Source organism: Agelaius phoeniceus, chromosome 1 (genome assembly GCF_051311805.1).
Source record: "Agelaius phoeniceus isolate bAgePho1 chromosome 1, bAgePho1.hap1, whole genome shotgun sequence".
Taxonomy (NCBI): Eukaryota; Metazoa; Chordata; class Aves; order Passeriformes; family Icteridae; genus Agelaius; species Agelaius phoeniceus.
Window position 1 is genome coordinate 94174826 of NC_135265.1, and position 122061 is coordinate 94296886.

The window sequence follows — 122061 nt, forward strand, 5'->3', positions numbered from 1 at the left end:
GTAATTTAAGGTAGAGCTGAATTAAAACATCCCCAAAACTTCTAAAGGACACAATTTTTGACACTTCTTTTTCATTAGGAATGGCTTTTAGTATTTGGAGATAAAACATCAGAACACTTGACTTTTTCCTGGATTAGAAATCTTAATAAACTAAGTTGCAGGGGAAGAAGAGTAATGTTGGAGTAAGTTGAAGAAGCTGATGTAGAAGTTGTCTCATTTTGCTTGATCCACCCTTGTTTTTGACATTTCCCCAGGCTCCCCTGCTTTTTGTTGACAGGTTTTTAGAAAATGGGTGGTGGCTTTTTCTGAGAACAGCATCAGATGTGGTTACATGAAAAATATGCAGGTGAGAGTTTTGCAGTGGATGCAAAATTGGTTGGGGCTTTTAGTTTTGGTGTGGGGTGGCTCTTTTTAAGCCAAAAGGTGAAAAGAACTTACTGTGTTTCAGAGCAGCTCAACAAGTAAGAGAAAAAAATACTTCTTATGGGTACAGAAGGGAAAAACCTCAGATATGCTACAAAACAAAGCAGGGAGGAAGTCACTTTTTTAGGCTGATGCTTGAGATCAGTAAGCAGCAAAGACAAACTGCCAGGGCAAAATCCTGCTGCCCCAAAGAGAAAGATGGAGCAGGGGGATGGGAAACCTAGGCATCTGTGTGAGGTGGACTGTTTTTGTCTGTGTTAATTTATCCTGTCTCAAGGGAAAGGGCACTGTGCTCCCCTGGGGAACAGGTCTCTGGAGGAACATCACATGCTGCGAGCAGTGCAGGTGAGGCTGCTGTCAAGGGACGATGTGGCAAACGGGAAAGAATCAAAGCAACTCCTCTTTGTGCATCTGCAATGGAGGCTGAGTCATTACCATTCATCACTAGCCTGACTGGTGTGTTAATTCTGGTGACAGTTGTTTTTGGGAGAGAGGACAGCTTTTGATGCCTTTTAATTCCTGAAAATAAAAGAAAAAAGGGCTGTCAAGGTAACAGGCATCCGGAGAGGCTGACTGAAAACAGTGGGTAAGGAAATAGCTTTAAGTCCCAGGGAAATGCAGCATAAAAGGGAGCTGCCACAATAACCAGGACAGTGTGGCTTGCTCCTTCTCATTTCTGAAGGAAGCAGCAAACAGCTAAAACTTCCCATGCCCGATTTACAAATGACCTCCAATTGCAGGACAATGGAGGAGAGTTAGAGCTGCAGTATTTTTTCTGTGATTCTTCCTGCTGGGCTTTCTAATTTGAGTATTCATATCTGTATTTGTAGCATTATTCATCTTGCAACTTATTCTAGTCAAGCCCAAAAACCTTCCTCAAGAGAGCAGAAGCCTCTTCTGGCCCCAGTCCTCAGAGACTGACAAGCTCCACAGCACCCTGGAGCAGTTTAGCCATTGACTTTACAAGGGCTCAAGATTTCTGCCAACCAGTTCCTGCTGTTTCAGGGAAACCATGGGCAGTGGCTGCCCATTGCCAGCAGTAGGCCTTGCCAGGAAGCTTTAAGACAAGATACACCTTGTGACTGTCTTTCCTTCAGCACTTCTCCTTTCCCTCACTCCCAGCAGTCATTTCACATGCTGGCCCTGCCAGCCTCTGCAAGCTCAGGGGTTCCCAGCCCTGACCCTGGGAGGCAATGACAGGAGAGGTCCCAGCCTCCTGTGCCAGCATCCCTTCCCTCCAGACTGATGCTTCTCCTCTGCAGCTTTCATGTCCCTTACTATTCCTCTTTTCATACCTCTCTCTCTCATTGAACCCCTCTTCTTCTCTGCTTCCCCTCATCACCCAATAATGGTGTTTCTCTCTTTTCATCACTTTCTCCATCTACTCAGCACCATGGCAGGAGGGCCGTACTGAGGCAGAGGGATGCTTTTGTTGAGTGTCATCTAATCAGAGATGGTCCTTGCCTGAAAAAATCATTTCAAATAAGCAGAGCAAGAAAAAAACTGAGGGAGGATGTCTGGAAAGGAGGAGTGGCTTCCCCAAGGCTGTCCAGCAGGGCCAGAAAGAAATTCTCTTCTCTTGCCCATTGGACCAAACTGTCATGTCTGCAGGGATTTGAACAAATGTAATTTTAAAACAAAGTCAGGTTTGAGGGGGGCCTGTTGGGAATGGAGTTCCTTAGGAATCCAAGGAGTTACAAAGAATCTTGCTGCTGTGGCAGAGGAAGAACCCAGTGGGCAAACCACAATGCCCCACTAAAAACCAGTCCTGGGATGCTCTTGGCTTCAACCACACCCACGCACGAAAACACAGCTTCCCAACCCTGGCAATCCAGCAACTCACAGGTTGTGCAACCAAGACCCCTGATGTGACAGCGAGGGGGAGGCATGAGCGGGTGGGATGCAGCACCACTTTGCAGGGACCCTGCACCCAGAGGAAAGCTGTGCCTGAGCTGGGAAGGGTGTTTTCACCTTCCTATGATGACCAAAGTGCTGCCATAGGATTGGCTAATGGACATGGCCTGGGCTGGGGTGAAATCAGGCGCTTCAAATGGACTTGTCCCATCTTTAGTTCAAGTTGTGCAGTGCCTTGCAGACACCCGCTGGGAGAGCTTTAAAAAATCCCAACATAATAACTAGAGAAGAGCTCATTATATCTGTGACTCATCGGCCAGAAGCTGCAGTGAACACGGCTGCTGTGCCGGGAGTCTCGCTTCCAAGGGTGTGGTGACACGTGCAGTTACTAGACTGAGAAATTGGTGCTCAGCTCAGGTTTACTGTCATTGCATTCTAACTTCTGATAGCAGAGCTGCCTGTGCTAGGCCCCACAGTGGACAGACATATCCCTGAGTGGACCGCTAAGACAGCAGGGCTATGCAAGGCTCAGACACTACCTAAAGGCCAAATACGGTTTTGTACAAGTTCAGAGTAAATTAGTTTGTAGGTCAGGTCCTCTCCTAAACTGAGGGACCTGACACAAAAGAGTCAATTTGCTATATAAAGTTCAAGAAACACAGTGACAGGACAGACCAGTATGATGCCAAATTAGGAGTGACAGAGATACTCAAACAATATGCCTATTGTTGGCAGACAGCAAGTTTTATTTTGGTGGTGTTCTGTTGTACACCTGGTCGGGAAGGTCCTTAGGTTTGGTAGTGCACCACAGACTGTGACTTGGATGAGTGTAACAGTGAGAATCATGTTCCTGCCAAGGCATCTGCCCATGGGACAACTGCCATCACCTCTGATTTCCAGCTTGTCCATGTGTCCATTGCTATGGGCCACCCCAGCGTGGGTGAGAAAGTAATGTCACTGCCACCATGCTAAAAGAAAAATTAGTTCCATCAACACATGACAGTGAGAGTGCCTGGGGGTTTCCTCCTGTCACACTGTCCCTGGAGTGAAAGGGCGGAGTTGCTCTGCAGTCCAAGCAGGGTGAGCTGTTCCCTGGCTCTACCTCTGCCACCAGAAAACATTCCCATTCATATGCAAAACTTTTAACACCCCGGGCTGACAGAGCTGCCGCTGCTGCGCAGTTATGGCACTCAGCAACAGGGCAGGGTGCATTTCAAGCTTGTCCTGCTTCCTCTGCTCTCAAAATCAACTTCTCTCTCAGCAGTAAAGACACCCCACCTCAAAGCTCATCTCAAAGGCTGACTGTAAAAACAGGAGGTGTCATTTCTATGAATGAGATTGTTTTCGTAAGTGCAGATGCGGAAGCTGTTACCACCAAAATATTTAGGAAACTGGTGAAAGGAAACAGTCGAGCTGTAGCACAGGAACAGGTTCAAGCACTCGGCTCTGGCTGCGCCCTGAGCTGCGTCCTTGCCACGATGCAGAACTCCCAAGAAGATTTGGCTGCACTCGGAGAAGAAGATGATTCCTTTGGGGAAGGTAAAGTCATCTTTTATTAAACTAATCCTTCTCCTACTCAGACTAGAGACTGGTTACTAGCCTGGGTGGTATTTCTTGTGTAAATCTGAAGTTGTCTGTGGGCTTCAAGGTCACAGGGTGACCAGACTCTTTTTCTCCTTAGAGAATGGAGAACAAAGGGACCATAGATACAATAAAAATACTTTCACACTGGTTCAGCAGCTTCAAGGAAGTTACTGCAGAAGAAAGCTGGGGGGACACCCAGTGTATTTTCTACAGTGGCTGCACTGTGCAAAGTAGCACATTGGGCATTCAACAGCACAGGTGCAGCTGTGGTTAAAGTGGCAGCAGCTTTTTACGGGGCTAAGGGTGACTTGCTACTTAAATTATCTGAGCAGAATTAGCATCCTCCTCTCCAACTGCCACAACCTGAGATACAAAGCTGGTGTCATAATTTCTTATCCCTAAAACTGCTTCTGCTGGTGCTTGATTCCTGTTGCTTGCATCCTGTACCATCATTTACATGTGTACTGAGTGCTATCAAGTCAAAATAGCAGAAACACAGATAAGAGGGTCCAGAGGAGGGGGAAGAATCTGGCCCCTGGTGTTCAATTTCTGCCGTTGCTCACTGCTCCCCTTTGCACTTGAGCCAGGGGGAGAACTTGCTCATGCAAATCTTCTCCCGGCCCCCAGCCCTCCACAGTTTCTAAGGGAGTTGAAGGCACAAAGAGCTGCCTGGATGCACTCCAAAGACTGTGAACCTTTAAACTCACTTTCAGCACAGCTTCAGCAAGCCTCATTTAAACAAAGCTCAGCTGTGGTTGGTATGGAAAACTTAGCAGTGAATAGTGCCAAATCAAGTTATCTGAGCCCCAGTGAAAGGCATCAGCTCAGAAAAGAAAGCAGTCTCTATGATGTTCTCTCTGTACTCAAATACATTTCTCACGTCTCTATGCCCCCCACTTCTCACCCTATATCCCAGTCTGGGCTCAGAAGGGCAATGAATTTGCTGACAGGAGAGGTCAGTGCATTTGCATTGTGGAAGAAATCCTGGTAGTCCAGGAAACACCTCATGCCAGTGGGCAAATCAACTGGCATTGAAAGTACCCCATTGCATTTGCTGCATCCTGCATTCAACACAAGTGGATGCTGCTTCCCAGGATAATCATCCACGTGCTCTGACTTGATATGGACATTTGCAATTGCTCTGAAGAGCCAGCGGGTTTTTAAGCTTCTTTGCTGTTTCTGAAACCTTTAGCTCATGTTCTTAATCAGAAATGTGGAAGGGAAGGAGAGAAGTGTGGGCAGGTTAGTCGACATATATATTGTGTTATCCGAAGGGAATGATACACCACTTCAAAAATCTGTTCCAGCCTCTCAGCTAAGTTGTTTCTGGCAGGGCTGATCCAGAAACAGCTAGAGGAGGCTCTGCTTTTTCAAAGGCAGGAACATTTTAAAAACCTCTCCATGACCCTTCTTGGAGCAGGAGGTTGGAACAGATGATCTTCTGAGGTCCCACCCCACCCTAAGGTATCCCATGAGTCAATGAGTTGGTGACATCCTCTTCAACTCACCTATAAGTAACTTGGAACAGTTGTATCCCAGCTGCTCTCTCAGACACAGGGATTGTTGGCTCCCAAAACTGCCAGCTGGAGAGCCCAAACAACACAGGCACAGTGCTAGACTTCCCCTTCAGTCCCCTCTCCTCTCTCTTGAATGGGTTAGCAAGGAAACATTAACTTTCTGGCTGCTATTTCTGGAGCGCTGCTGACCCCGGACAACCCAGTGCACTCCCTGGGGCTGGGTGGGATCCGGGCGGGAGCAGCGGGGCCCGTTTCGGTCACAGGGCAGCCCCGCCCCGCTCATGCTGCAGCCTCAGGCGCCAGCCAAAATTTAGTCACAGCCAAAACTTAGTCGCAGATTTTTAGGCCAGATGGAGGCACTTGTCAGGCACTGAACTCCCAGCTCAGTGCAGACCTCAGCTCTTAGGGCTTGGCCTATTTTTCATTATTTTCCACATCCACCTTGATTTGGAAAGTGATGATGGCAAATCTCTGTCCACCTTTTTAACTCATCCCAAGGCTTAGCTACCATCACAGTTTAAGACAGCTACATTTTATTTCTTCTAGCACTGATCTGTCTCTACTTTTTTGGAGTTAGTTTCCCTCCTGTCCAAGAGAGCTAAGATCTCACTATTGCTTGTGCATATAAAAATCTCATATAACTATCTACAGGCAATATTCAGACCACTCTCATCCTTTGCCAAGCAGACTGTTATCAATGACTGTTTCCTTATAAAGTTTTAATCTGTTAAGAATTTTCATGGTTTTTTAGACCAGTCCCTTGGAGAGATGTGGACACCAGCATGGAGCCCAGTGCTCCAAAACTGTCAGACCAGGGACAAATCCAGAAGTTACATGATATGTTTACTCATACTTCTTAAGTATATGTATAATATATCAGGATCAGTTCAAGGATCTGCTGAAGTTCTCTCAGGTTGCAGCATCACATGAAGGCCTGCTCTTCTCAGATTTTTCTCTTTAATCCTCAAGTCTTTCAGAGTCAAATTTCTCAGGACAAAGTCAATGTTATCCTGTCAGGATGGCTTATCTCCCTTGCTCCCAGCTATGCCCATACTAAAACCAGATGATTCACCTCACTTCCTCAAGTAGCCTGTTTTCCACTTCTCCAGACATTGTGCCATCTGTGCCATACTCAGTCAATCACTGTTTAAAGTTCCCTTTCAGATCACTGACATAAAAATAGTTCAATCCCATGAGGGAGAACCAATCTTTGTATGTCCTCTTTAGAAACTGGCATCTTTGATGATTTCTCAGCTAAGTTATGTGTGTAAAGATTTCGTGCAGTACCAAGTTCTGTTTCTTACTAAAGTCTGAATACACTATCAATACAATTATATTCTCTAAAATCCTAATGATTGCCACTGATTGTACTCCATCTCCTTTAATTTTGCTTATATGACTTCAACATCAGCTATTCCTTGATGAGGCCAAGACCACTGCCAGGCTATCACATTATTAGTAATGCAACATTATTTACAGCTCTCTGGAATTACTCTGGTGTTGCAAGTTTTCTGAAACATCAACAAGAAGCTCCTAGGATAACTCTTCTCAAAATTACAGTTTTAAACTGTCTTCTGGGAAAGATCAAGGGGGAAATATTTTCCCGTTGATATAGACTGTCAGATGGCACTGATATTTTCCCTTTACAAACCAAAAGATTTGTTGAAAACTTCTGTGTTTTCTTCAGCATAATCCATAATTCCACAATTTTTACTTGTGCTTCAATAGGCATTGATTTTCCTTATTATACCTTGAAATTGCAAGTCACAGAGCTGGATGTGACAAAATAGGCTAGAACTATCCCAACAAAAATGCAGGTATTCAAAGCCTCAAAACGTTCAACCTCAAAGAAACTTTGTTAGCTCTTTCCCTTGTTTCGTAATAACAGTGCCTTGCACTGACATGGTGCTCTCTCCTTCAGAGGTTTTGCAGAGATTTTGCAAGTGCTTACATTCAGTGAAGAACTCCCTCTCTTCTGCAATGTGATCAGTGTTAAACAGGGCACAGCTGTAGTGTGGAAAAGTTTAAAAAATAAATTATTTTAGCCTTTTGAAAGCACAGGGAGTGGTAAGTTTAATGTCTTCTAAGCCTTACTCGCTATGTTAACTCAAAGCAAGAGTCTTCAGTTACTTTTACAATTTTGTTAGGTCAAATATCCACTTTGGGCAAAATGCTGTTTAATTTTTAGTGACTCTAAGTGCCTGGGATTCTGAAGTTATATTTCATTAAAAAGAAATCCCTTCCACTAGCACTAGGTTTCCCCTCCTCACTGGAGCCTGCAGTGATGGTGTGGATTTTCCCTGACTCTGTCTAAGATGAGGAGCCAAGCCCAGAGAGTGAGGGGGATTTGAGCACAAGTCATCTCTCTTGGCAGACCCTGGTTTCCCTGGGAGGAGAGCTGAGGGCTCACACAGAAGTGTGATGCCACTGCACCAGCACAGCCTCTGACTGGGACCAGAGGCTCAGCACAGCAGGAGCTCCTGGATCAAGCAGACACATCCATAAGCAGAATTTGCAAGCAGTCAGCAAACATGGCCAGCACATCACAGAATCATAGGATATGCTGAGTTGGAAGGGATCCATCAGGATCCCTCCTGGGCCTGTAAAGGATACCTCCAAGAGTCATACCTTGAGTATGACTCAAGTGCCCAAGAGTATTGTTCAAATGCTTCTTGAACCCTGTCAGGCTGGTGCTGTGACCACTTCCCTGGGGAGCATGTTCCAGTGCCCAACCACCTTCTGGGTGAAGAATCTTTTCTTGATATCCTGCCTAAATCTCTCCTGACTCTACTTCATGCAGTTTCCTTGGGTCCTGCCACTTGTCACCACAGAGAAGAGATGAGTGCCTGGCCCTCCTCTTCCCCACACAAGGAAGTTGTGACTGCAATGAGGTCTCCCTTCAGTCTCCTTTTCTCCAGGCTGAACAGAACAAGGGACCTCGGGTGCCCCTCCTATGGCTTTCCCTCAAGGCCCTTCACCATCTTCATAGTCCTCCTTTGGACATTCTCTAATAGTTTAATGTCTTTTTTATATTGTGGCACCCAGAACTGCCCCAGCACTCAAGGTGAGGCTGCCCCAGCTCAGAGCAGAGCAGGACAATCCCCTCCCTTGCCAGCTGGCAATGCTGGGCCTGATGCCCCCCAGAACACCCCTGGCCCTCCTGGCTGCCAGGGCACTGCTGATTCAGGTTCAACTTGCCATCAACCAGGTCCCTTTCCACAGTGCTTCTCTCCAGCCTCTTGTTCTCTAGTCTATACACACAACCAGGGTTGCTCCATCCAGGGTCCAGAATCCAGCACTTGCCCTTGTTGAACTTCTTACAGTTGGTGATTGCCCAGTCCTCTAATTTGTCAGGGTCTCTCTGCAAGGCCTGTCTGCCCTTGAGGGAGTCAACAGCTCCTCTCAATTTAGTGTTGTTGGCAAACTTGCTTGGTATTTCTTCGAGAATTAGGTTCAAATATTTTGTTAGCACCCTATCCACGCTGAGAATGCATAGGAAAAGTAGAAATTAAGCTGTGATTTATTGCAGATCTTTTCATGCAGCTGCTCTACACTGACCTCTCCTCACACCTCCACTTCCTACTTCCTATGAATGCCCTCTGGTTGTACACAGGGTAACCATAACCTCCCTGTCAGGTCAAAGCCCACACAAAATCCTATCAGTGTTTCCAAATAATGGGGTAGAGAAACCAACACTGTCTTTTTCATTACATTCATTAAGGGTGTGCTCCAGTTCAGTAGACCAGAGCCCCATTTTAGATGGTGCACTGCACAGAGTTAGAGTCCCAGGGCCCTTTCCTTGCCCAGGACTGACATGCTCCTTTTGGCATGCAGATACATTCCAGCACTGCTGCCCATCAAGGCTCCTGTGAGAACAGAACTGCATCAAATGTTTAAGGTACACTTCAAAAATGCACCAGATGCCTTTGCATCCTTGTAAAGCCTGCCTGTCCTTTACAAGAGAGAAAATAGCTTTAGTTCTGGGGTTTGGGACCAACTCTGAGGCTTAGCTGAAATGAAAGCTAGCTGCTGTACATGATTATGTGCACTGCCTGCACATAGTGAGGTTAGAGATGTTAGAGAAAACTGAGGATAAAGCCTTGGATGTTAACTTACAGTTGAGACTCTTTATTCAGCAGCAATTCAGGTTAAGCAACTTTTCTCTTTCCCTGAAGCAATACTAGACACTGTGCTTTTCTTGGACATACAACTGCAGTGGCTTGTCAAATGTCACATGGGGCCATCCATGTCACAGCTTGTCTGTGACCCATGGGACCAGGTTTCTTTCTGTGCTGTATCTAGCCCAGCTTTGGTGAGACCCCTCAGGTATGACCCCTCCTCACAGAGTACATCAGAGGGGTGTAACTTTAAGATAATTGTTTTCTAATGATACTCATGTGTTCATATCAGTATGGTATTCCAGCAAATGCCCACCTCAGAGATATACAGAGATACTTTTTTTCCTATGTTTTCACCCCAGAGAGTTTGACACAGCTACTTTTTATCGAGCATACCAGTTCCCAATACTTCAGAAGGCTGTTGTAAGGATGAGAAGCCTTGCAATGTATCAAGCATGGGAGCTTCTCCTTCCTGACTGCTGGGAGACTGCAGATCAGTGTCCTGAAAACATTTACAGGTCCCACCAGCCCTTCTTGTCCTTTTGGCTTATCTCTCATTCCTGGAGAAAGTGAATGCTGTACTCCCTTCAGCCCAGAGGATGAGAAGTCCCATCACCAAGGCAACAGTGTCTGCTTCATCCAGATAAATGGATTGTAGTGAGATATTTGGCCTAAAAACTCAGATTGAAGCACCTTTCTGCAGAGCATGATCAGACCTATTTTAACACACAGGACAAGGATGGCAAGAAAAAAAGGGTGCTGCCTTATGGAGCATTTTTGTTATTCCTGTTTACACTAAATGCTCCACTCACCTGCTTCTCGCAGCTGCTTCATTCTGGTTGTGGTCCATGGGTGGACTCAGAGTTATGCAGACGGGGGCGAGAGCTTTTTGTGGTCAGAGGAGTCCATGTGAGACGCCCATCTCCACCCCAGGCGCCCCCACACTGACCCACCCGCAGTGCTCTGGAACTTCCAGCTGTCATGGGCAGCTGGAGGATTATTTTTAACAGGGCATCACACTCCATATATGAAGCAGAAAAGTTGGAGCCCATGAGTCCCAAATACAAAAAAAGAAAAAATTAAAAAAAAGATTGAAATGAGAGACCCTTTCTCCTTTGTTCTCTCCCTATTTTTTAATTAAAACCTTTGATCTTTTGGTGCTTCCTTCTCCCTTTCTGGAAGGCAGCTTTTTTGGTTCATATCTGTTGATGATATTTCTAGATCACTAATAATAACAACAGTGAGGGGAAAATCCAGGCCAAATAAACAAGTGGCATTTAACCAGCCCTCAGAGAAAAGAGGAAGGTATGTACAAGCCAGAGAGAAACCACTGATCAGGTGTGCTTGGGGTGCCTTCTAAGCTTGCAAAACAAGTGTCACACCAAAGGCTGAAGCAAAGTTGCCCTTCTTTTCACACACTTTCCCCCTCCTGGTTTTACATAGCATCTTTACAAAGTTCCAAGAAACACGAGCTTTTTGTCGCTCAATCCCGTCATTAAATTCACCAAATAAATGTGTCTTGGCCAATGTGGGTGGGTGGCGTAAACAACTTCACCCCTTTAATAATTCGAGGCACAGCTCAGCCGCCTGTGAAATGAGCTTCCGCCTGCCTGGATGCTGAACCAAAGCCTTGTGGTTGGTGCACCATGGGTGTGACAGGCACAAAACAAGCGGGTCAGGAAGTGCAGAGTTAAAAGGCGAGGAGTGAAAACAGTCTGTGTGTATGGATGGGGGGGGGGAGAGAGAGGGAGAGAGTAGTCAAGCACTTGACAATGTCACAGAGGCCCTAAAAAGTTGATGGTGGGAAGATTTCCCAATAGTAGGATTTCTCCTATATCTCAGCATCGCTTGTGGGGGTGAGGGGTGTTGTCAGGCCACACAGAATTTTAAGCAGTGTGTTCCTGATCTGGCAGCCAGGAGCAGGGGAATGGTTTGAAGCAGGGGTTTATGCTTTGAAAGAGTCCCTGATATTCCTGTGTCTTTGGCAACTGGAAAACAGGTGAAGGAAAAGTGCTATGGAAGTCCTGAGCATAAAAAGCTTCAATCTGCATAACTTAATGGGGGCTGGCATTGGCTTTCTCTAGTTTAATTGCAGGTAGTCTGGGAGTTGGAAAGTTCAGAGATGCAGAGCTTGGAAATGATACCTTGAGTTCTAATAGTTGATAATAAGCTTGAAAGACAAGAAGTAAAGTAGAAAGATATGAAGCCATGGAGAGTGAGAAAAAAACCTGGTATTTTGGGGAAAAGCCCGCTGTGACCAGCCCTTGCCTGAAGAGATAAACACAGTGGATAAACACATCTGGCTGCACCCAAATTGGGGCAGTTTGAATGACCTCTACTCCAGCCTTCTCTGAGATTTAATGTTCTAGCTCCTTAAACTGGTTACTTTATGTTCCTCTTAGCCAATAATGAGTGTGTTCAAGAAGGAGGGAGGGCAAGGGTGGAAACAAGAAGCCCTTCCAGGTGCCAGTTCAGGGCATGGAAATAGGGATCCTTCACTGCTGGCAGACCTGTGCTCTTTTGCTGACCATGGCAGTCCCCTGGTGCTAGCCTGGCAGCAGTGGGCACAAGTGTGGCTGGTGCCTGTCAGGGTCCACAGCCCAGCATTCCCACCCACAGGGCAACAGGAGGCAGATCCACTGCAGCAGTGGGGCAGACTCATCTTTGTGATAGCAGCTTCAAGGAGGAAGCCCTGCAGCAGCTGCTTACCATTAAAGTGATATTTACTTGAGCTTTGCCTCTAACCAGGATCCAGTAGCTACGGTAATGCCCAAATGAGACTGGGTTAGGTTTCCCCAGTGCACAGTGATGCTTTTAGTCATGCCCAATGGGAAAACTGCCTGCACTTGCTGCTGCTCTGTGCACTGTGGTGGGGGAGCTCAGCACCCAGGTTGCTCCTGCAGCTTCACTAACCAGAGCCCTGCCCTGGATTTACTACCATGTTGTGGCATTGTGTGAGCCTGCCTACAATTAACCACAACCCATTCCACAGAAAAGAAAAGACACTCAAAATAGTCCAGCAAAATAAATGCTCGAGCCACAAATCCCATGTGAAATGACCACCCTGGGAAGCAAACCCCAAAACTGCCCCAAAAACTCAGAGCTATCTGGGGTGACTATAGCAGTGCACACAAGGGCTTGCAAAAGCTCCCCTTTCATCACACCAGGCTGTTCCTTAGGCCAGCCCTGCCTTCCTGCCCTCCCTGTGCCCAGCCCTAGGGGAAGTGACCTGCAGTGGTGAGCTTTTGTGCAACTGATCCTCTCTTCTTGCTGTGTAACACCAGAGTGAAAAGCCCCCAGCCCTCCTCGCTCCCCAGGGAGTGCACCTGTGGTTCAGGTATGGCAGCAGCTGAGTGGTATCCAGGAGGTTCCCTGGAGGGGTGTCACAGTCACCTGTGGCAGAAGAGAGAGGGACAGCCTCTCTGAGGGGCTTGGCAGGACAGCTAAAAGCTCTGTGAATATATTCAATATATGTCATTAACATAGTCATTAAATTTTCAAGGACACCTGCAGGACCTCAGAGAGATGAGCTTATAAAATCTCACCGGAGCCCCAAGGCTTTCTCAAATTTGTGCTTAAGATGCCAGTGGCTAACAAGGCTGGCCAGCATTCAGGCTCCATGGCATAACTGGAGCTTTGTTCACATCCTTCTCATTTCATGGTAGCTCAGAGCAGTGGAAGAGCTCTGTTGTGAACGTGGATATGGTCTATAAGGCACCATGCTCTTTTTAGCAGTTGGTTGTGACTGTGTAGAAGTGCAGTTTGCCACCTGAGAACTCCTGTAAGTTTTGGAGTCCTGCCCACTGCCTTCACTCTGAACTAATAGATCTCCTTTTCTTGAGGGTCTTGGAGAAGAGAGATACTTTATAGATGTAGATAGATTTGAAACCAGATAGCATCTCTGAGATCCTCCTCCAAACACATGCTAGGAGTGCCACATAGCAATCCCAGCGCACGCACACTTAACAAGCGAGGCTCTTTTTATTTTTTTAATTGAGAGGGGTGGGAATGTTGAAAAGAATCCATACAAAATATTCTTAAAGAAAAAGAAAGCCACAGGAGGAGCAGAACAGTCCAGCACTGCTGAGCTCAGCTGTGGAGTTGGATGTCAGTAGGTTTTTTTTCTAATTTCCCCATTGAAACGCAGGCAGCTCGGGAGGTCCTGATGTGCTCTGCCTCTTCTGTCACTCTGGGGAGCTTCCTGCCCACTCCATTCCTGATGCCTGTTGTGAGCCAAGGAAGAGTTAGCTTAATCAGCAACACCAGCCTCTGAGTAGTGCCAAATTGTTGTCATTAATCACTTCAAAAATCACTGCACTGAAAATAGTACACAGGGTCAGATGTTCAAAAACTGGCATGGTTTCACTGGTGTCATTTAACCTCAGCCACAAAGCCAGAACACACCCCTAAAGAAACACTTCTTATTTTCTTTACATATTATTTATGAATTTTAAATCCACTCACACAAAGCTGCTCTTCACCTTTCCTAGAGGAAATAACTGCTATGAATGGTCAATCACCTCCAAGTGAAGACAGGCTGGACCAACAAGGAACGTGTATCCCCCTAAGAGATACCTGGGGGTGCTGGTCTGAGGGTTTGGTCGGAGCTTCTCTGTGCTACAGACCACCCTCTCTCCCTTGGAATCTCAGTCCAAATATTTGGCAGATGCACTTGGGGCTCATTACATTACAGAGGCAGCATGTTCACTGCGCTCCCCCGAATGGCATTCTGTGTGTGCTGCACTTGTTTTGTATTTGCTATATTTAAGCCACAGAAATATGCGCTGGGGAGGAAAAGAGGGAAGTGGTGGTATCTTGGAGGCAGGGAAGAAATGAAAATAATTTCTCAAAGCTGCAGTCCTCTGTGAAGAATTTTGGCTCACAAGAAGGAAAGAGGAGCATGGTCTCTGCATCAAGGACCTTGACAGGTCACCCATACTGCAGTTTATCTGGGAATTATTACAAGGCAACTCTGGTGCCACACTAATGTAAGTAAGGATGGAAATTGCTTGGAGCCTTTGCACCTGAGGACTCCTTCTGGGTTTCTTTTATGAAACTGCCTTGTTACGGACATGAAGGAAGACCGGTGTGCAGCACTGCAGAATTCATACATGGAACTAGATTTTTAAATGTCTGGCATTATTTGCTCCTTTGCTTCCTGCTTCCACCCTAGCCTTTGCAGCCTTCTTCTACCTGACCATCATTTTCCCCAGACCCTGCTCATCATCCCTGCAGCTCCTCCCCTTCCTTCCATGACCTGTGGAGCTCACAGAGCAGCAGGAAGGCAGGCCTGTCCCTATGCTGCTGCTGAGGGTTGCAGCCAGGCAGGCCAAAGTCCTGGGTGCTCCTGACTTGCTCTTTCATTCATGGACTAAGAATACCTTTGATGTTTGCTAACATGTCCTATAGTGTCTTGCCCCATATAATAAAATCTTTCATGATCCTTGGTCCTTCCAGGCCAATTGTCTGCTTCACATCATGGGGTGGAGGAGACCCAGAGTGTGCTTGTGCATGTATAAAGAAAGATTTTCTCCTCCTCTGTGCTTTAGAGCTTGCCCAAAATTTGTTTCTCAAATGCAGATGAGGGTGCAAGGGGAGTATGGAGGTGAACATGGGCTGGGGCCACATTTTAACTGTGGCCCTGATGTCAGCAGCAAATTTCAGCAGCAGGTATTACTGCTTGATAACATGGGAAGAGATGGGCACAGTCCCTAAGAGAGCCCCAAACAGATTCAGAATCTCAGCCTGCTGTCATGAGGGATGGTGAAGGTTGTGGCAGGGAGACTGGTCTGGGCATTTGAGAGCCAGGAAACAAGAGGCAAGAGATTATCCAATGATTCAAGAGGAACCCAGCAAGGAAGCTAGGAACATATTGACTTTCTGTCTGCAAAGCTGAAACTGTTCCTGGAAATGGTCTAGCGGGGTCTTCTTGATCTTAAGCATGTTGGTTTTACTGAGACAAGTAGCCCCAAGCAGGAATCTCACATGCTGCAGAGCCATGGAAAGCAATGTGTTCCATTGCCTGCACTCCTCTGGGCAAGTTGGTTTCATGGCTGTCCAGCAGCAGGACTTCAAGCCAGCCCATTACCAGCAGCATGGATGACACTGTCCTGCATTCATGCTCCCAAAAAGCAGGCTGATAGTGCTATACTTGTCCCCAAGTCTCCAATCCCTCCTATAGTAACTTTGATCATCTCATAGTGTAGCTGACTTCCAGCTGTCCAGGAAGGCAAAAATTAGTTTGCAGCAGTTTTTCAAATGCCTTAACTAGAAAACAAGGAATGATTTTTATAAACAACAGACAGGGAAAAAATAAGGATAGAGCTGCAGTACTAGACACACCATCCACACACTTGGTGTGCACGTAAGCTCAGCCAGCCCTGGTTGCTAAGCAGTCTGAGAAACTGGAATGTGCTGCTCCCTCCAGCCCTGCATGAACATTGATACACAAAACCTGCCCAGAAGAGGCGTCAGTGCTGATTTTGAAACAGGTTCTTGGGGAAAAGAATGCAGTTGGTGGCTCCTTTATGCTGCTCCCCCAAGCTATATATGTGAGGATAGGTAGGATGTATGCTTGTGCATACACCTCCCAAACATCAAGTGCTGCCAGAGGCACAGGCCATTGTGGGAAGTGTTCTTGATCTTCAGCTATCTCAGACCACCACAAATGCAGCCAGGTGAGACAAAGAACAGATAAAAGAAGGATTACCTAGGGAAAGTGTTATCTCTGTGATACATCAAAAGCTAAAGGTGACTCCCCTTTCTGTCCCTGGCCCTCTCCCTCAGTATCCATAGCTGTTCCTTGACCATCATGCCATGGGACACAACCTCTGCATTATGCTTCGGTCATTCCCAAAGATCCAGCTGTGCTGAGCATCTGGCCGGAAGTCCCAAATGGAATTTGTTCCCAAATCATTGCAGAAGATCAGCACTAGTAGCTTTTCCCCACAAAGTGCCCCAGAGCAGCAAGTGGAAAGACTTGCAAAAGCACTATCATGAGAAATGAGGAACTTGAGGGTGGAGCAGCAAAATAGTGATGGGAAGTAAAAGGGGGGAAATGGTTGCACAGTGGTTAGAAGAGAGAAAAACAAGTGGGTATCAAACTCTTCTGGAAAGAAAGCAAGAAGTGTTACAGGATGACAATGAATGTGCAACAAACTGGACAGAGAAGCTGTAAGTATGGGAATGGAGTCAATCCAAAGAGCAGCATGGGCAGGGTGCAGTAGGAGAATTGTGGCTACACTTTAATATGCATAGTTGGAAAGAGTAATGGCAAACTTGCATACAGTCAGAATGTTAAAGCTCACATCTTGCTCAGATTGCTCATGGCAGGGGTCAGGGTCTTGTCTTTTACCTCTCCCCTAAAAGCTTTCCCAGGTGATGGTTCCAGCACCTGCCATGTTCCCCACTCTCAAATATGGTAATTTACCTATATTTTTGGACCAAGATCCCCAGGTAAGAGCAGTCAGGTTTGCACCCTATGTTCCCACAGAAGACTTTCCTGGGTGTGATAGCTGCTGGAGATGTCCTGTGGGATGTCCATCAGCAATATGAAGATGCTTTGTGCATCCCTTCTGAGCCATGGGAGTTACACAGAAACACAGCAAAGACAAGTTACATCAGGAAAACCAGGTATAAATTGTCTTTCTTAAAGGCTAGGGCAGGCCTGATCTACCTCAGACATCCAGAGCTCAAAGCTGTGGTCTGCCCAGCCATCCCCCCACATCCTTTGGCCTCCTACTGCTCTGAACATGCTAACAAGAGAGCTCCATGCAAATTGCTGTCTGCACAGCCTGCCGAGCATTGCCACCCACCACCAGTCCTTGCTTTCAGGTGAATGAAGTCACCCAGGCCTAAGTCTTTGTATCTGCATAACAGATATACATCCCCACAGCAAGCAGGGAAATTTCAACAATATCCCACTTTTTCAGGGGGGTCCACACAGAGCCCTCCTGCACAGTATCTTATAGGGAAAAGAGAGTTTCCCCTGGACCTCTGTCCAGACTCCTGGGTTGTGCTTCCCCTTTCCAGGTTTGTCTAGTCTGCAGTGGACCTGAAAGCCTCTGGCTCTCTTGATTCAGGGGATTCAGTGGCCTGGAGTCTGTGTGGCAATAGGAAAAGTGAAGTACTTTTCAATATATCCACCCCCCCCAGAGGGATGTGTAACTGATGCATATCAGCCAGAAAATCCTGCTCAGCCCTTTCAAGAAGCTTTCCAGTGCCTGGGAGGAGCAGAGCATTTAGGTATTCTCAGACTATAATCTCTTCTCTGATAATTCTGATTTACTCTTTGGCCTGGAAGCAAAGGCTAATAGAAAGCAAAGTGCTTCAGCAAAGCTCAGCAGGTAATTCAGTAGCTCTGGTTTAGTTGTCCCAAGTATAATGTGGGGTTACCAGTGCTGAGAATTAATGTTTGTGAAGGTGCACTGGAGCTGTCTCAGAGACAGAAGTAGACCATAATTGTCAATTACTGCTTTGAAAAGGTCACTGTTTTCTGAAGACAAAGCTAAAATCAGCTGTTGTCACTTAGAATTTCACTGGGGACACTCATGATGACCTATTTTTAACATAACAGAAGATTACGCTGCAGTACCGTGAATAATTTATAGGCATAGTAGCATGATCACAGCCACAATACAATGGCAGCTTCAGTTCCTGCCAGATGATGGAGGGAGACAGAGCTCTCTGGCAATTTCCACTGAATTAGCAAAACAAGACACACGTGGAATGACTGTCCCAGCCTTTCAAAAGCATGTGTGTCAGGATGAATACATGTCCAGAAGGACTAAGTGGGGCAAAGATTTTATCTAGAGCATCCATCAACCTACTCAGTCTCCCAGCTGTTTCAACAAGCACTGGGGGCAGAGAACTGGGAGTGTGTGTAGGGCTTGGTGTGATGGGGAGGAGGAGAGTAGCCTTCTGCATTTGCTATGCTAAACTATATTGAGAAAGCAAGAGAAACAGCTCATACATCCCTACCACATGTATTTGCATAGGATAGAGGATAATTTCTTGAAAGAGGAGGCTGCAATATGAATTAGGTAATTTGCATCTACAACCTTAAATTCAAAAAAATCTTCTGCAAGATAAGATCAAAAAGGCCAGAGGGAATTGGTAACAATTGACCAGAACTGTAGGAAGCTCCAGGTTGAAGTAGGATGTTGCAATTAATCTATGGCACTGAAAACCTTTAACAGATAACCAGGCTTCCACAGTGAGAGCTGCCACCCCCTAAAAGGCTGAAATGGACTCAAACACATATTAAGTGTGCATGATGAGACATTTATAGCTTTCAGCATTGCCACAAATATTTCCTCTCCTCTTTCCCTGGCATTCCATAGCCCAAAGTGCACAGCTGCTTTTTCCAGAAAGCGATTCCTCCGCCTTTGCCTCAGAGTTCACATCCTGTGTGACACAATGAAATGGGGGAACAGTTGATTCAGTCAGAGATGTAGAAAGGTCACCCTTAAAATTTTGCCTTGGAGCTACAGCAGTGACATTGTGTTGGCACCAGCCCCTACACTTTTTCTAGTGAAGAAATGGGTGCCTCTGGAAATACCACAGCCCTGATCACTGTAGAGCCCATCTGAACTCAGAAACCTTGGAAACGGCCTCTAGGCCCCAGAGGTCCATACACCAGTGTGAAGAGCATGCTCCTCTGCTTTTACTAAATGTGGAGTAATTTTGTCTCATTTCTACTTTCTAAGGCTACAGGGTTTATTTTCAGCATACAATATAAATAACTCATATTCATTGTTCCTGCTAAAAATTACTTAAGATGATAGGTCATCTGGAATTGGCAGCTTGGTTTTTTATTCAGGGACAGTTTGGGGGATTGTTTTACATGCAGAATGCTCTGCAAAACCTAGCTCTGTCTGCCTTGTCATTTCCTTAACTTCTTCATACAATATCACCCTCTGTGTGACAGGTCAGTGTACTCAATGAAAACAAAATGGTGAGTCTACCTATCCTGACCCAAATGGGGAGAGATGCAGGGATATGGGAAGGGTATCAGCATTGACTTCTCAAGCCTCCTTGGTAAATTGTGTCTATTTACCAACCCCATAGATTTGCCAGGGATTTCCTCTGCCCCTCACTCCCTCTTCCCCCAAAAAAGAGCCACTTGCAGCTGTTTAAGAGGCACAAGGGAGAGCTTGTTTGAAGGACCCTACAACAGTTTTAAATGCTGGCAGAGGAACAGCAAATCATATAGAAAATACAATGTGTGTTTGGTACTTCTGTTGGCTGATGTAAAGTCCAGTATTAAAAAAAAGTCACAGAAGAGAAATGAAGTCCTAAAGGTAGCAACAAATATATGCAAAATCCGTATCTCTCTAGAGAGATATATTGATAGTAAATAAGACTATGTATTTTGGAAGGAACACTACATTTGAAGAAAATACCTCACAGTCTCTGGGAAAATACAGCCTATTTTTTCTTGAGGTAACAGAAAAGATGCTTAAAGGAAGAAACGCAAGGTCCATTCATTGCAATGTTCTTTCATTTATATTCGCCTTTAACTGCTGTCTTCAGCCCGCCCAACATCCAAATTTAGAGCTTTCATACACACTCCTGACGGCAGCGGAGGCTGCAGCGAGTGGTCCACCGGCCGCGGGCAAGGCAGGCGGCGGCAGCCCGTTCCCTGCCCCACTCCAGGCGGGAAGGGTCAGAGGGATTTTGCAGATGTTCCGCCTTTGGGACAAACGGCCCGAGGGGCCAGACGCATCGAGCGAAAAAAAGGAAGAGCAGCACAGCCGCTTCTCCCAAAAAGGTACGGGGGCATCGGCAGCCTCGCATCCCGCGGGGCCGAGCCCGGGGGGCTCCGCACCCCCGCACTGCCCGAGGGTGGGGGCGGGCGGCAGCAGCACCGCCTCCGCCGCCTCCTCCGCCCCCGCCTCCCTCCCGCCGCGGCTCCGCAAGGAAAAGCCGGCAGCGGCTTCGCTCGCTGCCAGAGCGGCGGTGCGCGGCGACGGGAGGCGAGCTGTCCTCGCTTCTCTTCATTTTCGATTTTTTATTTTCATTTTAAAGCTTTAATTTTATCCTTTTTGTTTTTAGAAATTATTATTCGCTGTTTGTTAGTTTTGCAGCTGCGGGCGCTGCCGCCCGGGATGGGGCACCGCGGTGCCCGAGGAGCGCTGGGCGGCGGCGGGCGAGCGGCGTCCCGGAGCGGGCTGTGAGCCGCGGCAGCAACAGGTACCCGGCCGGGCTCCCGGAGGGGTGCGGGGCCCGAGCCCGCGGGGAAGGAAGGAACGAAGGAAGGAAAGAAGGAAGGAAAGGGGCGCTGCCGAGCGGGGACGTGGCCGAGCGCAGCTCCGGGGCTGCGGGGCTGGAGAGCCGCGCTCACAGGAGCGGGTCCCGACCCCGCTCAGCTGCCGGCGGCGGCGGCAAGGTTTTGAGAAGGGCAGAGGTGCTCTTTTGGGGCGTCCCGGGCATGGTTTTGGGCTGTGGTTGTGAAGAAAATCTTGAACGTGGGTGTTCGCTGAGGGACATGAAACTGGCTTAATATATTCTCACAGAGCGTGGAAGTGCTTAGCCCTGTTTCCATAAAAAAGTCTCGGCATTTCCTTAGGTCTTGTCTTTCTATTTCCAGAGGGCTTTTATGGTATTACTGGTTAGAGGAGAGCTTAGACCCTCTTAAGTTCCCCTTTACAGTCCTCTGGCTTGTTCCCAAGGACTGATGCAAACCCATTACACACTGGCATTGCTCTTCAGTTTACCTTTGAATGCCCTGGTTACAAAAGGTCACCCTAATCCTGTGACTGGTCTTTCTATTGCTGTGTTAGCCGAGCATTTTGCTCTCTCTCATTCAAAGTTTCAAAACGCTTTCTGGAAATTGTGTGCTTGTGGCCGTGCTGCCTTTGCACCCTTTCATCCGTCTCTCTGGGAAGAGCTGAGTGTATTCCCAGTGTAATTTCAGCATTCATTAATCTGGCCATGCATTCAGCCACGCTCATTTTAATTACTGTGTTTGAGCTGCTGTCACGCAGCTGGAGCCCCGGGTAGGGAACACGCTCCCAAACAGAAACATCATCTTCTCCAGTGGTTAATTAGGTTTCACAAGTATCCCTCTCCTGCATAAACAAAAGTAGGAGCATATCCAAACAGAGAGCTTAAGGAAGGAGACAGGAGGAAGGTGTATGTCCTGAAAGATTCCTGTGCTGTTTGCCCAGCTGTCTTGGAGATCTTCACACAGTGGGAAGAGATACAACGTGATGTGGTCTGTGTGGCCAGACTCGGAAAGGTATCCACTGGGATGGGTTCAGAGCCCTGCTTTATAACCAAAATGGGCAAATGTGACAGATTGTTCCACGTTTAAATGAGTGTGGGTGGGTATATATGTTGCACAGTGGGAGTCTAAAGGAAGCAAAGTTTCCTTTTTTCCCATAAATCCAGTGTTTTCTAAGCTAGCAACTGAAGATTAGGACAGTCACTTAAGATGGTGTCTGTGCTGCCTGCAAGTGCAGATAAGCACTTGTGCAAAGTGAACTTTGACAATCCCAGCATTCATAACCCAATGCTGGTTTAACTTTGGCATCCAAGTAGCATTTCGTTGACAAAGTGTGTGCTTTGGGGGTTTTCTTTGTTTTGTATTGTTTTTAAAAATCAGCATGTTGAATTTCTTTCCAGGATCCTGCATAAGAAACAGAGCACTTAGCTTTGGCATGTTGCTACTCCTCTCTAGAACGACAGAACAGTTATACCTTAGAGCTTTTTTGCTGCAGAATTAATCTTTCTTAAATGCTTGGGAATGTGTAAGTGGAAAAGTGTGTGGTTTGTGAAGGAGCATCTCTAAGTGAAAAAGGTGCTTTTCTTCCCTTGTGCTTTCAAGGCACATGACCATTTTATTCACCTGTATCACAGAGCAAACACTTGGGCTAAGAGTGGTACCAAGCTCACAGTGGCATGCTTACATGCCGTGCAGGGTTACCTTTTGCTCTTTGATATTTTTAAACCCAAACAGGCAGAAAGGTAACTTCCACACAAAGTGCACTGCTGGGAAAGGTCTGGGGAAGCCGCCTTGCTTTCCTGCTGGGGGAAGTGGGAGTGAGAGCTATAAGCAGCATTGGCTTTTTCCAAAAAAGGGATGGCTGGTTTGACACTTTTTTTTTCCTGATGCTATACATGTGGCAGTGACAAGCTGCTCCCAGACAACCCACTTAACTGGGGTAGTTTTCATCAGGCAAGCTAGGCTGGGAGCAGCTGGGAGATAGACAGCTTGTGTCTGTGGCCATTCAGCCTGCACAGAGCATCAGCTGAAAGCAGACTGGGAAGGAAGTGAGGACAGCAATGCCTGAGCACACGCTCCTGGCACGGGCTTGTTACAGAGGGCTGGGATGTGAATTAGTATCAGATAGGGGCCTGTCACATCGCTTTGAAGCTGTGTGGTTCCTGGATGACTCTATTAACAAAATGGGAGGGGGAAAAATGGTTATTTTCTCACTTAGCAGGAGCTTGGAGGTCATTTTTTTGTTCACTCAGCTTAGAGTGCCTGCTGATTTTCTGAAAGGGAGGTTGCTAAAGGAGTTTCTTACTAAGAGATTTTCAAAATTAATCAGGAAGAGCACACACTGAATTTTTTTCCCCTTCACTAGTTTTGCACTGATTGTTGCATTGACTCCAAGATGTGCTTGCCCCTTTATCAGGCAGAGAGAAAGAACTGGGCCCACTTGGAATTTGAAGTCAAATGTGAAGTCTTTTGAGAGCAGAAGCAATTTTGCCCTGGAAGACTTTACAAACCATGGTGGCTGCACATTAAACACATCCCAGTGTCAATGAGAATTTAAGTTGCCAACATCTTTGTTTCCCATGCTGTCCTTTGTTCAGTTACACCAGGGCAAAGGGCAGTCTGTGAGCAGGGCTGGAGGAGGAATGGCCTGAAGGGCTTTGCCAGCTCCTCATGAGAGAGCTGGAAGAAGGTCGGCAGCAAAAGCCAACCCTGGATGTAATAAACTGGATCATATTATAGCTCTCTGTCTAATGTCAGGAATGGCTTAGCTAAGGCTGGACAGTCAGCTCAGTTTGAGCTCCATGGCTGTCCTTCCCTACATGCCCCAAATCAAAGCAGAAACTGCATTTTCTTGTCCACAGCTCTTCTGAAGCTTTATTTCTGCTTCTCAGTGCAAACGCTGCTCGTGCCCTCACTTATCTGCACCCTCGTAGGCTGTGTGGCTGGGCTGGGAAATAATCCTGTCCTCTCCCTTCCCATAAAGCTGGTGCTCTGGCACCTGGAATACCTCCAGGCAGGTATTTCAAGGGGAAAGGAAGCAGTGGGTACCAGGTAATCTTCTCTGGGAGCTGTCGTTATCCCCATCTGGCAGCTTAGGGACAGACAACCTTCAGCTCTTGTTTTACAGCAAGTGGACACCAGTTTTATCTCAGCCTTCACAGAATCATAGAATGGCTTAGGTTGGAAGGGACCTTTAAAGGCCATCTAGTCCAAGCCCCCTGCATTGAGCAGGGACATTTTCAACTAGATCAGGTTCCTCAGAGACCTGTCCAACCTGACCTTAAATGTTTCCAGAGATGGGGCATCTACCACCTACCTCTCTGAGCAACCTGTGCCAGTGTTTCACCACTCTAATTGTAAAAAGAAAAAATTTCATGTCCAGCTTAAATCTGCCCTCTTATATTTTAAAACCATTACCCCTTCTCCTATCACTACAAGTCTGCATACAGGGGATTTGGATTAAATCCCTTGAATTTTTGCTCTTCAGCTCTAGCTTTGAAGTGCTTTTGCTGCTGGGTCTGGTGCTGTTTGGAAGAAAGAAGATTCCACCTCTCCAGTCCCATCCAGGTTAATTAGGGAGCTGCCAGGAACCAAGCCATGATAAAAAATGACAGTCTCAATACATGCTGCCCCACAGGATTTGGGAGGTGTGGAGAAGGGCAGGTTTATGGTGTACTTGAATTGCTTTTTGGTAGCCACAGGTACAGACCTTGCCTTGCTCTTTGTATACAGGCTCTGCACCCAGTGGACTCAAGAAGTGAGTCCTCTAAGCATGACACAAGAAGTAACTGGCCTTTTTTTCCTGAAGTTATCTTTTTCTTGTGTCTTTTTATGTTGCAAGGGTATCCTGTGATTTTTACTTCCCTACCAGCATAAAAGAAATGACGGATTAGCACAGAAGTATGCGAGCATCTTTCTTCTTTTCAATGGGAGGAACAAATTGAAGCTGACAGCTCCCTGGAACCAGTGCAACACATGAAGTAGTCACAATAATACATTTTATCTTCCAGCCCTTTTAGAGCATCAGAAGCTCTCTGGTCTCTGATGCCTCCAGTAAGCTGACCTTGGCTGGCAGAGCCAACCATCTCATTACTGCTGTCCCACTGCTCACAGGCTGCCCTCTGTCCGGGCCCTCAAACAGCCTGATTAGCTGCAGCAGCAGCTACTGCTTTCCAGGTTGTGCAGCCTGCTGGTAACCCTTCAGTAACACCAGAACTGTTTCAAATAATCCCTTTTGTAATCAACCTATTTCTTTTGTTTTTAATGAAAAAACCGCATCTAGCTGCAACGCCCAGAGATTTGTTGTAGATGGTTTTGTCCTGAAAAGCCTTATCAACAGGAAAACTTCTAGTCATCCATTAACTCCAAAAAGCAGTTGCAGCAGAGAAAATCTATCTAGTCATCACCAAGGTTCTGGTTTTAGCTTGTGCCTTTGCCTCTGCAAAACACCAGTCTAGACCAACCCTATCTTTTACTATTTATGCATTTGTATTTGAGCTGACCAAAAGAAGGAACTCATTTTCAGTGAAATCTGTAAGAGACAGGCAAATAAGCATCTGTACATAGTGGCAGAAGGTTCATATTTCAACAGACCATGCAAGGTTGAACACCAGAACTTCCCTTCTCTTTCTTCAAATTAACATCTTTCTGTCTGACCAGCCAAAACTGCTTGACTTGTGCCTCAGTGAGGTGTCTTTCTTCATTGTCAGATTTGTCTTGCATCTGCTAGAAGTCTGACTCTGAACAGAGGAATAAAATTTTTGCTTGTAGCGAATGCACCCCTTGAGGATGCCTTAGAAGCCTTGAGGATCAAGGCTTGTGCTTGAGCTTGAGATGGTGACAGTGGTCTGTGATACTACTGCAGGCAGGGCAGATGGTGTCACTCTGTATTCAAAGTCTGATAGGCATTTTCTTGTTGTGTAACATGAAGGAAAATGTATTATAGAATATTAATCCCGATGTTTCTGGTTGTGTCGTGCCTGGCTTTGTCTAGCCCTTGCTGCTGGACCAAAGGCTGCAGCTGTGGTGTTTCACCCCAGAGATACCTTTGGCCAGCTGGGTGCTGCAGCTGGGCACTCAGAACAAATCCAGGCAAAGTAGGAACTCAGTTTACCTTTGGTGGAAAAGGTTCAGGCGACGGTGAAGAGAAAAGAGCAGATTCTATCGTAGAGACTTAATCCAGAGTTTTATTTCAGGGTGGTAGACCTCTGAATGCGGCAACAGCTCACAATAGAACACTGGACCACATGGTCTTGTGTCCTTTTAAGCCCCGGGGACAGGGGGAGGGGAGGGACAGGTGAGGGCCAACCAGGTGTGAGGAGGGGAAGGCTCAAGGGATACAGACACTTGGACAGGCCAATGAACCCAGACCTGAGGGGCATCTTTTGAACTTCTGCCAACCACACGATGCCCTTGCTGGAATGTTAAGATTGATGGACAGCTGTTAGGCAGGAAGGCAAGAGGGGGAGGGGGAAGGTTGGCACACCTGAGAGGTTGGGATAGGTGAAACAGGAAATCACACTGCAACAATGTATTCTCCATAATTAAGCAGGTTAACATCCTCTGTTAGTATTTAATTTTAAAATGTTTGGTTTTAAAACTTTTCAACTGTGGTACAGAAGTAGTAGTGTATGTTACAGCTCTGTGCCCTAATATCCCTGCAAATAGTCTTTGGCCAGTGAGTCTCCTTGGGTATGGACACACCTTTTTCTCTGGTCACCCCTGTAAGCATTGCTGGATCATGGCAGCAACCTGTGCACTTTCCCAACCACAGAGGCACGTCAGTGGGTGACAGTGCTGTTGCCAATGCTCAATTAAGTGTGTAATGTGTTGCCCTGCATGACTGACTGCCCTTTCCTTGTCTCATTCAGTATGTCCACAAAACAGTGTTCTGTTAGTTCAAAGAAGGACTTAGGTTTTCACAAAGAAGTGCTGCTGGCATTGGAAGAGTTGGCTGTGAGGTGCTCTTGAATTCACAAGGCTTTTTCTTGAATTCACTGTGGCACTTGCAGGTCACATCTACTTAGATATACATAAAATCTTGTGTAGGAGAAGAGATGTTTGCTAAAATAAATAGAGAAGAATGTTTAGTTTATTAGATGTTCAGATTAATAAAGCCAGGAGCTGGAGTTGCTCACTGCAGTAAGTCATCTGCACTACACAAAACCAAACCAAAGCTATATTAAAAATGCTAAGACTCAGCTGAGGCCAGAGAATAATCAGCTTAAAATTCTGCCTGCATAAACTAGGGCTTTGCTTTCTTTGAAATCAGAGGGAGATGTTGTCATCATCTCCCCAGATGACAGCTGGACCACAAAGACTTGTTCTGTCATGCAGGTGCTGGACTGGAAGTACTTTCAATACATTTGATTTCCATGGCCTACACTGAAAACAGAACTTCTCTGAATGTTAGATGGCTTTTCATATGCAGTTAACCAGCAAAGGGTTGTTTTTTTCCCATTGTCTCCTAGCTCTACCCTTAAAAAGAAAACAGTCATCCTTCCTAGTAGAGAAGGTGGCAGCAGTGGATCCAGTGTAGCAACTCCTATCTTAAACTGAACCCTGTACACAGGGTTCTTCCAGGCACTGTATTTCTTGTGGGCATGCCATGCTGCCACCAGCTGAGGAAGACAATTGCTTCCATTGGCAAAGGGGCAAAATAATTTTCCATCCTCATGAAAAGCCATAATATCCTCCTTTTCCTATATCCTTAATGATGGTTTGTTAATATGACATGAATAGGAAAATGCAGAAATCAACAGAGAAGGAAAGAAGAAAGGAAGGGCAGCAGAGGACAAGCTACGGGGTCATTCCTAAAAGCTTGTCATTAACCTGCAATGGCCCCAGTAGATCTTTCTTTTAAATGGCATACTGTGGAATAGCAGGGATGTGCCAAGATGCACTGCCTTAATTTGTGTAATGAAAAGTTACACAAGATAATTACCTTGTAGTTCAGTGACAAAAGCCCTGTCAGATCTTTTTGGTTCAAGCTCTGTTTATCTGTAATGTCTCTGTGTCTAGAAAACTCAAATGGTAACTAATCCTATAGCATAGCTGGAGGATATGGCATTTTAAACTCAGGATTTGGTTTTTTTTCAATGTCCACTACAAATTAAACTTATCAACTAACCCTGACTAGATCTACCTGCTATAGATTTAAGGCTTCATCTGGTTTGCATTGGCTTTGTCTGTGACAGCAAACTACAGACATTTGTGAATGTTTTTGGGCAGAAACAGCAGCAGGCACAGACCAGCCTGTATCTGTGGCATTAAGCTCCCCTGCCTTTCAGAGGAGAGAAGTACATCAGGACTGCTTTGGGAATGATCCTTGGTCCACGCTTCCCAAAATATGCCCAGTAGTTGTGTAAGAAAGCCCTCTCTGGGCCAAACCAGAACTGTGCAAGTGACTGTTCAGCGTAACCTCCTTTGCCCCAAGGAGCAGAAAGCTATTGCAGAGACAAGAGGGAACAGCTTTTCTGTGCTGAGAAACTCAGAGTTGTAGAATGGTTTGTGTTGGCAGGGACCTTTAAGGGCCATCAAGTTCCAATCCCGCCCCTATCCTGAGCACCTTCCAGTAGACCAGGTTTGCTCAATGTAGAGTCCAAGTCAACCTCAAATGTTTCCAGGAATGGAGCATCTGCAGCTGCTCTGTTGTAGATTTTCCAGTGTTTCAACACCCTCGTTGTAAATAATTTCTTCCTTTTATCTAGTCTAAATCTACCCTCTTTTAGTTATAAAAGATTGCCCCTTGTCCTGTTACTACAGGGCCGGCTGAGGAGTTGGATCCCATCTTTCTTATGAGCCCCCTTCAAGTACTGAAAGGCTACAATCCAGTCTCTCTGGAGCCTTCTCTTTGCCAGTTGAACAACCCCAACTCTCTCATCCTGTCTTTGTAAGAGAGGTACTCCATCCCTCTGATCATGTCTGCGCCCTCCTCAGGACTCACTCCAGCATGTCCATGTCTTTCCTGTGCTGAGGGCCCCAGACATGGATGCAGTACTTGGCATGGGGTCTCACCAGAGCAGAGGGGCAGTGTCCCTCACCCTGCTGCCCATGTTGCTTTTGATGCAGCACAGAATATTGCTGGCTTTCTGGGCTCCAGTTGCATATTGTTGAGTCATCTTGATAAGTGTTGAAATGAAATGTGGTTTCACAAAGTGGTGGCAAGGAGAGAAGGTCTGCCTAAAACTCTAGATGTTTTTTCAAGTGGTTCCTGTAAACACTTGTGTGTCTATAAAGCTGTTCTGCTCTTTTTGTGGATACCTGGTATAAGATAACTGTGTGGGACAGGGTTAGGATAGCTGTGTCTTGTGGCAAGTCTGCACACAGCTATCACCTTTTCTGTTTTGCTCAGCTGCCTTATTGGTCCTCAGCCCTCTTTTTCCAGCACCAGTGTCACAAACACAAGCTTTTCCCAAGAGGGACCCCTAGCATAGACCCTTACCCCATTATGCTCTTTCAGATGCTTCTTACAAATCCTTTAATGATCCTGACCAGAGAAAGTGGTGATGTTTTGGGAGAAGTTTAGGCTGTTTCATGGTATTAGATATGTACTCTTATATCCTGTGCCTTCAAGAGGTTTTTGAAGCTTAAAATACTGTAGCCTAAGAGAATAATAAACTCTGCCATAACTTTAAATAAAATTTCTTAAAGTCATGTATGTAAGAAGACTGAAGTTTTGAATTTGAAAATCAGCTGAAGCCAAGGGACAAGCAAGTTGCATCAGAGCAGACAGGCATTCTTGGTTGTGCATGGGCAGTGTTAAGCTACTTGATGTACTGCAAGAGAGCTTCAGACAGATGCTATAGCCAAATGTAAATGAAGTAACACGGGACTTTTATGGCAATGCTCTTTAAGTGGCCACTCTTGTAAGGTGTCAAAAAGAGTAAATAAATCCATTTCTGCAATGCTCATGTCTGGGAAAAGAACATCCAGCTTTAAAGATCTTCATCCTAGGACATGTAACAGTGTATCTTGAACAGTATTTTAGGGAGCAGTGTGCCATTACGACACTCCTGGAAATAGAATGATCATATAAACATCCACAGAGCTTTAAGTCACTCTAATCCCATGTATTTAAAGAGGAGCAGCAAAGCGTTTGTATCTCATTAGTGGCTGAAGGGATTTGACAACAATGATGTTTTACTTTCCTTTCAGGGATGAAAAGCCTGGCGTACTTGTTTAATTTAGCTCACTCATGCTTATATTAGAGCATACCTGGAGCGGATACCGAGAACAGCCAGTTTGTCTGTCTTGGCTGGGGGAAAACAAATAATCTCCAGAGCAGCCCACTGGTTACCCAAACCATCCTGCATGTGTTTACTTGATGCATTTACTTTCCTGCAGATGCAAAGAAATGGTTTCCTCAGCTTGCTGTCCTTGCCCATGTTGCTACCATCTGCATTAAATGAGGGTTGTAAAGCAGCAAAAATATTGGTGCAAAGTATTTAAAGAAATCTGCATTCTCAAGGGCAACTTTGCTAGCCATTGCTTTTTTTTTCCTGTCTCAGAGAAGATTTTTATATTCATTCCTTGCACAGTCTGAGAAAGTGAAGACACTCTGTGCTGCTTACACTTGACATGCAAATTTAGGTCACTGCTCAGATTCTTCATGGATTTTGCCAAAGGACTCCCACTGGAGCTGCATCTATTGACATCAGGGCTGTCTTACTGCACTTGTGCTCAGATGGACTCCTGGGCTTGTTACTTCAGATGTTCCTGTTAGTCAGTAAGGGTCAAGGGAGACCACCCGCAGCACTCATGGGTTCCTAGGCCTCCCCTAATGCAATCAGTTGGTCACTTCTTGTGGTCTGAGCTAATAAATTAAAATTCTGCCCAACATCTGTGGTCAACTGGGCATATGCTAGAAGAGGTAGAGAAGTAGCCAGGCTGCTTCTGGCTGGAGGAGTTCCCACAACCTATTTTGCATCCTGCTAGTCTTACTACTGCTCACAAGATTGCTCCTCGTAGTTTATCTCCTGATGCAGGGATAGCTAACAGGGCTCCCCAAAGCCTTGCACCTTTATGACTGTGCAGTGCTGCCAGAATGACAGTGTGGTTAATTGTGTGCTCAGGCCACTCTGCTGAACCGCTTGTTAGGGATTTTGTGCAAGGTGGATTTAAAGCATGAGAGGATTGTTCTCAGTTGGGTTTCAGAAGTGCTTTTTCTTTAGATTATTTGCCAGCGCTTGAATGGCAGTGGGACTTCGTTTTTAATTAAATCTTACATTGACATAAAGAATTATCAGTGATGAGTAGAATTGGAGTTGACTTCTAATCAAAGATAATTCTGCATACTGGGGTGGGTTTGAGATAAATGAATGTCAAATGTAATTAGATGGTCAGATTCCGATCCCTCAGCCACACTTATAAGTACAAAACCAAATTTTGCTTATTTATGCTAATGCCAGCTGCATATGATTGCCCTATGTCTCTAATGCTGTAGGGAGCAAGATTAGGGAGGGCTCCATGTGGGCTCCTGCGCATGCTCACCCCAGCCACCAGTGTGAAATAAATGTTGGAACTGAAAAAAAAAAAAAGGAGGTCAGCTGCCACGAACCCATCTGTTGTGTGCAGAGCCATTTAGGATCAAGTTTATTTTCCTTGGGTTTATTACAGTGAAATAACTCATTTGCATTTCCCTCTCCTTGGGTTTTCAGCTCTACCAAGGGGAAGGTGCAGTTTAGGTCTTTCTCTGAAGGGACGTTAAGCAGAGGCTCCCTGGCAACAAAAACAGAGAAATGGGGGCATTGCACTGAGAGTTCTTGTGAAGGAGTAGCTGCAAAAAGGGAAGGAGGAAGGCTAACTGCGGTATGAGACAAAAAGGGTGCTGATTTCACCTTAGCCACTGCCAATCCTTATTTCTGTGTTCTATGAGGTGATGAGAATTAGAGCCAAACACATGTTTTACAATAAAAATTAAATTAAATGCAAAGTCCTCACACTGACTTTGGTACCTAGACTGGTGTGAGAGATAGCTGATGCTCCCACTGCAATATATTAGCTCCATATATTCAGTAAGTTATCAGGTTCTATGCACTTACAGCCATATCTACTTTATCATTGTGCTCTTGACCTGGACTGTTAGCTTTCTTCTTACTGTTGCTTTTTATGCAATAAAAAGGTTCATGTACCTCATCTAGTTTGGGTAGGAGGAGCAGAAGAAGAACATGGGCTGTTCCAGATGGTAGACAATTTGTATTTCTGGTCAGGGTGTCTAGTGATGAACTAGCATTTGAATTGAAAATGCTCTTACATGCAACATTTAAAACGTTCTTATAGAAATGAGGCCATAAAGTACAGCCGTAAAGAAGCCTAAAGCTTCTTACAATTTGAAACAAAAGCTGAAATTTTGTACTGAAATACTACATTTTCATTTATTAGAAACAGGTAATGGCACCTTGTGCTCACTTGCAGGGATTTCTGCATGAAAAAGTAAAGTTCCCAGCTGTGGGCTTAAGAGCTATAAAAGATGCATCAGTTGCAGAAACATTTCTTTGTGCATTGTAAGAACAGAATCCACCTGAATTGAAGGTATTGAAATACAGCTAATACAGGAATCACTGCAGTGTCCCTGATGGACATAAAGTCATCAGTGAGAAGTCTGCTCAAGCCTTCAGAGAGATCCTGCTGGACAGTCAGTGCCAAGGATGTCCATGGTGAGGGAAGAGACCACCTCAGGGAGAGCAGGACGAGCTGCAGTGGGCTCAGAGAAGATTCTTGCTGCTGCAACAGGCGGGGCAGAAGTTTTCCTTCCTGTGCTGTGGCTGCCAATGGCTTTGGTGCTCACCCAAGCGTGTCCCATGTGCTCCCACATGTCTTGTTTGAAGGAGGGGGCTCCATCTCAGCTGCAGCTAGCTCTTTCTCTGTGCAGCACTGCTCTTCAGCCGTGTGGGGAAGCCCACATGGCTCATTCTGAGTGCTAAAATTAATGTGTGGAGCTCACGGGTGTGCTGGCCTTTCACCGGCTGGTGTAGGCTTGGGAAGTGTGCCTGTCGGTGCAGCCATATGCTACTATTTAGGAATATCTCTAAGCCTTGGACTTGGGTGGAACAAATGCACATGATTTTATTCTGGCAACCAAGAATAGTTCTTCAGATGGAGCTCACATGTCTGTACAGTTCTAGCAAATGCTGCCCTGCACAAGGGAGGAGCAGCCCAATCGTTGGAAACACAAAATGTGCCATGGAAGTTGTAATTTGTGTAATCGAGTGACCAACAGAAGACACCTTTCTACAGGTGCTTCCAGGAGACCCCCCACCCTGCAGAAATCTTCCTGACACATGAAATTATGAGCCTGCTCACCCATGCTTAAGAGTTTTTGTCCTGAAAGTGTAAAAACTCTTGTGCAAGAATTTAATTTCTTGTGAACGTTTTTATAATGCTCCTGAGCACTCTTATCCACATAGCACTGTCAAATTTTTATGTTTAAAAACCCAAAAGGATGTCTACTTTCTCATCCAAGATGCATGCCTCTGTACCTTCTGGGAGCCTAGGAAGCATGGAAATCATAAATTCCAGGTGGTTATTTGGGCTACTAGCCATGCTGGCCTTGTATTGCCAAAGTGATTCAGCTAAATCAGAAGGAAGAAGTTGGAAAATAAATATTAAAAATTACTAGACTTAGGCTACGAAAGCAAGCAGCATGAATTGAAGGTGCACTGAATGAACTTGGCACTGAGCTGAGCATGTGTAAGTTTTAGAATATCATTTTGCTCTTTGGGCTTATGAGTGCAAAGCAGAAAGAACTGACTGTTTTGGAGGATGACATTGACTATTAGGGCATAACAGTTCCTTCCCTTATTGTGGTTATCTTTTGGAGAGATGCATGGTCCTAATTGTCATCTCATTGCATTTAAAAGTTTTTCTCCTTTGTAGGCCAGCCAGCCCAATAAGCAGAATATAGACCTTGGCATAGATGGGAGAGGAAAATGTTCTTTTCTTTCATTAGTCACAAAGGTATCGGCTCTTTTGTCAGACATACCCCAGGTTTGCAGGTAAGAAATGTTCCTAGCACAGCAAACAGAATTGGTTGACTTTTGTAGCCATCCACTCACATTAGTTAGTGGACCCCCTCAGCTCACCCTAACCTAGATAATTATCACTTGATTTTTAACAGGCAGCCTGCAGACCATCATAGATCAACATACAAACCACCTCACTGCAGGGATTGCCTCTCCTAAGATCCAGAATGGACCTTGAACCATGCATCACACAAGAAATAATACAGGAAGAAAGGATGATCAAGGATGCTTTCAGTCACTCAGCCCTATCCCACATTCCCATTTAATCAGTGATTATACATAATCCCAAAGTGTCCTCGAAGCCTCGGCTGCAGACAGCTCCCTTACACCTTACAGCAAATTCTAGACCTGGAGCCATAACTGTAGCTGCTACACAGAACAGGAGGAATCAAGGGCACCCTCCCCACTGTATATTGCAGCTTTACATGGCTGTTAGCACATGTCTAGCAAAACCAACTTCCCCTCGTCATGTGGTAGGCAAAAAATACCATCTCCAAACTGATCATGGGGAAGAAGCAAAGAAAAAAAGCTGTGCAAAAGTTAGATTAGATTTAGCAAATATGTTTCAGCCTGAATTTTCCCTCTTAGCTTGAATCAAACACTGTTTACCAAATATTTTGGTACTGTGGGAGGTAGAGGTCTATGCTGAGGGTGATGAAGAGAGGACAATCACTTTTCACCCTGTGAAAGTGATTGTCCCTTCCCCACTCATTAGCTCAGGCTCAGCTGCTTCCCCATTTCCAGACTGAAAGAAGAGCTGAGAGAGGGGACTTTTATTTCCCTGGGGACAGAGACATCATCAATTATCTGCCATTCTGTGCTGCAAGCTGTCAGCGAATAGGGCAGAGGAGTACTGATAGGATTTCACCTTATCCCTTGACTCACTGATGGGCTCATCATTCAACTGCTGTGCACTTAGCATGGGCAGTACTAATTATATTAATTATACTTCTACACAGGGCATGTTTATATTAGCAGTAAGGAGACTGCTGTCTTTTAAAATGAAACATCCCTGGTTCATTAACTATATAGATTTAAAAGTGTAAGTGTAGTCATTATATCCACTGCTGAAGTGGACCTCTCAAATCACAGAAGCATTTAATATCATTTTGGATGTGCAACTTGCATTATATTGAGAGCAATATTTATGCTGCATGTAGAAGACAGTAGTAGCATTATATCACATAAGTGCTAAATGTAGACTGAGAAACTTGATCACTCCCTTGGCATAGCACCAGAATGCCCTTAGCAGTGTTCAGCTGTGGGGATACCCTTCAGGTCAGTAAGAGAGCTGGGTGAGTCCTCAGGGGCTGAGCCTTGCTGAAATTATACTAGCAACTGCACCCATGCAGATCATCAGGATACAGCTGTATTATTAAATTCAGAGGTAGGTTTATATAGTTGATAGCAGAGAGACCTGTGAATGGTTTCAGAGGCAGGAAGAGAAACGCCTCTCAAGAGAGAGTGTCACAACAACATGACAGATACTCATCACTCAAAGTGTATTTGTGAGATGGGTATCATTAATAATCCATCGATGTAGTGCCCATATGCAGCCATTGTTTCTGTGAATCTGGGCCAAGGGGCTGATGCAGAGTCTGCAATTTTCTGAGGTTGGTTGGAAGTGTCTGAGATGTCATATTATGAATATTAGTTTAAATCTTAAGGACAGATGGTGTTGGTGCAATAGAGTCAACCTTTATCCTGACCAGTGGAAAATAACTGAACAGAACTGGGAGATTTCACCAGTTCCTACTGCTACCTCCTTTTATCTCAGTTTTCTTCTGTACAGAAATTAAACATACATTATTCACCAAGATTATATATAATATATAGGGAGAGGCCACAAGCCTATCTGGGCTCTGAGTTCTGACCATTTTATGCAAAAGCAAAGCAAAAGTAGCTCCAGGCAGGTCTTCAATTTGCATTTCAATTGCACTTCTTGCACATTTTTCTAGTATCTTGGGGATAGTCTTAGCTACTAAAGCCTTTCAAAGCCATCTGAGTGCTTGAGCAAAATAAAGAAAATAAATAAGTACATTCCTTTTCCAAGATTATTTATTTTTTAAGTTTGCCCAAAGGAAAAGAAAATCAAAACAGTTCCAGTGTTTCTGCACAGTCAGATTTGGACACTTAAGATTCTGTTCAGAGTGAAAGCCATTAGTGTTCTGATCATGTTAATAGAGAAGAGACATCATGCAGAAGATGCTAGCATTTTCACTACAGTTTTGCATCTAAAGCCCTTTTCATAGCCAGTGTAGTTGTGGTTAGCACCCAACTTCAAGTTTTGTTTTATCTCTCTCATTTTTTGAGGAATTGTTGGTGTTTATGCTGCTAAATCTCCTCTGACTGTAAGTGTTGTTTAGCTCCTCCTAGGTCTCCAGATGTTGTCAGGGTGTGTGTGTTAATCATCCTGTCAAGCTGTGCCAATACTGAACACTTGCAAGGGATTTTCTTTCTGCTCCTTGGCCTCTGGACCAGATTTTTAATGCAAATCCTTGTATGGGAGTATGCAGATTGCAGCCTAATTGTCTAAAGGTTATTTGCAAACCCAAAGGGAACTTGCTGTGCAGCCCCCAGAGTACTGTGGTCGGGTGGTTTCCGCTCTGTCTCGCAGGAGGTGGCTCTCTGTGCAGTTTGAAATGTTAGACATAAGCTGACCCAGGGAAACTCTCTACCATCTATAGGGATGTGAGGTTTGACCCTGGAAGCTGCAAAATGCCTTTTGGCAAGTGCTGTGCCAGGTACCAGCAAGCCTCAGCACAGCTCAGCCCTGCAGAGGTGTGCAGAGAGCCTTATGCATGCAGGGGTGAGTACAGAGCCAAATTTGGGCTCTTATTGAGCAAAGACTCAAGTACCTCCAGCTGTGGCTGGAGCATGTTTATCCCTGTGTGAGTTAGCCAAAGTATCTTCTGAGAATTTTCTGGTATCTTCTGAGTTGGTGAGGAGCAGCAGCTCCAGAGCCTCTCTGCTCCTCCATGCTCTCCCCTTTCCGTGGGTTTCTGCCCAACACAGGTGCTCATGGTCCTGCCCTGCCTGAAAGCAGCTTCTGTGTCCCAGGGATTTATCCTTGCTGTGGTTAAACTCTCTGAGCTGAGCTGGCTGCATCTGGGCTAGGCAGGGACACGAATGGTGAAGTACCATTGCCTGCTATCCACAGGGGAGGAGAAAAATGTCTTTCACTGCACCCCGTGTGGTATCTCTGAAGCTGTTCAGTCAGGGGGACACCCTCACTTCCAAAACAGGAAGATGTACTCTGGTTGAGTTGTGCAATAGAGAAAATGTCTCATTAGCAGCAGTGCTGGCAATGCTGGGACTGGAAGAAGTGTTTCTGGCAGTGTTCTTGCAGAAATATTCCTGACAAAGCTGTTTCTTGGGCAATGCAGTCTCCTCCAAAGAGAAATAGTAGTTTCTACTGCCACCCCAAAGAGTATTTGCCCAGTTTAACGCTCCAAATTAAATATAACTGAGCAGTGCACAATGTTTCCCCACGTATTTGCTTTCTGCAGTGAATGTTTGCCATGCAAGCACCACGTAGCTCTGGTGCTTATCATTAATAAATATGTTCAGTTGTGAAGGCTCACAGTGTAGATCTCTGGCTTTCACAAATGGCTGTTTTATTGGGCACTCTCAGTCATTCCTGACCTGTGGGGATGAGAGGGTGGTTTAGACTTGCTGTCACCCCCTCAGCCCTGTAGGTCAGAGTTTCACAGAACATCAGCTCCACTGCCTGCAGGCAGCTCCAGCCCCTGCCATACCACCCTGCTTCATTACCAAGCTCATCCCTCAGCCCAGCTACTGGAGTGAAATGAACTGGGGCCATGGGGCAGGCTGGGTCCAGCTTTTAAAACAGATGGAAAAGAACTGCTAAAACCCCTCTTTTTCATTTTCTGTCAGGTTATTTTTAAGCTGGCCTAGTTTCTCTGTCCGTTTCACAGCACAGTGGTGTCATCAGCTGAACTGACATCCCAGGAAGGATGGAGGCAGTGAGAGGATGGGTCCTGCAGGATGGGGGAGCTGTGTCTGGCAGCACCTGCTGACCAGCACCCTATTCTCCAACATCCCCAATTTCCTCCTGCTCCCTGCCCTTCTGCCTGGCCTGTGTTGGCCATGGTGCTCCTCACAGATTGGTGGGGCCATTCCTCTTACCAGAACAGCACAAAACCAAGCCAGCAGAAAAATCAATTTAATTGTCTGCCGAGGGCAGAGACAAGAAAAACAGTAGATTAAGGAGAAAAGGAAGACAAAGGTGTCCCCCTTTTCCCTTGTGGCAGCAGACAGAGCTGCTGTGAACCGTAGCACTTCTCTGCTATTTATTTGTGGATGGATTGAAATCATCCTAGTTTAGTGCAGATGCCAAGCTGGGCATTGGAAATGAGCACACAGAGGGCAAGGGCTTACTCCCTGCTGAGCCTCCCCCTCCCCCCAGACACATGAAATGCAGAGCATACAGTGCCTGGAGCTTGTTTACTCCTCTCTCTTCACAGTGGAGGGCATCCCTCTCATCACGGCATGTCATGGCTGCACACACAGCCACTGTGTCTTCCTTCTCAGCAGCCCCTGGGCTGAGCTGCCATGGGAGCAAGGATCAAAAGGGAGCTGCAGGGCATTCGTGATGTATCAATCCTTTTTAAAATTATTATTGCGTATAATCACACTTTGCAGTGATGGTGAGAGCCTCCAAGAGCTCTGCACGCTTCCATAATAATTCCCAGGACAGATCAGAATGCTGGGGCTGGGGGTGAAGCATGCCAGGCATGGCAGAAATTGGGGATGGCATTGGGATTATCACATTGAAGCATCTGATTTCTAGTCCCACATCCAGACCCTCTTTGTGTCTCTGATACATTTTCCAGTAGACTCTGGGCTGGAAGTCAGAAGTTAAAATAGGATTCTTTTGGTCTTGAGTGGGGATGATTTGGAAATGCACACAGATTTGTGCCCTGGCCTGCAGCCCCTCGTGGGGTTCAGGTACCCCTTGATGTCACAGATGGATACCAAGCTGTCTGGCCTCACTGCCTGCCTTTTACTCTAATTCCACCCTCACTGACGTGCTTTCTGTTGTTTTTCAGGAATATCTCCGAGGCTCCCTGACATCATGTCAATAGGATCACATTCATTCTCCCCAGGAGGTCCTAATGGGATTATTAGAAGTCAGTCCTTCGCTGGCTTCAGCGGGCTCCAGGAAAGACGGTCCAGGCAAGTGCCCTTGCTCTCTAAGGGGAATTTCAAAATCAGGCTGTAAGGGACTTCTGGGCTCTAGAGGATGAAAGGGGAAAGGAGGTGAGAGAGGACTTCTATCTTTCTGACTCTGTGCCAAATAAAATGTCCTAGGCTAAAATGTCTCTATATATTTTTTGTATAACTAAGGTGTTACCCTCAGCCTGTTTGCCTCTCCCCCATTAATGCAGGGCTTCCTCACATGCCTCAGAGCTGTGAGAGAATTTCAGAGAACAGTTTTAACTTTTCAACATGTGAAATGTGCAGAAACACTGCACATATACACTCGCCATCACCTCCTGCTTAAGACCACTGCTGCCTAAAAGACAGTTTTCTCACTGCTGCACCACCACGAATCCAAAACAAAGCTGTTTCCCTGAGCTTGGCTGTGGAGCCTTTCTGTGCACTGCCACTTAGCTACACAGGACTTAGGGCTTTGAATCAGGCATGCCCAAGCCATGCAGTCCTGGATGCTCCCAGAGGCTACTTTACAATCGATTTTAACTTGTGTAATCTCCCAGTGCCAGACCACCAGTTAGCAACTGAGGAGTAACAGCAGGCAAAGGGCTCCCACTGTCAGCCCAAGTCAATGATGGCTGTTAGATGCTGACAAAGCAAAGTCCCCAAAGAGGCACCTGTATGCAGCACAACTGTCCTCACTTTGCCATACACTGCATACTCAAGACCAGTGGTGTGATGCTGTTCTCCAGAAACTCTCTTAATCAAATCCCAATCTTCCTTAGGACTTGCAGGCTTTGCACCTGAAATTATCTGGGCTCCCCTTTCTGTTTAGCACCTGAATGTAGCTCATCTCTCTCATGGACTCTCTAATGTGAGTTAGCACAGGTATAGTGTAGGACAGAGAAATGTCTGATGAGCCTCAGACTTGGCCTTGAATTTCCAGACAAGCACTTATGTCTTGGGAAGCAAATATCCCAGGCTGCTCAGATTCTTAACCCATAAAGAAATGCAGACCTTTAACTGGCAGGCACAGAAGCAGATTCATTTTTTGCTAGCAGAGATAATATCAGAAGATTTCTTCAAGCTACACTCCTTTGAGATTTCTGATTTATAGGGATTTCTTCTCCTTTGATGTTCATTTTGCAGGTGTAACTCCTTTGTTGAAAATTCCTCAGCGCTCAAGAAGCCCCAAGCAAAGGTGAAGAAAATGCATAATTTGGGCCATAAGAACAGCACCACGCCCAAAGAACCCCAGCCTAAAAGGATGGAAGAGGTCTACCGAGCCCTGAAGAGTGGCCTGGAGTAAGAGCTTTTATCCTGCTTGAAGGATGAAGCTTTCTGTGACATTTTAGATCCTAGAGAAACAAAAACAGGGACCCTTCCTCATAAGAGATGAAAATACACCTCTTGAAGTCTGGATTGTGACACTTAGTATCTAAAATATTTGTATGGGAAACAGGAATACAGGAGGCAGAATCCCATTTCCATTCACATTTTGAGAAAAGCTCCCAAATTTGGGATTTCAATTTCCCTCTGAGTTTTTTTTTTCCCTCTGAGTTTCCTAGAGTCCTATCAAAGGCTTGTATTGCCTTTCAGATAACATCCCAGATCATAACAGGGCTTTAATCAGCCAGATACAGGCGTAGCGACTGGAAGGCACCAGGCCATAAACTGAGCAGCAGATTAGCTTACTTGAAACTGGTTGTTCAGTGTAAAGAGAACGTTGAGCTCTTACACAGTTAAATAAGTGTGCTCCTATTTATTCCCAAAAAAGCAGCAGGGAGCTGCTTTTACGACAGATCAATGTAAATGAGTTTTTTGTCTGTAAACACATCCAGTGAGGAAAGCCATTTGTCAGGCAGATTTTCTTTTAGGATGGTCATCAGCCAGCTTGGTATGTGCTGCAGAGCTCATGCATGGTTCTCTGGTTTGTGTTTGCAGTGAGTATCTGGAAGTTCACCAGACAGAGCTGGATAAGCTGACTACTCAGTTAAAAGACATGAAAAGAAACTCACGCCTGGTACGTGCCATGCTTTTTCATTTGTAGATGCACAGTGGCCTTCTTGAGGTGCTGGAGCAGCCAAGGGATGGGTGTGGGATACAGGGAATTTGCACTGATGCTCTTCTTCCCTTCTAGCCATTGTCTTGTTTGTGATTTCTGTTGAATGTCAAACACTACTTTCTCACGGTGCTGTTGTGTTGCAAAATTAATCAGTTTTGTGTTCTCTGTTGCAGGGAGTCCTGTACGATTTAGATAAGGTATGCTACTCCCTTCAACACTCATTTTGCAAGGAAGCATTAATATCCATACAATGTACATGGAAACCTTTCTTAGAGGGATCTGCTGGCCATGCCAACACCTGCATTTTCAAAGGAAGAAGTTCCACTCCCCTCCTCTTCCCAGGGGGTCTGGTATTGCCTACTAATGCAGCATCAAACACAGTGTGCTCACTGATCTGGCATCAAACGTACCCCACCAACCCTTTTTCTGAGGTCTGCCAGGTCAGACTGGCTCTGGGATGGCCACAGACAGAGAGACAGACCCCTGCCAGGCAAGGAAGGAAGGAAGCAGAGGAGAGACTTCCTTTTTTCTGTCAGCTGACAGCCATTAAATCCATTCCCTTGTGCAAATTCTCTTAGCCAGCTCCAGTCAGATGGGGGCTGATAGCAGTGCACCAGGGGGCTGGGGGGGATCCAGGTCAAGCCCCAGTTCATTCCTGCTCCTGTGAGTTCTGAAGAAAGAAAAATTGAAAATACATTTTCCCTGCAGGAAAATTTGGGTGAAAGAAATTTTTCAAAAACATTTCCTGAAAAAGTCTGACTTTTTTTTCAGTCAAAATGCCAAGCTTGAGTTTATTCTCAAAACCAGCTTGCTAAGGAAGACAATGGATCTTGAAATGCAAAGCCTGATCAATATTAATATGGGATTTCAAAGTACTGAAAACATTATTTTTTAACCTAAAAAAAGCTCTGCTTTCTTTGTTGTTTTTTTTTTTTTAATAATTAAAAAATAATTAGAAAATGTAATTTAAAAATATACATTAGGTAAAGGAGTGAAGTCGCTCCATTTTCAGCAGCAGCTTAAGAGTAGTAGGGTGGGACAACTGATTCTGGATTCATGGTCATGGAAATCCTGTGTGTTTTAAGGAGGAGTATCTTGGATCCATGGGGACTAGCAGAGCTAGCGTGGCAGTGGCTTACTGATTTATTTAAAGGTGCCTCACCTCTGCCTTTTCCTTTCTTTCAGCAAATCAAAGCAGTTGAGAGATACATGAGAAGGCTGGAGTTCCACATTAGCAAGGTAATGAGCTCTCTCCTATCATCTTTCTTCTGCATCTGTTCCTATATTAGTGAGGAAACAAACCCTTGGCCTCCTGCTACCCCTTTGTGCTGGGGAGGCTGCTCCCAGATTGGCTGGTTTTTCCATGATAGGCTGATGGTCAGAGCCAAAGAAAGGGTTTCCACATAGACCCCCAAGGTCCAGCCATGCCCCGACACTCCCACATACTTTTAGGTACAGAGAGAACATTGGGTTGGAGACCTGCTGGGAAAAGTCTATCTCACAGCATGCTTATTGTCAGACTTGGGGTAGAAGGAGAGTTGCATCTGAAAGCAATTTAATTCAGCAGTTATCTCTAGCACACACAGCAGCTAGTTTGGATTTATTCCTGGATTTCACTGCTAATGCTTTTGCTGTGTGGTTTGGGGCCCACATCCACTTGAATGCATTGGTGAGAATATTGGTGCGGGTACTTGTGATTTACACTAATACATTTTAGAGCTGCATGAAATCCATGGCGTGTATTCTCTTACTTATAAACATATCTGCTAGTGATTAGTTACTTTTTTGAGCCTGACAAAGGAATGAATTATTTTTGACAGATGAAATGTCTTTTGAGAGTCATTTAAAAAGCATTTGTGCAGCTTCAAGTCCTCTAATTATGACAACCTATCCAAACCTTTGAATTTCAGTCCTCTTACTCTTGGAGCAGAAAATAAAAATATAAATCATGAGGTGATAGACTGAGATTTTGTTCCCCAAGCCACCTACTCCCTTGCTGGCAACATGAATGGCAAAAATTAGTACTTGAAGAACATTTCCATTCAAATCCTTCCCACTTCCGCCTGCTCAGAGCTAATGGTTTCTGGGTTTATAATAAGAGTGAAAAGCACCAAACGCAAGAGGTAATGCTGGTCAGTGTTACTCAGGCTTGCCAACTACGTGAGTTCACTCTCTGTAACCCATGGCAACAGAGACAAAAGGAACCAAGTGTGTGGCGTTAAAGCCCACAGGCTTGGGCAGGTGGAGAAACATCTTTGTTTCTTATGACGGAAAAGGTTTTTTCAGCAGTATTTAATCAGGAACACAGAGATGCCCTCTGTCTTTTACCTGCCACTGCTTTGTAAAGGAAGCAAAGCAAGGAAAATGGGGTGCACCACAGCAGATCCCACATACACGGGGAGCAGATGAGCATGTCCTAGCTACGCTCACATGGGCAGGAGCAGGATATCAATCCCAGACCAAGGCTCCACTCCAATGTCAGAAGTAAATACCAAGTGACAGCTATTTATAGTAGCTGTCTTTAGCTTGCTGGCTAGCAAGAGAAACAGGAGTGAGTATGAGTGCAGAAAGCTTTTTTTCTATCTTCAAAATGGTAAAATGCTACCTGTGTTTTCATTAACTTATGCTGAACTCTTTCACTTTGCAAAGCATTCCCTGTTTTGGGTAGGGTGCCCTCAGGTCAGAGGCTTCAGCCACCAGTTATCCAAGGTAGCCTTGTAAAAATTGACCCAAGGTTTTGAAGCCATCAGGAAGACAAGTCCTGTTCCAAACAAATTAGCAACATCACTTTTTGTTAGAGGTTAAGCAGGCTTGGAAAATGGGGTTTGAAACATGCCTAGGTTGTCACATCAGGCTCATCTCTAATGCAGCACACAAAGTCACAGACTGATGAAGCCAAAGTGCTGGATGCTTTCATAGAGAGAAATTCTGCCATGAAAATCCATTGCTGAGCGGGAGCACTGTGGGACACAGAGTGACCTCTTCATTTCAGAGATAACAGTGGAAAAAGAGTTATTTTAGGTAAAACCCAAATATCCTGTTTTAGGAGGGGTGTTAGAAGCAGAAAGAAGAGACAGCTTCTTCCATTCCTGTCCTTCTCCTTACCCTGATAGTCAGATTAGAAAACCCACATCTTCTCTATTTGACAGATTTAGTTTATAAAAATATAAACCACTATATATAGCTGGAGTATATATGTACATAGATTACTCAGTTGGAGTAAATGTGTGTGTTTAGTATACAGGGATTAGAGGGAAAAGGGAAACCAAAACACGAGGTGTGTAAATCCATTGCTCCTCTGAAGCTAGATCCAGGTGAGACTTCATTCAAACTGTGTGTGACTGTGCTTTGCAAAACTTCAGAGCCCTTACAATATGTTGGGTCCCTAAGTTATGTTAAGGGAGCATAAAAAAATGACTGGATGTAAGTGTCTGGGGGGGTGGAAGTTCAAAATACTGTTTTAACTTGACATCAGCTGCTTGTAAGCGCTTTACTTGTGCTGATTCCTAGTATGACTCCCAGTTTCTGGAGGATGAATGGTAAGAGTTCAAAATATCATTCCCAGCTTCCAATACTACCTATTAGTCAAATATTGCAACAGCCTTGATCCATGGCTGATATTAGGGAACCAAAGCCACTGCTGACCCTGCTAAATGTGCCATTTACCACTTCCAGTTGCATTTGGCAGTGTGGGCATTGCAGTTGCCTTTTAAAGAGCTCTTCCACAGCGAGATGTTTGAGAAGCTGGCTGCATTCCTGCCTCAGCTGGTACGATGGGGAGGACACGAGTAACAATGCTTAGAGGTGTGCAGGGCAAGCAGGTGAATTGCTGGCATCTACTGTTGCTCTATTGAGATTTTTACAGTGGAAGTTACTCTCATCTTGTGTTTCTTTTCCACAGACTGTAACACTATCATAGCTTCATTTCCTCAGCCTCTCCATAGGATATAATGGTTTGGCTGAGTTTTCTTTTAGTGCAAATTACTTCATTGTGTTGGCTTTATTTTGCTGGGGTTTCTGGGGTTTTTTCAGTACACTTTCCTTGTTCCCACTAGGTGGATGAGCTTTATGAAGCCTATTGTATCCAAAGACGTCTCTGTGATGGTGCCAGCAAAATGAAGCAAGCTTTTGCAATGTCTCCTGCCAGCAAAGCTGCTCGAGAGAGTTTGACTGAAATCAACAGGAGCTACAAGGAGTACACCGAGGTACATCCTCATCAGTTCATTCTTTTCACTCTCACACTGTTTATAAGCCATGGGAACTTTACCACTAATTTCAGGAAGAGTTTCATCCAAAAATAAAACTCATCAAAGAAGAATTAGTATTTGTTTTTCTTCAGGTGAATACCTGATGACTGGCAAAGACAGGTTACATGGGCCCAAAGAGTTCTTTGAAATAACAGTTTAGACTCTATAAGAGCAGGGTTATACTGAGGAACTGCAGCACAAAAACAAAAGCATAAATCTGCCCCAAACCTACTTAAACTCCAACTACCTCCTTCCCACCTGCAGATGTAGGGATGGCAGCTTGACTGGAAATGATGCGCCTACAGACATATGCTGCATCCTGTGTGTTGTACTTGCTGTGATCAAAATCTATTTTATTAAACAGACAGGAGATGATGAACAAGTGTAATAGTGTTACAGACTTCCCAGCACACAAGCTGTGACAACCTTCCAAAACCTGAAGGAAGAACTGGAGAGGGACTAATATCCATCTCTCACAGCCTTCTTTCTTAATGTAGTCCATGTTTCTTGAGAGATTAAATCATGCTGGGAGACACTTTGCCATAGAGCTGCTGCTGTTGGCACAAGTCCTGGCTGGAGAGGACCAGAACAGGTTATCCTCCACAGCCCAAAGCTTCCCTTTTGCCATCATGAGGATTAGCATGCAGCAGCAGAGAAGCTGCTGGTTGAAGTGTCAAAAAAAGCAAGCATAGCTGCCATTTTTTAGGGCCAGACCTAGTTAAACAAGAAGGATGGCTCTGAGATTGATTTTCTTGCAAAATATATTGAATCTATCCTTACAAACACACCTTAAAAAATCCCGAAGAAGTTTTCTGGCCTCACTGTTCTCTTTTCCAACACAGAACATGTGTACCATAGAAGCAGAGCTGGAAAACCTATTGGGGGAGTTCTGCATCAAGATGAAAGGTAAATGCCTTTTCACCTTTCCCTTCTTTCTCAGAAACAGTAGCAGTTGCTGCACACATTGGTGAGGGAATTGAGACATGCTGTGTGACATGCTTTATGACAGGTGGGGTTTCTCACCCATTGCTGAGCCTTCAAACCCTCTATTCACACTCCTGCCCACTGGAAAGGATTACAGAAACAGGAACACCAATGCTTACAGACTTTCTGAGATTCTGCTTTTTGTTTTCTAGACTGATTACTTCCCACAAAGACTCCTCCCAACAGCTAAAGCAATTCAGTTTTGAAGACTGCTGTAATTTTTGCCTCTATTTTCAGTAATTCCTTGAGAAGGTGACTGGGAAATTATCTGAATTTCCATGGAGCTGAACTTGAAATTTCAAATAGCTTTTTAATTTGACATCAGCTATTACTAACTCCTTTACTAATTGTGACCAATACTATTTTTGACCAAATGTAAAAAAGCAAAAAGCTGGGGATGGTTTTCCTAGATAACTCTGTGATGACATTCACCTTTCCATTTTATTCCTTGTCTTTATGACAGGGGAGTTTATGGGATTGAATACAATAGAATCAATTTTACTGGAAGCCTCAATGGATCATCAGGTATTGCTAATGCTGTTATCCCTTTAAGACTCAATGTCTTAAAGAAGAGATTGGGAGGGGATATCCTTTTTGGATCTTCAGTCACTGGCATGAGAATAGTTCTATAAAACAAAGTCAGCATCTAAATATTCATGAACTCTTAATTCTTCACTTGGTATCTTGCCATTTAAAACATCCACAGTATTGCTGGTGGAGTGTAGTGAGCTCACAAATCTCATACAAGGTTTTGATTCTGCCTGCCTTGTTGCAGTTGTTTCCTATGATTGCATCGCATAAGATTAAGATTAATCTTAGATTAAATTAAAATAGCTACTCTGCACTCTCATATTAGAGAAAACAATCGCAGCAGATGTTGGAGTTCTCCTAGCTCCATCCCTCAGGTTTTAGATGAACACACAGAGAAAGATATTTCTGTACAAGAACCCACAGCAGAACCACAGCATGGACATGTTGAATGAAGCAATGTCACAGAGTGTGTAAAGGGATTTTCCAGCTCCCTTGGAGCATTTCTTTACTTGCTGTAAATGCAGTGCACAGTTCCTGTTGCAGAAGGTGTCACAGTGTCACAAATGTCTTGTCTGAAGAGGTCTGGCCCCTTCTCTTTTGGATGCCAAATCCTCTGGCAGAACTCAAGGGCTCTGGAGAAAGCAGGTACTGCACTCATGTGCAGGAGCAGAGCAAAGAGCACAAGCAGCAGCTGCTTCTGAACACAGTTTGCATCACGTGAAGAAGCCCAAATTAGAAAACAGCAAAGAGAAATGCCATACTAAGTATTCTCTAATTAGGGCATCTGAGATTTCTATCTAGATAGTTTTCCCTAGGAATAGGAATCCTATACGACAATATCGCCATCGCTATTGCTAAGGCTTGCAGCAGCTCTGGCAAAAAAGCCTGCAGATCACACAGCAAGTTTTCCCCTTAAGTTATACTGCAGCATATCCAGCTAACTTTAGGATCTAATTTAAAATCAAAGCATTCCTCTCCCTAAAGCTTATCTGTTCCTAGCCATTCCAGTGAAAGTTATTTTTATTTTGTGCCCTCTGTCACTTAGACTGAAAGCAAGCCAACCTACACAATGCTGTCAGGAAGCAGGGGAGCTGCACAGAGCTTTTATGACTGATACTTATAGAAAAAGAAAAGCCTAATCATTTTGCAGAATCAAGATAATAAATGTGCCAGCAGGCTTAGCTAACTGGTCAGGATTAATCAGTTGTTGAAATTTAACAGGGAAACCGAGTGTGGAAATTCCTGTATGGAATCTGTGTGTCCTGTTATGATGTACAGGAAAGTGCCCTTATAGCTGTTTGAAGAGCCAGGACAGCAGGAGGTAAAAGCCCAGATGTTTCACTCAAGAGAGAACAATTTGCTAGCCTGACACACCGGTGGCTCTGCTACACAGAGCCTACCACCAGCAGCCAGGAGTCCAGCATCCTGCACACCAGCAGAACTGCATGTGCTGCATGAGCTCCAGGTGGCACTGCCTCCTTACCACAGCCCCCCATGATCACCCTGTCCCCCTGTTGTTTCATATGAAAGTACTTATGCCCTATTGTCAAGTCAGCATTTAGCCTCCTCTTCGTCATGCTGAAAAGACTTGGCCAGCCTGGTTGGGCCAGTCACAGCTCACATACTTCAACATCCATATGGAGTTTTAAGCTGGAGTTTCCTCACCCACCCTCCCCATACACTGGGCAAAAAAAGGACCTTTTATTTTCCTCACACGCTTTTGGTGATGTGTCCCAGGAGAGATCAAATTCACTTTTAAAAGCGTGCCTGGGGAGAGAGAAGCAGTGGTAGAGTGCTAGTAGTCTTAAATTATTTATTAACAGTAAATAAATTAGAAAGGAATTGGTAATATGAGCTCTGTGCAAGGGCCTCTCTGTTCTGCTGAACACTAAGATGAGCAAAGAAAACTATTTTCTGGTCAAAGAAATGGAAGGGGCAGATAAGCAGGGACAGCCCATGACTGTATGCAGGGGTTGAGTTGCTCCTACAGTACAGCTAGCAGGGCTAATTCATCCCTGCAAATACAGCCAGCACTACTAGGGCTCCTCATACTTGCCTTGATTTTAACACACCCCTGTGTGTTCTGTTCGGGCATCCCTTTCTCTGCCACAGGCTTTGTATGTGGCCTCAAGATGGTTTCTTTGGGCACTGCAATACTAGAGGCATAGATTTAGGCTCACACAGGCAAAGCTGGGTAACTTTTTATATCAAAACAAGTGCAATGGCTGCATACTGAGGGGAATATGTGAGAAAAAAGAAGCTCCCTCTGTGGGAAAAACAACCAGTTGAATCCTGTGCAAATGCAAGTCAGCAGGCCAGGAGTGGGGTGGTAATTCCCCTTGGATTTCAGTGTAGAGCCTTAGGAAGCTTTCATTTCATATGCACAGTGCTGATATAAAAATAGCATTGTTATATCCTACCTTAAAAAACCCAAAACCAAACATAGATCACAAGTGCTTTGCTGTGCTACTTCTCCTGCGCTGGAGAAAAATGGGATTAATCTGGTATTAAAGATGTCAGTCATATTTTGTGATGCACTTACTATTGAAAGACACGCAGCTATTATGGGAATGATAATGTTATGGAAACACCAAGCAGAAAGAGGCCCTGTTGCTTGCTGTGTGTCTCTAAAGATGTACTAAAAAGGATCTGTGTTGAAGTGTGGAGCTTGGTCAGACAGCGCTGAGCAGCACTGCAGGGGGATCAGCAGCTCGCCTACACCTTGCCATGGGAGGGGCTCTCAGCTGAGGGTCTGAAGCCAGATGATGTCAGGAAGGTGTTTCTCCTTTTTCTGTAGTTACTATATGAAAGGAAACTTCAGGCTCTAATAGGGAAAAAAGCTGGAAGGTGTAAATCTTGCATGTGCAAGAAACCACAGTCCAATGAATTTTGCACAAAATAAAGAAGAAAATTAAGGTGGTGGGTTGTGTAGGTTCAGAGGGTGCACAGGCAGCAGTAAGAGGGGGATATAAACAGCAGCTGGGGGGCTGTAGGAGAGTGTTGGTCTCTTCTGTCCAAGTGTGGCTCTGGGCACCCCACTGCACCCCACTTCTGGGCTCAGCCACACTGGGCAGCCCAGGCCCTCCCACAGCCCCTCTGTGTCTTTCCTTCTCAGGTCTGGCTGGCTTCGCTCGGCTCTGCCCAGGAGATCAATACGAGGTATGTCTGCATCAGTTTGTTTATTAAATAGCCAAAGAATCAAAAGGAAGGCATACCTCTGCTACTTTTTATGTCATGATGAATAAATTTTCACATCAGTACCTCAATGAACAGCTATTATTTTTCCCATATGTGCTCTGAAAAGCCTTGCGTTCTCTGTATGTCTGCTTTTGTCAGGGCATCTGTCAGAAGACCTGGATTTTGCATTCAGAGAACTGTGTGATAGCTGTTACAAGAACTTTGAGCTTTTTTTTTTTTTGCCTTTAAAAATCTTATATTTGACAAAAGTTTCTAATTCCCTGGACAAAATCATATGCCCCATCCCATACACATAGGGCAAATGGAACACATCCTTGCAAGCATCCTTTACTGAATGCATAGGCTCTACTTCATCACAGAGCTCAGTGGCAGAAAGACACTGAATAACCATTTCTCGAGACCCAGATGTTACCTGCTGTGAGGCTGCATCAGGATCTCTGGTCATTGCAGTGTTTCAGTAGAGATCATCAGGAGTGTGTTCATTACAGATGGATTAAAATAAATTCCATCTCTAATCCTCCAGCTCTACCAGAACAGAACCAACCTTGCAAGAAGTTTGCTTTGGATTGATAGTGGATCCCTCCAACCAGTATAGTACTTCCTAGCTGCCTTGATCAGAGATCCATTTGTTTCCACTCTCATTCCCTGTGACAAATGACTCCTGCTTCCTCTGTGGGGTCAGTTAGTTGGTGCCGGTGTCTCCCAGCTGGCCCAAAGTGGTCTTCCTGCTCTTGATCCTTCAAATTGGGTTACTGCACTACGGATGTCATCCATTTCCATCATGAGACAGCCAAAACCTCACAGCTGAGGAGGTCTCTGATGGGGAATGGCCAAAAGCTCACCTGGCTGGAAAGGCAGATGATCCAGCAAGTTGTAGATGTTAGGATAGACCACTGGTGCTTTCATCCTGCCCTCCCAAATCTCCCTTTCCCTGCCACTTTCCCTGTAAGTGGAATTAAATGGCTTGCAGCTTTGTTATGAGTCATCAAGTTACATGAAGTTAAAAACTTGGGTCAGGGGTTCACTAACAAAAGGAGCAATTAGGAGAGCTGAGAGAGAGAGATCCTCCAGCAGATTTTTCCTTCTGACTCGATGGGAAGTGGAGGGGGGGCAGCACCTATGCCACCTAACTCTTCCAGCCTTTCTCAGACTCTTTCCCCAGTTCTGTTTTTGATATTTGTGCATCATGAGAACAGATTTCTCAAGAAAATGAGAGGATTTTTCTTTTTCAGATTTTCATGCGTTACGGTCGCCAGCGCTGGAAACTGAAAGGCAAGATAGAAGTGAATGGCAAGCAAAGCTGGGATGGAGAAGAGATGGTTTTCCTCCCTCTCATTGTTGGACTGATCTCCATTAAGGTATGCATGCTGACTCCTTTGCCTGCAAGCAAGGCAGGAGTCAAGAACCTGCCTTCTCATGCACCATCAGCAAAAACAGAGAAGCAGATCATTAAACTCTTTAGAAATGAGCCATAATTAGTATTTCTGACACAACTACTAAAGTGCTGTAGTATTGTCCAGTTTAGATACTACAAGACTAATCCATTTGTGAGAGTTGTGGAAGAGATTTTCTTCCCAGACTGGAGTCTTTTCATCACTGATCCATATCTTCATTGCCCTCAGTGTCCCAACACAGTTTTCTCCTGGCTGGAAGTCAATGTGCTTTCTCTTCCGTAAGCCTTCAACCTAGAGATACCCATTCTCTCATCCCTGTCTAGAAATTGCTCCTAGAAACTATTCCAGATGTCCCTGGTTAGGAAGCCTAAACAGAAGAATGTCTTGAAACTTTTAAGGGAAATGGCTCTCTTAGACACTGCAAAGACTTTATGAAAAAAAATGCAGGTGATTACAAAACCCACAACCAAAATAATCCCAGATGCATGAGACAGTAGGTTTTCAATGAAAGGCAAGTTGTGACACATCGTGAATCACTCTCCTCAATCTAACACACAAGTTTAAGGTGGAAAGTTAGGAGAGAACCCCTTTTTATAGTACACAAGAATCCCAGTATTATTAAGGTTAATGTGTATATTCTCTTCCCTTTTTGGACTCTGTCCAAACACTTTCACATAAAAGGCTCAAGAACTGACTTTCAAGCAAACAGCCAAAGGCTGATTTGTGTAGGAGCTGCATATAGAACTGTCACTCTGAATTCCCAGGCAAATATATCTCTAAATATGAATAGTGCTCTACTCCTACTGTAACAACATTACACAGAGGTGGTTCCTCAACAGTAGATTCGTGGAAGTCCTCACCAAAGGCCATCCTTGGTGCAAAAAATTACATGGCTTCAGAGTTACAAGAGAGAAATACCTGGAAGAGAGCTCCCTTGGGAATTATTAATTAGGCAAGATACATCAGGAGATTCCCAGTCAGGAATTTGACAGGCTGAGACACCCCATGGCCTCCCTGTTCTCACTCTTCCCTTGGGCTCTGGTTATCATTACTGCAAAAGATCAAATACAAGACTAGACAGCCCCTTGGTCTGAGCCAGTATGTTTGTCCTCTTCTGACTCCTTTTAAAAACATAAAGATAACATGGAATCATGATCATATGCAACTATGCATTTCCTAAAAAAAAACCAAAACAAAACCACCACCAAACCCAGATTTTTTCCTTAAGTAATGCAACAGACAATCATATTTTAGAAGCTCTTTGGCAAGGGGGCCAGGCCAGACAATCAAAACTATTATCTTGGGATTAGGGATTGCAATGCCTTTTGTGGTCCTAAATATCCTGTTCTTGTCTCTTACAGGTCACAGAAGTTAAAGGGCTTGCTACTCATATCCTTGTGGGAAGTGTAACCTGTGAGACCAAAGATCTGTTTGCAGCTCGGCCTCAGGTGGTTGCAGTAGACATTAATGACCTTGGCACAGTAAAGCTGAACCTTGAGATCACCTGGTAGTAAGTAGAACTCCTTGGTCAATCAATCAATCAATCAATCAGCCAGCTGTAAAACTTCAACCAAAGAAAAATGGTTCATCCGTGTGGGTTGTTCTCTCCATATTTTTCCCTGCCGAGGAAGATTGTGAAGGAACTGTGGCCCAAATTTGGTATATGAGAAATAGTTCATGGTCAGCCACAGTTTGCCTGCTTTTCCTGTGGTAAAGAGGGCTGTGCCTAGTTTCAGCTGTTAAATAAGGTTTGGTAAGAACTGACATTACAAGGTATGGGAACTGCTTAGTGATGATAGATCTCAGAATTGCCTAAAGCTTACTTCAAAGCTTAAAAATGGGATATGACTGATTGCTCATATATAAATATATATATAATTTCTATATCCATATAATTTTTATTTACATATATATATATATGTAATATTTTTTAAAATAATTTTATGGATTTACACGAGCATAGCAAAGTTCAGGAGCTGGCCCATCTTGAAAAGCTGGCTTTTGAGGGCTTCATACACCACAAGAGTGATGGTAGATGTCTTGGTGTTTTCTGTTCACATTGATCAGCATAGGTGAGCTGGTAGCCTTAGGATACAAACCCAATTCTCGCTGCATTTTAATGAAATAAGTAAATGTTATTTCTGAAGAAGCATTGATGCATTTAACTTTTTACAATCATGTGTGCTGTTTCTTTTAATGCAATAAACATGAAGGCAGCAATAACAGCTCCTGGTTTCCTTTACAATGCAACAGCTCTATTAATAGTTGAGCACCTTTCTCATTAGCATGTGTGACACTTGGCAACTCAAATGCAAGAATACTTTTCATGTGAGAAGAATAACATCAGACTACACTACATAAATGATTTCTGAGGGAACACTTTTATCAGAACCGAAAACCACACTTCTGAGATTGCTGTCTAATTAACAACATTTTCTTTAAACACTTCAGTTTAAAAACTTGCTACCTCTGGGTTTTGATGTGCTAATAAACCACCCTTTCAAAAATGCTTTCTATGGACCTGAAAGTCCCTCTTGCTCAGCCTAACAACCTCTTATTTTCTCCCCTCTTGCTTGTGTATCTGTAGCCCCTTTGATGTTGAAGACTTGACCCCATCCACAGGAAATGTGAGCAAGGCATCTGCTCTCCAGAGGAGAATGTCCATGTACAGCCAAGGCACTCCTGAAACACCAACCTTCAAGGACCACTCATTCTTTGTAAGCTCTGTTTGGCTTCGTGTTTATGTAATGAGAAACCTTGGAGTAGTTCAAACACTGCAAACATTTCACTGCTTTACATGTCTAAGCTTTTTTTGCCCTGGTTCCAGCAGGTTACCCTTACAAATACTTATAAAGCAAGTGCATTCCTAGCTGCTAATCCTAAAAGAAGGTGACTATGATCCTGGCATCTTTGAAACTATGTGGCCAATTAATGCATACCTATCCTTCCTGCCTGACTGCTGTGATGCTTGAATAATCTTTAAAAAATGTGTTTTCATTTTGCAACAGTAGTTAAGCAACTATTATAGCACAAGTATTTTTAAGTATCCTGTGATAAAATTTGCCCCTGTACTGAAGATATTCACAGGGTGTTCCTACATTTTGCATGAATCGAATTCTGAATGCTTAATCAGGCCATCTGTACAGAGATTAACTTTGCAAGTGCTGCATCCCATGCCTGTAACTTAGTACTCTGCTGCAAAGCATTCATTTAACTTGCCCTTCCTCACACCCTCTTTGCTTTAACTGTTGAAGAAATGGCTGCATCCCCTGCAAGACAGGCCAAAGTTGACAATCTTAGATGCTCTTCAAGACACTTTCTTTGACAAGCTTCGTCGCAGTCGCTCTTTTAGTGACCTGCCATCGCTCAGGCTAAGCCCAAAAGCAGGGCTAGAGCTATATGTGAGTCCTGGTTTTTGTTTGGTGAAGGATTTTTTCAGTTCCTGTGTGGCATTTCCATTCCCACGCATGCTTTGTGTGTCGCTCTCTGTTGCAACTCGCTCATTTTGCTGACTGATTAGAGGGCAGGACATAACTGTGAGCCCATGCAGCTCACATTGAATCAAAATTCCTCTTGGTTTCTACAGAGATAATGATCAGAAGTCAACTATCTGTGGGCAGAGAGCAGGGCAGGAGTACAAGCCACCAGTGTTCTTGAAGATCACCTGCTACACTGATTGATGCTCTACATTTGCCTAGTAACATGACTTTCAGAAGCTAAAAGCATACTCATGTCAAGGGAAAGAAGAAATAAACCTTTGACTATGATTATGTTTAGGGAAAAAAAGCTCCTAATAATACTAGAAAAATATTTCAAGTTTTGGACACTTAACCCTTAAGCTTAACAACATGTGGATGCCTGCAGTTCTTTCCAGCAAATTGTCAGCAAAATAGTAGTTGCCTTCCATCTGTGTCATGTATTTCCATGAGCTGGCCACATGAGCTGGCCACAAAGCAAGGTTTGTAGGTTAGATAGGCAGGTTGTCACTCCTATAGTGATTTTTCCCCATATATCAGTCAGAGATGAACATAGATATATATCTGCCCTGATAAGTCTGGAGTCTGCATAGGCTGGTTTTGCTTCTTTAATGATCAGTGTCCTGCTCAATACACCACCAATTCTGCTGACTCATTTCAGCAGAAACTCATGTTGGACAGGATATAACTCTAGGTCAACAATTGTTACAGCCATCCATGCCACATGCAGGACAAACTGTGTTACATTTTACAAATTGCTACTTTAGAAGTCAGAAAATAAGTAGAACAGAAATCTGTAATGAGTAGGAAAATGCAGACAATGTGGTTTATGTACAATCTCATTAAAAAGAGCCATGGTACAGGAACTAGAGCAGTGCACTGGAAATGCTGTTTGAGAGGATATAGAAGGGTGAGCAGATTTCATGACTCTCTCTGGAGATCATTTCCTAGAGCTCTCTATTTAGCAGAGGCATGGCTGAGCCCAGGTTTTCCAGAAATTTTCATGCTGAAATTGAGGAGCTGTGCCAGATGAAAGCAGAAGTTTGATTTAAAATATTTTCTCCATCTCTCAAGTCTTGAATGCTTCTTTAATCTTTTGCCTTGCCTTTTTCTTTCCTGGGCACATGCTGTTATTTTTTTCCTCTTTCCAATGCTGCATTGATAAACACTTTCTCCCTATTGTCTTTTCAGTCGAATTTGCCAGATGATGTCTTTGAAAATGGCACAGCAGCCACTGAGAAGCGGCCTCTCTCCTTCACTTTTGGTGACCTGCCTTACGAAGATGCCGTGCCCCCTGCCAACTCAGCAGAGTCCTCCTGTGCTCACGTCAGCTCCAGCCCTGACATCACTGCCACCCCCACCCAGCACCGAGCCCTGGAGTCCTCCCAGAGCTCAAGCCTAGACTGTAGCAGCAGCGACTCCCGCAGAGACTCTGTTGCTGAGCCAAAGGACCTGCTGTCCCACGGAGAGGGAGCGGTGGCTGAGAGCAAGAACACCCCCAGGGCAGCTCCTGAAGTTTGCCAAAAGGTCTCTGATGCTGGGAGCAATCGTGTCTTTGTGGAAACGAGTGTCCCGGTGTCTTTCCTGCAGGACACGGATGAAGGCTCAGAACTCAAGCCTGTGGAGCTGGATACCTATGAGGGCAACATCACAAAGCAGCTGGTCAAAAGGCTTACATCAGCAGAGACACCCCTGACCCCAGAGAGGCTGCCTTGTGAGGGATCCATTAGTGGGGAATCAGAAGGATATAAGTCTTATCTCGATGGAAGCATTGAGGAAGCCTTGCAAGGGCTTCTCTTAGCTCTTGAGCCACATAAAGAGCAGTATAAAGAGTTTCAGGACCTGGATCAAGAAGTGATGCATCTAGATGACATCCTAAAAGTGAGTACATTTTCAGAAAATGCTACCCTAAAGAAAATCTGAGCAGGTAGAATGTCCTTGCCTGCCTCGCAAACATCAAAGCAGGCTTTCTGGAGAATAGTAGAATTCCCTGGTAGCAGTAGATTTGCTCCTGCTTGGAGCATCCTTTCACAATGTTGCATTTTTAAACTTTTGTCAGCAATGTGCTTGTCATAGCCTTGTGTCCTCAAGCAACAGATCTTTTGTCAAAACCTGGGGGAAAGAGAAAAAGGTGCTGTGACAGAAGGGTGATTAAATTATACCCTTCTCCGAACGCCTTGTGAACCATTGTGAACCACCTCTTGTGAACCCATTGCTTGTGCCATAGTGGGGATCAAATATAGCCAAACTTCTGCCTCTGAAGTCTGTGAGTCACATCCTCAGTGGGTGTACTTTAGCATACTGCCCCTGAACTCCATGGAGCTGTGCAAAACTGCACCAGCTGAGGATCAGGCCTTGTAGCCATACAAGCTGAATTTTCTAAATTGCCAAAGGGATTTAGAAGCAGAAGTGTCACTGAAGGTTGCTGTTCCCATGTCACCTAGGCATGGCCTTTTCCTTTTTCCCCTCATCCATTTTCATAATGAAAGACATCCTGTCATCACATCAAGATGCAGAGAATAATGTTAAAAATCAGAAGAAAAGGGGTTTGCATGTGTGTTGTTAATATGTTTACTGCAGGTCACTGTTACTTGTATCTCCCCCGTGAATAACAACTCCTGACACGTTACTCTGCAAACAGTATTATATGGGAAATAATCATTTCAAATGCTTCATATTCATATGCAAGTTGGTCTGCTAGTCATTTAAGCCTCATTATTCAAAAATATGGCTGAGGAAGAAGCAGGGAATAATTTATTCTTCTGCATTATCTTTTTACAAAGAAACTTTGTTAACCTCCTTATTTCCATTGCATGGTACTTTCCCAAATCAAGCATTTTTTGACAGCCTGCAGCCCCCCGTTCCTTGCATTATTTATTCCTAGAGAGGTTTGAGCAGGCAAAGGTATCATTACTATTATTTTCTAACTTGATACAAGAGGTTGACTATCCAAAGGCCAGAGAGACACTGTTTATGTAGGCTGCTTTGATCAGAAGTTACAAACAGACAGACATGGGATGGGGGCAGAGAGGATGGATGTGTGCGGACAGGATTCCTGCACACTCGAGATGGACGCCTCTTCAGATCTGTTGAAGTCTGGGTGTCACCTGTTGATCAGCTCACTGACTGGCACTCAGCATCACCAGCAGCCATGCAGAAAAGGGCTCTTCATGCAGAAGGGTTGAGCTGGAATCCAGCTGTGGCTGAAGAAACCTCTCTTGGCCATATTAGATGAGCAGAGAAGATGGCCCACATGTTGCTGTTTCCATATGCTTGAAGAAGCTGCGCTACCAAGCCCTGAAGAAAATGGAAGCTGAAACCATTGGTGCTGCACAAGAAGCAGGATGCAGCACTCATCCTTGTCACAGATGTGTTGGGAAGTGTTTTTGATCAGCTATTGACTGTACAGTCAGTTTAAAGACTCAAACATCCTAAGTGCAAATGTATGACCATTAGTATTGTGTGCAAATGAATTGCAAATGGAACTCCAGCTCCCTTCAGCTCTAGAGCACCTGGTGCTGGATCTGAACTCCTCAGAGGCCAGTGCATTCTTCTGTGAGCTGAGACGAAGTCATGGGTCCTGCTTGGAACTGGAGGATGTGGCCTGTGTAATGGCACCAGTGACTCATGACTGTTTCTGATCAAATAATCACATGGTCTGAAAGATGTTGAAGTCATTGCACCAACCAATGGAGATGATCCCTTAACTTACATCTGATTCTTCAGGATAACCCTGGAAGCAATTGGGCACATGTGGATGAATTGCCGCATGAGGCCAGGGTATTTCATACTTCCTACAGCAACAGCAAGGTTCCTTTGCATTTCTTCCCTGCAGTGAGGTGGGGATGGTTTCCCCCCTCTCTCTAGCACTGTAATTTCTGAGTTACAATACTGCCTTTCTCTGTCACCTAGCAATCTGATACCTTATTGGCTTTTCCTTGATAATCCATTTGGCTTCAAAGGCCGCAAAACTCCTTTCATTCCATTAATAAATGTGCAGCTATGGGATGAAATTCATTCCTGGCTAAGGTCTGTTAGAGTTACGTCTGGAATAAATCAGGTAGTGCCATTGGATATGTATAAATTGGCTTCTGTAGCTAGAACAGCAATTAAGGAATGTGCCTTCCCCTTTCAACTTCCATTGCATTAATTCCCCTCATTCCTTTTGGAAAATGCCTAGAGCTGCGAAACTTGGATTCAAGAAGTACTTCTCATTTTTATAAAACATGTTGACTTTTGCCTTTGAGGGTTTTCCTTTGGGGAAGAGAGTGTGTAGCATGAGGAGGGGAGGAGGAATGAAAGGCTTTCCCCAGTTCTCAGGCTTTGATTGTATATGCTATGAATATGAAGGCTTGAAATGAAACACCCAATAAAATGAAGTTTTAAAAATAAAATGAAGAATTTGAAGTTTTAAGCTTTATCAATTTTTTTTTCTTATCTTTCTTGTAGTAGCTAATATCTGGGGTTTTCATTGGTTCGTTCTGCCTTTGCAGTGCAAGCCAGCAGTAAGCCGAAGCAGGTCCTCCAGTTTAAGTCTAACAGTTGAAAGTGCTTTAGAAAGCTTTGATTTCCTGAACACCTCTGACTTTGATGATGAGGATGGTGGTGGTGTGGAGGTTTGTAATGGTGGAGGAGGTGCAGACTCGGTATTTTCAGATACTGAGATTGAGAAGAATAGGTAAGTTTGTAGTACCTGCCAGCTGTGCTTATGCCAAACTGACACCCTGGCTCTTTGTCACTAACAGGGGATCCTGGTGCACAATTTATTCAAGGAAGACTGACTAATCCTTGATGAGTTTTAGGGTCCGAGGGCTCCCCATGGCTGCTGCATACAAAGTCTTTGGTTTCCATTTTTTTCCCTCTGTTCAAATATATGCAATCTGTCCTCCAGAGGAGAAGGGTAAATTAAATTAGGCTGACATCAATACTGGCAGAGCCTCTTCCTTGACATAGGTTTGGACCTGGCTTTCCTTGGATGTAATTACTAATTCCTCTGTGGTTTTTCCCCCCTCCCTTTGTCTTTTCTCTCTAGCCGAATGAGTCTTTGCAGTGGATTAAGCTTGTCAGTAACAATAACACAGGGCCAGATTTAAGCAGCATGATGTAGGTTGCCTTTGGAATGTAAGAGTGATGACTGGTACTCTGTTCATGGCCCTGCGTGTTACCTGCCCTTCTTTCATCACTTTTGGCCTTTCTGAGAAAAAAGAAAAAAAAAAGCAAAAACAAAAAAAAAAGCTGTGGTGTTGTGGCGTGGCCTGCCATTGTTGTGTGACTTTAAGATGCTGTGCTTCAATCATTAGATCTTGAAAGCATGTTTGCCTCCTTTGAGCTGACACGATGCCCAGCAGGCACGTAAGCGGCACTAGAGCTGGAAAAAAAGAAAGGAACACAGTTCCCTCCCTGCCTGTGCTCTCCAGCCAGGGAGCTGTACTACTCACAGCTTGCTTAAAGCAGTTTGAGTGCAATGAGCAACCACTGTGCAGTTCCCATCATCTCATGTCCTCATTCCAGAATAAGACTTGGTGGGAAAAAAAATTTGGGAAATTGTGTTGCTTGCTAAACTGGCACTCTGACCTCAGTCCGGTCTGTGCTGATTTAAGGATCTAGCTTCAACCAGTTAAAATAGAAATTAAAATTTCTTTTTTTCCCCTCTGGCTCATCCCCAGACAGTGCAGATTCCCGCTTCCATTTTTAGATGTGTAAGTGTGTGACTCAGTGTAAAGATTGCAAGTGTTGAAACTTCTGAACTTGCAGCCAAACACACTTGCCATCTGGGGACTGACCTCAGGCTTTGCATTTAAACATGGGGAGGATCATTTCTGCAGCAAGACAATATTGGAAATAATGATTTAAAACACAGTAAGACTAGCTCAACACTCTTGCAGAAACAATTGGCAAAGTAAGCTGTACACATTGTGTCTAAAACTGCATATGAAAACATCATGTCTCTTACTTCAGACATCGTTTTCCTTTCCTTCTGCAATGAGCCTTAAATTTGACAGCAGGAGGACTCTGCAAGCACAGAGCTGTTCTTAGCAGCTCCATGCTTGGGAAGGTACAAATTGTCATGGTTCTTAATCCAGAGTGACTGGGCAGGTGATTCATCACAGATGGGAGAAGGCTGTCACCACCAAGGGATAGTAACCACGACAAACCTTGCTGTTGAGGACATCACATCACTCAGGGCAAGCCAGTCGGGGAACAGGTCTGTCCCCTAGATGGGCACGTTCCTCCTGTACCCAGGCAGGGCAGCCCTGCTCCTTTGTGGTATGATGTGCCCATCACCAGGTTTCTGTGCACTTTCAGCTCTTCTGCCGTGCTCTTTGCTCATCCCCTTGTGTGTGAGTGGGGCTGTGGGTGTGGGTGTGTGTCTGCTGTGGCAGCTGCCGGCCCTACACTGACCTCCTCCTCCCTGCCTCCTCCCCAGTTACAGGACGGAGCACCCAGAGGCCAGAGGCCACCTGAGCGAAGCTCTCACCGAGGACACAGGTGTGGGCACCAGCGTGGCTGGCAGCCCTCTGCCCCTGACCACAGGCAACGACAGCCTGGATATAACCATAGTTAAGCACTTGCAGTACTGCACCCAGCTCATTCAGGTACCAACCCCACCTCATTTGGGCATTTATTTTAAAATCATTCCTGTCTGCAGGCTGGCAAGGTCAGTGCTGCTCCTGCAAGGCAGTGGGAGCTCAGGGCTGGGACAGACACCAGACAGCTGGGGTTGGATGGTGACACCCTGACCCCAGCCAGAGGTGCCTCCATCATTTCCATCCTGGCTGGTTTCGGAGCAGACCTGACATGTGAACTAAGGGGGGCTTGGCATGAGCTGCCCAGGAGGGCTGAGGGGCAGGGCAGGGGGGGACAGGGGCATCCCCTGCTCTGGGTTACAAACTCCTGCTGGCTTTGCTGGGAGGTCCTCAGTGAAGTCGGTTCCCAGTTAAAGCAGCCCATGTCTTCAGAGGTAAAACAGGAACCCTGTCTCCACTGTTTAACTGAGATGAGCTTGCAGCATTCAAGAGCAGAGATTAATTTTTTGCACATGAGGCAGAGAGATTCTGTCTGCAATAGACAAGGTGAAGGCAGCATGAGACAGCCCTCCCTGGGATATCAAAATTGGCAGTTCATGCTCACAACTAGAGGGGTTTTTCTGTAGGTTTTTTTTCAGAACCCATGCACGGCAAATGCGAATTTAAACATCCAGTAAGCGAGGTCATCAGGGTTTTCCTGACAAATGAAAACATGCTGCAACTTCCTCATCACAATTATTTTACTCTTCCATCTTAGTTAAAATTAGCTTCATTTTCCCAAAGGCTCATTGAAGCAATAGAGCGTGAGCCTGATTCCAGCACCCTTAGTGCTGAGCCGGAAACTCTGCTGACTCACGCTATGAGAAAAGGGGAGGTTTTTTGGTTTCAATACAAGAGTATACAGTAAATATGCAGGTGAGTGAGGTGAACTTGAACATCCACACTCAAAGCAGATCTGATATGAATATTATTTACATAGACTGCTGAAGAAGATGTAGATAGCAGCAGCAGGGAGTATTAGCAAGGATTAATTAATAAATAAAATTAATAAAGGCACCTAAGTAATTGATCAAAGCTGAAATGGAATAGAGAAAGAGCAACTTGTGGTCTTCCTCTGTGCAGGGTTGTCCTGAAAGTCTATGGTCCGTGTTGTGTGAAAGTCAGACTAATATTCTTGCCTGGCTTTAAGTCTCGTGCTGATGGGTTTCTTTAGCTTTGTGGAGTGTGTAAATCAGAAATTACTAACACAAATGGTTACTTGGATTCTCAGGTGTCTGGATGTGAATGTAGATATTGAAGGTGCAAGTAGGGATGCAATATCAACCACGACCAAAAAATATCCCAACAAAAAATTTTTTAAGTTAAGGAGATCCTGTGGTTCGAGGCAATGAATTTGTTGTTGCACTTCAGGTGTTTTGGAGTTTTTTTGTTTTTTCTGAGGCTGGGTTTCTTTTTGGTTCAATTACTCCTTTTTGTCTCTTCCCATTTGTCTTCACTAGCAAATTGTGTTCTCCAGTAAAACACCATTTGTGACAAGAGACCTCCTGGATAAGCTGTCCAGGCAGATCCTCGTGGTGGAGAATATTGCCGAGATCAGCACTGAGAACTTGGGAAACATCACCTCTCTTACTGATGGTAAGAAACAGTTTAGGGGCTTTCCTTCTGACAAGGATTTGCCTGGGCATGTGTGTCTGCTGAAATAATCACTGTGCAGAGCTCACCAGCAGTGCACGAGAGGCCTCTGTAGTAAGGGCTGGCTCAGGGTCACCAGGAGGTGCAGCAGGCAAGGCAGGTGTCACCTACATCTGTCTTCAGCACTGGTATCCAGAAGCATGCAAGTGAGAAAAGAAAGGACTTCTTATCCAGCTTGATGTGCAGAAGATGGACAGGTGTCATTAGTGTTATGTGGATACTTCCACCTCTGAAGACCCAAATTCTTCTTCCACCTTTCTTTCCTGAGGAAAGGCAGGATTTGCATTACAATATCAAAGGCATAATACAACTTCCTGAACATTTTAATTTTTGTCTCTATGGAGAACTTCTTAGTTATTTTTCTTTTTGCATCTGTTTTAATACTTGGAAGAGTTTGACAAACACATAGTTACCCTTGTGTACACTCTGGCAGGATAGGTAAATACTACAAGGTGTATTTACTATATCAGAAAGTTGAGGCAAAAATTGAGTGACTTACTTGAAGCCATAGTGTAGTGCTAGGACAAGGACCAAACTTGTGCAGACCATTTATGGTGTGTTCCCCTAGAATTTTGTGCTATTTAAAAGGAAGAGCCATCAATACTGAGAACTGGATCAGGAGCAAATTTACTCACATTACCATAGGAAACAGAAAAAACATGTTACAAACCTGGGGTGAGCACATGATCATGCTCTGTGAGGGTAATGGCTCAGGGAGACCCAGCAAACAGTAGCTGTTTATCAGTGGGATTGGGTGAGATGTCCTTTATTCTTACCTTCTTTTTTCAAAGCTGATGTTTCCAGCATGGCTTTGTTTCATTATTCATTTTGTCTTGCCCAGCAATTCCAGAGTTTCACAAGAAGCTGTCACTGCTGGCTTTCTGGATGAAGTGTACTGGCCCTGCAGGAGTGTATCACACCTCTGCAGACAAGATGATGAAGCAGTTGGATATCAATTTTGCCACCACTGTGAATGAGGAGTGTCCAGGACTTGCAGAAACAGGTACAAACTGCTGCAAAAAAATGTGTCAAAATGGAGAACAGTTGTGTACGAGCTTTGTTTTCCAACTCCTCAGAGATCTGTTTGGCCACAGTTCCAAGATCTAATTTGAAAACTAATGCTACAACTCTTGAAACAGTTTTGGCCCCAAATAATTAAACAACAAAAAAAAAAAAAAAAAAAAAAGAAAAGGTGAGGTTAACAGAAATGAAAATACTGTTTTAAGGTTAATGAGCTAACCAGAAAGAAAGTCTATTCCCAAATACAGATTTGTAAGCGATTCAGTGAATCAGGAATCCTTGCACTTAATTTTGTGTATCTGTATAATTCCTACACCCCATTACAGGGCACTGGGATGAAATTAATCCACATTCAAGTGAGTTTGCCTGAGCACAGGTTCTTATCCTGTGTGTTGTAGCACACCTCAAACTCCAGCTATACTGACTAGCTCTCCCTTGGACAGAATGGGGATGGAGGCTGATTTGCCCAGGTGTGGCTGCCTGCACTGTGGATGCCTACACAGGGCAGTGTTCTCCTTCGTGCTCCATGCTACAGCTCTCACAGGCAGTGCCTCAGACCAGCTTTCTGCCTGCCACACTAGTGCAGGAACATGAAAAATAGCAAAGCAAAATCCTGCCTCAGTGGCACTGTGGGGATGGATGTACAGGCAATGCATATGGAGAGGGGGTTATGATGCAGGATATTGTTCAGGTAGAAATGATGCTCTCTTGATTGCACAGGAAGGTGCACTAGCCATCTGTAAACTGGCAGAGGTTCATCCTTACAAAGAAATTCTCTGGCAATGAGACCCAGACAGGGAGAAGGCCTGTCCAGCTTCTAACCTAACCACAGCTGAGCTTAGAAACATTGGGCACATCACTTAGAAACATCACTTATCTGGCCTTGCAGATGAGGTTCTTTCTTCCCGGTTTTGAAGTGGACTGTGTAATTTTGCCGGCAGCTTTTGCTCTCACTAACCTGTGCCTTTATCCATGGCCTCCTGCAGTCTTCAGGATCCTGGTGTCTCAGATCCTGGACCGGACAGAGCCTGTCCTCTACTCCAGCATGTCCTCCGAGACCATTACTGTCTTTCAGTATTACAGCTACTTTGCCAGCCACAGCGTCAGTGACCTTGGGAGCTATTTGCTGCAGCTCGCCAAAGAAGGTAGGGTATATAAAGTCTGCTGGCTGGTTAGGGAGTACCTCCCTGTCCTTCTGAGCTCAACACAAGGCAGGCCAGCCCTGAGGCTGGTTTTACAAAAGGAAGAGAGAAAAGAGACAAAGAAGTGTCCTGGCTATTAAGTGAATGCACCTGAACTGTTGTGCATGTCAAGGGAAAGGAGGTGATGCAGATAGACTTTCAATCATTTCTATTTCCATATTCAAATGGGAAAAAATTGTTTTGAAAGCACAGTTTTTCAGGGATTGGCTGATGGTGGTGGGCTAAGCCCAAGGTCTGGGAAGTTTTCTGTGCCCACAGCTTGGATGATTGTGGTGGTGTTCGCAGGGGTCCCAGGACGAGGGAAGAGACAAGAATCTTGACTCCATGTTTCAGAAGGCTGATTTATTATTTTATGATATATATTATATTAAAAGAAAATGATATATTAAAACTATACTAAAAGAACAGAAGAAAGGATTTCATCAGAAGGCTTGAAAGGAAAGGAATGGAATGATAATAAAATCTTGTGACTGACCAGAGAGTCCAATACAGCTGGACTGTGATTGGCCATTAATTAGAAACAACTAACACGGACCAATCAAAGATGCACCTGTTGCATTCCACAGCAGCAGATAACCATTGTTTACATTTCATTTCTGCTGCTTCTCAGGAGAAAAAATCCTAGCAAAAGGATTTTTCATAAAAGATGTCTGTGACAGATGATGTCCTGGTCTTTCACCACGTGTTATGGAGAGACCTTCTGAAATGCTGAGCAATTCTCAGGAACCAAGGGATCACAGCATCTCAGAGTTTTGCAGGCTCTGCCACCAAGAGCTAGAGAGAGAAGCAGATGCTGCACAAAGTGTGCTGAACTGCAGTCCCTGGCAAGCCAAGTTTTCTTCTCTGTTTGAGAGGGAGTTTGAGCAACCTTGCCTAGTTTTCCTTTTTATTTGGGCATACGAGGGAGCTTTTGCTCAAAAGCCTGGAAGCAAAATGGCATTTCAACTCACCTCTGAAACATATTAGTCTAGCTCTTGTTGGCAGACATCAATCTCTCCAGGAAAAGCTCTCACAAGGATGCTCTGAAAGTCAATACACTGGCAAGGATATTTGGTCTCAATTGTTAGAGTGAGAACTGACATCTTCCAGCAGAAAGCAAAGATTTGACAGGGGTGTCTGCAGCTCTGGGTAGGCCTAAGGGCTGCACTTAGGCCCATCTACTCATCTCCTCACTTGAAGAAGGTATGAGAAACTGGCCCAGCTTAAAGCCCAGACAATTCCCCATGCAGACACACTGCCATGCTGCAGTTGCTCAGATGGGAATATTTTCGTATCCTCAGTGTGTGTAGTACAAATCAAAGATTGCTAGCGAGGAAAGGATCAATCCAAAGTGCTGAGAGGACAAAGTAAGTAACACAGACCTTTTTCTTGCACTTCTAGCATCTGTGGTTCAGGTGCTGCAGTCAGTGAAAGATGGAAAACTGCAGCACAACATGTCCAAAATAAACTCCAACAACCTTCCACCACAGCAGGAAGTTTTAAGAGCTTTGGCTTTACTTCTCAATGAAAATAAAAATGAAGTCAGTGAGACTGTGGCATCACTTCTGACAGCAACTGCAGAAAACAGGCACTTCAGGGAGAAGGTAAGTGGCAGAAAATCACCTGTCACATGACAGACCTGTGTCATCATGACTTTTTCTCCCTGTATGTCTCAAATATCTGTGCATATGAAATCACTGATCCAAGCTTGATTTAAACTGATCCAGAGGGATATCCTGTCTAATTTTTCTGCACATGTGAAGGTCTGTTTCTGTCTTTATGCCAGTCTGCTTGTACCTGTCATTATGCTAAACAGGTACCAATCAAAACTGCAGAGTGCTGTGCTCTCTAGCTATCTTCCACACTTCAGCATTTCTGCTGCCCTGTCTCAGACTTGGCTTCAGTCCAAGGCTTCAAGGTAACAGTCCCCAGCACCATGAACATGCAAAGATGTAGGTCTCAGATTTTTTTTTTCCCCAAAGGAGTCTGCCATCTATGGGACTTGCCACCATTTCCAGAGGGGACAGACTGCCTTGGGCAAACACAGCTCAACTGTGAGAACTAAGATTTGAGTCTATCTCTGATACCAAATGCAACAAGCAGGGCCAGGTTAAGCACAAAAAATTAAATAGAGGGGAGAAGGAGGAGTAAAAAAAATTAGGGATTGGCTCCTACCCTTTCATGGCAGACCTTTTCCTGCTATCCATCTTGCTCTCTGTCAGGAAAGAGCAACAGAAAAGGCAGCTGGAAGAGGAAGAGTGGCAGAAGGAAGGCAAAGGGAAGAGAAAAAGTCTTTGCTTTTCTTCTCCCCTCTTTGCTTGCCCTCCCACTTCATCTTCCATTTTTGCAGCCTCTTGGTATTTCATAGCATCCTTCTCCCATCCCCAGCTTCCTGGAGGCAGCATCTCAGGGCAAATATAACCTTCTCCTGGAACAGGCATGTGTGGCTGATACCTGGTCCACTGCCTGCAGGAAGGACCACACAGTGGCTTCTGTGAGGGTATTATGCAGCCTTATGCTGCAGATGAATTCACTGTGCAGCTGAGTGCTGCTGAGATTTGCTGCTCACTAGTAGCTACTAATTTCCAGGGTCAAGCAGTAAACTGGTCTAGCAGCTCATGCTGACATTGTAATCATTATTTTAAGTCTCCCCGGGGTCTATACCAACTAGTTCATCATCATCCCTACATTAAAGAGACCATCACAAGGGCCACCTCTTGAGTTATTAGACTCCAAGGCCCATTCAAAGCTCTTTGGTGATATATAGTGAAAGGCCTTCAAAGGTGCCAGATTGTGCATCTCACTTAACCATGAACTTCTCCCCACCAAAAGCTGCCTGAGACTGCTGATCTATAACTGGTGGTCTGGCCTGGATCTGCTGCAGGGAATTATCCCACCTTTGCCATCCCACATGCTCCCTGCCAGGGAGGCAGGCTGCAATTGCTGTCCTTTAACAGGGTAGCAATACCTCCATGCTCCACCCTTCTCTGTGGAGGCACAGACATTTTCATTGCTGTTCTTCTTTATCTGTTTTCAGGCCTTGATTTATTACTGTGAAGCACTAACCCAGCCCAACCTCCAGCTGCAGAAAGCAGCTTGCTTGGCTCTAAGATACCTCAAGGTAAGAGACAAGAAATACACTGTGGTGCTTGGCTTTGCTTTTGAAAGGACATCTGATAGGTACAAACAACAAAACAGAAATTTCAATAACAGCAGCAGTAGTGTTTTTGTTTTGTGTTGCTGTGCTCCATCCTTTTTCAGATAAAGGGAATGGTTTAGAACCTTCTAAACCACAAAAACCCGGGTTCTGTGACCTTGGCAAAGTTTTATCTTTTGCATATCATCTTTTCCTCCCTCTCATATTGACTTCAGGAGACTCAGTTCCACATCACAGACAAAAAAAATGTTAATCTGTAAAGTACTGACTGAGAAGGATAAAAGAATGCTTTCCCAGGATAAAATGAGCTCTAATGTATGTGGGCTACAGTAGCAGAAAAGAGAGATCACAGCTTGTTTTGTGACAAATAACTGGTCATAACATGTGGGCACTGCAGCTTCAGCTAGCATCTGGTACCATCTTTGCATTCCAGCCTATGACAGGATGGGAAAATTCACTTTTATTTTGGTTGTATAGAGCCATGGGAGACAGCAGCCACCCAAGCCTGGCTGGTATGGGACACTGGGGCAAAAAATGTGTTCCATGAGACAAATGCACTTTGGACTGACTATTTCTCCTTCTAATCCGTCCCCTGGAAGGCCGTTCTAAACTGTAACTTCATCCCAGTCACAACTGATGCTATCCTGCACATAATCCAGCATTGTTTAAATATGAAAAACCTTTCCCTTAAATGAGAAGCTAGCAGGCATCCCTGAGAGGCAATGGTGAGGGACATGTGGGTGCAGTGGGGTTTTTCATTGCTCAGGAAAACAGATTAGGAACCAGTGGTGGGAACTGGAGCTAGGCAAGTTTAACTTGGGCAATGTGGCAGTGAGTCTTGAATGGTGAGAATGGCTGGGGAAAAAAGCTACTGAGGGAAAGTATCTTCATGTGGAATCTTCAAAGAAAAAGCTGAAGCTGGAAGTTATTATTTCAGAGATGGAAATGCTACAATGGATAGGTGGCTGTGGATGGGGTAACCCAGGAGCAGTTTAATCCACAATTGGTTGCACAAGGGCCCAGTGAATCTCTTGAGGGGTTTTTCAATGGCAGCAAGCTCTGTGTGGCTGTGCCCCATCACTTTCAGGCATTTGAGCTGTAGTCACCAGTGCAGCCTCAGCCCAAGTCACGCACGAGTGGCCACGCTGAAGACAAGGTGGTGAGATGAAATGGCTGTGGCAGCAAAGCCCTCATTCAGAGCATGCAGAGCAGGCCTTGTGCCCCTTGGATTGGCAGGTCTCATACAAATACTGACTCTGTGGCTCAGTGCCTCTTCCAGGTGTCACACTGGGGCAGTACCTGCCCTTCCTTTCACTCATCTCTCTTGTAGTATTAAATAACCAGCCAGAAACACTGTGATAGCTGCTCTCCCCAAAGACCTGACATTTTTGTTGCACAGAGCAGGATTATTCCTTGCTTTCTTCCCAAAAATAGCAGAGGCAAGGCAGAAGTCTGCAAATACTGGTGAGTACAGGCTTGACATGCTTTTTAGGAAACCTATTTGTTAGATCCCTCCTGTTCATTTCCCTGCTATACCCTTGCATTGGCATTTTATGGCCTTGGTCCACAGTCCATCACCTATCCTACAGTCAGAAGTGGCAGACATAGCTGGTCTGTCAGATTTATGTATGTAGTGCATAGGGTAGGAAAATTAGGAAGGGTCCACACCAGCAGCAGAAAATACACCTCCTCCAAATGCTTCCCCTCAGGGAATCCCCATTCCTCCTGTCTCCACCAAAGCCCTTTGCTTGGAGTGGGGAGGGCAGTGCAGAGGATGGTTACTGTTTACATGCAAGGTTGTGGAAAAACCCCAGAGTGTCCTGTGTGGTGCTAATGCAGTTCTCTTTGCACTTCCCAGGCTACTGAGAGCATTAAAATGCTGGTCACGCTCTGCCAGTCTGACAATGAAGAGATCAGAAAAGTGGCGTCCGAAACCCTGCTCTCCCTTGGTGAGTTGCCTGGTTTAGAGCAGTATTTAATTCTATTTTTTAACAGGGCAGCATGTAAGACACCTGAGCTGTGTAAACATGAGACTGTAAATTGAAACAAAACTTTACAGAGTGACTTAAACCAGTCAGAAAATACAGATTCTTAAAAATCATTCATTTTGAAAATGAGCTAAAAAGAGAAATTGAATTTTGTGAGTCTGGAGGGGAAAGTAGTAAAAGGAAGGATAGGAAGGAGAAGTTGAGAAACAGAAGGAATTGATAATTAATCTGCACAGTTTCTGGGCACCAGTACACTTCAGTGGCACAGAAAAATTGTGTTTTTCTGGCCTTTCGGCTAGGCATGAATTTCTGCTCTATGGGGGAGGTGTCCTTGTGTTATTTTCATTATGCAAACCCTTCAAAAATGCTCTCTTCACCACTTCAGCAGGAATTCCGTCTGCTGTTGGACGTGTTATTGCTCAGATTATAAAACAACTAGCCCAAGGACACTTGAAAACTCTGATTGTTCTGCCATTCTTCCAGACAACATACAGAGATCATTTTTGGTTCCTAATTGCCAGTTCAACACATTAGGCTCAATGCTGTCTTAGTGGAAGTGCAGTTAGATGGCAGTAGCTAAGGAAAAAGGGGTTGAAAGATACAATAATATTTAGCAAACATACTCCTTCCTCATTTTCAGCAGTATAGAAGTAACATTGTGGATAGACTCACTTCTTTAAAGTGCCAGGAAGTGGGAGGTGGACAAACTTTATATTTTCCAAGGCTGAAGTGGATAAACATTTACCTCAAGTACATCACAGCAGCAGCTGAGACCTTGAGAAGCACAATAGGTCATTCAGTATGACAAGTGTGCAAGATACTGTTACCTCATCACAGAAGCCACATCTCCTTCTGTTTGGTTTTAGATAACCCAACAGGTTACATGAGAAATTTAAAAAAAAAAAAATTTGAACATTCTGAGCATGTTTAACTTTTCCAAATAATTTCTGAAATTGCTTCTAACAAAATAAAGTTTAAGAATGGCCAGAAGTTACTGGCCAATCAGTACATTCTAACAGCAGAGAATCCAGTATTTTAAATGTTCTAGGGCAATGACATAATATATTATTATGCTTTATCATTTTGCATTTAGGTGAAGATGGGAGACTGGCATATGAACAGCTGGACAAATTTCCCCGGGAATTTGTTAAAGTTGGAAGCCGCCGTGGAACTGAAGCTGCCACAGCTTTTTAGATGGAAAAGAACCTGCTACTATTTAACAGACATTAAAGTAGGATGGAGTTGCACTTCAGTGTGGGGAACAAAAGGAAGACTTTAAAGAATTCTATGAGAATGTTCCAAAATGTAGCAATTTACAGACTTCTTCAAGAAAAGCAAAATCTAAAATCCAGCTTAAGGATTCCTATTGGCTCCTAGTTGCAGCTCATGATGGAACAGTTGGATGCTGAGGAACAATACTTTCTTGACTGATTCTAAACAAATAATATAATTGCAGTTATTCAGCCTCAACGGACTTCTGTGAGGTTTTTAGAATTTGGCATCTCCATATATTTTCCTATTATATTTACCTCCTTGAAGTTGTTGTGAAAGCTTGAGACATGCGATACCGTATCTATCAAGGACAATCACGAGGCCACCTGAGCAGGCATGCAAAGTTTTCCCTTGAATCCCAAATGAAGTGTCTGCTGCCTTGCAGTGTCCCCAGCAACACTCCAGTAGCAGGAAATGCTGCTCAGCTTTCTCAGTTGTGTCTTGGTAATGAAATACAGGGAAAGTTCTACAAGTTTTGCCTTGAGAAACAGCATGATGTAAACCCTGGGAGGTGTCACTTTGGTGACTCATTCTAAATGCCTCCACTGGTCTTTTATTCCCTTCTCTTGCCCTCCAGCAGCAAACCATCATTAATCCAGCAATTTCTGAGGGGGATCAAACAATCATGTAGGTTTCTGAAAACTAAATGAAAAGGTAAAGTGCATTTATTTATTCTGAGAAGAAGGAGTGAATACCGCTAATTGCACGAGTCCCCAAAACCATTTTGTCCTGCAAGTTGCAGGCAGGATTGGATTTTGTACATTCTAATTAGAGGAGTGTAGTTTCTATAGAGTAATTTCCATATAAAGAACAGAACAAACTCAAGTGGACCTCGGAGGCAGTAATAAACAGAGGGGGAAGTGAATGCACCTCCCCTCCCTGCACTGCAAGGCTGAAAGACAGCGAGTGCTTCAAACTGTTGATTACAAGCCTTAAGTTAACAGAGGAGGTGAATAGAATTTAACAGAAGAGTGTTCCTGTACTGTGTTCATTATGCATGAAATGCTATTTAGATGTCAATTGAAGTATCCAAATTTGCATAGACGACATAGAAAATATTGCAAACAGTTCACATCAAGAGGAAACCTTGTGAGCCAAACACTTTGGCAGGCAGGGATCATTTGTTTTGTTTTTTTTACTCTGAATGTTACAAGAATGTACATATCTGTATATTTATAAATATATATATTCTTCCTTTAATTAAAGAAGTACATTTTGTACAGTGCAAAATGCTTACTTGTTTACTGAGGAATATAAACTCTTTTGGCAGAAGGTGAAATAGCCATGTTATGGTTTTTATACTACACCTGTCCCATCAGTTGAATTCTTTCAAGGTGTCCTTTTGTATCTACTTTTTTTTTATTTTTTTCCTTTTAGTTTTGTGGCATTTGTACTCACCATATTTCCTATCACATTTAAGTTATAATAAAGATTATTTTTAATTACTAAGCACATCAGTCCATATGTATAGTCACCCTTTCCATCAGCAGCCCTTCACTATCAGCCTCATATTTTAAGTTCAGAGCAAGCCAATTTTGTGTATCATTCAAGATACTTACCAAGAAAGGCTCCACGGGGACTACCAGAAAATGTGCTGGAGAGGCTCCAAGATTGTTACCAAACTATTTACTTCTCTCTTCTATGAAGACAGACTCTCCTCAGACAGAAGACATTCCTTCCATTCATTTTCCCTTTTCAAACATTAAGGCTTACAGCATACACCTTGGGGAGTGTAGAGCTGCCTATGGAGCAGGGAGCCAAAGCCACAGGGAACAGGGAGCAGCTCACATACAGAGGTGCTGCATCAAATGGAGGGTGTATCTCATCCCCCTGTAGTTTAAAGCCACCCTTGGAGAAGTTCACTAGCTACAGCTGATCTGCTACACCATTGCAACCAGGATTCTCCACAGCTGTGACAAAGTGAACAAACCTTAAAGCTTCCAAAACCTGAAGGCAAAGAAAGGTTGTATGTCTCCAAGCTTGTACATTTTTATGCTTGCAGAGCTGACAACGCTGCCTTTTCCTGGCACATTAACACACTCCTTGGTGGAGTAGGAAAACCAGATGCACGGAGGTGAGCATCACAAGGCTTGTGCTTACCAACTAGTAAAGAAGGAAGCAGCAGGCAGTAATTACAAAAGCTCTTAGGGCTGCAGCAGGCTTACCTGGACAAATTCAAAGGTCAGGGCCACCCCAGGAAAGTGTGTTAGGAAAAAGTTCCCATACAAAGTAGCTCAGCAGCAGTGCAGATGGAAGAGATGGGCAGCTCACTATTAGTGCACTTGGGAAAGGGGTTTGTTTATCTGGTGGTAAAGGTATCCTTACCTTATGCTGTGGTGGTTTTTACTACTGTGGCATGCTGTCACTATCTCAGCATGTGGCCCCATAAATAGAAATCTGTAGCACCCCTATACTCCTGTAGCTACAGCAGCAGCATGTTAGGCTGCCCAGTTTCACACTGCTACTGGCAAGGCTTTTGTATCCATCAGATTTTCAAAAGCTATGGTCTATAGCTTCACCCTGTCCTGCAGTCTGTGATATATACTTTATAAATAACACTTATCAGTAATGGGGACTTCAAAATTAGGAGTCAACAACTGCCAGACACTGTATCTTAAGTATGGCTTCCTGCTTTGCAGTAGGATTGTCCTGAGAGGATCCACAGCACCCAGGCTCAAATGGATGCAGTGTCCTTGAGGGTAGGATAGATGTGTCCTCACATTTCTGATCACATTTCATTGCAGCCATCTGCCAGCAGTTCAACAAACAGCAGCAAACTACAGTTCCTCATAACACCATTATCAGCTGCTACACTGTTTTGTCTTATTACAAGAATGGAAAGATAAATGAATAGCACAATAAACAATAAATGCTGAAAAAAAACCATCGATGACAATACAACTCAGTCTTAAGAGCATTGGAGTGCTGGAAAAGCACAGCCTTGGCAAAGTTTGCACTTCTTATTAAATTGTTAAATCCAGTTCTGAAAACAACCTGAGATGGCCCTTGAGGAGAAGTAAATGAACATGCAGCACATGTTCTTAACAAAAAACAACCTATGACAATGCTGCAGCCCTCACATAAGCAATCCATGCAAAAAACCAAGTGAGTTTCAGCTGCCCAAACAAGGAGCTATTATGGTCTAATTAATTCCTCCACACATTGTCTTAAGTACAATGGGTGCTTAGCAAAAATAACAATTTTTAGTGTAAACCAGTTATGAGTTCTTCCTCACACAAACAATCCACCTGCCCCATGGTTTGCTTGTCCCTGCACAGCTGCTCATTCTTGAAACATCTGCCACCATCAAATGACCCACCTGCCCTTTGCTTTTGCATGGCTGAAATTCAGCCCTGCTCAGACACACACATTTTATGTGAGAAGTGCTAGGACACTGTAGATACATCCCACTTGCACACAGCCTGAGCCTGCCTCAGTAGGCAGACAGATTGTGTCTGTACCCTCTGCAGTGAAAAGGAGTCAACGTGCAGGTAGCACAAATGCATTTGGCTTCTTGGAAAGAATCACACTCTGTAGTTAGGTTCCAGAACTGATACTTTTATTGTGCTAGATAGAATGTTCTCTCTGTAACTTAGCTGGATATAAAGGTTGTCTTTAGTGATGCTGATTTTCAGCTACTACATGGTCGTGTTCAGTGACAAATGAGTTCCCCTATATACTTAAAATGTCAGATGGTTTTAAGATAACTGATCACAAACAAATCTCTGTGTAATTTCTACACCTTTGACAAGCTGTGAGCACATAAATACCAAGTTTCTAGACTTAATATGTAGCACAGTGCTGCTGCATGCATGTTCAAAAAAAAAAAGCACTCAAGAATTTTCAGAACAACAAACAAACTCAATCCTTTTAGAACTTTTTAAACAGCAGTTAGTGCAGCATCCTAAAACTGCTGGGAACATTTCCATACATTTATGTCTGATACAATAGGTACAGTCAGTGTTTGGTCAAGGTTCAGTGCATCTGTGACAAAGCATGTGTAGAGGTTTTATTACTGTGGCACAGTTCAGCTCTCACACCTAGCCTTCTGGGGCATCACAGGTTTTTTCCATTTATACAGCAAACTACCCACTCTGCTAACAAATTGCACTTAATGAAACTTGTAGTTTTGGTTTAAAACATCAGTATGTATGACTAAGGGGCACATGCCTTTTTGATGTGAAAAATTTACTCTATTAGAGGTGGGCCAAATGCTGCAATACATCCATCAGCCTACTTGCAGAACTTCCATGATTTATCTGTACACAGTCTATTTCATCAGAAGGATCCAGCATATCAGACTGTCACTTTTTTTTAATTTAAATAAAATCAATCCAGAAAAAGCATAAGAGTTAAACCTAATAAGTATTCTTCTTGATCAGCCTGAAGGTAAGAAACACACAGATGCACACAAATTCTGGATTTGTCTTTCTGGCAGTTCTGTTCCAACAACAGCACCTGTACTACAGCAGTTCACACAGCAAGAAGTGAAATAGTAGAAAAGTTGCACTTGCTGTCTCATTTTGGTTTGCTAGTCATGTCACAGTCCTTTCTTCCCTTCTATAGCATCTGCAAATACAATATGCCTGATGTTCAAAAATAAAGCCACCTCTAAAAACTACAGGTAACAAAGCAAACTAAATTGAACTGCAAAAAACAACTACATCAAAACGAAATTTGTGTCCTTATTTACTAATGTTGAATTACTGTGTTAAGAAAGTTGCTTAGAATGTGAGATAGGAGAGGTCTAAGTCACTTGACAAGCATTATCCACTTCTCATTAACAAAAACCCAAGGTTACTCTACAAAGCATTTGCACAGCACCCAGTTTAGTTTCTTCAAGACAGCATCAGTGCAAAATAAAGGACACATCTTTCCCACCTTTTCATCCTGTGATGGAAAGGAACATGTCTAAGCAGCCCCTGGAGCACACACTGCAAGATACAATCTTGTGCTTACAAAGTCCACAAGAAATTGTGATGCCTCGTTTTCTAGTCAGCATGCTTGAGGTAAAATGGCAGCCAGGAGTATTACCTCCTACAGTGATTTCTGACATTTCCTGGATGTCACAACTAAAATCACTTGTAAAACATCTGTTAGCTTATCAACAGCCACAGGAAGTGAAACAGAAGGGATATAAAGGTGCCCATCTGATAGCTCCAGAGCCATTCACACATACCCTGAAGCAACCATCTTTGGCAAGGCCAGAGAGAGATCCATGAACCAGGATGCTGCTATTCACTTCTGCCTCCTGAAAGCCACTCAGCTTTAAGCTCCTCCCAAGATATGGCAACAGCCCCCATTATTAAAGCCTTGTTACACAACAACTGCCCCAAGTTCACTCAGTACTGGAAAATCTGTATCCAGCTTTCCCGCTCCATCACAGCCCATGCAGATACCAGATAAGGTGCTCAAGGTTTTAAAGACCTTTTCTATTTCTGTAAACCTTTCAGAAGTGAAGCACCTTGGGTAAAAGGGTGTCTCATCTCTTGGTAAATACCAGAGCAGTACCTTGAAAACACCAAGTTTCCTTTTAGAACAGCTCTGAAGTACAGGCTGCTTTGTCTCCAGCTAGTTTTCAGCACAGCTGCTACTGGGACCAAGAACATACCACCTTCTCTTCCTAAGCCAATTAAAGTATTACTAACATAAATGGTCTAATATTTCCTATTTAAGCTCTCATTACACAAATTGCAAAATGTTTCCTTAGCAGGCAGAGTAATTTTAAAAAGCCTGAAAACCATAAATCTAACTGACCTTTAGATTTTGACTCTCATTACCCAGGAAGATTTTCTGAAACCTCACCAACAGCACACAAATTTTTGCTTTCCCCCGCCTCTATCCACAAAAAAAGTAATTTTGTTCTCCAGAATTCTGCAAATCTAAAAAGAACTAAAAACTGCCCAGGCAATCCCCCCAAAAACTTGAAAGCTTCCATCTACAGGAGTCATAATTGATTGAACCAAGGATTAACTATTCCCCTGTCAATTAGGACACTATTTTGGTAATGCAAAGATTTATTTATCAATTTTCATGCACCATGTCAGAACAACTGATAAGAAAGATATTTACACAACAGTTGAAATACACAGTATTTGCATTTCCTACAGACAACTACATGCAGCCTGTAGTAAATTTTCCATGCAGTATTCAGATACTCCTCCCACTGCTACATAATTCCAGTTAAAAATACCAACATCTGTAATGTTCCCACAAGAGTTTCTGTACCTGAGGTTCAGTATGTCCTTTCAAGAGGAAGTCTGCAATTAAAAGCCACATACATAAGCCTATTTAAAGGGGTTGTCATTCCAGTTGCAAATGGCTTGCTTCCTTTGAAGGAAGATCTGATCTATTCTCCCTTAAACCAGACAATATTTGTGATGGCTCTTCTTCAGAAGGGCTGTCTGCCTCATCTCCACAGTTGTGCTCCTCATTTTCCTGTCTGGATTCCTCTAGAGCCAAACTCTCCAGTGTCTCAAGATTGTCAGGTGCTTGCCCAGTTAGCCTCTACAAAGGAACAGAAGACAGCAAATTTAATATTTTTCTACTTAATAACTATGAAATAGTGAAAGAAGACTCTGCATATGAAATTAAGCAACCTAATTATCTTCATTTGGAGGTTGTTGATATAGTCAAAACATTCCTCAGTTACAAAAACCTTAAGATACAAGTTCAACTCCAATTACTACCTCTTAACTTGTAAACCACATTTGCTTGTTCAGTTTTTCTTAGGTTCTTCAGTAGGACAGGTTTCATCTCAGGCAACCTAAAACATGGGAAACTGGTTCCCAAGTTAAGTATTTACTATAGTACCCTATAGATTTAATTTTAGAAAAATTACTGTACAACCAATTTACTCAGTTTTTAGTTAGAGATGAAGCTACATTAAGTTGAGATGAGCTTTAAGACCCAGCAGTCTCTAGCACTTGATCAACCTAGAAGTTCCTCACCTAACCTGATCTCAGGAAGATAAACAGGACTGTGAAGAGGCTGATTTTGAAGCTTCTGGTTGTTTGATGGATCCCTTAAGGCTCATTTAAGTCTCAGAAGGGAGCAGCTTACAACTAATAAGTGATCATAACTTTTGAGAAACTGCAGAGAAGTTTCCATCTATTTGTTCAAGTCCTCAAGTAATGTAATTTCTGCCAATGGTTTTATCACTAACAAGCAGTAGTCCCCAAACACCAAAAAAAATTCAAGTGTAGCAAAGCAGTCTTTCAAGGCTGATCTAAATAACTGCACTAATTGAAAAGTAACTTGATGAAATTTAATTCTTGATTACACAAGTTACTTGCAATAATATCCCATTTTGTTTCCACCTCTCAGTCTAGTCATCACAGACTCAAGGTATTTGCCAGGCATCCACCTTCATAGCCCAGCTTAATGAGAGCTTAATTCCTGCAAAAACAACCTCATGGCTCCACACCTATCTATGGATTTATCACAGCTTCAGAGGCTCTTACAAACAATTCTCTCCCGCTGAAGGAGCCATGGAATTAGTGACAACCACTCACCCCAAGGAACTCTCAGAGGGAGCTGTTAGGAAATTTGAGTTTATAAACCCTAGAGACTGTGTACAGCCCTTTTCAGGCAGTGAAACTGGCACTTGACAAGAAAACCTTGACCTTAAAGAGAATGGTGCTCCCTCTCACTGCTCTACTTTGTGACTCTGTTGCAAGTTCAGTTTCTCAAAGGACACAGCCAGTACCAACCTATTAAGCACATTAATTTAAGTAATCCCAAAAAAAGTGAAAAATCGACTCTTCCTTCCCTTATCACAATCTCCAACATGCAAATCCTAATGCTGTTAAGAGAGTAGATTGAATTCCTCCTTCTGAAAACATCCATCTTAGTATTCTCACTACTCCTAGGTTCTAAGAGGGGAAAAATTCATCCCCTAGAAGGAGCTTTTTGACTCTAGAATTAGAGTTATCCTGCAGTAAACAGGTCAGAGAGCAATTTAAAATGAAAACTCATGTGAGCACATATAACAAGTCATGATTCATTATAAATACTTTGGCTGGTTTCTCACTGGTTTGTTCCACAACATTAACTGAAAATTACTTTGAGTACCTCAATCACACTGGTCATATAATGCACATGCTCAGCAAGGGACATCAGCTCTTCATTTTCTTCTTTTAGGCGGGCAATTTCACCATCCTTCTGCTCGATCTCTTTGTGCAACTGAGTTCAAATAACAAAATGTTAGAAGAGGAAAACAATAGCCAGGTGACCTTAGCAGTTAGACATCTTTGAGCAGCTACCTTTTCGTTTTCTTGAAGCACTTCATAAAGAGCCTTCCTCCTTTCTTCAGCCACTTCTTTCCAATACCGAGATGAAGGATCTCCTGAATTTAAGAGGCTACATTAAGTCTGTGGTAAACTGACTTCTTAAGAGCACCTTAAAATATCTAACTTGTATACAAGTATTCTGTGAGCTGTGATGCTAAAAATTCACTCCATATAGTGTTTTCAAAGATTAGTTGTAGAACTACAACTAGTGACACAAGCTTACAAGAAACAGATCCCACACTGCATTAATGGCTGTACAGTGCCTTCAGGAAGCTGCCTCAAGCATGGCAGCAGGCTCTGCAAGATGGCCACACTTGCAAATGCTGCTCTGAATGTGCACTTTGTGGAAGACAAAAGTGTTACTTCCAAGTCACTGTCCACACTAGTTCTGAGAAACTGCACAAACAACACACTGTGGCAGAACAGGCTTTGGTTTCATCTTAATTATTAGTCAATGGAAAACTTATTTCCTTTGTCATTTAGGTAAGGGCTTTGTGAGTTTTTTGTGATGTCTAGCGGGAGTTGATGATACTTATCCTCTATATTAAATATAGATGTCTGGTATTTAAGGAGTTCATGATAACCAGAAGCTGAGAAGCATTGTGTGCAGCAGTGTTAAGGAGTCTTGTACCTTGTTATTTTGGCTGGGCTATATGTTTCAAAAGTAGCACTCCAACAGCAGCATAGCATTTAAAGTGCAAGAAAACATTTCAGGAATTACCACGTACCTTTCATCATGAGATCTTCAGCTTGAATGACACCATTCTCATTCTCTTGCTCCTTGTTCACAGCCACCTCAGCTTCAGAAGACTTTGAGGCAAATTTGTTATTCCAGAGCTTCCTTCTGACTGCAGATTTCTTCTGCATAAAACATGGGCAGGTTTAAGTTTAGAGGAACATCTCAGCCTACACAAAAATACAAACTTCTGAGCCTGCACACTCATGACTGCAAGTGTCTAAGTCCTGCTTTCTTCACATTATAGTTCTAGTTTAAACATCTTCCTTAATACCCAAAGAACTCAAATTGCTAGGTTTTAATATTGTTTATTACTAGAACAATAGTAAGCTTGTGTCACTCTAGTTAACACGTTGCATTTTTTTTCAAATATATTAGTTTTCAGTTAACAGCTCAAAAGCACTGCACTATGAAATAATTCCATATTTACAAATTATCTTTTAGTTTATACCTCATTATGCCTGCCAACCAGGTTACCGGCTGCTGAAGGCTGGATCATTTTAAGAGTCGGTCTTCGGGCAGCACTGCATGTGCTGTCTGTGAGGTACTTCTGAAAAGACAGAAATGGGTCAGACAGCAGCCACTCTTCTTTACATCTACTGAAAATTAGGAATCCATCATGCTTCCATTAAGGTAACACAATTCATCTTTTCAAGACAAAAAAAAAATGACACTGTAGCCTATATTAAGGCTTTTGTAAGGAAGGGGATCTAATTATTTCTACCAGAGATAGATCTTAATCACATGAAGCTATGATCAATCCCTGCCTCTTAGGAAACATTTACCTTTCATAAAAGAACTTCAGCAGAAATACTCTGATTAGATTTCAAGGCCAGTGACTTTAACTCAAACTCGAGTTTGAGAGCAGCAGTCTCAGACCCTTGGGGACAGGGACAAAAGTGACTGCAGGTGCAAGGTTAGGTGGTAAAGGCACATCAGGCAGCAGCTGTTTTTGTAACCTGTGAACACACCATCAAACAGTGTTCATTTAAATAGATGTGTTACTTTGATTATCCATTAAAATGGATCAAAAGTTTCCTTGCTCCGATCCAGAGAGTCTATTGTTTTGCCTAGCCAGTATGTTTATCACCCTTGCTATCATGCATAAATGCCTCTTTCCTGCATCAAAGCTTTCTGACTGGGTTGGTTACACTGCCACCATGGGATAGCAAACAATGGCAGACAACCAAGCAAGAGCAGCCAGGATACAATGCCACAGCAGCGTGAGAAAGTCACCGATTCACACCGTACTTCATAGGACAAGAGCTCGCATTTCCCACGGTAGTTTCTGCCACCAATTATCCTACTGTTCCACTAAAGGACAAACATTAACTGCTGTGGGAACAAGAATCACACCGTGTGTCAGACACTGCTTGCTGTTACTTTAAGGATTAGAGTTAGCTATACTCTGCCAAGAAATTATTGGCCAATACTCAAGTTAACTCACTGAAAGTGCAAAAAGCCACACCGAGCAATTCACACCCTAGAGACACTATGGGACAAGATTGCCATAAATCAGATCAATTAGCAATTTTCACTAATACCTGAAGCTTCCATTCCAGTCACTCTGCCTCATCATACAAGAGCCACTAGCCTCTATTTTATACCCTTCTGTACCATTCTGATTAGGGCCTACATTGAAAGACTTGTCAAGAAAAGTTACTAAGATTTGTTCCTAATCAGTTAACTCTTAAAAACCTGAATTATTTAAGTATTTCCACCAATTCCAAGGCAACTATTATTCACAAAAGTGACTTCAGAAAGTAAATTGCCTGCTTGAATACTTCAGTTAAAACATGTCCAACATAAGGCAGAACTCTTCCTAAGTTCCCACTCATAAAGAACAGCCTACAAAACCTACCCCACAACCCCTAAACATAAGCCAGACAGCTTCAGTAAGCAAAGGCACATAGTCAGGACAAACAAATCAAACCAACCCTGAAAACTTAAAGAGAGACAGTAAGCTCAGTGTCAAAGTAAAAAGGACTTGCTGAGCAATAGGAAAAAGAGTAGTCATAAGCACATAGACCCAAGCAGGACAGCATGTTCCCAAGCCACAGTGTCTGCCAGGAGGTTACTCAAGCCAAATGGACATAAGCCAGGTGGAAGCACATTGCAACAGATCCCTTTATTTTCCTTCAGTGGACAGAGAAGCTTGTGTCACACAGAGAGGTACTAGCTTCAAGGCTTTAAAGCCTATACCTGCAAAGAGCCTGACGACTTCTCCGCGGTCAATTTGTGTTTCATTTTGGAATTCATGAGATCAACTGCAATAGAAAAACACTACAATTAATACAGCATCCCTCTACTCCTGAAGTTCGGGAAGCAGTAGTTAGAGAACATGACCATCTCGTATTACCGGCCTTCATGGCTGCCTTAAGCAGTCAGCCATGTACGGCGTGGTCAGTGGGCCCCTCCCGAGGCTGCACCGAGACACGAGCGGCGGAAAGGCACAGCGCGGAGCGGCCTACCCGCAGGGCTGGCGGGGCTGTCCCAGGCGCACTCCCGGAGTGGCTGTAAGGAACGGGGCACGCACCCACACCATCCCCGCGGCCCGGCTCCCGCCAGGAGCCCGCAGGGCTGGCGGGGCTGTCCCAAGCGCACACGCGGAATGGCTGTGGGAGGAACGGGGCACCCACCCACACGCGGAATGGCTGTAAGGAACGGGGCACTCACCCACACCATGCCCTAGCCCCGCTCCCACCAGCCGAGCTTGCAGGGCTGGCGGGGCTGTCCCAGGCGCACTCCCGGAGTGGCTGTAAGGAACGAGGCACTCACCCACACCATTCCCCCGGCTCTTCTCCCGCCAGGAGCTCGCAGGGCCCCTCCCTCCCCGCGCGCCGCCGCGGCCAATGGGGAATAGCGAGGCAGGAGCCCGCCAACACCCAAACTCGGCCACAGAACCTTGCGGCCCCAACCCGCCGCTGGTGGCAGGGGCTCAGCCGAGACAGAGAGCAGCCTCTTCCCGCCTCTCCTCGTCCTTCCCACCCCTCTCCCGGGCCCGAGGCCCCGCTCACCGGCGGCCGCTCCCGCACAGATCCCGCAGCACGCACTCGCACACACGGCCACCTTCTTGCGCCCGGCGCGCGGCTATAAGGAGCGCGCCGCTGGTCACGTGACGCGGGGGCCCTCTACGAGCCAATCGCGGGCCGCGTTGCCCCCGCCTCGCGCGCCGCGGCCGGTGCTGAGGGGGCGCGCGCTGCTGCGCGCTGTCCTGCGGGCTTTGGTTCATTTCTGGCTTTTGGTTTTTTTGTTTTACTTATTAAGGAATTGTGCCAGATCAGATTTAATCACGTCTCCGCTTATTCTCATCACTCCTGTCTAAACACGGTACGACCTGCAAAACCGGGGAAGAAAGTTAGCAGTGTTAAGCCACAATAACTGCTACACAACACTAATTTTTCGCATGATATAGACTACAGCTCTTATTAATTATGCCGCATGCGTGCTATTAAATTTGTTAGAAGCCACTTGACAGTTATAATGGTGCAAATATTTGCACATTTATCTTTTATTTATACTAATGGTATCTTCTGCTGACTTGTGAATAAACAGTTTGTCGAGTTAGGGACACATTCCTTACAATCAAGGTCTCACAGAACAGCTATCAACATTTTTCCCAGGCAATATGATGGAGCTATTAGAAATTAGGATAATTACAGAGAGAAGCATTTATTTAGCCTGCCATTCTGTCGGTCTCCTGTTTGGAAATAAATTCTATGGCATTTATGAGAATGTTTTAAGTAGAATGTCACGGTCCGATGAAAGCAAGAAAGGCAGAACATAAAAAAAGGATGCATTAGGAAATCTTTAAACAAGGATAAGGAAATAAAGCTAATCTCTCTTTTCAGTGTGTCATTGACCCATTTAAATTTTCATTGTCCACAATATCCTTTGGCACATACCTCTAGAGCTCAAATAATCTTTGGTCTGAAGAACGCCTTTTTTTTTTTTTTTTCTTTGAACCTGATTCCAATAGTCACTTGATGTCCCCAGTCCTTGTACTGGAAGGGACAACAAACAACCTGCCCTCATTTAGACCACTGTTACACAGACTGCTCTCCAGTCCTCTCTCCCAGGCCTACTTATGGGAGACATGAAAGCTGTTCCATCTTCCTGCTCTTTTGTGAACTGTATGGCATTTGATTTGCCACTGCTGAACACTGGGCTGGCATTTTGGTGAAGAAATCTGCCTTAACTCCGAGATCTTATTCTTGAGTGATGGTCAGTTCAAAGTTTTTCATTCAGTGTGTGAAATCAAGTGATTTTTTCTTATGTATATTCTCTGATGTTTATATGCATTGAATTTCATTGCTGTATTTGCCCATCACTCAATGCCATAATGTCCTTCTGCAGTTTTTCAGTCAGGTCCCTTCTTGTTATTTTGAATAATGCATTGTCATAAGCAAGCTGTCACCTCAGTAAGCTTTGTCTTCTATACAAAAAATGAAAAGAACACATGCAGAAATGTCATCTAAATTAACATTGTTCTGTTACAGTATTTAAAAAAAAAGTTAATGCTCTTAGGTTAAATTCTTGTTGATTCTGGACGAAAATTTGAAATTTCTGGGTTTCAAAACACCAGCAGGTATTCGTAACTGGTTATATATGCACACAAATCCTACCAGCATTGAATGTTCTTTCAGAAAAATCTCAATACAGGTAGCGCCTGTATGAGCACAACATAAAAACATTACTATTTTTACATTTTATGTTTTCTTATTCAAAAATTTTAAAATCCAATAAAAACTATACTAAACATTTAAATTAGATGCATGCTATTTATGATAGTCAATTTCTATAATAAATCATACTTTAGAGGCACTGTGTGCATTTTAGGGCTGCAATATATAAATTGTACATCTTGTAAATACTATATTTTTGAAGTAAACTTTCTCAGACATTACCTTTTCAAAATTCAAGTTTAATTCATAAAAAAATTTTCAGCTGGATTTACAGTTCAGAAGTGGAATAACTGCTTTTGGAGATGTTGGTAATTGGAAAGGTCCAAGGTAATGGGAGATGGTTCTGATGTGACAGTCTTGTTTGTTTTTCCTTTTAATTTGTTCCTTGCTGGAGGCATACAATCTGGAGGTTTATTACAAAGCTGCCACTCCTTCAATTTATCCAGCTGAAGAACATGTCCTCTTACGAACCACCATGTCCCAGAGTTCAGTCTCTTCAGTTATAAAGGTTTGTAAAAAACCCCATCACCATCTCAGAAAGAACACTTGGAGTTTATTATTAGAAGCTTATTAATGGCCTTAATTGTGGGAAACCAGTATAATGATATAAAAACCTCACCAAAAAAATCGAATTAAAAAAAATTAAAAAAAACAAACAAAAAAAAAAACCAAAGCCAAACAAGCATCCAGGTTATTTTACTGTAACAATTCCCCTTTTGTAGCCAAAGTTCCAAAGTTTTAATTTAAACAGGGAATAGGGCATTTTTACATGCAAAAAAATCTGTCAACCCAATGCTAGCAGAGTACATTTTTCTTCGGACTGAGTGCAATATAATGTATTTCAGCTTGTTTGTTTCATAAAAAAATGAAACCCTCTGTCATGAATACTTATGACTATTTGCACTTCAAGTGAGCCTAAGCAAACATGCCGAGGTTTCCCACAGAACTCAGCCAGTTTGTTAGATTATTCATGGCAGCAGAGAATGTGTACTTTTTAGAGCTTTTGTATTCCATTGCTGTTGATAAATGTTATAGTTTTTACAGCAAATGACAACTTGGAGGACTTCATGTGCCTGAGAACGTGGGAATAGGTGGGTCTCCAGCAGCTTGGGAGTCCTGTATTGCTGACATGCCAGTGTGTGGGAACTTCCTAAGCATTGCAGAGGGAGAGTCTGGACTTGGCTATCTGAATGAAGTGCTGGCAAGGACGAATTTGTCCTTGACAGTCACACCGTGCCTTTTGTCAAGGCCCTTTCTGTTCTCTGCAGATAATGATCTAGCTCTGGGCTGCCTAAGGACTCTATTTCTACCTGCCACATTAAGTACAGGTAAACCACATTGTGATTTTTAAAAATTTTGTGTATTATGTCATTACATTAATATCATAAAAGAGCTCTTATTTGTTAATGTTTACTGTAAAAAACGACTGTAATTGTTTGGGATGCAGAGGAACACCCTGGGAGAGGGCCAGGGAATGTCTCACCGCAGTCCTGCCCTGGCCGCAGCCCTGCAAAGGGCCCGGGGAAGGAATCCCCGAGGCCGCCTTTGGAATCCCTGACCCAGTTAAGACCTGTGGCTCTCGGGGTCCCTCGCTGATTTTCCCTTGGCCCTCCTGTCCGATATTTATTTCAGGGATGAAAGGGCTCCCCGCAGTCCGCAGGGTGACAGTAGGTGGCAGCGTGGCATCATGCTTCCCCTCCCTCTGCCTCTGGTTTCTCCGTCGTGCTTCGTGTGTTACCGACAAGAAATTCACGGTTTGTCTTCTTTTCTCTGGGTTATCTCTTTAATCAGCATGGAAGGCTGCATGCTAGTGAAACTCTTGGATTATGTACGCGGCACAATCCAGGTATAATTCATAAGGCCGACTGGGTTTTGGTGATGGCCACTGTTAATAATTAGATCTCTCCAGAGAGTACACAAATTTCATGTATCAGAACAAAAGACTGTCCTATGAGCTGTGATCCTGAGTGCCTCAAAGGTGAAAAGTTAAAAGAAAAATCTGCATCTCACCTGGTTATTTTTTTCCCTAGTTGAGTACTGTGTGAGCCACTAAGACATCCTTTAAGATACTGTGAGGTCCTAACCCACAGCTTCAAAAAAAATTTATAAAAGTGCTTTAAGATTTAAAAATTAAACATGCTTTATAAAAGCTACACATTAATAATAAGCTAAAGCTGCTGTTGACTGCAAGTATTTAGAATATTATTTACAGACTGAACAAATAAAACAAGTTTTTTCAAATTTTACCCTTATTCTTGCAAGCGTCTGCTGATTAAAACACAAAACCTACATTGTTTAAGACCAGTACCTCACATGCCCAAGAACTTATGTCCCATTTTAAGACCACAGCCCCCTGAAACTAGAAGGTGGGCCATAAGGAAGTGCCAAACAAAGGCTAATATTGTAGCAACAGCTGTGCAGTGGTGTGCTGCTTTTGGCAGGGGTAGAGTTAATTTTCTTCTGTCCCCTGCTGTCCATCACAAGAAGAAGTAGACAGTGGTGGACAACCCAAGTCTTTCTATGATTCTGTGATTCTAACTGGGTTCAGAACACGATATAAGGAATGTTGTACACATTAAACACTGACATTTCTTTGCACAAAAGCATTCCTCTTATGCCTTAGAAACTGCTTTCTCTGAATGTAGAAAGGAGTGAATCAGTACATTCTGAAGTATATGAAAGAGTTTTAATTACCACCTAATTTGTCTTGTTTGAATTTACAAAGAATACGAATTTATTTTTGTCTGATGCATAAATATTTGGCACTGAATTAATCATAGTTCTGTTTTTGAAGCAAGTAGCTTCAGGGCTGATTCTACTTCTAACATACAGTACAGTATGTGTGGAATGTACAGAAGAAAGATAACAGAATCCATCTAATCTCTTCCTAAATATGTCTATAACGTACATATCAATTTCTGACAATTTATTAAAAACTAATTATTAACATGAAATTATTAATTTTTAAGTAACTAATCATTAAGCTGGAAATTAAGAGCACAGGCATTAGAGTACAATCTTGCCCACATGCTTATGAGTAAACATGTAATTTTGAAAACAGGAATTAGACTCTGAAATTACAGAAATTTTAGGAAAAAGAAACCCAAAACAACAAGGTGTATCTATAAAGTTATCCATGGTTTTTAATTTACAGAAAAAGCACAAGTTATTATGCAAAGGAGTGCTTGGTTTCACTGAAAATAGTGAGGATATGACAACATGGTGACTAGAATATACCAGGTTTTCAGAGAAGCATAGCCGGCAACCAGGTATTTTAAACTTTCAAACTTTTTTCAAACAGATATTTTAAACTTTTGCTTCTCAAAATTCCATGACTCACTTTCTCTCCCAAGGAATATATTTTTGAGACAAGTAGAGTACGTGACTACCTTCACAGGGCCCATTTCCATGTTGCCAGATTCTGTATTTCTGCAGGATGGCAGCCCTGATGCTGCGATCCCAGTCCTCAGAGGGGTCTGTGTGCACCTGACTCCTCCAATGGTACAGGACTGCAGCTTTGTGCTGGTGTACACAGTCCTCCTCACTCAGTGGAAAGCCTCAAGGACACCAGCTGATTTGTCTGTGCTGTGCTAACCAAGCAGAGGCTGACCCACTCTGCTTGGCTGTTTTACTCAGCCTGGATTTATCGTGCAAAAGAAACACTATTTTTGCTGTGTTAATGGGATTTAAGCCTAAAAAAAAGAGAACTATTACTGCATATAATGCCACAACCTACTTGTCAGGGTTTTTTTGTATAACATGCACATTCCTTTCTTCTCAGTGATAAGCCTAACATTGTTTTAAATTAGATTTGAAGAGAGGCTGTCTATCATTGGATCGAGTGTTATAATTGCAAAATACACACCCAGCTTCCAGGGCCACAAGCTTCTTTTATAAATGATGCAACATTGCATAACCAGCACGAAGCATAACAACAATATGCAATTATGTAGTCAAGAGAATTATGGATCAATAACATACAAATATTTATTTTGCTAAGTCTTAACTCTCCCTTCATTAAGAGATGTTACTTTTTGACAAATGTTTTAACTAAGATTATGAGATTTTTCTACCCTACAAGCTTCTTCAGGATGGAGAAACAGAAGCACAACTATATAAAAGTAGGACAAGACTCAGACAGTACTCATGAATTTAATAGTGCAAAATTTCTGCATGTAAATGTATAATAAACATACTTGGGTTGGTTAATTGACTCATTTGCGTAAATGTTGTCAGGGTACCTTTACTAGACAATGAGCAAAAGGGGAAAAAAATCTTCTCTGAGCTTGCTAAAGAAAGGAAGTAGTCTGTATAAGGAGGAGCACCAGTCTTTACAGAAGGAAGCTGGAGTGATTCCAGCTCCCCATCCCTTTCTGAAAGGATTTGAGCAGCCTGAGTTTGCAGAAGACAGGTGGTGGCTGCTTAACATGTAATACTTTGTACTTGATCTCCCTTTTCCTCTACACACAGATACACACATCTATATATGTATATGTATATTTCATCTAAGTATATATATTCCTCTCCTCATAGCTCTACTATAAAGCCCTCCAGAAGGAAAAGTGCTCTTACGCCAGCACTACATTTGACAAAATTTTTTGGGTGCATTCCTCAGCCTGGGGCTGGGCAGCTGCCCTATCCCTTGTGACTGCATCCCTACACTCAAAAGGGCAGCTGGAGTCCCTGGGCTGGAAGAAAACGCCTTCCTTTCCCCTCCGCAGGAGGGCAGGGCGCCAGTCCCCCCGCGGGCCCTCTGTGCCGGGGCAATCCCCTCGTCAGGCGCTGCCGAGCTCTCGCTGTGCTGGCACAAAGAGGGTCACAGGCCAAGCGTGAGTCATGCCTTAAAATAGCAGCGGGCGCAAGACTGCAGCACAAAATGTCGCACAGGGCAGCGTGGAAAACAAAACTGGACCGAACCGGCTGGAAGAGCAGTTATCTAAACGCTGCTCTCCTTAAGGACAGACTGATGTTGTTAAAAAACTCATGTCAGTCTGAAATAGCCACAGAAGTGTGGAGCTAATGTAATCCTCCTATTTACCTGCCTTGCTTTTTACCACCAAATAAAGGGTTATTTTCATCGGCATTGCCCATTAGGACTGAACAGCAATCTCTAAGTAGGTAAAAATTATGTTTCTGCTCTGTTCTTCAAACAACAGAGGAATGTTCTGGGCAATGCCCGTGTCAGGGAAGAGGACTGTTCGCATCGGAGAGTCTGGGTAACACCCGGGGAAGATAACGAGGTCCAAAGGCTGAACACACCTCCTGACTTCAAGACAGGCAGGAGAGACATGTCCGAGGGAAAGTATGTAGAGGAAAGGTGCGCTAAAGGAAAATAACTAATTTGAGGGTCAGGAGAGAACAAGGGGGATCGGCAGGGACGAGTAAGAGACTGGGGGACCAAACACTGAAATGCGGAATTACTGGAGAGTGCCACTGGCATGCTACATGGGCTTTGAAACACGATCAAGTGAGAGAGACGAGAGAGACGGTGCCCGCACTTGTCTTCTGCCTGTAATCTCTGTAATATCGCCGCTGTTCCGTGGAGTCACAGGCGCCAGCTTCCAGGGAAAGGTGGGAGCGCTGCGCTCACCCACCCGGGCAGCCCGGGCCGTGCTGAGGCACTCACCAGCCGCTCCGCACCCCTCGGCTCCCGGCACTGCAAACCTGCGCTGCCGGCTCCTCGGGAGCAGCCCCAGGCCGGGGCATGTCGGACAGCGAGGAGGTTTCCCTGGCACGCAGGGATGGACCAGCAAACGACCGGTGCTGCGATGGTGATTCCTCCTACTCGCCCTGGGCCTTCCCACAGGGAGAGCGCCCAACAGCAGGCTGTGTCCTCGCTTGGCGTCCATTGGTCCCATGACATTCCTCCTTCCTTCCAAAGAACGGGAAGGAAAGGAGGGCATTAGCCTGTCCTTGTAGTGCAGAAATAAAACCGCTTACTTCTCTCCAGTGATTAGGTTTGTGTCTCTGGAACAGCAAGTACTTATTTATCAAACTTAGCCAGCTTCCTCGGAAGCGCTGCGGCCGCCATGGAGGAACACGGACTGTCACACTGGCTGCTGTGGCGAGATCAGCGCTGCAGACACGCCCTTCGCCATGTCAGCTTTGAAAGCGTGTTGGACTTTAATTGTTGTTTTATTTACAGTTTTACTTTGCATACGTGGGACGGGCTGAATAGAAACCGCGACGGACCAAATTACACAAAATATGCCATTACAAGACTTGTTTACCTATAACAACACCACACTTAAGACTGATACAAGTTTAAGTATTCCTGCAAAGTAACGGAATTTGAGGATCAGGCGTTCCTCGGGTGGGACGGAGGGGAGATGCCCCAGGCACCTACCACCTCGGGCGGGCGGGGGGGTGGGGCATGGCTCTTCCCTCCCCTTTGCCTCACACCCTGCCCGTCGTCGTTCTCCGGCCCGCCCCCCCCTCCCCCCCCCCGAGAAGGGCGTTGAGCAGCCCCATCCGGGTCCCCGTCCCGCGGGCACCACGCGGGGCGAGCGGGCGGTTACACGAGGCGTGACCGTGGGGGGTGGAGGGGAAGAAAGTGTAGGGCAGTGCGGATTCCTGGCGCGGTGAGAGCTCGGAGGCGCTCCAAGCCGCTGTTGTACTTTGCTTTCTGCCATTCCCGACAAGGCGTCCCCACGGTGGTTACCGAGGTTGAGCTCTACCGCCTCGGCCACAACAGTGCCTCGCCCCCCCCCCCCAGAGGCACGAGGGCTTGGTACGCGCCGGCGGTGCGGGTAGGGCGGTGCCTGTGTGACTCAGGCGCTGCCATTTTGAGGGGTCCGTGGTGGCTGCGCAGCTGCACTCCGCGCTCGCTCCGTGCCGAGGCACAGGCACTCCCGCTCCCTCCTGCCCGCTCCTGCCGTCGCCCTCGAGGACGTCCCGGGACCGCCTGGGCGAAAAGAGGCTCTCCTCAGCCCTTTCATCATTCTTCCCGGCCGTCCCGGTCCTGTTCCGACGCCGCTCCGGGATCTCTCTATGCCCGCCGCCCTCCTCCGTAGGAGCCGCTAGCGCAGGGACAGCGTCCTCTTCCTCCTCCTCCTCCTTCCGCCGCCGTCGCCTCTTCCTTCTCCTCTCTCCGCCACCATTTCCCCACTCCCCGGCCCCGGGGCGCTGAGCTAGACTATGGGGACCAGGTCGGGGCCGAGCAGCGGCAGAGCGGGCGGCCCGGTCACCGTGTCCCCTGCGGCAGGGATGGGGGGGCTCCGCGGCTTCGTGGCTTTATCTTGACATGGCTCCTCTCCGTGCTGCCAGCACTGCTGCCACCTCCTCCTCCACTGCTCCTCCTGCGCCCGCCGGCTGCGGGTAGCGAGCGGGCCACGGTCCCGGGCTCTCGTCGGAGCCTCTCAGTCTCTTGCTTAACTCGGGGGGAAGCTTTGGGAGGGGTTCCTTTTTTTTGTTTGTTTTTGTTTTCCTTTGGTTTTTTGTTCCTTTCTCTCCAGGGAGAGAAGGGGAGAAATACTTTTTTTCCCCCCTCCTCTTCTTAACCTGGTCCGACGAATTTGTTAACCTAAAAACTTTTTAACCCCGGCTAATCAAACACCTGGGGAGGGGGAAAAATGTCTGGAGAGAGGAAGAAAATAACCTGATAATTGGAGATTTGCTTTTTTTCGGGGGAGGGTGATTTAGAGGTTTAAAATTGCAACCTAGGTTGCAATTAGAAAAAAAAAAAAGCAAACGAAAACCTCGCAAAAAAATCTGTCACCGAAAAGCAGGAGCAAAACGCACTCCATGTTTTCCGAGTCGTGGCCATGAAGTGAGAGGGGAGAGAGGCGGTGCTGCTGTGGGTGTCCCGCTGCCCCGGGCGCGGCCGCCCTGCGCGCAGAGAGAAGCCGAAGGGAAATCCAAGAGCGCCGGCCATGCACAGCCTCGGCTGACCGTGCTCGCAGCAGCAGAGAGAGAGAGAGGGGAGGATCCCCGGGGGATCAGCAGCCCAGGGAGTGTATGAGGTGTCGGGGGATGTAGGGCTCTCCCACTGCTAGGGAGCAAGCCCGGGCTTGGGGCACTGATTCAGGTTTAAGTCTCTCGGTGAGAAAATACTGTCCTTTAGAATCCCTGCCCGCCCCTTGTCAATGGCCATCATGATCCCTCTTCTCTTGGGCAGCAGTAGCCTCCGGGTAGTGATGAGCAGGATGAAGTTAGAAATGACTCCGCTGTCTTTTCTCTTTGCTCCCCTGCAAACCAGCGCTGTGTTGTCTGTAGTTGATTTTGTTGTTGTTGGCGGCAGAGAAATGTCATACTTCCCGGGTTGTGCACTCCTCCTTTGCACCCTTTTCTCTGCTCTCCACCAAGTGTAATAATTCTAAAGAAAAAGACAGGCAACATAGCAATAGTGGAAGGCTGAGAATAATAATCAGTAGAGTCATGAATCTGGCTGGGGTAGAACGCAGTTTGTAATTTCAGCTTCGGGTTTTTTTTTTGTAAGCAGAGCAAAAGTACCCCCCCCATGGATTGGGCTTGTGCCAGTTGCTTTTTATTGTACACATAAATTGTGATAAGATTTGTTTGGGGTTTGTTTTCTTTTTTTCCCCCCTTCATTCTTTCCCACTTATTCCTGCAGCTAAACTGTTCAAATTTTTCTCTTCGAAATTCTTTGAGGTTTTTTTCTTGATTCATTGTAAAACCTCTTGTCCAGCCATGGCTGGACAACTACTTTCTTTGTTTCTTGACCCCTCCAATATGACATTCTCGTAAAATATTGCCTGAGGTGCGGTTCTGGGTTACATTAGCGTTTGATCTATTCAGTTGTATTAGCAGGAATCGAACGACTTGTTTCTGTTGTACTTAAGTCTTACGAAAAGGTGCCCATAGTTTAGCGACAGTTTCCAAAGGCTTTAGTACCACCTATATTACAAAATGGGGGACCCAAACTCCCGGAAGAAACAAGCTCTGAACAGACTTCGTGCTCAGCTTAGAAAGAAAAAAGAATCTTTAGCTGACCAGTTTGACTTCAAGATGTACATTGCCTTTGTGTTCAAAGACAAGGTAACTTGGTTTTAAAGTGTGTCTGTGTGTTTGTTGCATTTTAAGTGTTCTGTGCAAAGTCTTACTGCCTGATTGCATCAAATGTTTTATCCTTAACAGAGTCCACTGATTTTAATTTTTTTTTTAATTGCTAATTTCTATAATACTCAGTTCACGTTTGTAATTTTGACTCTTTGTGTTTCGTAGTTTTGTAAGGCAGGGGGTTCCAGTGCCTCTTTAAATGGCTACTTAGTAACTTCTGTATTGGGTAGATATTTTTCAAAGTTAACACTGTAAATCGTTGAGCCTAATTGGGGTCTGTCCTGCCCCGTTGCTGGCTGTGAAGGCAGTCTGGCAGGGGCGATTGCCGAGTGTGTTTATCTGGTGAAAGCAGGAGGGAAGACCTGGCAGCTGAAGGGAGGAGTCGCAGGATGGGATGTGGAAATGGCCCAAGTGCGCAGGCACATGTGGAACTGCTGCTGTCATCTTGAAAGGGAGTAAGGAGGGCAAAGAGAAAATCTTCATTTGCTTGGCTGCCTCCTCTGCTGCTGAATTCCACACATCTGGGTGGGGAGCTGGGTCTTTCTAAAGCCAGCTATAGACCCGCAATTGTGGGGGAGTTTTTATCCACAGAACGTTAGGGGAAGTAGGTACTTAGAGGGAGGAAGTGAATGTGCTGAACACATGATGAGGAAGTGAAGGTAGAAGCAAATGGTAGCAGAATACATAATGCATGTAGATGAGCTCTGAAATTGTTTAATCTATTCATATGTACAGATTTTGTTTTTCCTTGAAAAGCTTCTTTAAAATTTCTGAGTTGAGTTTCCTCTTGTTTGGATTTTGTTGGAATATAATTTCTGGGTGCTGTGTAATAGTAACATAAAAATGAATGTTTAAGCAGTGGCAACAATTAGATTTTTTTTAGATGACACAGCTGTAACTTTTAGTTGGACATTGATACTACTTTTTGGTTGCTTTGTAGAAATTCATGGCAAATGCCTGTTTTAAATCCTGTTATATTTGCATACATCTCAGTGAACTGAAGATGTCCATCCCATACCATTTTGCTTAAAGTAGGAGTTTAGCTGAAGTCAGCATGGTCAGCAAATAGTTGCCTGTTACCTGTGTTCTGATGGGGGGGGGAAGGGAAGTGGAGCATTATTGGGTGAGATACACTTTGTCTCTTAAGTAGGTCAAGACTTCCCCTGCACTCTAAGAAAGCTGTTAGAAACAGACATAAACTTTATTGATTTTACATTCTCATAATGTTTTGGCCTTGCTTCAGAGATGCTGAAATATTTGTAATGAGTATAGAAGTTATATAGCAAATGAAAATAGTTCTCCTTTGAGAAGATTATAGCTAACTTCAGAGGGGATCTCAGTCACCTGCTGTCACCAAATGTGGCATTGAAAGATTTCACTTTTCATAAAAGGCCAACTGTCAAAAATTGAAAAGGAGAAAAAAGGTGTTACCTGATTTGCAGAGAGAAGCTTGCAGAAGTTCTTGGTCATCCCAGAGTTGTATACTCTACTTGAAGAAGGAGTAATTCTGTTAATGTTTTTATAGAATCTTAGTGTTTTCAAGATTGATATGTAAATCTGCATTTTTGGAGACTACAAAAATCTGTGCAGCTTTTATAAAAGTTGTCAGTCTGATTCAGTTTAATTTATGAACTTTTTTGCATGTGAATTTTAGAGTGATTTGTGTCAAAATCCTAGTCTGTGTGATGTGTACTTTATACATTATACAGAAAATCACAAATCCTGAAATAAACTGTTACCTATAGTTTCCTAAAAAGGATTGTAATCTTAATGTAAATTGTGCTTTTTTTAGAAGAAAAAGTCAGCGCTTTTTGAAGTGTCTGAAGTGATACCAGTCATGACCAATAACTATGAAGAAAATATCCTGAAAGGTGTGCGGGATTCCAGCTATTCTTTGGAAAGTTCCTTAGAGCTACTGCAGAAGGATGTAGTACAGCTCCATGCACCCCGCTACCAGTCCATGCGCAGGGTAAGGCTCCTTTTTATCCTTGCTGAATTGTACTTTTCCAACACTTGTGCTTTTCCTTGGGAATCTTAAGGCTAATCTTGCCTTTTTGTTTTCTCAATTGCTGCATGAGGGCTCTGTGGGCCTGTGTTTACATGGTCTAGTTTGAAGAGTAGCAATGGGGTAATAGTTCTGAAGCTGTTAAAATACATAGTTCTTAGGTTTTACCTTTCATTTGTTTCATTCAGAGATGTGCCATGGGAATTGTATCTTCTTGCCATCTTTGTCCTTTAGAAGGCATGTGTTAATAATTCTTGCAACAGCTCCTGCTGTACATCTAAGTGATGTTGCTTTATGAATATTGGAAGACAGTCTTTGCTAATGTTTTCTTAAAGTTGTAGCTTATATTAAGTAGGTGATGATACTAAAATTCAGTGGCATGCAAGAAAGACTTCAGCTGTGGTACGAGTAATGCAAATGGAAAATCAAACAAATGTTGTACAAGTATCACCTCTCAAGTATGTGCCTGTATAGATAAGTTGCTTATCTGTATCTTTGACCATTGGAGGGAATGTAACTAAAGAACTTTATTGCTCACAGGATGTGATCGGCTGTACCCAGGAGATGGACTTCATTCTATGGCCTCGTAATGATATTGAGAAGATAGTCTGTCTCCTGTTCTCTCGGTGGAAGGGATCTGATGAACCCTTTAGGCCTGTTCAGGTATTTGGTTTTGGATTTTGACTTCAGTAACTAACTTGTTCCTGGAGGGAGTGTTCTCTTTAACCACTAAGTTGATAAGGTATGCAAGTTCTGTGGATGTTAGAAAAATATGCTGTCTGCTTTTATTTATAAAGCAGTCAGTGTTCTGAATGCCAAGTTCTGACTCCTATCTTTATGCACTTTTGTATTAGCCCTTCCAAAAGGGCCTTTGCAAATGACACGTATGTATAAATGCATTCAGTGTTTGTATTTGTAGGAGTGGATTAGATGTGCCTCTTAGTACAATTGAATCTTTGTCTAAATGTGATAGTGTTGTTAAGGTTTTGTCAGTATTCCAAGTTGCTGTATATGATTAGATTGAAGAGTGAGATGGATGGAACCTTTGCATTATAAATTGTTGCACAGGGATCTTCTGCCATAGGAAGGCAAATTGGGTTTTGTATATGCTGCAGGTAAAGTTGTACCTTTGAGTTGTTAATATGTCATTGCAATGGCTGATGTCAGTGTTGGCAGAATGAAATTAGGGGATTCTTCAAATTGTGTCAAGACACTGCCGTGGTCCTCAGTTTCTCCTTTTTAGAACAGCTCAGAAAAGGAAAGAACTAAAGTGGTTGTAAAGCCTCAGACTGAAGAAAATTAATGGGTTACATGTGAGCTTTGTCTTGAAAAACATTTTATTTCCCTCCCTCACACCATGTAGGCCAAGTTTGAATTTCATCATGGTGACTATGAAAAACAGTTTCTGCATGTTCTGAGCCGAAAGGACAAGACTGGAATTGTTGTCAACAACCCTAACCAGTCAGTGTTTCTCTTCATTGACAGACAGCACTTGCAGGTAAGCTTCTTTTGTCCTTGTTTTAACAGGTGTACTTTAATCACAGAAAGCTTTTTCTTCTTGGGAACATCAGTGATTTTGCTGCAAGGTACTCAAGTAGAAAAACTGATCATGCATTCATGATTGCATTTTGGCAGTTTCAGGGGAAACTTACACTATAAATAGGACTCATACGTGCAAAAACTAACTATGGGCCACATATGTGTTCACGTAGAACAAGAAGACATAATGTTCTTGTATTAAAAATTAAAGAAGTTCTGAAATCGGCCTAACAGTGTTTAGGAAAATTTAAAGCATTTGTTTGGTTTGGGTGACAATATGGAAATAATTCAAGTGAAAAATAGTGAAAACATCTTATGCATTAGAGTTTGCAGACTAATTTTAAGCTCTGGCTGTTTATGTGTATGAAATAGTGAATTTTAAATGTCTTTGGGGGTCTGCCTACTAGTCCTGAGTTAACTTCTAGGCTTAATACCTTTTCTTTGGGTTTTCTTTGCCTCTAGACTCCAAAAAACAAAGCTACAATCTTCAAGTTATGCAGCATCTGCCTGTACCTGCCACAGGAGCAGCTCACTCACTGGACGGTTGGTACCATAGAGGATCACCTCCGTCCCTATATGCCAGAGTAAGGTACTGGCCAGCAAAATGGGGAAGATCACAGAATGCAGCAGTGGATGTTCACTTTCCTCACCACTTCATTCTTTCAGAATTTAGAAGAAAATGGACTCATGTTCAGAACACTATACATTGTGAAACTTGATCATCCTGGATTTTTTTTATCATTTGTATCTCAGAACTTTGCAATTTTTTTTTAGATGTTTTCTGCATGGACCTTGTGAAAGAGAGGATGCTCTGCACACTTCTGCACTGCATCAGCATCTTACTGAAATGTGAAATGAAGGGACTGTACATTGAAACAAATGTATCTGAAAGCACAAGGTGATCATTTGTGGTGGTGTTCCCATTTGTGCTGGTCATGCCCCCTAACATCTCTAATGTTAACCATCAATGTTTTGAGGGTGAGAAGTGAATGTAACGGGTATAAAAGCCTTATAGCTTTGCTGTTCATGATTGTATAGACGAGCACTATCATTCATTCTAATGAACGAAGAAGTGGCTATTACAATAGCAAGTAAGTGTGGGAAAGAAATCTTCCTTAAAAAAATGCATCTCATTTAATGTATAGGCATTTTTTGCCTCTTTTATTTTGCTGGGCCATGTCTTAAGTTTACTGGCACTTTTGTTTTGGATCTCTTTCCCCAAGTTGCTGTATAACTGTATGAAGGTATTCTTTTGAGTTGGATGCATTTACACAGATGAGGCAGACCTGGAGTCTGAAGTTGCTAAAGCAGCTCAAAAAAGGTAAAATAATAGCTGCAGAAACAATGTTGGTAGAGGATTATTTTTTCTTAAGAGTTGAGACTTGTAAACTTGCAGGTGAACTGTGCAGGAAATACTGGTTTCTAAAACATTTCTTACAGAAAACCCATTGAGGTTGTTTTTTTTCTTTCTTTTGGAATAGACATTATAAACCAATGTAAAATAGTGTTTGGAGTGTCAAAAGTTGGTTCTGACAGAACATTTTAAGATTGTGCAATGATAAAAGAAAGACTACTGTATAGTTTTGATGACAAAGAAGGCTCTGCTTAAGGGTTGAGTACTTTACTGGAGTAAAACTGCAAAAGCCTACTCCCTTTGGATAAAACTAGTGCTTACCTGTTTAAAACTTGTATTTAGCTTTTGTTTGGAATTGGAAAAAATTGAAAATTAAATAAATTAGGTAAAAGATGGCTGGTTTTATTTATGGAAATCCTATTAATTGAATCTTAGTAGCATCTTGCATCTTAAGAGCGTCACCCACTACAAACATGAAAATGTACAGACTGTAAAATGTTAAGATGAGTTGCAGAGGTGTTCTTGCAAATGTGGGCTGTATGTTTTAAAAAGTACTGGTCAGAAATAATGGCATTGCTAGTATCTTACTGTATTGGTACATAAGTATTTTTACTTCAAGGTTATAAGTTCCTACAGATTAATATGAAACACTCTACAAAAACGCCACCTGAAAGCTCCAACTTCACTTTCATAGTTGCCTTAAGTTACAAAGAAATAATGCTAAGACTTTCTACAATATTTAGTAACCACCATACCTGCCAATAGTACCGAAAATTTCTCAGTTTTAAGTGCCTCTTCTTTGATTGATCTGTAAGACATAATGCAAAATGTCCACATAAAGCTTGAGCTAAGTTTCATGGGGTCTGGAACGTTTAAGTTTCTGGATTTTAGAATTTGCTTAGTAAGTGCCGTCCTTTGTTCTTAATTTGTCATTTTGGACATGATCTCACCACAGTGAGAGTAGGGTTGTAGTTACCTTGATTAGCAAACAAATGACAGTTCTTGCATTAGGTGGTTGGGTTTTCTTCAATCTGGTTTCTCTTAGAAAAAGCCTTGAGATGTTGGTCTGAGTGGCTGTGTACACTGCTTTCCAAGTGTCAGCAATTATATGGATTTTAACTTTATTCTCTGTATTACAGGAAACAACCAGTTCTGTTTAATTCCATTTTTAGTTCTGTACAGGGTCTGTAAGACAGGCTGCACATTTGTTCCTCGAGACAAACTATACCATGCTTCCTTGGGAGAGCACAGGGTTAAAGGAAGCAAAAAATTGGAAAACTAATTTTGTTAAACGTGGTCTATACTACCCAGCTAGCAAACCTTATTCTTTTGCTGTGCTATCAAAGTGAGTTGAGAACCATCTGCATTGTCTAAGTGGTGGGGTAAAAAAGATAAAGGACCAACAGATTTCAGAGCTGAGAATGTGGGGGGATATGTGAGTTTGTTCTTGTATCATTTGGCATCTTTGAAGAGTTTCTCTCCCCTTAAACAGGACAGCTTTTGAGGGAAGAGATTCAATTCTTGTTCCACTCTTTGTCAATGGAACTTGCAGTTCAATCTCAAAATATTCTTCCATTAAGTTACTTTAGCAAAATGCCCTTCAGAAGTGAATGGAAGTAGTTCATAACATCTAGGTTTTAGTTTCAGGCCCTCTTTATATAAGCTTAATGGCTTTTTGGTAATCTTTTTTCAAAATGTAGGTTTCATCTCACAAAACTAATTTTCCAAAGCACAGTTTGTGATGGTGTGCACCTCATTTTTGGGGCTGTTTGTAAATACGGAAAGGCTCTCTTTAAAGAATTTTAGTTACTGCCTATTGTCAACTGCTTGTGTGGCTTCCTTGGTCATACTAATACCAAGAATTGAAATACACTCAATATTGCACCTGAGAATGGGAGTTTAACCGGGCTGCTGCTTAAGGATTTGTCATGAGACCTTGGTAAGTGCCAAGGGGGCAGGGATAAGTAATAATAAGTAAACAGAAGACCATTAAATATTAAATGCATCTCAGTGAATTGTCTGGTGAAGGGAAGCTTGTGTCAGGTGCTTCCTGGGTGATGAGAAGCTTCTTAAATGTTATAGTCTGTACATGACTATGAAGCTTCTCTTGACTTGTCAAGCTTCTTCAGCTGTGCAAGAGTTACCAAAATATGGTAAGATGGAGAACTTGTACAGAACTGCTGTACAAGTAGTGCCAAAATGCAACAGGCCTGTACTTAGTTGGCAGTTGATGTCCTTTGTCATGTGTGTCTCCAAGTTCCCCCTCAAAAGCTAGATTATAGCTTTAGTGTTATTTTATAAACATGAAAATTTATGTTAAGTGTTAGATAGTAGAAACACTGGGGTTAGTCAGTGTTTCTCTTAAAAAAAAGGAAAAAATTGGTTACTCAATTGGTTACTAATCTCTGAGCATTGAGTTTTAGATCAAAGGTACTGATCTCTCGTTGCAATTTCATTTTTTTTTTCATTGCAAAATGTGAAGTTTGTTAGAAAAACAGCAGGTGGAAAGATGAAAATTGGAACTTGTAAAATGACCTCGACTTTTAAAAAATTGATGTTTCCGAAAGACCTATTTGATTGTACTTTGAAAATACAAACCTGAGGATCAGCCTGCACTACAGTAAGTGGCTGTGATCCTTGGGAATGACCACATCTATTCCTTGATACATAAGGTGCAATGGATTAGTTTTGAAATTACTTTAAAACATCACACAAATGCCATAAAGGCTTGGTCCTTGCACATACTTGCAGCCTGTGAGCTCTGTAGGCATCCTTCCCTTCCCACCCCTGTTCTGCTGCCAGGAGAACTCTGTTTTTCCTTGCACTCGTGTGCTGAGTCGTTTAGGTTGCGTGCAGTTACTGAACACCAGCTTATGTTGAATCAGGATCTGGGGAGTTGAACAGTGAGAAGAGTCACTGAAGGGTTTTTTGCCTCTTAATAGTGAGATTAGTCTAATGGACTGTTGGAGGCTTCATTTAATACTGCATTAATGTTACTGCCATTGAGCGTGATAGCTGAAGTCAAGAATGGGTAGAGAGCATTTACATTCACCAAGCAGACAGACATGCCATGTGAGTTTACCTAATTGCTATTTTCTTTTATTAGCCTGGAAAATCATCTCAGATTTTTCATTTTGCATTTATTGCAGCAGTAAATTCACAAGCTGTGTAAGCCTGCAGATTCTGGAACAGCTTTCTGGAGTGAAGCAATGAGACAAAACATTATTAGAACCCTTCAGGTCTGCAGCAGTAGGTGCTGCTTTCTGCCTTGTGCACTGCAGCTGGGAGGGAGCTCATGAGGCTCACTGGACAGTGCAGATGCTGCAGAGGGACGGCTGTGTCAGCTCTACAGGTTAACTGAAGCTAAGAGTAATTTCTCTTCTGCTTGGGTGACTGAAATGCTTTTTAGGGCTGAAGATATCCGTGGCCTACTTCTGCTTGGAAAGGATTTACATATGGAAAGGTCCCTTAATTTAAGCACAATTACTGTATGCTAGAGCACCCACTAAAAAAATTGCTGTTCTGAACTCTGGAAATCTATTCAAGCAGCTACTGCTTTTAAGCAAAAGAAATCAAAGATCCAGAATTTTACTAGAGTTATAAGCCCCAGGTACTGTCTTAGTAAGCAAAAATAGAGTTGTTTTTTTTTGTTTAGTTCATTTATTTTTGGTGTTTTTCCTGAAGGATAGCAAATGTGTCTTGTTTGATGAAAGGTGGCAGGTAATTTATTCTCTTTTAAATGAGAACTGTATAACTGTATATGCTGCTGTGTCCCACAGCCATGGCAGCTTGGGATCCGGGTCTAGTGATAGCAGTGGTTCAGTGAATGCATTGCAGAATCATGAAGGTGATAACTCTCATCATGTTGGCCCTGAACTCAAGTAGCAAAATAGGCATATAAGTGGGTTTTTTTTAATTCCTGGGGATAATGAGGTAAGGAAAGGTTTGGGGGGGTTCTGCCTAAATGTTTTATTTGCAGATGGAAATTCTAAAATTGTGAATGATATAATGCAGTTGGAAATTCTTCCATATGCCCTGGCAGTGGCTCAGAGCCAGTCAATGAAGCTGAAAAGATTTGAACTGCTGTTCAGAACAGTTACTTAACAGCCTAATTCACCTGATATCCCTGCCCTCCCTGCTCCATTCCTATTAGGTGGTGGTTTGTGAATTTGAGAATTGTAAACCAGCAGCTCAGCCATGAGAATACTGTGATGGGTGGCTTGATGTACAAGAAGGAATTAGAAGGAATTCTGATAGTTCAACACTTGTTTCAGCAGTGACACCCTTCCTTATCTTCTCCCTAGTTTATCACTGACATCTTCTCAAGAGCTGGAATCCTTAATGACTAAACCCCTTCTCACTGCATCTTAATTTGTGATCTGTATCTGCCCTGATCAGCATCTGGACCCCTGGTTTCAAATGCCAGTGGGAACAAGTCTGTTCTGATTCCTTATTTTCTCAAGGCATCTGTAAAGCACAGCTGTACATGGTGCAAGCCCGTGGGTGTCAGTCTGAATGCGTTTGTGCAATAGCAGGGATCCGAAACCAGCATGAAACTCTTGGCTGGACAGGGTATTGCATGAAGTGGGAAGCTGAAGTCTCACTGAGAGAGACAACTGTTCCTCAACATTTCATACCACTGAAATGTGGCCTGAAATGGCCACTTATGTGGCCTCTGTAAGAACAGACATCTAGATGTAAGTATAGTTTTGGTGTTTGGTATATTTAAAAGAAAAACCCCAAAATACAACAAACTGCAATATGGGAGGGCTGGTCTCATTTTTAGCTGTTAAGAAGGAACTTGCAGTTGTCAGTCAGTTACTGGATATGTAATCTGGTGTACTACTAAGACTCACAAGATGAGCTCATGAAATCATTATTTGCTTGCTTGTGGGAATTATGCCTAAATCTGCAGTGATGGAACCAGGTCAGCTCCACAGGAGGTCTGTTTGTTCTAATGCCAGGTGGAGCCATGTACCACTTGTCCTTATTACAGTACTTTGTTTCCATTACTTTGAGATTCAGCTAAGGTAGGATACAGATTTTTCCACATGTCGGTTAGAGTGAAATCAGTAAAGAACACTTCCAAGTATTAAGTCTGATGCTTGGCAGTTTACTCTCAAAGCTAGGCAAGCTCAATGGTGTCAATTCCTTCTAAGATCATCTCTGCACCTGAGTTCAGTTTTAAAATAAATTATGAGGTCAACATACTGCTGCTGGTGAGGGATAACAGACAAGGTTGTCTTAAAATAATCCATTTAATTAACTGCTTCTGAAATAACTGGCCTGCATATTAACAATGTCCCTCTTATTAATTAGGCAGTTCTAAAATACTGTGTTGAATAGTCTATTGTAAGGGAGAAGAGAATTCACTTGTTATTTCAGGAAGGTTTATTTCTGTTTCCCTCTCAGCCTGAAACAGTCCTTGCCAGGCTTGAATGGGAACAGGAGGATACTGCTGTTTCCGTGTTGAGGTTTGCCACTCTCAATTGGCCTGGATGCTTTTCAGCTGTAATTATGGAGATATGATGAATGCTAAGTGATAGAATGGGACCACTTAACTCTGATAGGTTCCTGAGGCAGCCAGTGCTGATTGAGGAAGTCGTGTTAAGTTGCAGTGGGACAGTTACACAAGGACAGAGTGGCCCCAGCACATGCAGCTGAGAGTCTTCTCAATATTTTGGCACATATTGAATTTGGCACCTACGTCATTCTCACCCTCTGCCTTTTATTTCAGGTAATAGTCAAAATCACTCTTGTGTTCCAGTGAGGGGAATGGGTTTATAGCAATTGGAGGGGAGTGGCTTTAACTATCTTCTTGGACTCTACTACATGAGTAACCCGTGTAAGAAAACTGGTAAACTTAAGAGTGAGAAAAAAGGTAACTGGATATGCCAGAACATGTTAATAGGAAGAAACTAGAGCAGCAATCGCCAAAGTCAGGAAGTGCATCCAGTTGATTTGATGGATCCTCTCTGCCCATCCAAGTAATTGCAGAGGAGCTGGAGATGCTTAAGACTCCTAACAGTGCTCCAGGCTGAGGGAGCTGTGACGTGAGAATTTCGTACAGTGCAGCATCTAGCTCTGATGAGCTAAGATTTAAACCAAAAAAACCTCCTGGTGTAGTAATCACCTTTGCAGAGCTGTTTCAGCAAAGCATTGTGTTCCTTTAAATGGGATTCAGGGATGATTTCTGAGTATGAGTGAGTGCAACTCCTGGGGGAAAATCAAGCACAAACATACTGCTAAAGAGAGGATGCTACTATTCAAAGTTAAACTAAGCACAGGCATGTAAGCCCTGTATGCTTCTGAGGCAGCCCCAGAGAAAAAGCTTTTCCGAGAATGTATATACCGTGAAAAACTGTTCTAAACTTGCAGCAAAAATACATGCTGGTAGCTTGAGCCCACTGTAGATATTTTTTTAGAGAACTTCCACTGAAGGGTTAGTTATCTGCTAATATTAGTTGTTTAAAAGTCATTTTGGAAAGATTAATGATACATTAGTAAACTTATACAAGTTTGTATTGAAAATCAGTCTGCATGAACAGGTCACCTAACTCATTGAAAATTACTTCTTTTGGTTTAGGAATGCAGAGAAGAAAACCCTAACTGCTCATCACAAAAGTCAAATAACTGAAGACAATGACTCAACTTCCACAATGAAAAAGGACTTACACATGCCCTTTACTAGCGTAGATCAGCTTTTTGCTAGAGGAGACAAACATGAACTGTATATGTAGCATTGCTGTTCTTATTACAGCTTGATAATCTTGCCATGATCATTTGTCAACAGTTTGAAGAAAGCAGTTAAGCCTGTCCACAGCATTGCAAGAGGAGACCAGGCTTCAGCTGATGAACAGCAGCTTAACTCCACCACATTTAAGCCAGGTCAGATAATCTACAGCTTTAGCCTGAATGAAAGCTCACCAAAAAGAGTTTTTTACATCTGTTACATGCAGCTGATGGATTTTAAACAAATATAACCACAACCTCAGCTAGGGAGAGCTGAAAAGCCTACATGATATAACTATTTTCACGTTCCAGGATCAGAGGGAGATGATGACATCTTGGGTGAATTTATGTACAAGGATTCCACCAAACCCTCTCTCAACTACTCCATGCTGACAAGCTTTTACTTAGTGCAAAGAGGCTACAAAACTATGAAACAATCCTTAAAAAGGTAGTTTCAGAAACCTTTATTGAATACTTCTTAATTTATTACAGCATCAGTAAATTACATTTTGCATTAACCTGCTTTACACTTTCAAACCAGTTCTGGACAATGTTGCAGGAACTCTGTACTACCACCTCAGGGAAGAAGTACAGTTGGGAAGCACTTCTAGTGGTGTTTGAGTGTGACAGTGACAGGCATGGAGACAGGGTTGCCTTGTCACATGATGCCACAGGTAGAGAAGGCAGATCTCTTAAAATGTTGTCATGCTGGTTAACCATATGGCTGGCCCAAAGGCTCTTCCCTTCTGCTATCTTGACCAAAAAAAGCCAGGTGTGTCCCTGTGCTGTTCACACTCTGTTGTTCATCCCAAACCCAGGCTGGTGGTAATTAAGAAATCTGTTTGCTTATTATATAATTGAGACAAATTCACTTGATAGCAACTATCACAACTTTGTGCAGATGATATTGCATAAGTGAGAAAATAATTCTAAATGGGATTCTGGAGTCCAACATTCTTATTTAAAATACTTTTTCATATTAATTTCCCAAGAACTTTGTATGTCTACCTTGTGCAATTAACTTTCCTGTAGCCTTATTTGTTAAATCCACAGTGGCAAATGCAAGAGTTTTTCCTTGCTTCAAAATCTGAGCTGTTATCAGTATGTCTTCTCCAATCTTAGCAGCAGAAGTGTATCTTCAAGGAAGAAAAAAAGGAACAGGTAAGGAATTGTACAGAGGATAAATCCAAGAATATTCCTGCATTTTATATTATCATGAAGGAATTAGTAGAAGCAAATAATAAAGCAACATCTCTGCCTGCCTGCCTACTTGCAAGCCCCCACTTAATGGATTAGAGCTCCTCTAACTACTGGCAGTGGTACGTAAGTGTAAGAGTTCTCTGAGAAAATGGAGGCTAGAAAGAAACCCATTGGCATGGTTCTGTGGAAAAGTCTGTTTTGGAACAGAAACAATGAGGTATCCAAGACTTCAGTTAAAAGTTCAGCTCCAAGTCCTATTCCAACCACTGCTGGCTTCCTACAGCCTTTCTAAACTAGTTTGGCTGCTTCAGCTGCAAAATGTCAATGTCACAAAGGCTCCAGAAGGTCATTTCTGTATGGAACTGTAAGCATAGGTTAACTGTTCCCATACCCTGGTTAGAGGAAAGTCATGGTAATCTGGGCACCCTCAAATGTTGTTTCCATTCATTAGAAAACTCTTTGTTTTATTTACATGAGCAGGAGGGTGCGCTTTTAAAACATACTCTTTGGGGAATAGGAAGAAATTTCTGCACAAAAAGTTCCCCTGGAACAAATTAGGAGGAACACGATCCAACCATGATCTGAAGTAAGGGAACAATATTCAAATGTTAGAGCTGCAGAGGAAAATGAAGAATTGCTGGATGTTAATCTCGTTGAGATAAATTTCATCAACGAGTCCATTTTTATACACGACGCCATGTCACAAGAATGTCAGCCACGCCTCATGCTGATGTAGCACCAGCTCCACTGCTTGACAAGGGCAGGATTTCAGCCTTGTCTCATTTCCAGAAGCTACTGCTGATCCTCTTGTGGTTACCAAAAAAAATTTTCTCTGTTTCTCTCTGTTCTTTCCATTACTGAAATAGCTTCCTCATGACAACTTTTTAAAAAGCTCCTTCCCAAAAAGGAAAAAAGTTCTTGTAACAATATTTGATATCCAATCTCACTTGTTCAATGAATGCAGTAGTCCAAGTTAAAAAAAGATATTAATATTGCTTCATGTAACATTGCCTAAAGGTAATTTTGGATCACCTCCAAAGACAGCAACTTCTTCAGATTTCAGCCCTTATGTAATTGGGTGAACATAACTGATAGTGTCAATAATTTAGATGTCGGCCTCTTGTTATAATACTGCAGGAAAATTCTCCTATAATGATAGGAGAATTTTAGGTTTTAATTTCCAGTGAGATCCTAGTCATCACAATGGTAGCATGAAGCTCAAATAAATGCTTAATCCCCCATCTGCCTAGTGGAGAAATCAGAAGGTGCTGGGAGAGAAAGGAGGGAACCTGGTAAAGATACAGATCACTCCCCACACACTTTTAAAGCTTTTTTTGTTTTTTAAAGGCAGTTTTGATGAGGGGTTACTTTTCTAACATTTTTAATGCTCTGTGTTAGTTATTCTAAGTAGGATTACTTTAGTTCCAATTGGTCATAATGCCTTCATTAAAAGTCATGAAGCAAAGCTGACAAGCTACAATAGCATGATCAAAGAAAGTTTCAGAACAATTGTTTTTTTAAGACACTGTGCTTTGAATTTTCATTACAGGAAGAACTATTCTCAGTATAAAAGTACCTTAAATTAACCTAAAGCAAAGGATTTTTCTTCCACTGAGAAATTCTGATTCAATCTGTAATTCACCCTCTATACACAACAGAGGTAAACTCTGCTTTTTCTCTGGTTTATGGAGTAATACTAAAAAAGGGTTTACAGAAAGCTGCTTACCCTAGAGCTTGGGTTTTGAGGAGACATTAACATACCTGCACAAGCAAAACCTGAAACCAAACCAATTTCTTAGGAGTAAAACTGTTGACATATCAACATCCTGTTACATACATTCTGTGAAGGAATGGGCACTGTCTCATAAACACATGTAACAAATAAAAGCTTAAGAAGGTCCAACTCAAAATTTGAAATCAAATGTCAGTCTCCAAAAACACTCATGCAGCCCCTTTAATTTATCAAAACAGGACTTCTGAAACCAAAGAAAGCACCCATTTTTAGTGAGTGCCACAGCACAGAAAAGATGTACAATGGAGTCAGTCATAGGGGAAGAAAAGTGAGTATGTTCTGGTAACCATAGAGTGGACGATACCTACGTGATGTTCATGTCCACACTGACCCCAGGTGCTGCTCTTTCTGTGTACAGCAATGCTGCTGTTGACACCACATCCACAAGGGTGGCTGTCAAACCTCCGTGTAATGTGCCACCTCTGTTCGTATGCTCCTCCTCTACTTTCATTTCACAAACGACTTTTCCAGGAGTTGCAGAGTGAAGTTTCATCTGTATAACCAAAAAAACGAATAAAAAGCTTAGTGACAGTAATACCAACACCTAATATTGCCCTCAATCAAATTGAAAGTAAATTTTTTCTGACTCTGGACTCATGAGACAAATTAAAAGATGGAAAATAGAGTAATTCAACTGTCCCATTAGATATCCCCAAAATTTTGAGCAGAAGACTGTTGCCTTAGAAAAATCTGTACTTCTAATGCAGACAAATATTTAAACTGACAGCCTAACAGAACTTCAATAGGTGCTATGCTGTCATGAATTCCTTAGGAGGAAACTGTCTTCAGTTTTCCTTTTGCTTTAAGCCATGAGTGAAAGGCCAGATTAGAGGGAACACAAAACTGCTCTAAGTATCTGTGTGTACCATGGTTGTGAAGGCATTTGTTAGCTCACAATATGGTAATGAGACCACCAGTAATTCATTAATCATTACATAAGAGCAACCTCAATAAAAATCAGTATTTTGAAATGAGCGTTGGAAATACTAATGAGATCAGCCTCTCTGATCAGAATTCATATTCATGAATAAAAGTATCCAAGGCTGTATCACAGTGTTACAGCATCATTATTTGCATATACAGTTTTATTCTGGCCCACAGGTGGTAAATCCAGAATTACAGCTCACCTGTGGTACCATGCTTCCCCCTATAACCAACAAAAGAAGCTGGAATTTTGACACCAAGAAGTTACTGCAATTCAGTATTTGAAAATCTCTATTTCAATTTCTTCAGTCAGTAGCACTATATTCAAAATCTGAAAGCAGATGCAAAACTGGGGTAAGTTCCACATATATTTACATGTATAACTAAGACTTTGAAGTGCCTTTAGACTATTAAAAGTGAAATGTGGACATATTTATTATATTTCTTCTTACTAATTTTCAATTTTTTAAACTTGAATGTTTCCATTCTGTTACCAGCTGAGTTTAAATATTTTTTGATCTTAAACGGTATTAAGGTTGAAATGTTTCCAGTTTCATGATAAATTATATAAATTCAGTTCTTTATTTATGATGCAATGTAAGAGCTGAGTTTTACCCTTTCTGATAAACCAAAGTCTATCCAAATTTTGCAGACAAATGATACTAAGATCAATGATGATGTAGTACAGTCTTCTAATGGAAATAACTGGTATTAAACAGAGAGGAAATTACTGAGGCAACATCTTAATGCAGAAATAGCACTGATATCAATGAAAACCTCAAGTCCTAAATCAGGCATGCTGCACTGCCCTGGAGGCCTGAGCTTCTGACAGAATTTCTAAGGAGGACTTTACTGATGCTCAACATTGGCAGCAGATTGCTTCCACTCCCGTCAGGGACTGGGACTGGTGTTCCACCCCACCAGCGAGGTGAGGAAAGCATCTGGTGCCATTTGTCATTGCTCTGATCTGGCACTACATGCCTGCTCTCCTTGACAAAAATAGTTCAGCACTTGAACGCTCCCAGGACCTACTCAGCTAGAGCTGCTGGTCTGTGCTTCTCCAGCCCTGCTGTGCTTGTCCTCCCACGCGTCTGCCTCGGGGAACAGCACACTGCTTCAGCTTCCAGGCTTCAAACACACAGTCATTAAAGCCTGGGTAGATACCACGTTGGAGTTACACCAGAAACTAAGTCTGAGGCTTGAGGTGAAAGGTTTCAGACTAAAATGTGTCTTCCCTGGAATAAGAAAATTGAGTCATTTACTTCTGGTAAGAGAGATTTCAGGGATCTTGCAGAAAAGCAGCCGTTACTTTTAATTCAAACTGCACTTTTATTGTTATTATCATCAGATTCCTAGCATCCTAATTCTAGAAGGTTGCAGGAAAAATCTGAAAGCATTCCCCAGGAAGACGGGAAACCTGTCTCCCAAGGCTCACTTCCAGGCAGTTACCTTTACAAGCTGAAATGCTAATATCTGCTCACCACTAATCAGGATTTAAAAGGTGCGTATATTTATCACAGTGAAGTGGTGACTAAGAACTAAATAGACTCCATAAATATATAAACTATCTTCTTAAACCTTTATACATTTTTTAAAAACTTTATACTCACCTACATGTCTTGGAAAAACATGACTGTAAGAATTACTTTGTTAACAGTTGGTTTCTATTAAGTGTATCAGATCATGGTGCTGTCAACAAAAGCACTGCTTCCATTATAACATTTGCTCCTCTATAATGCAAAGCCATTTTTACATGGCTGATTTTCTTAGCTATATTTACTCCATCACTCCATGTCACAGTTACACAACCAAATAAAAATTAAAGTGAAAATTTAATGAGAACATTGAAACTGCTTCTAGAACAAGAACTTTCCTACACAGCAGCTATGCTATGCATGCTACACAAGTTGCAGTAACTTCAACTTTTTTTTGAGCATAATGTAGCATGACACTGCAGCAGCACCAGTCAATTACATTTCCTTTCACCAGAATGTGCAGTGAAGGTATAGCGTAAGGCCTTGTGTAGAAATTCAGAGAGCACTGGGGTGTGCATTGTGCTGTCAGCCTCACCTCAGGCTCAGGAGATGTCATAACGAGACACCTTTCTAATTTTAAACAGGGAAGTTTATTTTACAATTTCACAGTCCCGGAAGTTAATGGCTTCGCACGTACTGCGAAGGAAAGAATGCCACCTGCTGAATGACTGCTAAAGGTTATTCAGTACAGCCACCTTCAGAGAGCTGCTGGAAGGCAGCTGGAGCGTTTAACGAGAGTTACTGAATAACAACTGAGTAATTATTCTTATTGTAACAATTGTGTTTTCTACTCCGTGTTAGCAGCAAGGCCACACGCCAGGGTGCGAGGCCTGGAATGCGGGGAAACACCGGCGGGTTCCTGCCGTGCCCGCAGCCCCGCCAGGCTCGGCCCCGCGCAGCCCCCGCGGGCTGATCCCGGTCCAGCCGGTTATTCCGGGAGGGAACAAAGGCCGTACAGACGAGCCGTCCCGGCGGGGCCGCGCTCCCGGAGCCCTGCCCTCCAAGTGCCCGTACCTTGCCGAGCACTCGGTCGAAGCCCTTCGACTCCACCATGTACTTCATAGCCTCCTTCAGGCTCTCCACCGTGAGCCCCATGCTGCCGCCCCGCTGACCGCCGTCCGTCCGCCCACCCGCCCGCGCCCCGGAACGGCAACCCCGGCACAGCAACGCGGCACGGCAACCCCGGCGGGCGGCGCCTCTCCCCGCCTTCCGCCACAGCCATGGAGGAGAGGGCCGAGGCCGCGCCGAGCCCGCCCCCGGCGGAGCATAAGCGGGAGCAGGAGGATGAGGAAGTGCTCCACGTCGCCAAGCGGAGGAAGGTGCTGTGCTCCGAGTTCGCCGCCATCACCAGCAGCGACGAGGCCGTGGCGCGCCGCTTCTTGGCCGGCAGCGACTGGCACATGGAGGTACGGCCGGGGCCGGCGCGGCCGCAGGGCTGCCCGGCGGCGGCCCCTCGCTGACAGCCGCCCCTGTGTTTCAGAGGGCGCTGAACGCCTACTTCGACCCGCCGCAGGACACGGGGGCAGCGGCGGGCGGGGCGGCCTCGGCCTGCGCGGACAGCGGCACCTGGTAGGTGACAGGGACGGGGGGATGCGGTAGGAGCAGCGGCTTGGGGAGCGGAGCCTTGGGGAGCGGGCAGGCAGGTTTCCCTCCCCGGGAGAAGGCAGGTTCTTCTCCCCGGAAGAAGGCAGGTTCCCCTCGGCAGGAAGGCGCTGGGGCCCCCACACCCGGGGAGACACATCGCTGGGCCGGGGCGTAACCTGGGGAGCAGCGCTCCCCTCTCGCCGGGCATCGCACCTCGGCTGAGGTGCAGCGAGGCAGGCGGTTCCTGTTCCTTTTCTGCTGCCGTTCTCGTCCTCTCCCGACGTTTTTCTCTCACGGAGAGGCTCTCAGGCCTGCCTTTTCCCTCTGTGGATCCTCCAGACTGGTGGATTGTGAACTTTTGGAGAAGGCACAGGCATATTTTCTTCTCTTTGCCTTGTGTTGTGTAGTGATATGTATACAGATTTTACCATACACACATCTGTATATGAGTAAATTATGCATATTTGTATTATAGTGGATGTATGCATATTTTTATCTCTATAAATAAAATAGGCTTGTACATGCATACTTTGTTAGATGTACCTGTGAAAGTTAAGATGTAAGATCTGTGTTCTACGTACACCATCTCATAGCATACCTGGAGGAGGTATTGAGTGTACTGATCTGCATGTGGAATTGAACTTTTCCAGATCCCTTCCTGCTGTGGTTTAACCCCAGATACCCACTCACTCACTCACTTGGACACCCTGACTTACCATCACCCTCTCAGTGGTGTGGGAAAGAGAATGGAAAAAAAAAGATAAAACCCATGGGTTGAGGTAAAAAACCAGTTTTACAGTAGAAATAAAATTAGTGATAATAATATAAAATTAACTGTAATGAAATTTGAGATAACAAAAAGAGAGAGAGAAATGGAAGCCAAGAAAGATAAGTGATGCACAGTACAATTGCTCACCACCCACTGACTGATGCCCAGCTCATCTCTAAGCAGCAGCTGGCTCCTCCTGGCCAGTTCCTTCCAAGTCCATTCACTGATCATGGTGATCTATGGTATGGAGTATCCCTTTTGTCAGTTCACGTCAGCTCGCCTGGTCATGTCTCTTCCCAGCTTCTTATGCACCTGGCAGAGCATGGGAAACTGAAAAGCCCTTATCTAGAGGTAGGCACTAGTTAGCAACAACAAAAACATCAGTGTGTTGTCAGCAGTATTCTGACCAGGTTTGCTTGGCAAGGTTTGGGTAGTGAGGGGTTACAGGCATGGCTGCTGTGAGAAGCTGCCAGAAGCCTCCTCTGTGTCTGACAGAGCCAAGGTCAGCTGGCTTCAAGGCAGACCCTCTGTGGAACAATGCTGTGCCCATCAGTGGTGGTGGTAGTGCCTCTGGGATAATGTACTTAAAGTTAAAAAGTTGCTGCACCACAACATCTGCAGCAGAAGAGAGAACTGAAAACAGCCCTGCAGACACCAAGGGTCAGCGAAGAAGGAGGGGCAGGAGGTGCTCCAGGTGCAGGAACAGAGATTCCCTCAAGTGCAGAGCATGGTGAGGCAGCTGTGCTCCTGCATGCCCATTGGAGAACTACAGTGCAATAGAGATCCACCTGCAGCCCAGGGAGGACTCTCCACTGCAGCAGGTGGGTTCCTGAGGAAGGCTGATCCCATGGGAAGCCCACACTGGAGCAGGCTCCTGGCAGGACCTGTGGGCACATGGACAGAGGAGCCCATGTAGGAGCAGGCAGGACTTGTGACCCCATGGGGAGTCCACTTGGAAGCAGCCTGTTCCTGAGGTACATGGGGAAAGAGTGGGATTGCGGGGAAAGAGTTGAACTACTCAAGGCTTTGGATTTTGTTGGTTACCATCTGCTCACATCAGAATGGTAAATGTTATCTTCCATCCATAGGTGGAGAAAAAAACCACTTACTTCACCTGTGTACCACAGCTCTGTACGTCAGGGGCCTGTATGTTTTAGTTACTGTGCTTTTAAATGATGTTGAGATCCATACATGCTTTAGCAGATAAGTGAGGCAATCACTTGTGAGGTCAGTATTAGCATGTTAACAAACAAATACACTCTCTCTTTAGCATTGACCTCACTGCAGATGCAACTACAAGTACTGCTGGTGTCAACGGTGAAGACCCGCAGCAGAAAGAAGATGACAGCAACTTCTCACTGATCACCTGGAACATTGATGGGCTGGATCTGGGAAATGTGAAAGATCGAGCTAGAGGAGTCTGTACATACCTGGCATTGTAAGTACAGCCTCCTCTTTGTACTGTCAGGTGCCTGGATTCAACAGAAAAATAAAAAGGCTTCTTGATTTAAGAATTTTAAAATCTTCATGACCCAATTATCTTAATGTTAGATGCAACAGATCAATCACCCTATAAATCCTAAATGGCTGAGAGTTGTTATACTGACTGTAAAAGGTATGAACCTGTGCAGCATCCCAGAGGTTAAATGTTTCCAGATGGCTACTTTAAAAGTCTAATAATGAGCAATATTGTTCAAGTTGCAACCATACATCACAAACATAATTCCTAATAGCATCCAGTACATGAGAATCTTCTGGAAAACATGTCCCAAAGCTACTTTTCAGCTGCTTAAGATGAATTCCTCATGTTATGTAGTATAAACCTGCAAGGTCATGGTAGAAGGAAGTAATGCATTTTATTACCGTGTTGGTTTCATGTTCATAATAACAATTGTTTCCTCCCTTTTAGTAAGGGTGGTGTCTTTGTGCTGCTGAGTACAGTGCAGATAGCTTTTTCTTTTTTTTAAACAGCAGATTCTTACAAAACCTAGGAAAATGAGGGCAAGGTGCACCTGAAATCCCTGACTTTGTTCCATTTGGCCTCAGAGTGTTGCAGTACTACTCAGTTATTAATTGAAATTTTTCTTACCTTGCTGATTTCAGATACAGTCCGGATGTTGTGTTTTTACAGGAGGTCATCCCACCACATCTCCCTCTTCTCCAGATGAAAGCAGGCAATTACACTATTATTCCAAGTAAGAAAATACCCTCAGGTGCTAAAGACAAAAACCAGAAAGTAAAGGTTGGGTTTATTCTGTTTCTCTTGCCAAAACCTCCAACCGTTTTAAAGAATATAAAGAGTAAAGTGAAGAAGGAAGCATTTGATGTTTCTGTGTTTTGGTATCAGCATGTAGCTTGATGCAAATTATGCATGTGAAAAGCTTGCTTTTCTGGTGTTTTCCTTGGTATTTATTTCTGCATTTTGAAAGATTGGTAGCAAGGGTAATCAAAAAGTACCATAGATAAGTAATTTTTTTAGGTATTTGCATTTTAAAAAAATCTGGAAAATTCAGACCATTATCATGTAACTTTTCACTAACGACTTAAAAATCGACATATTCTCACAGGTTGTGGTAAAAAGGTCTCTTTCAGAACCTTAACTGCTTTATGGCAGTTCTGCTGTGGTACAGCAGAAGATGTCCTCAAACATTTCTTTGCTTGGTCCTCTGTAGGTAACATAGATGAGTATTTCACTGCTGTAATGTTAAAGAAGTCCAGAGTGAAGCTACTGAAACATGACATAATACCTTTTCCAACGACTTCCATGAAGAGGAACCTTTTAGTTGTGCATGTGAGTGAGTCAGGATGTACTTAGACTAAGCAGCTGTACTTCTGCCTTCCAAACAGAAAATCCCAGGAAAGGCTGAACTGGCTTTTTCTCTGTGACAGTCTCAAAGAGCAGAAAAACTTTTCCAAGCATACAAGCCCAGTGGCATTTGATACCGACAAATCTTTTATGCAAGTTACTTACCTTACTTTGCTTTCAAGTCTCATAATGTCTGAAAACAAAACTAAAAGCCTTTTGTCCTTCTGTAAGCCCCTTTTCTTCAATGTAAAACTAATATTAACCAGAGCTCTAACATTCAGTCATTTGCTTTGTGATAAGATTTTGTCTCTGAGCTTCTTATCATGATGTGGATAGCAATACTGCCTCTTTGTTTCACACACAGGTGAGCATATCTGGTATTGAACTTTGCCTTATGACTTCTCATCTGGAGAGCACTAAAGATCACTCCAAGGAACGGATGAAGCAGCTGCAAATAGTGTTAAATGAAATGCAGAAGGAGTCTGAGTCCACCACTGTTATATTTGGAGGGGATACAAACCTCAGAGACAGCGAGGTAAATAGAAATAAGCAACTTTGTTATTTAGAGAAGGTATTTTGGCAAAACCTTCTCAGGCTTTTCTGTTGTCTTTATGAGAAATTACCTGCTTAGGCAGAGCAGAGATAGTCAAAACTTATTCTTAAGATGTGGAACTGTGACCAAGTAGAAGTAAGCGTTGTTTTGGCTGAGGTGATATATATGGAGTCCCTTTCCAAATAACAAAATGTTTTAATAACAATACTTGTATCTGAACAGATGCAGGCAGATTTGATGGAAGTTTTGACTTCAAAAACATTTTTTCATTTTGAGAACCTGGTCTTTACTTGTTCAACTCTCCAATTCTCAGAATCAATGAAGAAAGAGGGTGGTCTGGAGAAATAGATTTTAATTCCTGGCAATCCAGACATTGAAAATTAGAAGTAGTTTTTGGCTGCTGATACTAAAAGGGAAATTTGTGCGTTATTACTAGAAGGTTAGAGTTTCACCTCTCATTATCATGAAATTCCATTGCGGTGAACTGGAATGACGTTGGTTTAGGAAACATCATGTTGGCCCCTATGCCTCAGCATTTCAGAGCTGAACATTTATTTTGGAACATGTTTTGGATTTAGAAAGTGCTACAGGAAATGGTCGTGCTTTAGACTATCTGGAGAAATACCATAGTTTAGAAACATCTCCAAGATCTTTGATTTTTAACAACTTATGTTTTACAGAAAAAAATCCAATGCTGTGACAACTCAGTTCTATTTTTTAAGGTAGAATTTGTGAATTCACTGTCCTGTGGAATTTTTTCCCTTCTTCTACCTTCAGGTTACTAAACTGGGTAATCTGCCTGGCAACATTAAGGATGCCTGGGAGTTTTTGGGTAAACCTCAGCACTGTCGCTACACTTGGGACACGCAGTCCAACACCAACCTGAATGCAGCCTACAAGTGCAAGATGAGGTTTGACCGCATTTACTTTCGGCCTGCAGTGGAAGGGGGGCATTTCATTCCACGAAGCATGGACTTAATTGGTTTGGAAAAACTAGAATGTGGCAGGTTTCCTAGTGATCACTGGGGCATTCTGTGTAATTTTGATGTTATATTATAAAAAAGAAAAAAAACCTCCTATCTTCAGTTTTTAGGTGATTTATTCTTGTTTTTACAAAATTTTACCCTCTCAGTTTAAGGTAGGGCGTATTTAAGTTTTCAACCCGTTCTTTGTTCTTGGCTTCTGCAGGAATGGCTTTGTTTCAAGCCAGGTTTCCCTTTTCCTATTGTATGCATCTTTTCTTGAATCATGTTTTATAATATTTATTTTTGAAAATATCTGCAAAACCAAACAAATTCTAGTTTTAAAATGGCAGGAAAAACCTGTAAATACAATTCATAAACATACACAGTGATTTAAAAGACACTTTTATTTTGGCATGTATTATGATCTCATAATAAAGGCTGCTTTTTTGTATTTTAAAACCACTTTTATTGTGCCTTCATTGTTTATTTTGTAACCATTCCCATCATCCTTTATGACCTTGTCTTTTGTAGGATGTTTTATGTTGGCTTCTGAAGTTTGTGTTGAATGTACATGCCCCTTCAGGCAAGACAGTAAAGGAGCTTAGGAAGGAATGACTAGCTTCTCACAAAAGACAGGTTTCAACTACTGTTGAACAGATTTAAGAAAAATATGCCTTCTATTTGACAAGAAAATTATATAGGCAGATGCATGGAAGTTGTTCACTTGGGATGGTGTACACCTTATTTGGTGTTTATAAGCCTGGATATGAGGTTCAGATTAAGATGTGTTGTGTTTCAGGGAGCTCTTATAAACTGCAGGGCAAAGCCTGAACAGCTCAAGGCCTTGCTGACTTTCTTTGCAGAAGATCAACCAGACCTTCCTACTCTAAGAACTGTGTAGTCAATCTCATAGAAGCTGTTGTTTTATAGATGTGCAAAAGGGAAAGCCTCCTAACTTTCTGATGTGAAGTTCAGTGCACAGGCATGGAGAAGGAGAGATAACCCGTCAGTGACGTGAAGTGAACGGAGTTTGACAGCCTAAATTCTTCTTTTTGTTGTTGTTGTTGTTTGTCTTTGGTCTTGAGCCCAAAGCTTACAAACAACTTGTACTTTGCTGCACTACTGTGGTGGCTTGGTTCCACCTGGTAGCCAGTCTGCCACCCAGCCACTCTCAATCCCCTTTCCCAAAGAGGTGGGAGGAAGAAATCAGAATAAAAAAAAAATACAGGAAAGCTCATGGGTTGAGATAAAGACACTTCCCAGTTATCCTCATGGGCAAAACAGACTTAGTTTGGGGGACTTGATTTGTTTTGGAAACACATGCAAGGAAGGAAGTTCCAGGAAGTTCAACTGGAACATGAAGAAGAACTTCTTTACTGTGCAGGTGGTTGAGCACTAGATCAGGCTGCCCAGAGATGAGGTGGAGTTTCCCTCACTGGGGATAGTCAAAACTCACTCCTTACTAATGTGCTCCAGTGGACTGACTGTGCTTGAGCCAGGAGCTAAATAAAGTGTTTGACCACTCTTTCAGTAAAGAAATTCATCCTGGTGTCCAGTCTAAACCTCTCCTGAATAAGTTAACCAGTTCTTCCTCTTGTCACAGGAACAGGGAGGCCTGAGGTAGGTGTGGTTTTCCTTTCATTCAGCAGGAGCCCCAGGTGACTTTACTAAACAAGCAAATAAGCCTCAGGATGTTAATTCATCTGCACAGAAATCAGCTGCCGAGATCTCCTGTTCTGCTTTCACTTCTTTAAACAGCAAATTCCTTTTATTAAAGGTGAAAGAGAACAGCCTGTTTTGGGAAGGATGTCCAATCCTTGATTGCTTTCAACATATCCCATTATTTTATAATAACTCAGCTGCAAAAACAAGGAGGGAGAAAGCACTGATACATTTTTACACTCATGTTGAGCCCATAATCTCTTCTTTCTATTCCAAAATACATAGTTCTATAAGAAAGGGAAAAATAGGCACAACTGCCAGGATTTTCCAACTGCCAGGCTTTTTCTTCTGGGCTTAAAATGGGGCTGGCACAGATCACACATTATGACTCGCTCCATGACAATCTTGTTCCTTACTAAGCCTCTGAAGAAATGTCATGGGGTTTGTTGTCAGGGCTTACACCTCCTCCCCCTCCCTGGTAGTTCCAGCCAAAGGATTTGTGGGGAAGGTGAAGGCAGTCTGACTTTTCTAACAATGTTTGAGAAGGGAAATAAACTCATGTTTCATCATCAAGAAACACCAGATTCTGTGGCCTTCTGTATTATGGCTGCTTTTGGTTATGTGGCTGCACCTTCTGGACTATTTTGGAAGACATGAAAGAGGCTGACTCCTGTTGTTCTGAAACAGGTTTTTGAATCAGGGATAAAAAAAGCATTCAGAGTAGTGTGTGATGTATCTCGATACCTAAACTCCATATCCCTTTCTAGCATTGGCTGATTCCTCCTTTGATCAGCAGTCTTTCCTAACCTTTGGAATAGTGAGGGGGGGACATAAGAGCAAGCAAAGACATAACACTTATATGGGTCAATTAATTTAATTATAATTATAAACAGTAGGTAAGAGGAAGACTCAATTCAGTGCAATTAGTGGTTAGTCATTCTTTTAAAATGAGGAAATTATGCATACATCCTTTGAAAGCATTCTTGAACTACAGAAGTGGTAATACTTTATAAGAAGACATAAACACTACATGTTTCACTGACTACTGGATGTGAAGCAATACATCTTTAATTAAATGTACTTTAAACCACTTAATAAGCATCTAAATTGCTGACAATCAAGGGCAGTCAGAGTCTTTAAATTAATTTGCCTCTTAATTTAATCAGTGATGTAAAAGGTAAAATATCTGCTGAATACAGCAACTAAAACTTAAAGGGGTAGAAACAGCAAAGTTAAACCAAACAAAACATTTCTTGGCCTGCAATTTGTAATTTGATTTATTTTCTTGATTCAGTAGCATGATATTATGGCATCTATACACCCCAAAGGAGTTATGCAAATGTGAAAAAGTTAATAATCAACAGTAATCTGTACTTGTGGAAACCATGTACAATTGGAGGCATAGTTTTATTAATTCTTTGATCCAGTTATCAAGAGAAGCAATTTCTTCTGAGAACCCAGCCAGTCCTAAACAGCCCTACATGAAAAAAGCTTGAACTTACTAAAAGAGAAGTGATATACCTAGAATTAAATAAGGAAATGTTAAACATACAGGGAGTCAAATAATAAATAGATGTATTTAAAAAGAAAAAAAAGAGGGGGAAATAGCCGGTAAATTTCCCAGGGTTTTGTTCACTAAGATTATAATAAATGTTCATTAATGAAGATGCATAGATTTTATCTTTTTATTTCTTGGAGACAAAGTTTGTTGTGTAACATCAGCTCAGAGGAAAGAGACTCCCAGTGACTGAGAAGTCTTTAGTGTAACACTGACATTTGAGAAAGTAGGAGGCTTAAACAGGAGGCACAGTGGGCTGAAACACTGCTTAATTACAACAATTGAAATGAAATTTACACTGTTTCTGCAGTGATAACTGTTACATGAAAGACAAAAAGGAAGGATTACACCATGCCATTAAAAATTTTTGCGCTATAGTTTTTCCTGATACTGTTACTGGTGGGACAGAGGAGCTAATAACTTGTTGAGGCAGAAGCTTGACCTGGACCTGGAAGTAGATACTGCATGCAATATAGCTGGCAAGGCTGGACAAAAATGTCCAAGAAAGGGAACTCCCTTTCTTGTGGCTTTCAAAAATTCTCCCAATTATTGAAAAACCAGAAAAAAAATCTGTCTCGGATGCCCTGGAGGTGAATGCAGTCGTCCTTTTCAGTGTTGGCAGACACTTCCTTGGACTGAAACAGGTCAGAATTTTTTCCATTTAAGATGGAAGGTGGGGCAAAAGGGTCTTTCTGCAA

The 122061-nt window shown here is 43.5% G+C and overlaps 5 protein-coding genes across 11 annotated transcripts; 3 read left to right on the forward strand and 2 right to left on the reverse strand.

The window, feature by feature from the left end:
* Positions 1–3494: 3494 nt before the first annotated feature.
* Positions 3495–72875, forward strand: RIPOR2 (RHO family interacting cell polarization regulator 2). 5 transcript variants are annotated; one of them, XM_077183553.1, is made up of 23 exons: positions 3495–3816; positions 38818–38944; positions 40073–40228; positions 40868–40946; positions 41162–41185; positions 42174–42227; positions 45044–45193; positions 46078–46141; positions 49866–49909; positions 51181–51306; positions 52704–52852; positions 53930–54059; positions 54597–54743; positions 56010–56699; positions 59851–59921; positions 61246–61414; positions 62845–62980; positions 63879–64040; positions 65044–65202; positions 66640–66842; positions 68276–68359; positions 70254–70344; positions 71477–72875. In XM_077183553.1, the coding sequence occupies exons 1-23, from the start codon at positions 3606–3608 to the stop codon at positions 71575–71577; spliced, it is 3327 nt and encodes a 1108-aa protein (XP_077039668.1). In that variant the 5' UTR covers positions 3495–3605; the 3' UTR covers positions 71578–72875. The 5 variants fall into 5 exon arrangements, with proteins under 5 accessions (XP_077039668.1, XP_054491061.2, XP_054491045.2 ...); XM_054635086.2 differs by lacking the exon at positions 59851–59921 and adding an exon at positions 59312–59496 and having other exon boundaries at positions 3498–3816; XM_077183555.1 differs by lacking the exons at positions 3495–3816; positions 59851–59921 and adding exons at positions 20063–20267; positions 59312–59496.
* Positions 72876–75192: 2317 nt separating this feature from the next.
* GMNN (geminin DNA replication inhibitor) lies at positions 75193–83805 on the reverse strand. Of its 3 annotated transcripts, none has more exons than XM_077183574.1 (7): positions 83700–83805; positions 82885–82949; positions 81134–81232; positions 80675–80807; positions 79920–80002; positions 79729–79839; positions 75193–78162 (listed from the first exon to the last, which is right to left on the reverse strand). In XM_077183574.1, exons 2-7 carry the CDS (start codon positions 82939–82941, stop codon positions 77959–77961), a joined length of 687 nt encoding a protein of 228 aa, XP_077039689.1. In that variant the 5' UTR covers positions 82942–82949; positions 83700–83805; the 3' UTR covers positions 75193–77958. The 3 variants fall into 3 exon arrangements, with proteins under 3 accessions (XP_077039689.1, XP_077039686.1, XP_054499289.2); XM_077183571.1 differs by lacking the exon at positions 83700–83805 and adding an exon at positions 83461–83650; XM_054643314.2 differs by lacking the exon at positions 83700–83805 and adding an exon at positions 83359–83650.
* Positions 83806–92144: 8339 nt separating this feature from the next.
* On the forward strand, positions 92145–99678 carry C1H6orf62 (chromosome 1 C6orf62 homolog). Its single transcript, XM_054650448.2, has 5 exons — positions 92145–94364; positions 96178–96354; positions 96931–97053; positions 97754–97888; positions 98392–99678. Exons 1-5 carry the CDS (start codon positions 94236–94238, stop codon positions 98515–98517), a joined length of 690 nt encoding a protein of 229 aa, XP_054506423.1. The 5' UTR covers positions 92145–94235; the 3' UTR covers positions 98518–99678.
* Positions 99679–106464: 6786 nt separating this feature from the next.
* ACOT13 (acyl-CoA thioesterase 13) lies at positions 106465–112734 on the reverse strand. Its single transcript, XM_077183579.1, is given in 4 exon segments — positions 106465–107151; positions 109316–109500; positions 112481–112582; positions 112585–112734. Coding segments are annotated over 4 exon segments (594 nt in total). The 3' UTR covers positions 106465–106994.
* Positions 112687–118605, forward strand: TDP2 (tyrosyl-DNA phosphodiesterase 2). Its single transcript, XM_077183576.1, has 7 exons — positions 112687–112872; positions 112947–113035; positions 115090–115257; positions 115923–116014; positions 116492–116610; positions 116990–117160; positions 117956–118605. Exons 1-7 carry the CDS (start codon positions 112687–112689, stop codon positions 118235–118237), a joined length of 1107 nt encoding a protein of 368 aa, XP_077039691.1. The 3' UTR covers positions 118238–118605.
* The last annotated feature ends 3456 nt before the right edge of the window (positions 118606–122061 follow it).

Coding starts and splice junctions, on each gene's coding strand:
- RIPOR2 (XM_054635086.2), top strand. CDS start 3,606: ATGAATGAGATTGTTTTCGTAAGTGCAGATGCGGAAGCTGTTACCACC. Junction 49,910..51,180: donor GCCCAGGAGATCAATACGAG/GTATGTCTGCAT, acceptor TTTCTTTTTCAG/ATTTTCATGCGTTACGGTCG. Junction 59,497..61,245: donor ACTGAGATTGAGAAGAATAG/GTAAGTTTGTAG, acceptor CCTCCTCCCCAG/TTACAGGACGGAGCACCCAG.
- GMNN (XM_077183574.1), bottom strand. CDS start 82,941: ATGAATTCCAAAATGAAACACAAATTGACCGCGGAGAAGTCGTCAGGC. Junction 80,808..81,133: donor TGGTTGGCAGGCATAATGAG/GTATAAACTAAA, acceptor TGTTTTATGCAG/AAGAAATCTGCAGTCAGAAG. Junction 78,163..79,728: donor ATATGACCAGTGTGATTGAG/GTACTCAAAGTA, acceptor GTTCCTTTGTAG/AGGCTAACTGGGCAAGCACC.
- C1H6orf62 (XM_054650448.2), top strand. CDS start 94,236: ATGGGGGACCCAAACTCCCGGAAGAAACAAGCTCTGAACAGACTTCGT. Junction 96,355..96,930: donor GCTACCAGTCCATGCGCAGG/GTAAGGCTCCTT, acceptor TATTGCTCACAG/GATGTGATCGGCTGTACCCA. Junction 97,889..98,391: donor TTGACAGACAGCACTTGCAG/GTAAGCTTCTTT, acceptor CTTTGCCTCTAG/ACTCCAAAAAACAAAGCTAC.
- TDP2 (XM_077183576.1), top strand. CDS start 112,687: ATGGAGGAGAGGGCCGAGGCCGCGCCGAGCCCGCCCCCGGCGGAGCAT. Junction 113,036..115,089: donor TGCGCGGACAGCGGCACCTG/GTAGGTGACAGG, acceptor CTCTCTCTTTAG/CATTGACCTCACTGCAGATG. Junction 115,258..115,922: donor GTCTGTACATACCTGGCATT/GTAAGTACAGCC, acceptor TGCTGATTTCAG/ATACAGTCCGGATGTTGTGT.